This window comes from Sphaerodactylus townsendi, linkage group LG10 (assembly GCF_021028975.2).
Source record: "Sphaerodactylus townsendi isolate TG3544 linkage group LG10, MPM_Stown_v2.3, whole genome shotgun sequence".
NCBI classification, from domain to species: domain Eukaryota; kingdom Metazoa; phylum Chordata; class Lepidosauria; order Squamata; family Sphaerodactylidae; genus Sphaerodactylus; species Sphaerodactylus townsendi.
In genome coordinates, this window is record NC_059434.1 from 49,683,802 (window position 1) to 49,827,980 (window position 144,179).

General features: G+C 41.4%; 2 protein-coding genes across 5 annotated transcripts in view; both read right to left on the reverse strand.

Moving 5' to 3' along the window:
- Positions 1-6,337: 6,337 nt before the first annotated feature.
- Positions 6,338-97,372, reverse strand: GAB1 (GRB2 associated binding protein 1). 4 transcript variants are annotated; one of them, XM_048509690.1, is made up of 12 exons: positions 96,240-97,372; positions 29,686-29,980; positions 25,414-25,627; positions 24,377-24,451; positions 22,477-23,078; positions 18,581-18,666; positions 17,711-18,014; positions 11,408-11,497; positions 10,023-10,116; positions 9,655-9,778; positions 9,085-9,207; positions 6,338-8,151 (listed from the first exon to the last, which is right to left on the reverse strand). In XM_048509690.1, the coding sequence occupies exons 1-12, from the start codon at positions 96,309-96,311 to the stop codon at positions 7,993-7,995; spliced, it is 2,238 nt and encodes a 745-aa protein (XP_048365647.1). In that variant the 5' UTR covers positions 96,312-97,372; the 3' UTR covers positions 6,338-7,992. The 4 variants fall into 4 exon arrangements, with proteins under 4 accessions (XP_048365647.1, XP_048365648.1, XP_048365649.1 ...); XM_048509691.1 differs by lacking the exon at positions 24,377-24,451; XM_048509692.1 differs by lacking the exon at positions 11,408-11,497.
- Positions 97,373-139,850: 42,478 nt separating this feature from the next.
- The window catches only part of USP38 (ubiquitin specific peptidase 38), a 15,152-nt gene continuing 10,823 nt past the window's right edge, over positions 139,851-144,179 (reverse strand). Inside the window, 6 exon segments of the mRNA XM_048509890.1 lie at positions 139,851-140,987; positions 141,834-142,760; positions 142,762-143,022; positions 143,025-143,229; positions 143,945-144,051; positions 144,158-144,179. The exon segment at positions 144,158-144,179 is cut by the window's right edge and continues 72 nt beyond it. Of these exon segments, the coding sequence (XP_048365847.1) occupies positions 140,826-140,987; positions 141,834-142,760; positions 142,762-143,022; positions 143,025-143,229; positions 143,945-144,051; positions 144,158-144,179 (1,684 nt within the window). The 3' untranslated portion in view covers positions 139,851-140,825.

A 144,179-nucleotide genomic window follows, 5' to 3' on the forward strand; every position in this document is an offset into this window, starting at 1 on the left:
CACTTGTTCACATGCAGAGATAGCTGTTCTCTCGAATCTTTTGACACACAGCATTGTGAGGGTGCAGCTTTGTTCCCCTATCGGCTCAACAACACCTGACTTCCCCGCGATCAGGTCCTGGGTCCCACATAGAAATTAGGATCTAGGATCACATCTCCCCTGGTTGGTTCTGCTACTAAACCATCTGCTACTCTGCCACATAGTCATTTAGCATATCCAGGGAATGTTCTCTCCCTTACTATGACCTGAACATGCATTTTTTCCAGTTTATGTGGGGATAGTTAAAATGCGCCCCATTACCACCGACATTATTTGCTTTTGTTGGCCTCTCTAATTTTTTTTCTTTTTTCCATCTCAGAATCCTCTTGTGCACTTTGGTCAGGGGGACGATAATATATTCCTAATGTTAAACTATGCTTCACCCCTGGTATTGATATCCACAGTGCTTCTGTAGAAGGGAATCCTCTCCCCTGCATTGTCTTATTTTTATGTGACACTATGCTCTCTTTTGATGTAGAGGGCCACCCTCAACTCCCCCAATACGCCCTGTCCTATCCCTTCCTGGTAGAGCCTGTAACCTGGGATAAACAGCATCCAAAGCACTGGTTCTCCCTCTCATTCCACCATGTCTCTCAGGATGCCCACTATATCCAATGTCCTCCTTCAGAAAACTCTGTACTCCAGCTCCCCATTTTAGGTCTAGAATGTTTCTTCTACTATTAGCATAGAGACACCTGTATACCTGCTTTGCCTCTGTCCCTAACCTGGGATTTGCATGTGTTTTGGTTCCCTCTAGCCTTTTGTAGACATCTCCATTTAATCACTTATCACATTGCTATGTTCACCAAGCTTGTATGTGGTTGGATTTAGAAAAAACCTCCCTCTCTGCTCTTCGCATCTCCATAGACTCTGTATTCCCCGGAACCGAAGTCACCTTTCTGAAGCTCCCTGTCGGCTTTCCCCAAGGATCAGCTTTAAAAAGCTTTGTTCTGCCAAGGCACTTTTTTTTAATGTTGGCCAGCAGCCTGGTTCCCTCTTTGGTTAAGATGAAGCCTCCGGCCCCTTTGTACAGGCTCTGCTGCCTTATCCCAAAAGGTTGTCTCCCAGTTCCTAGGGACAAATCTGAAACCCTCTGCCTTACACCCACCTTCTCATCCCACGCGATTGAGACCCTGTATCTCCGCTTTGCCTAGTTTCTTTCGGCCTAAGTGCGGTGTGGAATCAGGTAGCATTTCGAGGAGAATGCCACCTTTGGGGTCCTGGATTTTTAACCTTTTTTCCTCTAGCAGCCTAGAATTTTCTAGCTTCCAGAACCTCCCGGCTACATTTCCCAAATGTCATTGGAGTACCAATGTGGGACCACAACTAAGCCCACTCCACCCCAGCACTGTTTAACAGCCTATCTAGACGAAGCGTGACAACTGCAACCTTCGCACCAGGCAGGCAAGTCACCATGCGGTCATCACGCCTCTCACAAACCCAACTCTCTATATTCCTAATGATCGAATCACCCACTACGAGGAGCCCCCACCTCCCCGAGGGGTATCCTCAGTGCGAGAGGATATCTGACCACCAGCTAAGGAAGGGGTCCCATCTAAGGGAGCATCTTCCCCCACCTCAGACTGGCACCCTCGGTCACCCAGACTCTCATTCTCCATGACATCTGAAGAGATGTCACTTTGGGAGTGGGACCCGGCTGCTTGGTCCCTGAAAGCCCTGGTCCCTGGATGCATGCCCTTGCAACATATATCTCCTAAAAAAGAAATTGGGGAGGAGCAGAACTAGGTGGTATATTAGCAAATCCATATTGATCAAATGCCCTTGCAGATGTAATGGGAATGTAGGCCAGACAGGCTGAGGGCCTCATGCCTACCATTACCATATTCTTACAATGATCACACTGCAGTTACAAGATTGGGGCTCTTGCAGTGCTAAGTAGGAACTAGCCATTATTGCCTCTAAAAATAACAAGCTACAAGCCCTTCTTTATTCATTGCGTGATGCCCATGCTGCGCTTTCTCTCAGTCTGCGCTAGTCCTCTGTGGACCAATTTTACAACTAAGTTCAAAGACATGGCAGATACTGGCAACAGCAGGAGGGGATATTCCAGATTGCAGTGTCGCTATCCCTAGAAAGACGTATACTTTCATTTTTAAGTATTGATTGCAATAGCGATTATAATACTTACATCTATACATAAACAGCACAAAAAGGTGTTGGTGAGGTAGAAGAATGGAATGTACACTCTTATTTACTAAACCAGTAAGATGTTTGGCATCAGGGCCATAAGTTCTCCTTTCAGATCAGTTCTTTCAAATTCTGAATTCATTACATTTAAAGATGGAAGAATGGCAGCAGCAGCAGCAGCAAAACAGAGCATGGCAATTGCTAAGGCCTTCTACTACTGTCATAATGCAGTCAAAATTAGTTATACTCAGCTCCTGTTCTATTGTAAATACTGAGTCTTTTCATGTATACTGCCAACATAAAGACAGCTGGCTTTCCAAGAGCCCTCAGTCATGCTTTTATTTTTTGTGCAACATACTTAAGAAGGTACATAATTTAACCCACAATTTACATTCAATAACCTTTTGCTATTTTTATAAACATGGTTATTGCGAAGAAGGTAAGGTATTATTTTTGAGATGCATCAACGAAAACAAAGAATAATTCCAGTCAAGGTAGAAAAGAGGTACTCATTAAACAATATAACCTAGTAATTAAGTTCTCTTGTTTATGGCTGAATTTTGTCTGAACAATTGTACAACTGGCTGAATATCTGGAAACATTTTTCACTACACAGTTTAGTAGCATGTGCAAAATTCTGATGGCCACAGAAAAACCAGGAGGATCTGGTTAAGGAATATAGGAAAAAAGAGATTAAAAGAAGATGGATATTTTCTCAAAAAGATTCAGAACGAAATGTCACACGGTGTTTTGAAGGTGTAACTCTAGGGTTCTAGGTTATCTCACAATAAACAGCGGTTATGGGGGTGGGAAAGGAAAATGACAATTTGACTGGGGATCATGGTGCTGGGGATTTTAACTTTTAAGTATTCCAAAACTGTACTGACATACGCCCACTTCTTAATCCCCAGTAGAGAGGGAAAATGCATGTATTCCTGTCTTTTTCCCTACTATGGACTAAAACAAAAACCCCAGGAGGGACATATCCAATCAGGGAAACAGCATGGGATGGAAGAGTCAAACCCTACTTTCCCATCAATTTTACAACCCCAATTTTATTAACCCCTGTCATGGCTGTGCCTTTAGAGAGGTATTCCAAAAGACAAGCAGAAGGGGACATTTCATGGCTTTGAGAGTGATGCCAGTCCCCCGCACCCCACCTCCATCAACTCATCTGACACAGTGGCGTATCTAGGCAAACTGGAGCCCTGGGAAAAACCTGAGTTTGATCCCCCCCAAGGGCGGCCACCCTCTCCCACCATGACCAAACAATGATTTTTTCCACCAGGTCGTTTCAAAGTCACCATCACATTATAGAACATGCGCCAACTCACAAATCTGAACACAGCAATGGGCCATGCCACACAACAGAAATACTTTTTGAAAACATTTTCAAAATGCTTTCAAAATGTTTTATTACTGCTATGAAAAGCATGTTACGCTGGTGTTGTATCCAGTCCCTCCCAATTGGGGGAAACAGCATCACTTTCTCTTAATATATTATTTACAACGGGGGGACCCCAGATTCTCCCTTTAAGGTGGTGGATTTAAAAGGCAGAATCTGCAAGGTTCCCTAAAAAATTCTAAAGTCAAAGTGATGCTGGAGTCCACACCCAAACAGCAATTAGCATTTTTTCAATGGTGTTTTAAACTTAAGGAAGCCCAGATTTCCTTTTAAATCCACCTTAAAGGGAGAATTTGGGGTCCCCAGTTTAAACAACATTGAAAGTGATGCTGTTTTGGGGTGGATTATCCCCCACCCTGAAACAGCGTCACTTTCAATGATTAAACTGGGGACCTCAGATTCTCCCTTTAAATCCATGCCGAAGGGGGTGGATTTAATAATAATAATAACCTTTATTAGGCATTGAGAGAATAAAAGAAAGAAAGAAAACAAGCATGGGCAGGAAGGGGGTGGATTTAAAAGGAAAATATGGGGAAATTTAGGGGGTGCCTGCTGTCAGGGGTGCAATTATTAAGATAGCAACATCAAAATTTCAGAGTATCTTCGTGAGACTCTCCTGATGATACCACCCAGGTTTGGTGAAGTTTGGTTCAGGGGGTCCAAAGTTATGGACCCTCAAAAGTGTAGCCCCCATCTCCTATTAGCTCCTATTGGAAACAATGGGGGATGGGGGCACTCCCTTTGGGAGTCCATACCTTTGGACTCCCTAAACCAAACCTCACCAAACCTGGGTGATATCATCAGGAGAGTCTCTCAAAGAATCCCTGAAATTTTGGTGCTGCTAATCTAAAAACTGTGCCCTCTGCAGGCCAAAAACGGAAAAACACTGAAAATACAAAAAATCCCACAAGGGGGCGCCCTTGGCAACTGCCCACTTTGCCCAATGGGAGGAACGCCTCTGATCTGACAGCAAAGGGATGTTTCACTGCTTTGAGAGTAATGCCCGCCTGCCACAGCAGAGAGACATTCTTCAGGTTCAGAAGTGATGCAGAGGTGGAGTTGGCTGACAGCTACAGCAATCTGGATGAAGAGTGGGAGGAGGCAGCTCTAGTAGGGAAGTATCAGGCCACATAGATCCACCTTTGGATGACCAGGCACACACTTCAACCCGGAAGTGTCATCCAACAATGACAGTTCTGTGCCAGGACCATCTTACTGGACCTCCAGCAATCCTGCCCCCTCACAGAGAACACCGTCAGTGCCCAGAAGATTCCCCTCCAGCCCGCCTTCCCTGTTGAAGCAATGCAGCCAACAATTCCACTTTGACCTGGCAAAGTGCCAAAGGGTGGCCAGATTGTCAGTTTGTTGGTTGTAAGTAGCTCACAGAATCAGGACCAAAGAACAAGGCACAATGATACAACCCTAATCAATAAAGGATAGACTGCAACCGACTGACTCTCTGCAGAAGGCACCACATTGCCACATCTCACTGCTGCTCTGCTCTGGATCTGTGTCCTGCTCCTGAACCCATTACTCTGCTCAACTTTTGGACCTCGAACCAATCCTGGACATCTCTTATGGACTATGCTGTATTGTTTGCTGGTGAGTCTTCAACCTATGACTGTGCCTTGACTACTGGTTTTGTCTTGTGCTTCAGACTGTGCTTGCTTCTACCATGCTGAGACCTTGAACTATTGATGACTTTCGCTTGTGCTTCACAGCTCTCCCTGCTCGTCCGGCTGCCACGTCACAACACTCCCCCTATTGCAACCTTTTATTAGAATGAAATGGTTCATCTAGAATTCCAGTCATGTCACTTCCGTGCCATCTGTAGTTTTGGCTCCTACCATCTTCACGTAGATATGCAGTTCCTTCTAGTGCACAGACTCTGAATAGTTCCAAAGTTTATGTTCAAAATTTAAAATTATTAAGAGAAAATTACTATGTTAGGTAACTAAACTGCTAAAATGCATTCCAATTTAATTTTTGTGTGTGTGGCTGCGAAGTTATGAAGCTTTTTTTAAATGTACTAATGTTGATCAGGCCTTCAATTTACAGTACACTACTCTTAAACAACAAACGGGACAACAGAATTGGATACAACAGTTTGCATCCAATGATTCCTTTTTACTAATCCCACTTGATTAAGACTTCTTGTTCATTGGGAGGGAGCAGTTATGTCCAATCCAAACCTTGTAGCAGCTAGAATGTTGCCTGTACAGGCCTGCTAGCCTGATCTTGTCAGAATGTAGGAGCTAGGCCACTTGAATGGGAAACCACCAAGGAACGCACAAATACACAACCTCCTAACCTGACTTGTTAACGCGCATACAGGTGTCTGAAGGATTAAATGAACAATACCTCCTGAATTCCACTAGAATCCCAAGCAGCAGACTTGAGATTTTCCCACCATGTCCTGGAAACAGTACTCTCTCTTCTCTTTCTTCACCTCCTCACCCCTGAAGTTTTACCTATTTCTTTTTTGTTTTCTGAATTAAACATTCAACCCAATGAAAAGTTCTGGGAACCCTGAAAACTCAGCACGTTGTGACAAGTGGCAGCTCCTAACAAAAAACAGAACACTATTGTGGGAATTTTTTTCTACCAAACCCAACCTATGCTTTTTGCCCCGAAGTTCATGGCTTAACAGTTTAGTAAATGCATTAATACGTTGTGCTTTAAATCAATAACTTTCACACATCACTGATACTTCGTGATTTAAACCAATAGTGTTCACAAATCACCAACAGAACAATTTTTGAATTTATTTAAAATTCACCTCAAATGCAACGTGTTTAGTTTTTTTAAAAAAATTCACAATATTTCTAATTTAAAAAGAAACCTTGTTAAGAACAAAGACAATTTACATACTGTAGAATGGGATTGGGGAAGGGGTAAATTAGGCACAGTATTAAGGCCAACATTTATTAAAACAACATTAACATATTTCTATGCTCATTCAATATTTAGGAGGTATGGATGTGAAAAAAATTACTTAAAACATATCTGTGTCAGAAAATATTAGTAGATTTTCCATCATGATGTGATTATTGTATTAAGTCACTTGTGTACTTTAAGACCTACAGTTTTTCCCATAGAACTAAACTAAAATTCTAATTCAGGAAAGGCTACTATTTGAAGAATGGGATAGTGAATGAATATATCAAAGTACACAGCATGAAATCTGTACCTAGGGAAAGGGCACCTTAAAAAAACCAAAAAGATAAATTTTGATATAGCATAGCTTTCTTTTTTTTTTAAAAAAAGAAAAAATCCAAATCAAAATGTTAAAAGATATCCATTGCATAGGAATTTAAATATAAGGCCAAGCAGGAGTCTAGGCATATTGAAGATCATAAAAGGAGCATTATGGTGTCAAGATGAGAGTAGTGCCATTGGAATTGCAATCTACTTTTGTAAAAAAAAAATCACAGTATTTTCTAGTACTACAGACAGTGACTGACAAACCGTCTAATTAACTTTCATACTAAAAACCAATACTGAAGTTTGGTAAAAATAGAAAACTAAAAGTTAATTGTTCAGACCTGAAAAGTGTGTTAGCACCACAGTGCTAGGTACGTACCTGACGTTAGAGAGTCTACCTTCTGCAAATAATGTAAAAGTCACCATTTGCCGATAACTGTAAGATGACTCATTACTGCACACCATTGGAGGTCTGCAGGTTTACTTGGGTGTTTAATTCTTCCGTTAAAAGATCCCACCCTGCAGAATCTTCCATCACTTAACAATGAGCATTGTCATCAATGCAAGTATAACAAAAGCTCTTCTACTACTTGCTATTGCATTAAGGCAGAAAGGTAGAGTCTAAAACCAATAATGTTTATTATTACTAACTCACAGCACTTTCTGTAGGAAGGTAACCTGTAGACTTCCAAGAGTTCTTTGCATGTGTTAAATATAAACATAGGTATTTAACAAATCATCTCTTGACAGTTCAAGTAGATTAAGTTGTGAAACTGTTTCTTTCTAATCATTTTGAGCTATTAAAATTGATTTCCTTTGTATTATATAAGTAGCTTACTTCCTAGAATGGTATAGTATATAGTAGTGTCAGATAAAAAGATGTTAAAGTACATTAGCAGGGGAAAGCTGAACCAAGATTTTAACAGAAAAAGTGCATAAACATGTTAATACTACAAATGTGTTAACGAGGCCAAAATATCTTTGGGGATCTAAGCAATACTATTATACACATTATTTTACATCTTTTGAATCACCTGGATGCCACAGGTTACAGGGCTATGTCATAACTTCATCTTGATTTGCATGTATTTTTGAAAATGTGTTCATTCAAGAATTGTCCAGTGCTATTTTGTCATTCTGGGCATAATGGCAGCTCTTTTATCAAACATTTAAAAAGGATGAATAGATCTTTTTTTTTATTTTACACTTTTTGTTGGTGTTTCAGATTCTGTAGATTGTCTCCCATCAGTCCAAGCTTCCCGTGTGCTCTTCAGTGCTAGTGTTTTTTGTTGGTCAACCACAACGTAATCGACTCTTTCATCAGCCACGCTGCTGCCTGAACCACTGCTCTTCGTCTGGAGAGCAAAATAAATAAGAAAGGAGAAAGTACGCTAATACCAGTTTATGAGTTTGATTCAACATCCTTGTACTAATAATTTCTGCAAATTTTGCCCTCCAATCCAGCCTCACCTGCATCCCAGAATAGACCAAAAAGGACATTGCAACAATCAGGGACATGGGAAAGATCTGTTCTAGGAGTGAAGCTATACTCATCATTGTACTGTACTGCTGGAACCAGGGAGGCACTGTGTTAACAAATATTACTATTTCTCTGATGTTCTCTGATGTTATCCTAATAAACATGTTACTATGTGAATTACCTATGCTCAAAAGCAATATAACATTGGAAAGACACTACATGAGAAGTCCTGAGCTTGGTGATCATTTAAAGTTTCATAGCACTCTATTTGCAAGGTTTTCTTCTTCTTACAGACCACGGCTACTCAGCCTGGAAAACCCACAACAACCACAATACAATGCAGTCAACCACACCTTTGAATAGCAAGTTCCACCTAGTCACTTACTGATTGGTTTCCCACACTTGGACATGGACAATATATACCCCGCTAAACATTCCCTTCTCACACACAGCCCAGAAAACCCACAACAACCAGTTTACTTCTTATGTTTTTCACAACATATGCTTTTCGCAATGCTTGGAGAACTCCATGGATACTGTTATCAAATTATCATGCCAATTATCAAATGATATTCCAACAACTTGGTAATTCTTGAAATTCTTCTGGTTTTAAACAACAGAAGGAGAAAAATGCAAAACTATAAAGACAGCTTATGTTCCTAATGAGCCTCAGTTTTCCTTATCAAAAGTATTGACCCTTCCACTGGAGGATGCTTACAGTCACCTAAGAAAGATGTCACCCACTTTAGCAGCTCCACAGTTTAGCAGGAATTCCACCCCTAGATCACAATTACTAAGTTCTGCATACCTTGCGAGGTGGGGTAGATTTTCCAGAATCTAGGTCCAGGTCTAAATACTCCACTTGTTTATCACCTTTAGGTTTCACCATAGGACTGCTTCCACCATCAAGACTACTACTGCCAAACAAACCCTGAAATTGTAATGAAAACAATTAAATCAGCAAATGTGTTGATTAATAGGAATGCAGTTCTCAACATATTGGAAACTGATGATACCAATATAATTTTTCTCCGCTTTAGAACAGTAACATCATTCATAATCAACTCTGGCTTTAATTAGTGCTAAGGTTGGAACCCAGCGGCAGGAATGAGAAAACCTGACCTCAGATCTGATCCTCATATCACAAAATCAAAATAATATATAAAAAAGCTTACCCTTCACCTTAAGCATGCAACATTCATCTCACTGATTCCCAGTTTTACATTTTATTTTGTAAGTTGTCAATAACAAGTTCAACATGTGGAAAATATTTACAATTTAGCTCTACTGAGAAAACTGACCACTGCCCACATCCTACAGCTAAAAAATTAAAATTAAGACATGCTTTCTTAAGAAAGTGAAGATACAGTCTACATACTGGGTCATCACTGGACTGATTTGGATTCATAGGTACATAATTCTCTTCACTGTCATGCGAATCACTACTGGATGTTGTGCTGTGAACTGAATCAGGTCGAGAAGACAAAGGAAACCTGGAAGAACTATGACAAGAATGGTTTTTTTTAAGTTAGTCTAGATTTTATGTTTCTAATAAACAACTATTAACAATATTTATGTTCACATTAAACCATTAAAAACTCAGATCATAAGACAGATTAAAACCCCAGAGCATGCATAAAATTAGTCAGAATAGTATACTGCATATTTAAAAGGACTTCTATTACCCACACATCTTTTTCATATTTGAATGACATGCTGTACTCTTATTATAAATGCATTACTTACTCGCGTGTAAAAGTCCTGGTGATGGGAGATCTTACAGGAGCTGGCAATTCTTCCCATTCAGGCAGAGGTTTTATTTCTAGAGGTGCCGGTTTTACTACATAAGGAAATAAACACGTTTGAACTTTGAAGGAAACTGAAACTGAGTTTTTCTGATGAACTACATTGCCAGTGATAAAATAATTTCACAAAGGAAATGTTAGGATCAGAGAAAAGACTTAAATTGCATTTTATTTCTCAAAATATTTGATTGCTATCAACTTTGCATTTAATGTTTGAAAGCTCTGAAAGCAAACAGTTATATACAATTATGTACTAGAAGGTCTCAAAATATGATTTTTAGACTCTTTTGACAGAGTCCATGCCATACTGAATTGACTGGGGTTATGCCAAAGTTGCTGGTTTTGAAGATCAAGCATACATTCTCCAGAATTTAGAATTTCTTTAGATCTATCTCTTCTTCTAAACACTAAATCATAGATTGAAATTACATGACCAAGTCTCAGAGAAGCATATTTCCCTAACCTTCCCCTCCTGCCACTCCTACTGAATTTGTTACTTTTGCTTTAGTGCAGAGTAAAGCAGCATTTATATCCAAATAAGTTTTGTGTTTATCTTTCACACTGCACTACTTGAGAAGGGTTTTGTTGTTTTCTGTGAAATCCTAAGAACACTTTTTTTGGAACAAGCCCCATGAAATAGACCTGAGTAGAATTGTCAGTAAGCAGATCTTCCAAGGCTTTTTGTTTACAAGTATTTTTATTGATTAGATTTTTATTCTGCCTTTCCTCCAAGAAGTTCAACATGATACAAATGCTCCCTCCATTCTATTCTTACAATCTTGAAACAGATTAACAAGAAAGCCGGTGACCAATGGAGGGGGAACAAATCTGCTGGTGGGAGCGGCGTCGAGTTGCGCCAGTAGGTTTGCTCTCCCAAGGGCACTTGTCCCAGCAGAGAGCTGCTATGTCCCCCACCGGTGGAGGAACATGGTGTGGAAAACCGCACCAACATCTCTGAGCCCCCACCAGCATAACAGGGGCAGTCTGGGGGGGATATTCTTGCTTGCAGCATCCTAACAGCACAAGACAAATATCATGCATCTAGAAGCCCTTTACATTAGAAATGTTACTGACAATAACCTACATAAGGTAAAATCCATTTAAATATAAACAGTTACACAAATAATCACGAACTGAGAAAAGCTGTTTTAACATACATCACATTCCATAATTTTTTTCTGCCATTAGGATGTCTTGGTTCAAACAGGAAATATTTCCATTAATGTGCTAATGACGAGAGTAGCAGTGATAACGTTTTACAAGAGTTTTGCTTTTAGAAAACATTTTTACAGTGCCCCAGAGATCATGCAGCGCCAGAGTACATACCCTTTCTTCTTGTAGTAAATTCACCTATGGTTTGTGAATCTGTTCGCTCTAAACCATGTGGCTTAGGTCTTAAAATTTTAGGGCTCTGACCTAATTGGTAAAAAGAAGAGTCTCTCTTAATAAAATTATCTTAAAAAAATAATAACTGGAAAAATGGAATCCTTTCAACAAGTTGCCAAGCCCCTAGCAAAAAGATAAGAGCAAAAGCAAGCAACGGGTGGAAAGCGTTCCGCAGCGTGGCTAAGAGCTCATGCAAGCACGGAAGCACTGTACTCAGAAAGCATGCAGGGAAGCTGCATGAAGGAAAAAAAACATGTAGAACAGGTAGAACACCAGTAATAAACTGAGATGTTATTTCATAAAACAGTCTTGTTAATGGCAATATTTATAGTGGGATTCAGCGGTAAGTCCCAAATCAGCTGGGGCCTTGAAAAGTCAAGCTACCACTTGCGTTATAGACCTAAGTTCGAGCTGCGTTCAACCTAAGTGCTCCGCACAACCACTGGGATCGACGTGGTTTTGTACCAGCTTCGCCCCGTGTAACGGTCAAATTTCCGACTCCAGTTAGGAACTACTACTTTTTCAGGGAACCATGCTCGAACTCAGCTCGATTCCAGTAAAGTGCGGAATCTCTGGTGCCAGGAGTCCCCCATTCAGTCAATCACAGCTGCGTGTTCCGGCCATGCGTACAGCTGGCTAATTAACCAAAACGCTTCACCTTCATTCCTCCTCCATTCCTGTGGCAGTTTTTTTTATAACGTGTGTGGGGATAGACGGAACATGGCCATAGAACAGTAGCCAATCAGAACGGAGCAGTGAAGAGGCACAGGATGATTCTGCCCTCCAAGCTGGGATCAAGCTGGTTGCAGTGGGGAACAACAATGGCTTCGACCTAGGTTAGTACCCTTCTCAGGGAACTGGGTCGAACCTATTTTACTCGTGTGCGGAATCGCCTCTAAATCCACTGAAGTAAACTGGTCTAGAAAGGTACATCTTCTTAGGATTGCACTGTATATCTGTCAAAACAAGAAAATGTAGGCAGCACTGTTTCCCTTCCTTTCAGCAAATATGTGCCTAGAAACATCATCCTCTGCCTGCGTAATGCTGGCTCAGTTGAATCTCTGGCCCACCAATTATTACACTGTCCCAGATTTAAGGAAATCAGATCCAAGTATGTGAATCTTACTCCTTTACCCAATCTCCCTGATTTATTTAGATTACACTTCTTGCTGGACAATCCTGATCCTTCTCTCTGTATGATAGTGGCAGACATTCTCCTGGAAATTATTAAATGCCAGTAGATTTCCTTTCGCTTAACATTTATTTCCTGTATTGTATATTTATGCTTGTTTTTTTAATCAGTTTTTTATTATTGTTGTATTGTTGTCTATGTCAATAAAGGCTTGCTGAATAAGAAACATCATCCTCAGGGAGGGAAGATATAATGGGGTTTCCTGATGAAGACCATATTATGCCTGATGGGCACAGAGGCATCCCCATTGCCTAGAAAGTATGGGTCCTGTACCTGAACACCTACATTCAGGAAGAGGGAATACAGGACACCAGAAGGCAATATAACTGGGAATAAGAACCATGTGGCTCTCACTACTGCACTGCTGGGGGAAAAACAGCCACAGGAATTGATCATAGTCACATTCAGCAAAACTGATCTACAAGCACAGCTCAAGCTATTGGTTCCTGTAACAATCACGGGACCTCACTGGCTTGTGATCTTCCAAAGTGCAGGCCACAAGCCTTGTTTTCAAATATTAGATGAATGCACTTTTATCATTGGGGAGAAGAGCATGAAAACAACATTTAGATGATTGAGCATGATGGTCACACATGCATTATCAGTACATGTGTGCCTAGATAAAGCCATGTGTACAATGGGTGGTGGAAAGTCCTTAGAAGATGCAGTGTATGTCTGCATGTTCTGCATACAAGAAATTAGTTGCCAGGCAGTATTTTCAGAGGTGGCTTGGCAACTCAGTACCCAGATGAAAATTTGCAATGGTGTTCCCAAGTAAAGCATATTTCTTTCCCCAAAAGACTGGATGACAATCGTTATTATATATGTCATAAGCAAAGGATAAACTCTGAGATGTGCAGCTTAACCTATCTTCTAACTCTGGTAATATGGGGCAAGTTTTGCCATCTTACAGCTCTGTCCCAGACTGCAGTTCATCTACTTTGTCCCACAGAATTCAGTGAAAACCTCACCATTCCTCCAAAGAGCTCCAGTTCTCTTTATCCATTTTAATTTCACAACAACCCTGTGAGTTTGGCTAAAATGCCTGGCTCAGATCGGTAATATTCTTACCACTACATCGAATTGGCATCCAAGTTAATGAATGTAAATGGAGGTTATGCACAACTACTAACTATCCCCCCACTCCCTGTCAGAAAGGCATGAGTATAGCATACAAACTGATATAGGGTTTTTTTTTCACATTTTTTCAATTCTTTCCAGCCACAGGAAATCTGACTCCCAGAGGTGTGAAAGCCATGAGAATCAGGGGACTGAATTGAGGGTTCAAGAGACAAAAGGATGATTTTGTACTTCACCTACTCTCAGGGCAGTCCCCCAACACATGTGGCTGGAAGTAAACATGGGTTCTACAACCCCAGATTCAATTTTCCCAGGGCCAGAAAGGGCTTCTTGGGGTTGAGAATGCAGGAAAGATCTGCAGCTGTCATCATCTTTGATTGGTAAAGCGTGGGTCGAAGCCATCGTAATTAAACTACAGTATGCATTTGCCCAGGCAAAATTCATAAAGTTGGTTCCTATGACTCCTCCACCACATCTCCATCTTAGCAGAAATAACTCGTAGGATCTAATCTATACTAGGATTATATGGGTTAGATCCAAGCAGCTTTTCTCCTAATTAACACAGGGATCTATGCTGGGGATCACCCTCATCCAGCTCCAAGCACCAGTTCAGAACATCAACAGCATTCTTGTAATGAAGTGGAAAAGAAAGGTAGAGCTGAGAATCATCTGCATATTGGTGACACTGCAGCCCACATCTCCTGATGATCTCACCCAGTGGCTTCATATGGCTATTAAAAAGCATGGGGAAGCCTTGCGGAATTCAGTTGGTCAGCAACCATGTGGCAGAGAAGCAACTCCCCAACAACATCTTCTGAAATCAACCTCCCAGGTAGGTCCTGAACCACTGTGATATAGTGTCCCTTAGTCCCAGTGCTGAGGCATGGCTCAGGATAATACTATGGTACATAGTATCAAAGACTGCTGGAAGATCCAACAGAACTAGTAGGGTTATATTTCCTCTATCTAGTTCTTGATGGAGGTCATCAGCCAAGGTGTCCAAAGCAGTCTCTGTTCCAAATTTCAGCCTGATTGATATGGCTCAGTGGCGTAGGTATAGATTTTTTATGGGGGGTGGGGTCATGCCAGTTAAAACAACATTGAAAATTATGCTGTTTTGGGGTGGGTTATCCCCCACCCTGAAACAGCATCACTTTCAGTGTTTAAACAGGGGACCTCAGATTCTCCCTTTAAATCCATGCTGAAGGGGGTGGATTTAAAAGGAGAATCTAGGGAAATGAGGGGGAGGGTGCCTGCTGTCAGGGGTGCAATTGTTAAGCTAGCAGCACCAAACTTTCAGAGTATCTTTAGGAGACTCTCCTGGTGATACCACCCAGGTTTGGTGAAGTTTGGTTCAAGGGGTCCAAAGTTATGGACCCTCACAGATACAGCCCCCATCTCCTATTAGCTCCCATGGGGAACAATGGGGGATGGGGCCACCACTTTGGGGGTCTATAACTTTGCACCCCCTTAACCAAACTTCACCAAACCTGGGTAGTATCATCAGGAGAGTCTCCCAACAAATCCCTGAAGTTTTGGTGCTGCTAGCCTAAAAACCGCGCCCCCTGCAGTCCAAAAACCGAAATAACACTTTAAAAATAAAAAAACACAAACAGGGGGCAGAGCTTTAGACAAAAAATGGGGGGTTGAACCCAAGAACCCCCCCCCCCATCTACGTTCTTGATATGGCTCCAGAAAATCTCTCCAGTTTTTATCGTTCTTCCATTAACTTCCATTAACATACTTTCCTTTCTTGATGATACGCACATCTCAATCCACAACCACAATTGTGTGGGTTTCTCTGATAGAAAACCCTTCTTGCTTATTGAAAATGATGCTAACAGTATACAAACAAGGAAAAAAATTACACCAATGTCACAGAAAAGAAAGGAAGATTATGCTTCACCTAAACCTGTGATGAAAATGACATGTGGATAAAAACAATTTTTTGGTCCCATTTTTGGCTGAAGAAGCCTCATCATCTGTGTGATATTTGCCAAGTGTCTGACATTTGGGGCATTGATGACCTTGTTTCAATACGCAATATTTAGGTATGTCCTTCTCAATACTATGTTCACACAGCAGATTTTTAAAAATTTAAGCAAATATATGCATAGTATCACCCTGTGGTTCTCTCCTACTGACAGGACTCCTTCAATTGGACAGAGAGTTCCTTTTCTCTCAAATCTTTCCAACAGAAGATGCCTTATTGGCAGCACTGGATCCAACTGATAAAGTTTTTGGTCTATATCCAGACAATGTCATAATTAATAAACAAGAGATTTATAATAGTGCTTATAATTATCATTGAATATGAAATGTTACATGCTACCCTAAACACATTGGCCAAAACCAGTATTACATTCTCAGGACAGTCACAAAGCTAGACACCAAAGACAAATACAAGAACCAGTTTTGAAGATAAGTTATCCGTTGTCATCAATTGTCATCAAGTCATCAATTGTCATCAAGTCATCAATTGTCATCAATTGATCCTTAAGTAAAATGCAATAATGTATTTGCGTGGTCAAGCCATGCTGACAGAGGCTGATGGGAATTGTAGTTCCTGAACATCTGGAGAGCCGCAGGTTCCCTACCCCTGCTTTAGACTATTGAAGAAAAGGACAATACTAGATCACAAAACGCGTTTCGAACAATATCTCCTTGAGATGTTTCCTCTCACCACAAATTTTAAGTCTGAATGCAATTCTTTTAGCATAAGTTAAGAGGAAAAGTTTGTCATTTTATACCAATGACAAGATTATATCGCAACCTGAAAGTATCAAATGTGTTTGATTTACATGAACACCACCTAGTTGTGCTGACAGAAGACAAGGATTATTTAAAAGTGAACCTCAGTCTGCTAGCAATGCGGCCTCCAATGTACCATCACCGTAACATGCAAGCTTTGAAAGGTTAGAGCAGCAAAAAGCATATTACAGCAAACACGCACAAATCAATATACAATATTCCTAAAACCAACATTGAAATTACATGAATTTCCAAAATGTGCAAGACACACTCAAAGATTTGGGTTCAAAAACAATGCAAAGAAAAGCTTACTTGTTGGATTTGTATGGAATATACTATTCACTCCCCAGGTTTTATAGGTCTTTTGTCCCTCTGTATTAATTCAATTAACTATATTTGCTATTTTAATATCCATGCAACTTTTAAAATGTGAACATTTTAATTACTGCATACGTTTTTGTTCTGGTCTTTGACTGTAATAAAATACTACTACTATTCACTTCGACTATACTATTCACTATTTATTACACAGACCCATGCTTCAGCTCATGCAACCTCTACAAAGGCTTACAAAGCTTTCAAAAATTAATAGATGCCTCCCTCATTTATGTAAATAGGTTTGAACTGTGTGAAACATTGCATTAAAATGGCAAATACACATGCACCAACTCTATGAATCTAGACACCCAATTTAAAAGAGACAGTGCAGACTACTACACTGTTAGCTATAGTTTTGAATAATAGGTTATTTTACAGCAAAAAAACCCAAGAATGTAAAACTGATATTCAAGTTTCTGTTCACTACTGATTAGGTTTTTTAAATTAATGCAATATTTAAAGCAACAGAATCTGCCAAAATAACAGTGCAAATAAACTGTAAAAAATAGCCAGCTATAATTCATTAATACCATACTGTATTGCGCTTTCAGTAATTTAAAAAATTTGCCAAAGTTTTAAGGCAGCTGGACCTGATTCAGTACAAAAATTAGTGTACAGTCCCTGATTAATTCACTGTAGTTTTTCCTAGGAAAGGTAGCAATACCTGAGTTCTTGATTGGTAAAAATTCTATACGGCAACAATCTTTATACATTTCAGACAACTATACTATTTTAAAATCCCATGTTTATATTGCTGTCTTCTTTTCTAACCATTTTTTGTGAAGAAAAAAAACTGCATAAAATATGAAATGATCAGACAGCAGCTGGTAACTTGTGCTTACCTTTCCTGTCTGGCTTGAGGTTCCTATCCACTGGCGGAGGTTCACATTCGGCAACAAGGACTGGTCTTCTGGGAGGGGTCTTTGGGCTAGATCTGAACCCCATGTGTGCTGGTGGAGGTACTTGCATTCCAAACAGCGAAAAGTCAAAGGTTCCCGGGGTCATAGGCACATAGTTCATTTCTTGGATGGGTTCAGTAAAGCTGCTAGAATGCTGCCGAGGGGGGGAGTTTGGATTCATGGGAACATAATTTTCATCCAGTTCTTCACTTGAAACACTTCCCACAGTCAACAAACTTTTATTTTTCTAGAAACGAAAGACATTTCAAAGCAAGAAAATAAACCAACTTCCGAATTTATAGACATTTTAGGATATTAGCACACGTTTATTTTATCATTTTGTTGTCCTGCAAAACATTTGTATAGTCTTTCATGCTTGCACAGATCCTGGCCATGAGTGTAATCTATCTGTCGACTGGAATTCCACCAAGCCAACGTACAGTATACTAAGCATGGACAGCCATAATCCCATTAGAGCCTCCTCCTATTTCTTTCGTAACTGACTGTCACAGTTGTACACTGTTTAGCATTCTGGATGATGCAATAGAAACTTGGCAATCTCTCTTTTTTCAAGCCTTCTCTTCTTTCTTTCTTTTCACTATTAAACCCATCCTCAGGAGGACTTGGCTTCTTCTCCACCCATTTGTTACCACCTTGTTATGGAAAGTAATGATTTAATCCATGTTATATCACAGCAAGCATTACGTGCAAAACCTACTTCATAGTATCTGTCCTTGTTCCATAACAGAGAATGCATAGGAGTGTGAATGTTTGATGTGTCACACCAACATCAGAGATCCTATCAATACTTACGAAGTGGTTATGAAAGCCTTCCAGTGAGCTTGATCTGTCATTTGGAAACGTTCGTGGAGTAAAATAGCAGTCCTGAGAACCAATGTCTAAAAGAAGCAGGGAAAAAAAAATTAAGCAATTGTCTTCCCATCCTCCACTTCCCACTGCATAAAAACACACACAATGATGTTTGACAAATCAAAGCAGGAGAAGAAATTCGCACTATGCTACCTACTTCTTGTCTGTATTTCTTTTAGCAGTCAGTGAAACTCTTTGTTCTACTCCTGATCTTTAAAAGCATAAGCGCAACATAATATGAAAGCAATAAAAAGAGATCTCTTCCATAGCATGCCTAAAATTTCCTGAAGATACAACTTTTTGTAAAGTAAGGTAGTCCTACCAAAATATTACAATGGTTTACAAATTTAGTGACTCCCCATATAAATAGCAAGTGATTGATAATGGTAAATTTTCTTTTTTGTGCCTCACCCCGCCCCCCGCCCCCAGGCATACCTAGGCAAACTGGAGCCCTGGGAAAAACCTGAGTTTGATGCGCCCCCATGGGCGGCTACTCTCCCCCACCGTGACCAAACAATGATTTTTTTCCACCAGGTCGTTTCAAAGTCACCATCACATTATAGAACATGCCCCAACTCACAAATCTGAACACAGCAATGGGCCATGCCACACAGCAGAATCTGGGCTCCCTAGTTTAAACAAGTGATGCTGGAATCCACCCCCTAACAGCATCATTTTCAATGGTGTTTAAACTAGGGAGCCCAGATTCTCCTTTTAAATCCACATTAAAGGGAGAATTTGGGGTCCCCAGTTTAAACAACATTGAAAGTGATGCTGTTTTGGGGTGGATTATCCCCAACCCTGAAACAGCATTCTTTTCAATGTTAAAACTGGGGACCTCAGATTCTCCCTTTAAATCCATGCCGAAGGGGGTGGATTTAGCAACAACAACAACAACAACAACAACAACAACAACAACAACAACAACAACAACAACAACAACAACAACAACAACAACAACCTTTATTAGGCATTGAGAGAATAAAAGAAAGAAAGAAAACAAGCATTGGCAGGAAGGGAGTGGATTTAAAAAGAGAATCTAGGGAAATTTAGGGGGTGCCTGCTGTCAGGGGTACAATTATTAAGAAAGCAGCACCAAAATTTCAGAGTATCTTCGTGAGACCCTACTGATGATACCACCCAGGTTTGGTGAAGTTTGGTTCAGGGGGTCCAAAGTTACGGACCCTCAAAGGTGTAGCCCCCATCTCCTATTAGCTCCCATTGGAAATAATGGGGGATGGGTGCACTCCCTTTGGGAGTCCATAACTTTGCACCCCCTTAACCAAACCTCACCAAACCTGGGTCATATAATCAGGAGAGTCTCCCAAAAAATCCCTGAAATTTTGGTGCTGCTAGCCTAAAATCTGCGCCCCCTGCAGGCCAAAAACAGAAAAAAACCGAAAATACAAAATCCCCCACAAACGAACCCAAAATTTGGAGCCCTGGGCAACTGCCCACTTTGCTCAATGGGAGGAACGCCTCTGCTCACTCCATATTTTCTGCAGAGGACGCTCTCGTCCTCTGACAGAAATCTGGTGATCCTTGGCCCCAAGGATGTTAGATTGACCTTGGCCAGAGCCAGGGCTTTTTCTGCCCTGGCTCCAGCCTGGTGGAACTCTCTGTCGGCTGATACCAGGGACCTACAGACCTCAAACTGTTCTGTATGGCCTGTAAGACAGAGATGTTCCTCCGGGCCTTTGATTGAAGCCCTCAGTCTGCCCACTTTTATCTGCCGGCCTCCCCAATCACTTACCATCAACACATATATTACATCTTGCATTATTTCCTCTTAACCTTCTCCTCCATACTTGGACAATCCCTAGTAAAGGGACTGTGCAGAGGTATGCATGATATTTTCATGGGGTGTTAATGTGAGATTATTTGATTGATTTGCTATCCACCCACCCACCCCAATCTTTTTAGATTAATATGGCAGAATTGGTGTCAATGAATGTTATGGTTCCATTGTTATATATCGATTAAAATGTGTGTGTGTTGCCCTGAGCGCAGCTGTGGTCAAGAAGGGTGGGATAAAAATGTAATAAATAAAGTACTTATTATAAAATATTTTTTACAACTATCAAGTCACATTTGATTTATGGCGACCGCTGGTGGGGTTTTCAAGGAAAGAGACATTTAGAGGTGGTTTGCTATTGCATGTATCCACATTGTGGTAAAATGACATGCAGATTATTAAATGATGAACAAGAGTTCATCTTACTGGATAACATGAGCATATGAACAAATTCTTCCCCTTCCCTCCCCTTACTCTTCCTCCCTGCCCTGTTGCACGTGCTTACCCTCTCCTCCTTTGCACATCCGTAACCATTATTTTATTAGCTCTTTCACCATATATATTTTGTTCCCATTTCCCTTTTGACATCTCAACACAGACCTCTCATAGTTGAGTTCCAAAGCAAAAGGCATTAGTATGGGTTATTATCTATAAACTATAATCAATGGGCATTGCACATTGTAAACTGGACAAATCAAAGAACAAAAAGACCAATGGAAGTGAGACAGGCATTTTCTGCAAGGCATAATTACACTGGGGTACAAGTGGAACCGTAAATTCCGGGGTAATTTTATCCCAGCTCCTCCCTTTGAACGGCTGTACTTTTCCATGAAGGAATCAAGTTAAGACTGGGATGAAATACTCACATTTCTTTTGCACGAGCCTGGAAGTTTTATATTCACATTGTAAGTGTCTTGCATTCTAATTGGCTGATGTTTTTTGAGTGGCAGCTGCAAGCTGAAAGCCTCTTACACCCAGTGTACCACGTTCTGATTAGCTGTGTTTTTGAGTGGAAAATGCAAGCATCTATCAGCAGGCTCAGTGTCCTGCATTCTGATTGGCTGTTGTGTTTGAGTGGCAGCTTGAATGAATGTCAGGTGGGGAGATTAGGCGGCTGGGCGGGAAAAATAAACCGGATCTGTTCCTGATTGGGTTTTGCACAAGTAGCAGGCTCACCCCGGGATTTTTACAAAGAACCTTCAATTTGGTGATTTTTGAAAAATCCGGGATAAGGAACATGCCAAGGGGCACCCCCAAAATAGGACTGGGAACTGTGCGAAAATCTTGCACAAACCAGGATAATTCACTGCCCCATCCTGGGGTATTTGAACCATGCAGAAAATGCCACAGAATAAATTCTTTCATGAAATGATAGACAGGCAGACAGACAGACAGACAGGTAGATAAAAGAAGATGCCATCTGTTAACCGAAAACAATACCTGGAATTGATTTTTATAACTTGGCTTTTTACATATCAGCCATCCTCAAATGGATATATTCCAGAGACTTCAGAGAAAACTATCCCAATCAAGGCAAATTCTCATTAATTTCAGCAAAGTCAAGATTTTGTATAACTTCAGTTTGGACAACACAAATGCACAAAATAGCTCCGAATACCCCATTTTTAGGAGCGGACAATGCATATATGAGAAGGGGAGGAAAGAGAAAGTTCCACTTCTCCCACCCTTTGCCTTCCCCATCCAGCTATTTTTTATTCATGTAACATTTGAATCCTGTACTTGAGACAAACATTGGCAAGAGGAGGAACAGGTGCAAGGTGAAGTTTCAGGACAAAAGTGACTAGCAGGACAAGGGTGAAGAACTTGTTTTCCTCCCATTCCTTCTATGATACAAACTGCCCACTCACAGGAAACTCTAAATGGAGAAAGGGCTATCAGGCTCACGCCGTACATGACCATAGTGCACTGTGTAGTTGACTCCCTGAGACTCATTTCCAATGCAATTTATATGTCCAAAACTTTATAAAAATAATCTGACCCTTTTGAATAATAACACCCACAGTCAAGACAAGATAACACCAACCTTTCCGAAATAAGTTCAGATCCACAGTGGAAATAGTGTTGCTACGTGACGGAAGCATGCCTCCTGTAGGGATGCAGTAGCTGCTGTCGGTATCTGAGGCAGTACGGGAGATGCTACACACCTCCACAGGAGAACGGTCTGAAGGGTGATGAGGTTTTGGTGGCCGAGGTGGAGGAACATCTGGAATACTCTCTAGCTTTGAGCTTTGAGCCAATGATCCTTCTGGAAAAGTTCGTGGAATCTGGTAAGTATTTCCAGGGGTTGGGGGAATGTCATAACTAATGGAGAAATGCCTCATCTGTGCATCAAGCGAAGATGTTGTAGACAGGGCACTGAAAATATGTTGCTCTCCATCTGTATCTGTCCCAGAAGGAGATGCCTTTGGTAAAACATCCTGCGAATAACTCCTTGGCAGGTTATAAAGGCTGCCATCTACCGACACTGAGGCAGCTCTTGATGGTGGAGAGTCATACACACTTTGCTGCTGAAAAAATCCATTCACAGCATGCTTGTTCAGAGATTGCACAGATGTTTTATGGGAAGGCACATTATCATTGCAGTCTGTTTCAGAAGAGGCAGTTTTTGCTGAATCAGCCTGCGACCTAATTGTGAGATAAAAAAATGAATTTATTGGCGTGTCCAATTACTTTAGTGACAAATACTTACCAAAAACAGTAAGATCAAAATAGCAAATCACAGCAGTATAAGAGGTGCATTTTTTCTGAGTTATTGCCATGCAACTACTGAGTATGAAACACTTACACTGGAAGTTACACACCACAGTGTGTTACACACCACAGTGCCATAGAAGCTGCATATGGTGATATACTTCTGAGACTCACAAGAATGCCCTAATGACAGAACAGCATTAAATCTAATGCTTCTGCATCATCTTGTGACATTAAGGCAGGAATGTGCAAGAGCAGAGGAACAGAACTGAGTTGAATAGAAGAGGAATTTGGAATGAGTATTTGGAAATTTGGAAATACTTTGGAATGAGTATTTCCGTGTTGTTTAATAGTCAACAGGTATAAATTCAAAATAACTCCCTCTGCTGCTGGGTGACTGAATACAATTTTGAATTAATCCTTTTCAAACGAAATCACAACTTTTAAGATTGCTGTAAATAATTGATTGTGCTTTGTTCATGTTTAGAACAATACAATAATAGAAATAAACAAAATGAGTGCAAGTCACTGTTCAAGTACTTGTGTCAAAAACAATATGGTGCTACAAGAAAGGGAAATGCCATTAATATGTGAAGACAGGAACTGGAATGATCTCCAAATTCCGTTCTATGCAGCATTCTACTGCATAATGTACCAACCTGAATCTGGAGATTTACCCTCTGAAAAACCACTGTACACGACATGATGAGCTTGTATTTTAAATTTGCCCCATCTCCCTGAGATGGTAACAGAAGATTAGAAATCCTAAGCTTTTAACACAGAATGAATAGTGGGGTAACCTCTTAGGTCTTTGTGTAAGAGGCAGGAATTACATCCGTGAGTCTCAATGAGAAAGGCAAACTATAAACAATGTAAATAAAATAAAAGCAAAATGAACTAAACCTTTGGATCTTCTTTGAGAGGGCCTACACACCAATACTCTAAACTGAGGGGGGGGGGAGCATAGGCACTGCATAATCCTGCAGTATGAAATACCAAACCTCTTCTTTGATTCCTTGAAAGTCATGAGGCACACTCACAAAAATTATAGCAACCAGCTCCAGCCAAAATCTTCTTTGTACATCTAAATATTTCAAGTAGTAATTATCTGCATTGTCTATTAAAATTCACAGCACAACATGCAACACACACAAACAAAAATGGTTTCAAGCAAGTTACAGTTCTGGGGTTAAATTCTAACACAGATCCCAAACAATTCTCATTACACTCACTGCAATGGAACCTTTTTACTTTCAAAATTCTCCAGCAGTAAATATTCCTCCCCTTCTTCCGAGATTAGATAAGAGCTGGTTTACAAACACATGACAAAATTGAGACAGATCAGTAAAAGCAAACTAGTGCTCTGTAATTAACAACACTTGCAAAAACCCTCTCATAAACATAGTTCCTCCTCACTGAAGTTAATGATTAAATGTAGTTTTAAATGGGATATTGTTAGGTATGTAGGTGCACTTGAATGGTACATTGACATCTTGGCTACAATATGGGCCACAGTCCAACGAAGAATTATGTTTAAGTCCACTAAGTTCAATGGGCTTGTGCACATTTAATTGTCCATGATCTTCAAAAAATCACCATAGAACAAGAAAAAAACCAGCCAAGGCAATATTAGAATGGCTTTCTAAATCTAACTGTGCAATCCAAAGGAGGGGGGATGGTGGTGCAGAAACTGCATTGGAAGTAGCAGAAGGCTGGCGCCGGTGTTCGTGCCATCAGCACCATGCAAAGTGGCATGGGTGCTGGTACCAAGAGATTTACCCAAACCTGGAAGCTGACCTCTGCCCATGGCAGTGTGGAAGAGGACATTCCGGGAACGGTAGCATGAGTCATTTTCTACTATGGGTTTTCCCAGTGGAGAAAGGTATTTCTCCTTCTCCCCTGGCACCCAAACTGCTGACTGCCACTCTACTCCCCCCCCCACCCTTTGGATTGGACTGTAACAATGGTGGGTATCCAATGCCATTCATTGTGAGGGACAGTGGCATAGCGCCCACGGGGCGACGGGTGACACCCCGGGTGGAGCAGCAGTGAATGCATGGCCATGCCGTCGAGGGGGCTTTCTGGGGGAGTGGCATGGCATTCTGGGGCTGGCAACGCTGTGGCAGGGACACAGGGCGCATGCACGTCCCAGGCGCAATTGTCCCTTGCTCCGCCTCTTGCGGGAGAAAAGTTCCTTTTCTGCAACTGCAGTCATCTTTGGCAGTATAGATATAAATGCTTTTATGTGAAAACTGGTAAGGAACATTACCTTGTTGACTCAGGCTTCTTGCTCTGACAGTTAATTAGCAACAGGTAGTCTTGAGGATCTTCTTGACGGGAGTCAGGCTCTAATGGTGGGATATTAATTAGCTGGTACGGAGGAGGTAATGATGATTCTGCTTGTACAGATGGTAGGGAAGTGTTGACAGGTAAGGGTAACTCAGCAGGGACCTGTAGAGAATTGCCAGGTGGCTTCACAGCATCTACAAACACACAAACATACAGAAAAGTCAACCCATGCATAATATATTCACCTTGAAGGACCGGTTCTCCCTGCATGTATCTGTGTGGCCATCATTGCCTTTCCTTGCTAGGGTGTGACAGGCTGCTGGCCGGATCCTGGCTTCTTAAGCTGTTTTTCCTTTATTCTGGAACAGTCTCCCACTGAGACATGATGAAGGCTTCCAATCTTGCTGAACTTTCGGATTCTATAAACCATGATTAGGAAGCCATTTGGAGCCAGTTGACGAGTGGATTTGGATCAAGGCACTAACATATTTGTTCAGGCCACTGCTGTGCAAGCTTTATACTATGTTTTTTGTTGAGATTCTTTTAGTAACATTGATTTAATAAAAATACATAAGTAAATAAATGAATAAAATTAAATGGCAAATAGCACGGAACAGGCATGCAAGACTTTATTTCTGGGCTTTAATTTATTTCTTGGTCCATCCCAATTTTAAAGGGGATGTATGTGTCCAGTTAAAGTCGATGGTAGTCATCTGGCATCTCAGGAAAAGCCCTATTTTTCATTTCTTGGTAGCATGGTTAATACTTCCCCGTATCTGTATGTTGTGTGGCAACCAACAAGTTTAATTATAGTAATTATGTAGGACTGTGGGTATCTATGGAAGTTCCCACATCAGCACCACAGGTAGGTAAACAAGACGATGGAAAGCTCCCTGCCTAGACAGCCAGTGAATCAAGCAGAAGACTTGCCTAGTTTTTTTCCCCTTATGTGTTAACTTTTCACAGCAGGGAGTTTGAATTATAGAGGAATATTGTTTTAAGAAAAAAATAGTTGAAACAGTTTGTGCTAGAAAATTGTAAACTACCCTTCTTGAACTGTTGCCCATCTCTTGCTTGAAGTTCTGACTATAAGCTTGATTCCCCTATTACTTTCTTTGAACCCAGGTGTGTTTGAAACGAATGATACCACAAATATGTGGTATGGAAAATAAAACTGAAAGTTACACATGGACTTGGAAGGGCTGAGTGACAGCTCTCAAATTAACAGACACTGTTGAACATGATTTGTAGAATGTTCAAGCAAAGAACATTTTGCTACCCAATTTCTTCTGTCCAAGCAACCACTTTAGAACTGCAAGAACATTTTTTAATTACACATTATTGTAATTTACTGTACTATGTGGGTGACATGGGTATTCTTATCTGCATTACAATATAGATGAAACATGCGGACCCAACTGCTGTCTTAACAGTTAAACCTCATATACACATGGTGGGACTATATAGGCGGACTAGAGATTTCTTCCTGGGTTTTTTTGCATGTTAAAAATGCCCTGTTGTTGGCACAAGGAATGCCCCGGCGCAATGGGGTGTTCCCCACAGCATCTGGCGCTGCAGCATGTCTGCCACGCTGTTGCCCTGGTGCCACCCTGCAGCAGTGGTTTTGCTACAGGACTTTCCAGAACCAAAAAGGTTTTGGAATGCCCCTCTGTTGCTCTGGTGGCTTCTGTTGTCATGGAAACTCCTTGGCAGCAGAATGAGGCCATTTTTCCTGCCTCATCGCTCTGCCAGCCCCTCCAATGAACAGGCACCTCCCTCCCTCCCCCTTACAGTGGAATAAAAAACATGGTGGGAGAAACCTTGCAAAACTTTGAGAAAGCTTGCAGAAAAGCGGCATATGAGGTCACTGTGAAAGGGAGGGCGGCGATCCCCTTGCACATGCAAGGAGTTTAGACCAGGGGGGGTTGGAGTACTGCGATTCCTTCACATATGCAGGGATTTTAGATGGGTGGGGGGAGGGCACCGATTCCCAGCGCCTGTTTTGTGCAGAGTCAACTAAATTGGTGAAAATGAATGAGGTGGGGGGAGTTGAGATTCAGCCAATCAGAATGCGGGAAACAGAGGTTGCCCATGCATGCCTAGAAGACATTGCCGAAGACCTCGCAGTGCAAGTGGAGGAAAGCCAGGAGGCAGTCTTGATCAACAGCGAAGCGTGAGATCACTGCAGCAACTCTTTGTCCCAGATAACACAGGAAGTAGTTTTTACTGTACCAAAATCAGCAGAATCTTAAATCACAATAATTAATCTGCATGGTAAATTCTAAATATATAAAAAGTAACTCTGAAATGTGGACCTTTTGAAGTAGAAATATATATTTAACTTCCTATTATTCACCAAAAATATTTTAAAGTGTGGCTGTTTTTAAAATAATCCCTGTGACTGTAATAAGCATGCACACACAGTGTAGATCTTTTCCCACAACCTTTTCAAAAGTTTTGTTTGCATAAACAACCTTCATATATTATGAATGTGTGTCCTGTACCCAAAACAAACGTCAGGTTCATATCATACACAAGGAGGTACACTTTATAGACTATGGAAAGAGGAATGAATCAGTCACAAACAAAAGTGATTGTGTGACTCGGCAACTTCTTTTTAGCGATGAGTCACTCAGGACATCTGTACAGAAGTGAACAGTTTTGACTGCACATCAAATCCTCCAGATGTAATAACAATGGACATTAAGTACTTAACCTACAAAGGAGGTTTTTTATTGTACCATCTACAAACATGCAGAGCATAGTATAGTACAGCATGTGAAGAAATCATCAAAAGATGTGAATCATTTCAATTAAAAACCCATACAAAGTCCTTTTACTCTTTTATCCCACATTCATTATTTCCCTCTTTCTTTTGCATTACATTTTTGAAAGCATGGAATGAACAAAGAGATTTAACCTCAAACGGCAAAATCACCTTATTGCCCTTCTAGCTGTTCAGCACTCTGCCCTGCTCATAACGTACAAACCACAAACTCTAATACAACATGCAGAAGTTTCCCAGTTCCCTTGCACCAAATTAAATGCAGTGGGCCATATGAATATACAAGTAGTCATGCTGGATCAGCTCAATGTTCAATCTAGCCAAGCATCCTGTTGCAAACATCACCACACTGAGAAGCCTTTTAAGAGAACATCTCTCAGTATGATTGCCCAGCTCCCTCAAGACTCTCATTCCCATAACACGGAAGTGCTGCTAACTTAGATGTATAATCTCTCTGCCAACGGAGGAAGACTAAGCGGAAAGGAATCATTGTATGAAATCCATAGATGGTGGCATACCAATACCGATAGTCTAAACAATGTGATTCCCTCAGCCTGCAGGCTCAAGTGATGGAACCTGCTCTGTTCTCTCATTTCACTATATGTGGAGGTCAAGCCAAAGTGTGGATGGAGAAGCAGTGTTTTTCAGATCAACAGGAGCAGGTGTACACACTCATCCCTTTGTAGAAGGTTCAAACACTGTAACCTGACCTTTCTTTAACAAACTGCACAAATTTAGGACACATTCCTGAAAAGGATTTCCTTTGCAAAACGCATGAACTCTGACCTTGCTCAAATTTCAAGGTAGTCAGAAAGTCATTTCCTGGGGCATCTGCAGTAAAACACAGGCAGGCAATCTCTTACACAAGTCTGTGCTAAGTTTAACTATGAAGCATTTTTTTTCCATATTAAAAGTACCATTACATGACTCAGGGCATAATACAGATTTTCCAGGCAATCATATTAAAAATAGTAAACAAATAATCTTATCTCTGTGAGTCAGTAACATAAAGTCAATGGGTTAGCAAGAGTAAAGTCAGGTCCCATTAATTAGATTCGTTTTGGTAAAAGATCCCTATTGGTCCATGGGAGAGATTCTATTTGAGCTGGTTACCTATGGGCTGGTAAATCAATTCAGTATTCAAGTTGTGACCTTATTCAATTGGCCCTTAACATACAATAAATTGTTAAATCCACAGCCAAATACAAGAAAAGATGAGAAAGCCATATATAATGAAATAACATCCTATTCAAGCCTGAAAATTCAAATGGAGAAATCTTCAGGAAAAAATGAAAATTTTAAAAATCTTAAAGAATTTAAGACACCAGAACATAGAATTTAAGGAACTATATGTGGAATATAAACAATACAAACATCTGTATTACCTTTCAATCCTTCATTTGCAATATTAGATTTCTTGGAATTATTGGCATAAAAATACAGATTAAACACTGAAACATTCCTTACCATCTTCAGTAGGGTTGAACCCACAGATGTCACAAATACATCGAACCCACTTATTCATCTCCTCTTCACTGTCAGCAACCAAGTAGAAGACCCTGTCTATTGTGTTGATGTCAAATATATAGCTGTTTTCAAATTCTTTTTTGTTAAATGTCAACCCAGCGTCCACTTGTTGACATAAGTTCAAGTCAATGATTCGAATAGGTTTCTTTGCATGGTCATTTTTATAGTATTCCAATACATCTGGATCACCTGTCAGTCGACCACTGCGGAGCACAAACCATCTCCTCTTCCATGCCTAAAGAAGAGAAGACAGGAAATGTTCAGATAGTTAATATTTTATAACTGTCCATTACTGAAGTTTTATTTATTTATTTAATTTTTATTTGTCACATTTTTATCCCGCCCTTTCCCCAAGGGGCTCAGGTCAGGTCACAACAAGTTCAAAACATGCTACACGTTCAATAAAACAAAATATTAAAAGTTATAAAACGCCTTCTCATATACTAAAATTCAGTACGATTAAACAGTAAATAATGTATAAAAAATAAAATAAAATAGATGGCGACGTAAACAAAACCATCCCAGACTTGATCCCCCCTCCCCTCCTCCCACCCCCATTCTGAAGGCCAAGAGGAGATCTTGGTACAATTTAATCAGGCTGGCTAGCTGGGAAAGGCCTGGTTGAACAACCAGGTTTTACAAGCCCTGCAGAACAGAGATAGTTCCTACAGGGCTCAGACCTCAGTTGGCAATTTGTTCCACCAGGCTGGAGCCTGGGGCGAAAAAGCCATGGCTCAAGTCGAAGCCAGCCAGATATCTCTTGGACCAGGGACTGACAAAAGGTTTCTCTCTGATGAGCGGAAGGACCTTGAAGGGCAATATGGGGAGATGCAGTCCTGAAGATATGCAGGTCTGAAACTACGTAAGGTCTTAAAGGTCAATACCCAAACTTTGAAAGTGACCCGGAACTCAACTGGCAGTCAGGGCAGATGTTTACGGATCAGTGTTATATAATCGCTGCTGGCTGCCCCGGTAAGCAACCTAGCGGCTGCATTCAGGACAAGTTTCAGTTTCCGGATCAAAGACAAAAGTAGGCTCACGTAGAGAGACTTACAATAATCTATTCTAGAAATGACCGTTGCATGGATTACAGTGGCTAAATCAGATTTGGAGATACGGAGCCAGCTGCCACGCCGACCTCAGATGGAAAAAGACAGTCTGGGCTGTCCTAGTGACTTGGTCCTCCAGCGAAAGGCCAGAGTCCAAAGTCACGCCCAGGCTCTTTATCAACGCGGACAGATGTAATGCCGCACTGTTCAATGTTGGCAGCTGGAAATCCGCAGGTCTCTTCCCCCGGCCCAGCCAAAGAATCTCCATCTTTGCTGGATTCAGCTTCAGTCTGCTTGTTCTATTGAACCTAATAGTTATGGTAAATATTCCAATTTGACAAATGACACTCCAAAATAAAGTTTTTCACATATTAAGAGTGTAAAATGGTATTCAATTAACCTCTATACAGAGCCAGTACGATGGTAGAAGACAGCAAAGAATTTGTCCATCCAGCATCTACTTTAGATTTGTAAATCTTGATAGAATTTACATAGCTGGAGTTCCTATTTTGAAACCACCCTATTGCATGAAAATTACCCAAATAACTCTTCATTTTGCTAGGGGAAGAGATGCTAACTTGATTTACCTAATTAATTTATACAACAATTAAGGAGTTTTGGAGAACTTGAACAAAGAGAGCTAATCCAAAGGAATGCTTCCCTTCCCCTCTCATTTTTTGTATCACCTAATGTCCTTCCTGTACCTAGCACAAAATGGTTGGGAAACTGAGGAGAATTTAAGAAGTGGTTTTCCAGGCAGCACTGTTGGGAGGAGACATAAGAAAATCTAAGATGGCCTTTTTCCAGAATGTTAGTGGGCCTTTCAGATGGTGTGGTGATAACACTAATGAAGGCATAGGTTGGCGAACAATCAGTGAAAGCCACAGCCCCATCCATTTTCTTAGGTCTCCTTCACCTGTGCCACCTGGAAAACGGCTTCTTAAACTCTGCTCACTTTCAAAAGCATTTTGTGATAGGGTACAGGAAGGAGGTCAACTGACACAAGAAAGGGGGCAGTGAAACATTCCTGTGGGTTAGCACTTTTTGTGTGAGCCTAAGCATCACTTTGGATCACAGCCCTTATCTGAACAGGCTACATCTATTCTTCCTGAAGCAGCCTGAATAGTCCTGTGTTGTCAGAGCTTGGAAGCTAAGCAGCGTCTGCCACAGTTAGTACTTGGATGCGAGACCATCAATAAAGACTGATATTGCTACATGGACAAACTGTGCAAGCCATCTCTGCTCCTCGCTTGCCTCAAAAACCCCAAGAGGGGCCACTATAACCCATCTGATGACACACATAGGTGAACTAAGCTATGACACTATCCTGATTTGTCATTAGTATTAACGAATCTATGCAGGAATCTTCAGTCTGAAATATTTTTAGCTCATGTGTGTCTGAAAATCATTACAATTATGCTTACAAGCAAAAAAGGGAAAAAAGAATAACAATAACATTGAACCTGCAATGTCATCCTCCCCTAAATACAGTTCCCCTTAATCCAGAGTAACAGCTATATTAGGCTATTACAGAAAAACAGAGTTGTGTAGAACAATAAAAATTAACAGATTTATAATATTTTGAAGAGCAATTATGATCATTTGTATCTGGTGTAGTCCATTATTTTTTTCATTATTTAATAGAGTCTGTAACACATTACCAAAACAAACATTCTGAAAAATACAGAAATGATTTAATACTTTTCATGGTTAAATAATTATTGTTATTTAAAGAACATGTGATGAGCTGTTGGTGGCAGGCACAGCAGCAAGGCAGAATCTGTGGGCTTGAGAAGCAAGGGGCGGGGAAGAAGAGCCTGATCCTAGACAGTTTTCTGGGTTTAAAAAAAAATTAGATCACGTGTCTTCGAAGCTTCACAGACTCAATATGGGAATCTATGCCAAATCGCATGCCAAGTCTGTGAAGCTTTGAAGACATGTCCTCTAAAATGAAAAACAAGAAAACTATCCAGCACCCAGGAACGAGCTCTCTTCCCCCCCCCTCACTTCCCAAGGCCCACTAGTCTTGAGCAGTGAGGTAGGGGGGAGGGAAGAGAACCTGATCCTGCATGCAGAACTGAGTGTACTCAATCTCCCATGCAGGATCGCTCCCCCCACCTTAGTTACCAAGATCTGTGGGCCTTGGGAAGCAAGGTGGGGGGGGGAGGGAGACCAGCCCAAAAGGACTGAGATTGGAGAGGTGGGGGGGGCCATCTTCCCAACTTCTGCTATCCCAGCCCAAAATGACTGAAACAGGAGAGGCAGTAGGTGATCTTCTCCTGTCTCTGCTGACCCAGTCCAAAAGAGCTGAAACAGGAGGGGGTTGGGCTTGCATGTCGAGCTGAGAAGCCCAACATGCAAGATCACATCTGCTCTCCTTCCAGCTCTCCTGTCCCAGATGGAATGTGTGGTGATTGGTTAGGAGTGTGTTGCATTCCATCATTAGGCTATTATGTTTTAGGATTGGTAAATATTTGATGCTTTAAACTGTTATGACAATAACATGTGTTTTCTAAATGTGTTTTCAGGGCAGCTAACTCATACACAAAACACTTTGTTCATACCAGCTCTTTGCTACATTTATAGAATATTCTGGTCACCCTTACTTTCTAAACCAGCGGTAGGGAACCTGCGGCTCTCCAGATGTTCAGGAACTACAATTCCCATCAGCCCCTACCAGCATGGCCAATTGGCCATGCTGACAGAGGCTGATGGGAATTGTAGTTCCTGAACATCTGGAGAGCCGCAGGTTCCCTACCCCTGTTCTAAACAAACTGATTGAGAGGGACTACAGTGAATTATGAATGGCTACCGTTTGATAAATTCTGGACTTTAGAAAAGCCCTCTTGTCAAGAACTGCACAAAAAATAAGGTTCAAGTATGCAATATTCTTCACATTAGTTATGCAGGGGTGTACTTCAGTACTTACTACTTATGCTAAGCATCCTGTTTATTGTTCTAATATTATGTATTTTGACTGATTCATTTCTGGAATAGCTTATGTCTACTGCAAATAAAATTTCATGAAAAAATATAGTATATTTTCACTTCACAACAGAATCGATTTAGACATCAGCTCTTTTTTTGCACTGAACGTGTAAATGGAAACATAAAGTAGTTGCATCCCATTTTCTGTACTCTTTTAAGTTTTCTAATATGCCCTTTCTGTTGGTCTGGATCCATCAGAGGTCTTCTTTGATTAAAACCTCCTTTGAGGCATAGCTGAGTCTCCCAAAATGAAAGGATAGAGTCTGCTCCCTGAATTCTGATTCTACTTTGTTGATGCTAGTGTCTACAGCTTGTTAGACAGCAACGATGTATATGTAATGGGTGTTGTTCAAACTGCATTGTTCTCTAATGTTTGTAATCTGATTGTTTATGGTATGTCTCACCCTGTTTTTCTTCATGGCATTTAAAAAAATTATAAACTGCTTTAAGTCACAGTAGCAGAGGTGGATTGCAAGTGAATACCTGAATAAAGTGTGATAAGGAACTTCTGCACACTCTAGCATAACAATAGATTCACATGTGAGATGTACAAAGATACCCAAGAACCCATCAAATTCACCCACCCATTATTTCCAAAAGACCAGCTACCAGCTTCAGATATTTCAACAAATCGAAACTTCCCCCTGCTGTTCTTTTCACTACAGCAAAGATGCCCCCCAGTCCAGAACCCTGACCAAAGTTTTGCTTCATGATTATCATACTTGTGGAAGATCAAATGCACGCCCTGTTGAAATTTGCTTTCTAATCCTGCATATTAATAGGCTGAAAGAGTCATTGTATTTCTGGCATGAACAGAGCCTCTATTCAGTATCGAGGGTAAGACGTGGCTCTAACTGCAGCCAGTTTCATAAATTGATAATCTTAAATAGAACTTGTTTTTATCTCTGCATCCCACAAAATACCAAGTATTTGAAACAGTGACTTCAGACTCCTAACACCTGCTCCTATGTCTCCTCATCCCTCTTTCCTTCCCCCAAAAGATTTTTTTTCCACATAGTGAAAATGGGAGTGTTTATTTCAGTCACATAGTGAGTCACTCTCACTGAAACTGGCACAGACTATACTCATAAACAAAAGCAATTTCATAAACTACACACTAATAAGGCAGACACAAAGGTTCTCTGGATTACAGCACAAAAGCACAATTTAACAGCAGCATAAAGCTTGAAGCTAGACAAGAAAACTGACATCAGCACGCGTGCTAATCATAGTACAAAGAACCTTCTATGTTTTGTTAAACTGAAAAAGGAGACCACATAAATCACTCTTTGTTATCTGAAAATATCTGGGATTCTTGAAGCTTGTACTATTTTTAACATTTTAGTGTTGGCTGCCTAGTGGAAGCTGTACACTGCCTTACTGGGAAATGCTTCAGAAGACTATATTGCATACCCAAGGACATGATACTTTGGTGATAACTGCTTTTCAAAATGTGAACTTTTGTATATGAAGAGAATCAATGTAAAATACATGTACATACACCTAACTTGGAAATATTTTGTTTGTGCAACTTTTATTATATTTTACAGATGGAACACTTAACATTGAATTCCACAAAAACACTGCGAGCAGGCTAAACTGGCCTTGATATAGAAGTGTCATCACAAAATGCAAACATTGGCTTTAATGCAATGAAAAATAATGTAAAGTAATAAGGAACACAACGCGTGATTGGTGTTTGGAGTATGCTGCCACAGGAGGAGGTGTTGGGAACTAATCTGGATAGCTTTGAAAGGGGCTTGAACAGATTTATGGAGAAGTCGATCTATGGCTACCAGTCTTGATCCTCCTTTATCTGAGATTGCAAATGCCTTAGCAGACCAGGTGCTTGGGAGCAGCAGCAGCAGCAGCAGCAGGCCATTGCTTTCACATCTTGCATGTGAGCTCCCAAAAGCATCTGGTGGGCTGCTACGGGGAGCAGCATGCTGGACTAGATGGACTCTAGTTTGATCCAGCAGGATCTTTCTTATGTTCTTAAGTAAATGTTGGTTTTTCAGTAATTTTTGCTGAAGCAGAGATTAAAACCAACCACATAACACCAGTAGGCAAAAAAAAAAAAAAAAGAGTGTGATGCTGATCACTGTGAAAAATCAATGGAATAACTTCAGTGGAATAATTCAAGTAATGGGCCATGATTGCAAACATAATTTATTTAATCTCTCACTTAAACAGCCTTCCCCCATTTTATTCCCAATTTAAAAGTGTGACTATCTTTTTTAAAATTCCAAAACCTTTATCTTGTTTTTCAAAGGCCATTTGGCCTTTGGCCTATAAGTACACCATAGAGAATGGATGTGAACTTGGGCCTTTTTGTTAATTTATCTATTATCTATCTACTGATAAGACCCTTTATAAACAAGCATGAACTGCAGAAAATATTAGGCACACCGTTACTTACTATAACCAAAACACCCGATTTTGTTCGCTTAAGTCTTATTTTTCAGGAAGCACCATCTTTTCTCAAAGGGAAAAATAAGGAAAAAATAGTCTCAGTGGAAGTTTCCACTCTACCAGCCATCATCCTGATAATCTGTTCAGAATACACACACGGCCAAAATTTCCTGTTTTCAATCTATTGTCACCGCTTGCTAGTCTTGTGTTGGTCAGTTCTAAGTTTAGCTTGCTTACACAAACAAAGAAAACATTGAAAACAGTACAGCAGCTCTGAAGCTGCTGACATCTGAAATGGAATTTATTCAAGCACACTTGAGAAAAATAACATGAAAAGAGAATTACCAGAAAGTCAAATGTTACCATGAACGCATATCAGAATGTCATTATGTTTGTAACTTGAAGTAGTTTTATATTCATCTCAAGTTCATTTACTATTTTTGAAAGCAAAGGACTTGTTCAGAAATCTTTCTACCGCATGATATTTTGTTTTAAGCAACATTCTGCATTGCACTACCACCAGGATAGTATCTGCCTCTATTGTTGATCTTGCAGGAAAGCACACTCTAATTAATGTTCATCTATGGCAACCATCCAGCAAAATCGTCCTGCAACTCCCGTGGGGTTTTTTTTATCCCAAGAGACATTGGTCATGAAGACAGTTCTTTTTGAATGGTGGCAGACAGTATGGCAAAAACCAAATCCACACTGAATTGGATGGGTATAGTACCATATAATGCTATAAAATGACACGGTTGAAAGTAAGCAGGTACTAGTTTTTCCTGTGAATACCACAGGGTAAGACAGCCATGAGTATTTCCCCTAAGTTAGCCATAAGGAGCATATACAGTTACCATAAAATACAATACTATGTAGGTATTATTTATGAGTAGATTAGTGTAATGTAACACAATTAGTATAAGTTACTGTAGTAACATATTCCTAGTGTATACACTGCAGAGGAGGGAAATGTGCACTGCAGTAACCCAAAGTTTCACTTCTGTGATGCCAGTTAGTGTCAAAATTGTTTTCTAACCCTTTTGACTGAAGTTGTTGCCAACAAATCTGGAAAAAAGGTCATGTCCTTTTCATACCGGCTTTTAACACAGGCTAACAGTTTTCATGGCACCTGGAAAATAACAGTCCATCAAACCTTTATTAAACTTTCAAGTTTTTCTTTCTCCACAGCAAAATTGTACCAAGAAGCGATTTGCAGCAAGTTGCAGCAAGATCTGATTAGCCAGCAGCTACTCCCCCCATGTATTCACTTTTATTGGCTTGGTAGAAAAGTTTTGAGTGGTGTCATTTTTACTAATTTCACGTACACACATGCACACACACACACCAACCGCCCAGTCATAGGATGATTCCACCAGCAACTATTGGTAAAGCAATACACACACTGCAAGAGGCAGACTGGCACAGCACACTGTAACAAGTAGTATTCTGCCACCCTCTTCTCTTTCTTATCTGACTCTTTCCAACTATTCTGAAGGGTAGATGCTGTAAAGCTGGGAGTAACTTAGTGCACAACAACTCTTGAAGGTAATACAGTCATGCCTAGGTTCTTTCCTGTATAATATGGAACACTCACAAAATCAGACAATTTTAGCTAACCATTTTCAGAATACTGTTTTCAAAACAGACTATAGAGAACATGTGCTTGTGCAGGCAGTTCAGTGTCTCCCTTCTTCCATATACAGTTTTAATTTCTTTTTTTCCCCACCTGTACCCTATGGCCATCACTACTCAAAACATCTGGTTAGCTGAAGTCACTTTTCTCAATTCTTTTCCATTTATGATGCAAATATATTCTTCCCAACCAGATGATTGTCTTGGAAAGATATCCTTTCCCACAAAACTTCCTTCATTGCTCATCACAGTTAAAGCTGCATTGACAGCATGTTCCTTCTCCCTGCCCTCCACCCCTAATTTTTAATTTGGCTTTTTGTATTTCTGAAACAGCAATGGAGCAGGAACTATGTATTTCTTATTACTTTTAACATTTCCAGTTCATACTTTCAGGTCTTCTTTTGAATGCCTCGCCTCATTACTCAAACGTCCTTAATACCCTTGAGTAGCACTGCCCATGTGTCCTGTTCACCAGTAAAGCCAATTCTTGTTTACCCCACAACTATTTCACAGAATTCTTCTAAGCCAACCCGCCCCGCCCCCTTTGAATAAAATATGTATGCTTTAGCACAAGCTGCATTCTTTAGGACTTTAATAATCAAATCTAGTCTTTCTTTAGAGAGACAGAGAAAGAAGCCAGCATTCCCTTTGCCCTTACTCACATATAAAACACACACACACAAAAATTGCAATTAGTTTGTGGTCAGATTTCTGTATTAGAACAATAGACAGTTACAAATCTTCCAGCCTCTCAAAGTATGGAAAAAACTAAATTTACTGTTGCAAAGTTTTATGCTATCTAATTGATAGATTTTTTGCTTTTTCTTTTCTATACACTTGCATAAGCAAAACATGAAGCCCACTCAGTTTGATCATCAGTTAATTCACTGGAGGTGAAACACTGACCAAGTCAGACTCCACATCAGATGATGTTGCTTTCCTTTTTCAGAGCAATGAATCAAAATTTGCTCCAAAAGTGCAGCCAGCACAGGCTTCATAACAAACACTATGTATGACTTAATGTTAATGCCTATTTTAAGGCTATTTAATGACAATTCAGTTCCTCATGTGATAAATATTCTAGGGATCAATGAGTGCACATGGATTTTCTCTTGGTAAAATTTTTAAAGCTTCTCACTATAGTTTTATTCAGTTATTTATATGCACACATGTTCTGTATAGAAACACAGTTTTAAGAATAGCACATTTAACAATGAAGCGCAACACTTTTTGCAAATCACGACACTTTTTGAAAATGTATTTAGCATTCCAAGATTATTTGGTGCTACAAATCATGCTACGTACCTAAACAATGGCAACTATAAACGCTTTAATATTCAACATTAAACAAAACCAAAACTGTTTCTTAAGAAAAGTTAACCTCAAATAAATTAAAGCTGCTTCTCTAACATAATGCAAAATAGTTTAAGCCGAAGACTATACATATTTATATTTTTTAAATTGCATTGTATAATTACCTCTTTTTTGTTTTCAGCATGCCCATAAATTCCTGACCATTTCAGTAGTTGTGTCTAGCCCAAAATAAGTGCAGCATTAGTCTTCCTGCCAGTTCCCCATCTCACTATACACCACCCTATTCTAATAACCTTTGACCGACAGGAAGCAGACACAATAGACTGAAAATAACAGCAACTGTATGTATTCAAAATGATTTAACGTAAAGGAAAGAGGCGCTTACTTAATTTATGAATAAACAGCTTTAAACCTATATATAAGTATTATTCTGAAAGCTCAGGTATTCCCTAACACAAGTATGTATTGTGGCCACAAAACTGCATGTCAAAACTTGTATTCTGTGAATCTGGATCTTCAGTAAATCCTTACTTGAAAGTTGTGGCTTTAAAAAAGTGTACACTTCTACAAACACCAACACTGCTGCTAGGAGTGCTACCTACAAATCTAATTCTGAAGGGTGCGCCCTCCCTGCAGATATTTACATCTGCAAATAGGGGACAAATTCATCCACAACAGGTTTTCTGCAGACTCAGGAAAGCTCCTAGGCTTGCAGAAAAACCCGAATTTAAAAAATGTGAGGGCAGCTGCAGAGAGCTGGGGTTGGATGCTGGGAGCATCTTCTGGACAACTCCTCTGCAATGGATATCTTGGGCCACTCTGGGGATGGCTGTTTCCTCAGAAAGCTGAGCCCAGCTGTGTCAGTTGTGTCAGTTGACAGGCCAGGCAGTGGCAGATGCCTTGGACTGCTCTGGGGACAGCCAGGTCAGCAGCTGTCCCCACCCCAGAGACCCAGGCCTGGCTGAGGGATTCTCTTCTGGGATTCTTCCCTGCAAGAGGGGGAGACGGTGTCCCCCACATACATAAGTTTCACAGGCCTCCAGTTGTATAAGAACATAAGAAAGAACCTGCTGGATCAGACCAGAGTCCATCTAGTCCAGCACTCTGCTACTCGCAGTGGCCCACCAGACGCCTTTGGGAGCTCACATGCAGGATGTGAAAGCAATGGCCTTCTGCTGCTGCTCCCGAGCACCTGGTCTACTAAGGCATTTGCAATCTCAGATTGAGGAGGATCAAGATTGGTAGCCATAAATCGACTTCTCCTCCATAAATCTGTCCAAGCCCCTTTTAAAGCTATCCAGGTTAGTGGCCATCACCACCTCCTGTGGCAGCATATTCCAAACACCAATCACACGTTGCATGAAGAAATGTTTCCTTTTATTAGTCCTAATTCTTCGCCCAAGCATTTTCAATGAATGCCCCCTGGTTTTAGTATTGTGAGAAAGAGAGAAAAAATTCTCTGTTAACATTTTCTAACCCATGCATAATTTTATAGACTTCAATCATATCCCCCCTCAGATGTCTCCTCTCCAAACTAAAGAGTCCCAAATGCTGCAGCCTCTCCTCATAAGGAAGGTGCTCCAATCCCTCAATCATCCTCGTTGCCCTTCTCTGCACTTTTTCTATCTCTTCGATATCCTTTTTGAGATGTGGTGACCAGAACTGAATACAGTACTCCAAGTGCGGTCGCACCACTGCCTTATATAAGGGCATGACAATCTCTGCATTATTAATTCCTTTCCTAATTATCCCTAGCATAGAGTTTACCTTTTTCACATCAGCCACGCATTGAGTCGACATTCCCATGGAACTACCAATTAAGACACTCAAATTCCTTTCCTGGTCTGATGGCACTGACCCCATAGCGTGTATGTGAAGTTTGAATTTTTTGCCCCTATGTGCATCACTTTACATTTTGCTACATTGAACTGCATTTGCCATTTCTTAGCCCACTCACCTAATTTATAAAGGTCTGTTTGAAGCTCTTTGCAATTATTTGCAGTTCTCACAACCCTACATAATTTGGTGTCATCTGCAAACTTGGCCACCATGTTACCTACCCCTACTTCCAGGTCATTTATGTATAGGTTAAAGAGAACCGGTCCCTAAACGGATCCTTGGGGGACACTACTCCCTAATAGTTTGTATTTACTACATGGTTTGCAGAAGAATTAATTGTAGATGTTGGTAGTTATGTCCTGAAATTAGAATGGTCTGGAGGAACCTGTTGAAGGTCAACAGATGAAGCTACAGATCTGGCCCTGGAAACTGCTTTGAATAGAGTTCAGCAGTGGCTTTAAGCTCCTGGATGGAAGAACAGTGTCTTTGTTGCTTTTCATTTTCCTTCATGTAATCTCACAAGAATTATGGTAATAGACAATGTCCTTAATTTGTAGAACTCCTCTGTACATAAGTTTAAATGCATACCACTGTCCCCCAATGCTAAATTCATTTATTTGACACTGACCAAAAAAAATTACAAGAGCCCCTTCCATTGTTTGAACTGAAGTGTATTTAGAGAAGTTAAGAACACAACACTTCCTCCATCCTTTGACGGGGGCCTACTGCCATAACACCAAGGAATAACAGAAAAGGGATATCCTGCTTTAACTCCCCTCCCCCTGCCATGCCTTTACTGAAACCAAATTCAGTGATCAGACGGCTCTTTGCACAACGGAGTTCAGATGGTGCATTTAACTGATAAATTTCAGGGAGGAAACAAGGTATCTCAAGGGAGATGGCTTGTAAATAGTTGTGCTAAAAAAGGATAATACTAGAGCATTCTCTCAAAATCAGTCTACACTGTGGAGACATTATTGACAAGATATACAGATCTGAGCAGTTAGTTCTGCATACTCAGAGCTCTGGTCTTCTTTCTCAAACTACAGCCCACACCTAATAGTCAACTATTTTTGAAACTGATTGTATTTCCAAAACACTTTATATGACAATCAGCATTTCAAAGTTTAAAAGGTTCACTGGGAATGGAAGTCCCTGGGCTCACCTGCAGCCCTTTGGATCCTGTTCTATGTGTTTAGAATAAAAGTAAGAGGAGCAAGGTGAAGAGAGACAAGGGAGATTCAGTTCCTACTTTGTTGTTTCTGATTAATGTATGAAAGCTGTTCTGATGGGGACTATAGTTCAAGTGTCTTCTTTGCTGAGAAATACTCAAACATTCTTGCATCAAGGATCAACTGTTCCAGTATTTGATCAGTTGTCATCACAACAAACAAACAGGACTTTTATTGCTTTGGACATTCTGGACACTAAGGGCTTGCAACAATGGCAATTTTACATATGGCTTGTTATCTACGCTTTTAGGGGAAACACACACGTGCAAACAAAGTATGTATTTCTGAGGCTAATTCCTCGCAGAACTGAACATGAATTAAGCATTGTTTCAACTCACCATAGTGATTTTATTATGAGCTTTGGACTCACAGAAATAACTCCATGGTTCTTTGGTTCCTGGTTGCTTTCTATTTCAATGTCTGGATGCATACTGGGAGAAAAAAGGCTTCTGAATTCAGTCAGTCAAGCATGCATCTTGCAAAATAAGAAATACCTGTAAACACATTCAGTGGTCTTAGATTGTGTGCTACATAGTGTACGGCACAAGGTGATTCAGTCCTACGATTGTTAACTGCCCATGTAAACATGTCTGCAGGTAAACTCTACATTGATTTCTGAATGCCCTGCTTCTTTAAATCCAGGAAAGGGAAGACTTCGCCACTTTCTATCCTGTATTAATATTCACACATACCCGCATATCACACTCTAATGTTGTATACAATAAAATATCTGATGGACAGAAAACGTTCTGTACTGCAGAACTAGCACAGCTCCAATGTGAAAAAAACAGATCTTCCTACAGCCTCAGATTTAATTAGTATGCTGATTTCAGCCAATTACCCCCCACCCACTGTAGGTACCCCTCATATTGTATCGGGAGACCCTTGACCATGGGAGGGGTTTTTTGGAGAGGAAATCACACTCCACCAGTACCATTCCACCGGCAGAGATTTGGATCCAACCAGAAATTCAAATTAAGTGCACTTCTACAACTGGGAACATAGTGAGCTAAGTACATACCAATCTGTTAAACAGGTGTGCCTTATATCCATGTAAAGGAAAAAGTAGTCCCCTGGGCAAGCACTGGGAGAGGTTTGCCACTGTCTTTCCCAGTCTTCTCTATACCCCAGCAAGCTGGGTACTCATTTTACCATCCTTGGAAGGATGGAAGGCTGAGTCAGTCTTGAGCTGGACACCTGAAACCAGCTTCCACTGGGAATGAACTCAGGTTGTTAGTAGAGCTTAGACTACGGTATTGCAGCCTTCTTTTTTGCAGAAAGATATAAGGCCACTTATGTCTGGTCTAAACAAGACAACTTTCCCCGAGGGTTTACTAATATTAGAAACCCCCAATTCTTAAACAGCTGCCCAAGACAATGAAGTCAGAGTGTTTGGCAGATGATCTTAGTTCCTTTCTAATGAATCCTGGCAATAGACGCCTAGCACTTTCTTCACATCTCCTTCAGTTACTGCCTTCTCTGAAAGAAGAAACATGCACTGCCAGTTGTCAGCAAGCTTGCCTTTCCCTTCTCATCACTAAGGCACTGCAATCTCTCACACTAGAGCAATGTTTCAGGTTTGGCCGCTTAGCTTAAGAGGATCAGTGAGATTCCAGATCTCAACACACACACACATTTTAAAATTTAAATGCTGAATTACAAGCTGCATTCCTGAGCTCCCTTTAGCCACAGAAAACTGCTTAGAGGTTAAAATAGATTCTTTGCCATTCATCCTCGTGAGGCAAGTCTTTACTTGTTGCCAAGTGCACTACCCCACAATGGAATAGCTAGCTGGCCAGTGATCCACTATGGAACATATATTGATCTGTTCAAGCTGTCGTCATCTGTTGCCGCAGAGAGATCAACAAGGTCCACCTCCTTCAACATGAAAGCCTCAATGGTTGTGTCTTCTCAGCATGGAAGCCAAATCAAAGTTGGATTTTCTGTCATGATTATGTATTGCTAAGGCAACTGGCTTGTGAACAGTTAAGTTCACCTTCTTGGTCCACCCATCTAGATTTTCTTTTCAATTAAAAGCGGGGGCAGGGCAGTTTGTGTTCCTGCTCCATCAAACAGGATTTTTTTGCAAATACACTCAATGGCACAAAAAGAATAGCCAAACACCCCTATACATGGGTAGAGATGTTACCTATTCAATACAGAATGGACAGAAAGAAGAGGGGAGGAGGAGACAAGACAAACGCACTCCAGGTCAGGGAGTTCATGTGAAATTCCTGTTTGCACTGAGGCAAGTTGTAACTGAGAAATTTGCTTCTCTTCTAAGTATTACCATTTGAAGTTCTCCATTAAATGTTCACACTGCACCTGCACAAATTCCAGCGCGCTTTCAAAGAAGACACTGAAGGTCAGATGCACGCCATTCTGGCTTTAACATTGCGAGAATGCAGAAAACTGCAAGTAAACACTAGCACTATGACCAAAAAAATGTAAATATACTTGCAAAATTCAAAATCTCACTTTTCTAATGAAAAACAGCATGGAGCATTCTCTGTACATCGCCAAGCCTTTCCATCTGTCCAATTTATTGCAACCAAGAATATACAAGCTTTTCCCCAAGTAAATGAGAAAAAAAAGTCACCATCATTTCAGAATGGCTTCCATACTTCAGAGCACACGGAGTGATCTTGAAATGATCAGATCAAGATTTCAATCACCATCACGCACACTATCACATTGGTGACTGGCCTGTACCTGGCCACTTCAACCCTAGCCAATTAAGGGTTTTTCAGCAGCGGTCTTGCACCGGTCTTAGTTACCATTGTGGCTGGCATGGCATATGCCAACTGATCGTTCCACTAAGTCTTACGGCCAGCACATTGTTTACAGCAATGATTTCCAAAAGGGAAATACCAAATAAGAGAATCCCTCCCCCCACCCCTGGCAAAACACCTCTGTATAGAATTCTACCCCAGAACATCATTTCTAATTTTGTAGAATTATTTTAAGTATTCTAACGGCTTACACTTTAGTGTATACCCATTCAAAGAAAGCTAAAACTGGAAATGACAGTCTTGACAGAGCACCAAAACACCTTACATCTCCAACTTCCATAAAAAGGATCTCAAGATGCTCTCAGACAGAATTCCAAGTACCATTGCAGTGTAAAAATGCACTTGATTTTTCTTGCTATTCCAAGGCCTCTCTACAATGTACAACTTTGTCCAAGTATTTTTAGACTTCCTGCTGTCAAACATCCCCCACAATTGCTCAGTATCATTCACAAACGAACTGATTTTATTTTGCAATCATATATTCCAGTAGATTTATTTATTACAGAGTTGTATGGAAAATGTAACATAATTAAGATCCAAAAAATGGATATTGGTGCCCATTTCCATATAAAACCTCCCATATCAAATGAGAGATGGAATTAAACAGCCTTGCCACAAAGCAAATGTGCACATGACCAATTTCAGCAAGCTCTCACTCCAGTTGCAGCAATTTTTATTATTTGAATTTAATATGTAATTGGACCAGCCAAATAGCTAAATAATACTGCAGTGACTATTTCTGGCAGCTACTTCCACTCACAGTCACCAAGGAAAAGATGACCCAGACACAGACAGTTAACTACACAGTTCAAGTATTGCACAAATACAATGACAGACACTGTCATGCAGGAGCAAGCAGTCAAAGAAAGCAGTCCATACTGTACATTTCTGCATGTATCACAGGATGTAGTAAAAAATTCTGAAATTCTAAACCAACGAGTAGTTTTCATACAGTCGCTGCAGAAACCACCAGCATCCATAGAATATAATGCTTTGCATGTACAATTCCATTTATAAAATGTAATGACAAAGGGGAGAGACTATGATGGATTCCGCATGGGCCAAAAATAGTGTAGTGAAAACGGTGTGAAAACGGTGTAAAAGGGTTTAAAACAGTGTAAAAGGGTTTACACAGTTTTCACACCACTGTTTTTGGCCCATGAGGAATCTGCCTTTGAGATGCTACAAATCTGTTTTATCTCATAGGTATGTGCCCCTGGACATCTGGGAGGCAATAATTCTGGGGGGTAATAATGACAGTGTAACTGCTACCTTCAAGCTATATGTTCCCATGGTCACCCCTTTTTTCCCTGGCTTTTGGTTGCTGTCACTGACTATTCATGTTTACCTTTGACATTAGGTGTTTACCTTTGACATGGCATTTTTACATTATTTTTATGCCTTTGGCCTGAACTAGCAGGGCACTTCTGTGGGGTTTTCAGGTCTGAGAATACTACATTATCACTAGCAATGGCAATTCAACAACCTCTTTTTACTCACCTATCATCCATCATGGGAGGTAAGGCGGAATTATAAAGCAAGGGCCTACATGGTCTCTGCTTCCTGTGTCCAGTTCTGTCTGTCTGCCCACCCTCCCTCCTTGTAATTGTATGATGGTGTTTTGTTACATTTAATGACTTGTATTTTGTTCATGTCACAGCTTGTCATGTTGGACATTGGGAAGGATCATTTTGCAGGGGGAGGCAGTGCCTGCGTTCTTGGCTGCCCCATCATTGGAGGCCCTCTTTAGGGGCCTTGGGGGTTGTGGAGGGTCTTGATGCATCATGCCCAGGTGGGGACTGCCTGGCCTACATCCCTGGTAGCAAGGGGATGCCCACTTAGAGGCTGGCACCCATTTGGCAGAGTGAGGGAAAGGTTTTCTATCAGGTTGGCAGGTAAGAAACCCAATGCCAGGATCCGTCCCCATGCTGAGCCTTTGCTCCTTTGCCTGAATTCAACAAACAAGCTGTGGAGAGCTAATTTTACCACTTAAAAAGTGTGTTTTCTCTGCTCTGATGTCCCCTCCATTATCCTCCTCAGACCACAAATAGTGATGAACTGATGAAGGTTAAAGCAGAAAGTGCCAAAGAAGGATTGCAACAGAACATCAAGTCAGTAATAATTACTACTTGGGAATTACACAACTTTAAACCTGATAATGAGGAAATGGAAATTGTTTTTTTAAAAAATCCATTCATTGGCGCCATCATCAACCAAAAGGGAGATGGCAGACAGGACATCATAAGGAAACTGAGACTGAGAAGGGCAGCCATGGAGGAGCTAAAGAAGATCCTTAAGTGTAAGGATGTGTTGCTGGCGACCAAGTTCAAGATCTTTCATATGTATCCCCCTTTACTATGTACAGGTGAACAATGAAGAAAGCTGAGAGGAAGAAAGTTATTCTTTTGAAATGTGGTGTAAGAGGAGAATTTGACAGAAACTATTAATCACTAAGCAGGGTTCAAGATCAAACAAGCCAGGACTTTCCTTATGAGCTGAACTGTCCAAACAGAGGCTGTCAAACTGTCCAAGGGGGATGCATCCACCCCCACACTTACTGCAGGGGACTGCAAGACACACCAAAAGGTGCACTGAGCCAGTAGGCCCCGAATCTGGGGAAGGGATCTTTCAGGTTGCAGCAGGGCATGGCCTCGGCAGAGTCTGCTCAGGAGTCAGTCAGCTTGAATGAGCCCAGCCAGCTCTCAGCAGCAGGCTCAGCAGCACTAACCTTTTTAGAGGAGGTTGGGCAAGACAGCCAGCTATTTAAATAAGTCCGGGGGGAAGGGCCAGTGAGCTTACCACTCCGTATCCATTGGCCCAGGGGCTTGTCATTCCTCAGGGCTGGACTGGGGAGGAAAGGCTGGATGAGCCTAGGGTTGGGCTCCTTTGGGGAAGCATTGACAGAGTATGCCCAGGAGAAACCATGGAAGAAGAATCAGACTTATTTCTAGGTAAATGGCAGAGCAGCGTGCAGAAATTCTGAGCATTTGGCCAACTAAAAGCAACCCTGGAGCTGGAGGCCCTGGACTCTGACTTGGACTCAGACCCAATGGCAGCAAAACCTGAGACATACTTTGGTCATATTATGAGAAAAGAAGTCTCACTGGAAAACACAATAATACTAGAAAAAGTCAGACAGCAGGAAGAGAGGATGACCCAACATGAGATGCACTGACTCAATCAAAGAAACCATGGCCCTCGAATTTGCAAGACGTTAGGATATTTGGGGGCTCATTAATTCATAGGGTCGCCATAAGTCTTAAACAACTTGATGGCACTTAACAAAGACACAGCAATCATAACACTCATTCAGAAGCACATGATATTTCAAATTCCACTGATTTCAATGGACACTGTTTTCAAGTTAAGAGTGGTCTTAGTACCAGCCTAACCACTGCCAAACAATTAGCTTCACTCATAATCTGTCAAATCAAATTGTATCTAGGTTTATTTGAAGCTTGAACAGCTGTCAAACAAAATAACTGTGCAAATGGTGTGCTGTGTATTTTAAAGACAGGGAATCTACTGCTAACGTAAAGTTTTCTGACACATTACTGTTGAGCTAATATGATGGGCATACTCCTAAAAATAGTAGGAGCAGCCCTATATGAAAAAACAAGACTAGAAAAGATTTGTTTTTGCCAAGTGTCTAAGTGTTATTGTTGTTCCACTACACTATATTGTCGTCTAGACACAGTGGGTTCAGTCGTTTAATTAGTACACAGAGCCTGGAACCAAGACAAGACTAGAAACAGTGATCTGCAAACTGAACCACAACTTGCTGCCACAAGCTAGCTCAGCTGCAGCCTCTCTGTGATAGCCAGTCTCCCATTCACTTGAGCAATAACCTCTTGCAGTTGGGTTACTTTAGTCTGGCTCCTCCAAAGACTTTGCATCCAATTCAGCTTGCCCCATAGCTAACCTGCTCCTGCGTCTCTTTTGCTGTAAGCTAGCATGCAGTCTCCTCCTGCTCCTGGGCTCTGCAGATGATGGCGGGGGGGTGACGGAGCTGGCAGGGCCCCCTCTGGCTTAGTATCAAGAGGCTGAAGAGTCTCAGAGCTAGATCCTGGCTGGGGAATCTCAGAGCGTGGACCTGGCTGTGGATCCCAGCCTGAATGCTTTGCCTGAGCCTCTGGACCTGGTCCTGCAGAAACTACTAACTGCTCAGGCTCTTCGTTTACAGGCAGTGCCTGAGAATCTGGAGCCAAAGATGTCCCCTCCTCTCCATCTGAGTCTTCCTCCCAGGGATCCCCAGCCAGACAAAGCTGAATCATAACATATATTGTGAGTTTTTAATTGAGATTGATGACATCACACACTTCTATCATAACCATTTTTATTTAAAATCCTACTGGGTAAATTCTAAAAGCAAAACATATTATCAGCAACAATACTGATGATCTAGGATTAATACACTGCAAGGAACCTCTAATCGTCACAGTACTGCTACAAAATATGCTTAAAGCAATTCACTTGTATTTACATTACACTGGGATATTCTACTGACCTGAACTGACAAATTGTTGTGCAATACTGTTCTCTATGCAATACATGTTACTTCATGGAGACAGACCTTTGACTGTCAAAACAGCGTCAGTTTGTCTAACCAAAGAAAGCAAAATTATCCTGATGAGATGCAGAGAGGTGGAGACTGAGTGGAAAAATAGAGGATATGTACACAGGGACATAGAGAAAAAAACAAAGCAGAAAAGAGAAAAACATACCCTTCGTCCAAGCCGAATCTCCGCTTATCTCTGAATCACATCATCACACTGTTCATTAAAGTGATCTTCACAGAAGTTATAAACAGAACACAAAGTGGCCTATGGCCAAGTCAGTGACTTCAACTGCTCCATATTCATACAGTAACAGAAGAAATACACAGGGGACAGAGACAGAAAATGGAGTGGCTTAGACAGTTTTGCTCAAACCACCGTCTGCATTATGAAGGGTGAAAAACAATAGTGAAGCTACTACACAGAGACTACAGAGGAGAGACTCACATTGCAATTCCACGCAGAGTCACACCCTTCCATTTAGAATCTAATGTGCTTATTATAATTCTGTTTAGGACTGCACTATCCAGCTGCAATCCTATGTACACTTCCTTGAAAATAAACGTCACTGAATTTGGTGGAATTTACTTACAGCCCAACATGTTTACACAGTCAGAAAACTACAAAGATTGATATGTCATCCATTTAAATAGATTTGATGAATATTGGGGTTTTTTATGATCTGTAGTGCAATTATACAAAGAAGCACTATTACCTCAATAACAGCAGCAAAAACAAAAAAGATTAAAGGATCCAGTGAAAAAAAATTGTAATGGCATATCTTCTTGAAATACTAGTATATACACTACTTCAAAACCAAGTAAAAATTCTGATGACGTAGCCTCTAACATAAAAAATTAAAAATCTTAATAAGCCTGGCTTTCTTATATAAAACTGGTGTCCAAGGAATTATCCAAACGGAACACTAATAAAATGAATCAAAAGTCCACACCAGCTTTTAAGTCCTATGTGGTTTAGGACAATTTGAGGAAATTCATCCTTTATTATCATAATCTAATTTTAAAAAACTGATCTCAAAAACACCCAATGAAAAAAAAGTTAAATCACACCTACTGTTATTACGAAAACTTTACATTTTCCTTTACCATTCTATGTCCATTCATTTCCAAACTAAAAAATCTCCTCCCCCATTTGCTACATTTTGAAAAAAAAATTAGAATATCACCCAATTCAATTCAAAAATTTTCTCTGGTACCTAGTAGGTTGGTTTAAAAATTTCAGAGGGAAGGAAATAAAATAGGAAGTTATGAAATTGACATAAAAGCTACTCAGTCAAACATCTGCTGATCTTTCTTTACTTGGTGTATCCACTAATTATTCCAGACTCAATAGCTTGGGAAAAGCCTTCTTTACTGAATATAAAAACAGCTGTATTCCCCCTGCACACCTTTTGCCTGTACTAATGTTGCTTTTTTCAAGACTGGATTTTTCATGTTTTTATGGTGCTTTGTTATTTAGTATTTAGTATCCCTTTCTCTAATGGTAACAAATATCTGTGTAATGGATTATAGAACATATAAATTAGGCAGTTTGTCTATGTGTTATTAATACTGACTAGACTACATTTCTGCTTTGCTATCTGTCTTTCTGAGGATACAAGCATAATGGTCACCTCTGTGTCCCCTCTGTCTGAAAACCTGGAAGTTCAAGCAAACTAGCTTTCATAACTCTGCCTAGGGATGCCAAATGCAAACCACTGCCCACCTGAAAAACTTGTCCTACCATCTTGGGGTTCTACATACAAACCACTGCCTACTGTGTAACCCTGCCTGACATGTCCTTACAGCCATGTGCCTCCTTCCTGCTTGTCCTATGAAACTGTCTGTCATCTTAGGTCAGCCAGATGCATCTCTGTTCTTTCTCTATAGTGGTTTCTGCTTTTGGGGATGCCAAGAGTCTGGCTCTGATTACTGTGTCATTTAAGAAACCCCTTGGGGATACACATGTCTCCCCACATTTCATGGAAATTGTGAAAAGTGATTTCTTAAACCTATTGGGCCTGATGTTTTTAAAGATTCATGAGCCTTCACTGATACCACCTATAAACACTTTCACAAATATCTGAAACTAGCTGAGGGATCCTTGGGGGAGAGTTATGAGCCTCAAAAATTTAATCCAAAGCAAGATGGAAAGAAAAAAGCTTCCACCCAGAAATAAGTTTTCCCCTGAAGTCAGTGAATTGGGAGCCAGTGAAGGTGAGCCAAGTGATACAGTCAATGTAGATCACTCCAGTCACCATGCTGGTTACAACATTTTGCACCAATAGACATTTCTGAACAGCTCACAAGGGCATCCACATGCAGAGCACATTGCAATAATTTAATCTAGATGTAATCAGGACATATACCACAGTGGCCAGATGTTTTGTGCCCAGGATGGGTGCACCTGGCTATCCAGTCAAAGCTGGTAAAAGGCACTCCTGGACACAACAGCCAGCTGATTACCCAGCAACAAGCCTGGGCTCTAGAGCACCCCTAAACTATGGATCTCTTCCTTCAAGGGAAGTGCAACCCCATCCAGAATGAATGATACTTTAAGTCCCACCCTTCTGCTCAACACTAGCACTTCTATCTTGTCAGGATTAAGATTCAGGTTATTAGCTTGCAACCAGTCCAAAATTGCCCTCAGGCACCATTTCAGGGTTTCTACAGCCTCTCTGGGATTGGGTGGAAGCATAAGATAGTGCTATGTCATCTGTATGTTGGTGAGAACTTAGCCCAACTCTTAAAATAGCCTCAACTAGTGGTTTCAACTAAATGTTGAAAAGCCTAAGGAACAAAAGGGAGCCTTGCTGGACTCCATTGACCAAAGGTCCTCCTTTCTCAATGTAAGTCTTCCTCCATGGTCTCTCCACCACGGATCCCTCCACCCCATCACTCTGCAGCTATGCACCTGCCTAAAGAGAGTAGTTTGGTCTCCTGTTCTACATGGCTTTATCCAGAGCCACCCCACGTCATTATCCCCATACAATCTCTCCTTTGCCTGTTGGCTGGCTGCCTGGATTTTAGATATTCTTTTCGGTCTATCAGAGGAACTTGCCTTACCCCAGGAGTCCCAACTACCTCTGTGATTACTGTACAGATTGGATGAAGGAGTTTTCCACTCAAGTGAAAAGTACCTCACTAACAGCTTTAAAATTTCACTGCTAAGGAAACATTCAGATTCAAAAGAACCCTGCTCCAAGGTGAGTGGTCTTGAATTCCAGTGGGTCAGTGACCAGGAGTTAGAAGATTCCAACTCAAATAGACAACAAGAAGAAATGCTAAGGCCTAGCTAGTGTCTTTGCCTTTGGAAAAGTAAAGATATCAGAAAGATAGGTTCCAATTCAGAACAAGATGTTCTTAGTGGATGTTGTTTCATCAGTGTGAAGAGAAAAAAAGTCTGAGATTTCATTCAACAAGAGGCAAATTAGTGAAAAGAATAATTAGCATGAACATGCACAGCTTTTATTTCTAGCATCATGTTTTTGACGAACACTTTTAGAACAGATCAAAGAACTGTTGAGTTTTTAAATATGTATAACGTATTAATTTGCATGAAATTACGTATTAATCAGCATGTCCCCTGAGTGAGCAGACTGCATGAACTGAAGAAACACATATTAACCCACGAAATGAGCAAGAAAACCTGGCAGCTCTTTGTTTTGCGTGGACTGACTTATACTATTATACATATATGTGTCTACTCGCTTGTAAGCTTTTTCGCATATGCTTTGAGCACTTTAAAATAAAGACTTGAATATTTATGTACACGGTAAAGTGTCTGGGATTGTTTTGGAATTGCCCGAGTACCATGGTTAGCTTTTTGTTGTATGGGTCTACATCAGTGGTGGCGAACCTTTTGGCACTCCAGATGGCACGCCAGGGGCTGATGGGAATTGTAGTCCATAACATCTGGAGTGCCAAAGGTTTGCCACCACGGGTCTACATAATTCAAACAATTCCACATCCAAGCCTGCATAGCTTCAGAGAAAAGAATCTATCCGTAGTCTCAATTATCTAACTTCATTCTCTGATCTTCCATATTAACATTGTTCCTGTGCTATTATGTATGCTATCAGCACCCTGCTGACCCTTTTAGAATCTGATTCTAACATTAATATGAAATACAGGACAAACATTTCATTATAAACAATTTCATTATAAACAATGGACAGTTTTTCTGCTAATAAAAAGGGAGGAAAGGTCTTCTTTGATAATTCTAATTGACTATGCTGGGGATCTATATGGACAAAAGCCACATGCAACGGGGGATGCAGTTAGAGAGATAATTGGATGGGATTGAGAAAAGAAGTCGCCTGGATCCAGCCAAAGCTTTTGAAGCACAGAGATCAGCGTGCTTTACTATCTTATGCTCACAACCAGTGCAAAAAAGAAAGCAATGTGTGTGTCCTATTCCTAGCACCAGGAAGAGTTAGTGAGAGACAAGTCTTGGCAAATATTGGAATACAAAATATTTGCAGAATCATTCAACAAAAATGCTTTGAGTAGAAATGAACAACATTCCACTACAACAGACCCAATAACAGATGTAACTTCTAAGGAGAATATTGGGGGGGGGGGGTTCGCCCTGAAGTCATTCTGCACATCTGTTCCATCAGCCGCAAGTTATTTCATAGGATTCAACAAGCTTGGATTACACTGAGCACTTTTTAACAGCAATGCTTTTATGAGCACAGAAATTTGTTGACAATGGTCACTAGAATCAGCATTTGACAGATGACACACTGCTTTATAAGCTTTTGGGTGCTGTTAATAGAGCTAGTGTGACAGACCAGCAAAAGCTAAGCTCCCAGTGCAAGAATGATACAATTAGTTACACACAGAACAGCATGTCCTTTGCAGCAAACTCCCCACTCAGAGAGAAAAAAACCAGAAAATGATGAATTTGTATGTTTTTAGGCGGAGGCAGAAACTCTACAGAAAGAAAACTAGTTAAGAACAGATTCCAATAGAAAAAGTTTTCACATTAACTAAGCCTCTGTCCAACAGACCACAATCCAAGCAACATATCCAATGGAGCAGTGAAGATGTCGCATTCTTTTTAAAAAGGGGGGCTTTGATGCTTAAGGACTGCAAAAACTCTCTTTCATGAGCCTCACCCAACAGTCAAAACACTGGTACTTTTGCTACGTCATGTGGACTATAACATTTCAACCCCAGCCATCAAAACTATCTTTTATAGCAAGCCTCAAGACTACCTCTAGCAAAAGTACCTTCACCACAGATGACTCCACAACCCTATTCTGAATGTATCAGCGCACTCTGCCATTTACAAGTCATTCAAGAAACAGAATGAAAGTGCTATTTTAAATTTGTTACACACAACCACCAAGGATTTTAAATCTTTAGGTGCACTGTGGTGTTGTCCTAATTAGCAGAGACCCACCAAGAAGATAATCAAATACTAGATTCCCTCTTTTAATTCAAAGTGTGACATTCAATGGGTATTTAAATGTATGTTTTCTTGCTCTATTTTTTAACATGTTCACAGCTTCTTCAGTCATGGAATAAGAAGGTAGGTTATGTCTCTGAGGACTTCCAAGGCTCATTTCCGTTACAACAAATGATATTTTTACACTTTGCCTCAGGGGCTTGTGAACAAATCAACCACCTCCTGTTTTCATGCCTCTTCTGTCTGGAAAGGGAGCTTAGGCATGTCTGCCATGGAGCTGGTGGCCAATTTCCTCCTCAAAAGTTCTAGAAATGTGAAAAAGGAAGAACTACTCATTCACTCTTGTTCAGCACTTGCTGGGACAAGAACCAGACAGGCATATGATAAGTCTCTCTCTTAGCCACAGTACTCTGTCAGCAAAATGACAACAATAACCGCAGTGGTCTGAAAACAAAGTTTATAAACAACCTTTCAATGTAAAACTGCACAGAAATTGTTTATTATAAGCAGAAGCAGCGTATATCTTTCTAGGGTGCACACGGGTGGGGAAGAGAGCGAGAGAGCGAGCGCAAAGGAACATTTATTGCAGAAGTGAAAATGAGGCAGGAGAAAGTTGGCAGCTGTTACTTGAATCATATCTAGTCTAGTTTTACATAATTCATTAGGTGCATAATTCTTTTGTAAACAAATCTTGAAGAAAATGTCAAAACCAAAAAATAGAACTATGGAATACATTTAGAAGTTTGTGATCACTGACACAGTAATGAAAAGCAAGTCATGTAAGTTTAAAAAAACTCAAGTTAAAGTTCTATAGAAACTGAAAAACAAATGAACTAAAATTTAATCAGAATTCCTAAGATTGTTGCTAAAATATATCAAAAGATGCAGTATACATTGGTAAGGAGAAGACTGCCATGGAGGAAAATTTCAGGCTTTTACGACTTGGCAGCATTGTCATATAGATGGGGAAAAAATTGTTTAGCCAGGCTGGGAGCCTGCCAAAGGCCACCCCTTGGCCCAACCCCGCCAGGCTGCTCCTTCAGCCAGCAGGGCCAGGCCAGGAGCCTGTCACAGGCCTGGCGGGAACCCCTCGGCAGGCTGCCCAGGACTGCCGCTGCCGGCTAAGGTAAGTGGGCCGGGGGCAGTGGTGAGATTAAAATAATTTAACAACCGGTTCTGGTAGTGGTATTCAAATAATTTAACAACTGGTTGTTTACAAGTACCATTTTAACAACCGGTTCTGCCGAAGTGGTGCAAACCTGCTGAATCTCACCACTGGGCAGGGGGGCAAGAGGAACGCTCGGAGCAGGTGTTGCCCCAGGCACCATCCCCCCCCCATATGCCTCTGACACTAGCTTGATACTACGTTTAGCTAGGTGGGTTACAAATTACCATATACAAATAACCCAACTGACTAACAATAATCAGAACTGACCTCTAGTTTATAGATGCTACAAAACTGAGAAAACAGTACAATCCAACTTAACACATTTTAGGAATTTCCTTAATTTTTAAAATTGTGTATGTTTAATTGTTTAATTCAATTATTAAGTAGCTCCCCTCTTCCCCACCATGCTTACATGGGCTCAGAGCAATTCACAACATGGTTCTCCATAACTAAAATGAAATAGAATAGCCAAGCAAAGTAACATAACATATAAAAATCAATCATGGCATCTTAAAATAGAATAAGATTCAACAAGGACTAAATGGTTTAACTCAAGTTTAACTCATATTTAATTGACCTTAATGTCAGAAAAAAGGGGAAGGGAGGCCATAAAATTATGACTAGACACCATTGAGGTCCTCACCATGGCCCTGGTGGAACAGTTCCATTTTTACGGGCCCTGAGGAACTGTGAAAGATCTCACAGGCCCCTGGTGTGGTCCTAAAGATATGACGATCTGTTCAAGGCCTTAAAGGTTAACACAAAAATCCTAAAAATTATCCAGAATTCAACTGATAACCAGTGCAGGTTGTGGAAAATTAGACTGATATGTTCCCTTACTGGTGTTCTGTAGACTAATCTCGATGCCATGTTCTAGACTAGTTGTAGTTTCCAGAGCAGTTTCAAGGGCAGGCCAGTGTAGAGCAAATAACAGTAATCTAGACTGGAGGTAACCGTCGCATGGATCACTGTGGTTAGGCCTGAATGAGACAGATAAGGGCTAACTGTGGGGTGGAGATGGGGAAAAAGCCAATTTGGCTATATGTATGACCTGGGCCTCCATAGACAAGGAGGACTCCAGGATCACATCCAGGCCTTTTGTGGATGAGACAGGTGTTAAAGCCTCACTGGCTAAGTGTGACAGTTGGAATCCCTGTTCTGGTGCACCTTGTCCTAGTCACAGTACCACAGGTCTTCACTGGATTTAGTTTCAGTCTGCTCTGCTGTAACCATCCTGCCATGGCCTCCAGAAACTGAGTCAACTACCTTATCCAGAAACAGCAGATGTGAAACAGTGGTAGTTGGCTTGATTCTTTTTTCAAGAACAAGTGTGCCACTGCCTCTTTCAGCACCCGCACTCCTCAGAAAGACCCCTGAACTCAGGAACAGATTTATAATGTCTTTCAGGGGGCCTGTACACTGCCACCGCTTGGTTTCACTAGTCATGATGGGCACAGACACTGTTAACATCCATCTGAGAGAACCAGTTGAATGGATCCAATATAGGACCTGAAGACAGCAAAGATTGGGTTCTGGCAACAAAGGAGGGTTCTGGCAGAGTTAACAAGATTTTATCTGCAAAAAAGCTTGCAAATGTCTCACAACTAATGACTGAATTCCTACAATTTGTTGTACTGTGTACTCTGCAAGAGTAGTCAGTGACTTAATTACTCTAAACCAGGGGTGGCCAACCTATGGTGCTCCAGATGTTCATGGACTACAATTCCCATCAGCCCCCACCTGCATGGCCAAATGCTGGCAGGGGCTGATGGGAATTGTAGTCCATGAACATCTGGAGCACCATAGGTTGGCCCCCTGCCCGAGAACTTGTGGACCCGATGGAAGCTAAATAGAAATTCTTCTTAATGGCCTCCACTACTACCTCATAAGATCTATTTCATCTATTCAACTAACATATTTATCCATTCTTCCTTGAAAATGGACCAGGACTGAATTGTAATTTCTAAAGCTGCTTTAAAAGTATATGCACAAATAGTTTACTGATAGGTACAGCTATTCAAGTATGCAAATCCAGGGTTCCCTAATTGCACGAGTTTTGAAGCTGAGAGAAAGAATGTACTTGGGCTGAAATGTCAAACAAGTTATACCAGTTGAACAGTTCCCTCTTCAAAGTGACAGGACTACGCAAAAATTGCAATGAAATAATACATGTTATACTTCATCTTCAAGTATGAAGACAAACATAATTAGACAATGCTGTTCTAATTTTAGATTTTTTTTAAAAAAGGGGGGGTGGGCAGGAAATTATATAGTCACAAACTCAAAGCATATGGGTGTGCCCACACCTAACCACAAATCAAATCAATAGCTCTTTCTAAGTTACAATCTGATCTGCAACTCATCTTGAAACTGTGGCAGCCAAACAAACATTTCTGAATTCACACAACAGATCATCTTCTTCCTTTGATTTTCTGTTTATATAAAGACTTACATGCTGTCTTGGGAGATGAGCCCAACCAAGTTAAAAGATTGCTCCTCTGTTCAGACCAGAGACAAAGAAACCCAGACACAGGAAATAAAAATGTGAGGACCTAGAAAGAAACATTCAAGAACTAAAACCAAAGCTTCCTTGATGGAAAACTTTTGTTTCCAGACAAAATCAGAATTAACAAGCTTCTATTGAGTAAACCAACCTTTGGGTAAAAATACAAGCCAACACACTGTAGCTTTCCACTACATACACAGTTCAGATGATACAGTCTAGACTTGAGGATACACTGCATTGATGTCCAGTGCAATTACGGATAACGTCCAATCCACAGTTTGAAACTAAATTTGTTTACAAACCAGAGTCTGGTGGCAGTTCCTGACTAGTTCTAGTCAGTTTGCCAGTTGAGATGTCATGATTAACTACAATTAAGATAAGGCAGAAAAAGGTTTGAAAAGAATGTGAGTAAAGTTGTGGCTCATTCCTGATTCTCCAAGTTATAATTTGGTGGATCAGAACATGACATCTGTACCAGATCTCTGGTTATAACATACCTAAGTTTTCTGCCAAACCACAAGCTTTATCATACAGCTGTTTTATCTAGCATTGTAACATACCTAAGGAGTTCTTGGCAATGATAGCTTCAGTTCAATGAGCTGATATGATGCCATGGAATGTTCACTAACAATGGAACATAGTTACTGGCAACACACACCCCCTTCTGTGACGGAAGGTATCACAAACCCATCAACCTGTGAGATTCTGATTTTTTTAATGCACAGTATCACAAATTCTAATTAAAATATCCTTTTCTATGATTTACCATATTTTCTGACACCAGGCTCACAGACAGCTCTTCAAAAACAGGGTTCAACTCTGGATAGACTGCCTAGGACACTATGAGTGACAGCCCACAGTCCTTCTGAGTGTCAAGTCTCCCCAACTTCAACAAACTCCTACTGGTTTGACAAAGAATAATGTTGCGTAAATATCTAGACTTGTGGGATTATTATTCAATTTATGAAACTATGTCAGTGTACATCATTTGAAGCAAAAGGATTCTTAATTTGTAAACAAATATAAAAGCATTAAAAATGCAGGCAATTTTAGAAAAGAAAGAAACCAACAAGATACATATAATTATAGTTCTTCTGTTCTGGCTCTACTTGGATACACTAAAAATGATCAAGGCCTTACATGCTAAAAATGAACAAGGCCTTATACAGAATCATAGCGGCCAGCATTTTCCCCAAGTGGGCAATCTTGTCTGCCCATGCAATCACAGAAAAAGCCTCTTGTTTATTTTTTTTTTGTCACAAGAATGCTTTTGGAGGCAAGGTTTTTGTGTATGATTTTTGCCAGTCACTCTAGAAGACCAAAGCTGAGTGGCCCTTATAGACTTGGAACTAATGGGAAAGCTAGCTTTCACATCAGCCTTCCCAAATGTTTTGTTATCTCCTTCTCAAACGTGTTTTTATCTTCCAAATGTTTTGTTCTCACTAAAGTCATGTGAAGCTAGCCAGAACTGAATGAAGAAATGCAATAGAAAGAAAGGAAGTGTCACCTTAAATTCCGCCCCCTTCCCATAGTAGTAGTGGAGAAACAATGCTTTTCACTGAGGTGGCATTTTGGCCCACTAAGTATTAATGACTGTCAATCTGATAGAACAGTCCTCTTGTGTTCCTAACACATGCCAAAAAATGAAATGACACCATCTTTTGTGATGACAATTTAGCTCATTTTTAGCCACTCATTCTTGTTTTACACAAAGACACAATCGTCACATTATCAGACCCCAACAGGCTTCTTAGTCTGCAATCAGCATCCTGGTTCTTGCAGTGTTCAGAAACCATAACCTTCATTTTTAGATCACGCTACAAAAAACTCAAAGGGAGGGGGAAAGCAATTAAAAGTCACCCATCCTGGTTCATGCTATTTACCCTTCAGTGCATGAACTGCTGCCCATTTAAAAACTGTAGACAGCTATACGAACATGTTTGAATATGGCAATCAGATGTGAGGTGATCAGTTCATATCAAACATTTGCCAACACCTGCCCAACAAGCTTACATCAGATTTTCACAAGACTTTGTATGCACAAAGACACCAACTAGTGTAACTAAGAATTACTCGAACAAACATCCAAGGATAGGAATTTACTGAAGCACAGCATTTGCTGGTCACTGATCTATATGACTTGTGAGTGATCAAATAGTCTATAGTACATTTTCGCTTCCTGAGGAGAGCAGATATGCAGCAACAATGTGGTGGCTGAACGCAGGTGGGCTGAATGTGAAAAGGAGCTGTGCTGTACTATATGATTAGTAAGAAATACACTGAAAGAACCTGCCAGATACCCACAAACCAATCAACGAACTGTTGAACCAATGGTTGAAAAAATCAGGTCTCTGTTTACAACTGGTGAGCCAAACCAGATGGTGTTTGAGCATCACTACAAACAGAGGCAGGGCAAGAAAAATGTTTCTGGACTTGATACAACAATTCCCAGATTTGTATTATGAGAAAGTACACACAAAAGGGGACAAGGCAAGACATCAGTCAGACAATAAACAAAGAGAGGGAAATGAAGGGGGAAAGGTACTAGAGATTTATGTTGATGGCTTTCCCTTCATTTATGAGTCCCGCAAAGAATGAGTGGTGAAGCACAATTTGTGGGAAAGTTATAACCCTCCATCTACAGTACCTTGGAACATGAGTCCAGGTGGTACCTTTATTGGGTTGGATCCAATCAGTAATTCCACTGTGGGAAAAGGAAGAATAACATCCCCTTTGGTCAGTATTTTTGCTATTGATCATGGAACCCGTTGGGACAAAACCCATGGGAGCTGCAGTAAAGAGAGAAACCAAGGCCCTTTCCGCACAGGCCGGAAACAGCGCCCTGGGGACGGCAAAAATGCTGTCCCCAGGGAGCTGTTTGCACGGGGGGCGCAGCTGCTGCGCAGCCGCGTCGCAAAGCCGCCGTTTTCCGCCCTCGCTTCCCCAGCGAGGTTTTCGGAAAACAGTGGGTTCGAGCCGCTGCCGTGCGAACGGCAGCAGCTCGAAGGCGCCCTCCCTCCCCCCTTTTCACTGTTCACCTACCGTTTCTGTGGCCGTCCGGCATCGTCAAGCCGTGGAGCCTGGGGACATGCCTCGCTTCGCCCCATGGCGACGCCGAGCAGTCGGCCAAAGCTTAAGAGCGCGGGGGGCATGTCCCCAGGTCTCAATGACGCGCCAGACAGCCACAGAAACGGCAGGTTGACCGGACGACGGAACTTCGTGCGAACGGTCCCAGGGGGGTTGGGTCGGCATCATGTACTCCGACCCAACCCCCATCGTGGCCGTGCGGAAACGGCCTAAGTGAGAATGACTGAAAAAGCTGGTTGGATCCAACTTTTCCTCATGGCTATTTAATGCCTTGCTTCAATAATGATCAATTCAGATCCTCCCTTTTTGCAATGAGGTGACCAGAAAAAGAAACTGTACATGAAAAAGAAAATATTTCAACCTGCCCTCAAGGATAGCTAAGATATGTAGAACAGATGAGTATATAGTACTTCACATCATTCAGGATGTTGAGGTCTAGGGATACAGCCCAATGATCAATTACAATCATTTAAATACCAGCCCTGTTTACAGCCAACAGGAACTTGATACTCATTAATTGCTATTTTCTATACTAAGAGTATTTATGCTTTTTTTAAAAAAAACCATATATAAAAAACTGGTGCTCTTCCAAAACTGTTTATTTTTGCAAGTGAGAAAATGAGATCACCATGACATTGTTTATCTCACAAGAACACAGATATACAATGACAGCATCTACAGAGAACACACTGCGAGCTTTGGTAATAGTACTATAGCATTCCCTTTTGCAGTACTTGCCTAACAAGACAGGCCAGTCTGAATTGTACAATAGATAACCAAGCCTCAGAGAAAACATGTAGCAAGACATGTTGAAACACTTAGACTACAATAATATGACAGCACCTTCATTTTAATGTATTACCACTGCTTGGAAGCAAGTACTAAGATCTCAGCTTATATTCTTATGATGCACTGAATGCTTTCTTCCCACAAACTTATATTCCAATAAGAAAAGTAAGAAACATGTAATATAACTGTTAAAAAAACCCACCCCTGTATATGGAATTCTTCAACTATGCTTTTCAGTAGGCATGCTGCTCATACTAGCGTGCTCAGGCTATTGCCGGTTATGCCTTGGCACTGCATGTCCACACAGTACACAGACTCCATGAAGTGAAACTGAAAAGCTAAAATGCTTGGGAATTGGTGGGAAGATAAGGAAGGGCACCCTACAAATCCCAACAAAATGAGACTACGTCAAACAGGGAAGATGCTGCAAGAAGTAGCAAAGACAAAAAAGCACAAGTAGGTCACCTGTGATAAATAGTCAAACACCCCTGAGGAGAACAACTGGCGCAATTATAGCAAATTACCTTGTGGGATGGTTTGCCAGAGGAGGGGCAGAGAACATCTTTCCTAGCAAGACTCTGGAAGCCACATAAGGTATTTGCATGCCTATGGAAACTGAACTGAATCTAATTTCTAATTTCAAATGAAGGCCTTGGATAGCCTATGTTAGGTTTTGAAGCAGGAAATCCATTTCTTTGTTGGTTGGCTTGTCCTATAGTTAAGGATTTCAATTTTAGTCCCATATAGCTATTCAGATATAGCTATTCTGTTTGTATTTCAACTGATTTTGATGTTGCAGTTGGGTATTTGTGATAAGGAGGATCTTAATCTTTGTTTAATACTGTTGGGTATGTATTTTTTATTGTTTGTCAGCCTCTTTACCACTTAGAGAATTGAGGAACACAGTTTTAAATGGAGATAAAACCCACAACTAGGTTTTACATTACCAAACATAAAGGAGAACAGAGAGTTTTCAATAAAGGCCTCTTAGGACTCATCCAGCAGTGTATCTGAAGGACAGGGGGAATCTCAAGCCCCAGGCACAACTTCTGGGGGGTGTATTTTGTGATTGCGACCCATCCCCCAACTTTGTGGAGTTGGGAACTCCCCATTCAGGAATGCAGTTGAAGGTTGGTGAGTGGGACTCACTGAGTTTGCAATCTCCCCATAGAGATTGTGAACAGGGCCTATCTCCACATGGAGAGCAGCAAGGAGGTGGGAGCAGCAAGGGCCCAGTTTGAGCCCGGTTTAGACCAGGGTTGGATCCAACTCTAAGCTACAGCCTGAAGCGTAGAGCTAGATCCAAGCCTGGCCTCAGCCGAGCTCAGATTGAAGCCAGCTGCTCTTAATCCCTCTAAGTGCATATTGCTGGCTCTGCCTTTCAAGCTCCACTTGACCGGAGGTGTACCTTGGGGGTGGGGGCAGAGTCAACGGTATAAAGCTAGAGGCTCCAGAGCAACCAGTCTGAGGATGGCTGGGGCCAGGCTCAAAGAGGCCCCTGCTTCTCTGTCCTCCATGTCGAGGTCTACCATGGGGCCAGTCCCACACCCGACTTCCACATGGAGAGGCAAGGTGGGACAAGTCAGCTCATCCTGTTCACAATCTCAAGGACACAGATGTATGATGGGGGGGGCAGCACCCAGGCTTGTCCTGGCTGCCATTTTAGATAGCTATGCCCCTGGACACACCTTATAGTTTCTGTATGAAAACACTTACGCTTAAACTGATCACAGTACAACATAGTCCATGTAAAGTGATAAGGAAAACTACTGTATGGCTCACCACAAGGTAAACATTAAAGACTTTCTTGATCCTGGCCCCTACTTGGTAGAATGCTGGGTCTAGTGAGACCTGGGGCCTGTGGGACCTGATGAAATTTCGCAAGGCCTGTAAGAGCTGCTCCACCAGGCGTATGGTTGAGGCAGTTATAATTGTACCATCCGAATGACCTCCTTCAATTGTAGATGTTGGCCGGGTTATTGTAATAGAAACTGATTTTATTTGCCATCTGCTTTTTAAGTGATGTTTTATGATTATGTTGGCAGTATTCTAAATGTTGGAAGCTGCTCTGAGCCCCCAAAAGTAAAGGTGGCATATAAATACAATGAATTAAAAAGAAATAAATAAGAAGTGCTGAAGATTCCCTGGCCTTCCAGATCTTTTTCTTTCTCTTTACCTCTGTGTCTATCACACCCACTAATCATGTAAAAAGCTCAAGTAGGAAGAAAAGTGAAGGTTTTTTTGTAGAACAAGTGAGCAAAGAATGATCAGCATCAAGTCTACAGAACAGAAAGAAAAATAGTGGATAAAGCAAACACTTTAAAATGTGATTTAATTTGTATTTTATTTATAGTAAAGGATTCTTTAACAATAAATCTGAATGGAATAAAAAAGCTATATTTATCTGTAAAAAATATGTTTTTCCCTATGGTAAAACATATTTTATACAGAAAAGAATGCTTTAATTCAAAGACAACTATTGCTGTCCTAATGAAAAGGCATTACACAAATGTTGGTTCTGGGGCAAAATATGTCACTTGATCAGATCTATACGTGACCATATAACTGATTTCTTTATTATTGAGGCAAATTATGAATAGTTTTTATTTACATGCACAGTTAAAGTCTGTTTGTCATGTGAAGGAGTTCTGGTCAGTAACGTAGCTTTTCTTTGGAGAGTTCTTGACATTCAGGCCAGGATCCAAAGAAACTGCTTTAAACACCTGACAGTAGAACTGTTTACTGTTTGTACTGCAGACTCCACCCTAACAGTTTTTAAAAACTGTTTTGGAAACTCTCATTGTTTTCAAATGCAGCTTGGCATGTGAAGGATACTTTTTGAAGAAAACCAGAAAAACCTACAGATCCCATGAACTTATGGTACAAATTTTGTGATTCTGTGGATCTTAGCTTTGGTCTTCCAGTAAATTTGTTGCTTACAGTCCCACTTTTTGGGGTAGTGAGAGCTGAGGTGGCGCGGGGGGGGGGGGCGGGGAGGTAGTGAGAGCTGAATTGCCAACAGTCTGTAAGTTTGATCTTAGGTAACACACACACACATATCCACACACACAGTGTTGTTTTAGCAGTCAGTTATGAACTGATAAATTTGATTTAAATCATTCTATCTGGATGAGAACATCCAACACAGCATTAAGAAACAGCAGGATTAATTTTACTGTCTTGACTGAATTAGGAACATACATAAGCTTTATGGTTCCATCAAGTGTTCCAAGAATAGTGTCAACTCTTCTATGTAACCAAAGGACAACCTAATTTGTTTAAAGAAAACTCAAGAGTGTTGCAAAACAAATAAAAGATACAATGTTTCCTGGAACATCTAAACTAACATTATCTTGGCAAATGTTACAACTGAATGTTTGCTTTTAACTTTTGTAGACAGGTAAGAATTTCTACCTTAATTTATGCTCCTACATAAAAACCTAGGCTATGACTATGTCAGCATACTTTGTGTCAAAACAATAAGATCCTGTAATTAGGTGACTGATTTTGAGGCAACACAGGCATGTTTCAAACAAACTTCAAAATCCAGTTAATTTCACTTGAATTTGTTCACAAAAACAGGCAAACCAAAGTTTATTTCAGAACTGTCTGGGTCCAAAGTTTATTTCAGAGCTGTTTTCCAGATCCAGTAATCTTTGTTCAGCTACTCAAGGAACAGTGTTCTGATTGCACATGTTATTTGGAAGGTTATAGTTAATCAGAGACCACCCTAGACTTGCAGGCCACTACCGATACATATAAATATTTGAAAGGGGGTGAATTCACACTTTTTTTAAAAAAATCAAGAGATAACTTTTTTTGCCGTATGACTGAGGTGCCAGTAGAACTTGGTCTTAAGATAGCACTTATATTTGGCCACATCAAACTTGCATGCGAATCTACTCATTGATGTTATTTACAAAATTAAATCAAATTCAAACAGCAGTAAGCTTAGCTGGAAGATAGAAAATGTTTCATGTATGATGGGGTACCAGACCTTTGGTTAAATCTCTTCTTCTTTCTCCCACAGAAGTACAGAAATTGCATTACTTTAATTTTTTTTTAAACGAGAGATAATCCAACCAAAGTTAAGTATAACCTAATAAAACCAACGAAACCTAGATGCTTCTCAGAGATTTGCAAATATGTTTAATCTGAAGAAAGCAGATTCCTCTTTGGTAAAAAGTATAGAAGCCTGCACACACTCTTACATACACAACTTGGAAGAAAGTGCCATTGAAGTTACTTGGATTTACTTCAGAGTGATTTATTGAAGATTGGGCTGCACTACCTTGAAACAATTGCAGTCCAAAGTATGACACAAATTTGTATTATTTCTATCCCACCCACATGAAATAGCTGGGATGCCAAGCAATGGTCCAAATTGAAAAAAGATCTCCTTATCCTGAACACAACTAAACAGGAATAAAAACAAGCCTTAATGCTGTACCAAATCTGGGAAAATGTGGTAGATATCCTGGACAGATATTTTCAAGCTACCTATTAGTATCAGGAGCAGCAGTGGCATAGTGGTTAAGAGCAGGTGCATTCTAATCTGAAGTAACTGGGTTTGATTCCCTGCTCTGCCGCCTGAGCTGTGGAGGCTTATCTGGGGAATTTAGATTAGCCTGTGCACTCCAACACACGCCAGCTGGGTGACCTTGGGCTAGTCACAGCTTTACAGAGCTCTCTCAGCCCCACCCACCTCACAGGGTGTTTGCTGTGAGGGGGGAAGGGAAGGAGATTGTAAGCCCCTTTGAGTCTCCTACAGGAGAGAAAGGGGGGATATAAATCCAACCTCCTCCTCTTCCACTTCTTCTTCAGTAAGCACAAGGCCATCCACAATAGGGTTGGAGTTGGCTGAGCAGAAAAAGTCAGTTTGCCATTCACTTCCCTTCAGCCTAAAAATTATTTAATGTTGGTATGGGAACTGTGGTTGGCTGATCATCCTCCAGGGACTTGTTTGGGCCTAAGTGGAAGTATCTCCTCCAATCCCAGTCATCTCAACCCATCTTCACTACCAGTTAGATGATGAAGGCTTTCTTCAGTACATTTGGGACCGAAAGTGCCCCAATCTTAAGAGTGTTACAAAGTGCCCAACCTTAAGAGTGTAAACAGATAAAGAAGAATTGCCTTCCCTCAGTCCAACATCCTATAAATCAAAATAAAGCATAAGAACTGGTAGGTTTGTAGGACGCAGAATAAGGTCAAAAAAAAGGAATCAAAAGAGCAAGGGATAGCAAGGCAGGACATGAACAAGTGAGATGGCAGCAGGCTTAGATGGGTTGATTGGTAAGGAAAGAACCATGTAAGAAAGCTCTTTACTTCCTCTGACGCACCTCAGTTTTACTGTATATCTCCAAGTTTATATTCCTATGCAAGGACTGGCCCAGAAAAAAACAAGCATTCAAATACTCTAGTCAAACATTCCACTAATCAAACATGTCAACCAGGTTAGCATGTACTTGCATGCATCATTTAAAAGGTAGGTCTATCTTCAGAAACTTCTTCCCTCACCCTCTCCTTCCACGAATGCACGGCCTCTTGCTGAATCATTATTATGCCTTTGTAGCTCAATTAGAGTGAGATGCATGTAATGTGGAGAGATAAAGCAGAAAGATGCAACGAGGTTAAACAGAGTCTATATTGATTAGGTGAGCTGACAGGACAGCTTGGAATGTGTAACTGCTCAGGGAAGAAAGCAGAAGGAATAACAGCAGACCCGGGGTGGGTGGGGTGTAGCTACAAAAAATGGTGCCTAGGGCAGGCACTAAAATTGCTTTCCCCCTCCCCCTCGGACTCTGCTGCCCAAACACAGCCTCCACAGTGGGGCAATGGAGTGAGCAGGGGGAGGGATGTGTGCTGAGCCACCCTAGTCATCAAGGAACAGACAGACAGACTCTGGGTTGTGGGCCCTCATGGAAATGGCATTCTGCACATGTGCCAAGGCCCCTGCCATTCTGCCTAGGTACTAATAACAGATGCCAGTGCCAAGAGCTGATCAAGAATCCCTGCTGAATGCAGAAACTCCAAGAGGACAGGAAGGCCATCTGCACCTGCCCAGAGGCTCTCTGTTTTTCCTCTCCACCATCTGCAATGAGGCTGACGTGGGAGATCCCTTCCTCACATGCTGCTCCTTCTTCTCCAACCATCCTCCGACACTGCTGAGCCCTAAAGTGCCCTGCCCCCATGTCATTCCCATCCCCTCAGGTGGAGGGAGAGCCAGTTGTAGGGAAGCGGTGCCTCTGTGTTCCTCCTGAGCGCTGCCTGGAGGCGCTTAAACCGGCCACGCCACAATGGCTGGCTCTGCCAAGAGTCTGCTCAGTGCTGTGTTATGAGACTGGTGGGGTCCCACTGAGGCCTCTTCTGCTTCTACCAGGATAGCAGCTCCACCTGGGCTGGCAGAGAAGGGGCTGCTGGCCTTGGTCGGGTGCTGTTCTCTGGCTTGGCTGCCCAGCCACTCTGTCGGGGCTTAGGCAGGCATGCCCACAGTGCTGGGGCCAGCCTGTGAGGGGCAGCACAGCAGCCAGGGACAGGAGGGCGGGCTCTGGCTGGCACCAAGCACTGGAGTGGCAGGAGGAGGCAGAGCCAGTTGGGTTCCAAGGAGCAGCACACCCAGTCGCCCAGGGGTGCTCTGCTTCTTTTGCCCTCCAACCAGGGCAAGCCAGTGGTCCCAACTTCTCACCTAGCTCTGGTGGGGAGGAGGGCAGGTGGCTGAGCACATCCCCCATGTGACTTGTGAGAGTGGCACCCGGGGCTCAGGGGTCACCCCTCATGATGCCCAAGATAGTAAAGGAGGATTATTAGAAAAATAATCAAGAAGGGAGGGACGGCTTGGGTGCTTTTTAGTCACTCCACTAAAAATGTTAGATCCTGCTGCTCCATGACCTGATGCGGGCCAAGAGTATAAGTCAGACATTGATGGATGAAACTAGAGTTCCTTTATTACCCCAGTGGGTTCCAGACAGCTGTGCAATCCTGCATCAACCTCAAATGGGAAGTGGTATGCAATAGTCTTAAGTTTGTCCCCTTCTGAAGTTACCCAATGCTGAGGGAAGCCACTCATGATTCTATATACCTCACAGCTGAAAATCATGGCAGATGAGACACTAGGAAGAGCTTCTGCCCTGGAAGAGCAGATGAGACACTAGGAAGAGTTTCTGTCACAGTTTGGTATTGAGGACATCCAGAACTAAGAACTCCCTGCCTGCCGTGGCATCTATGGGATTATCCCTGATTGTTTCGAGTCCATTACAAAGGGCAAACACTGGATTTACCTTTCTGCACTGAGCAGGTCTCTGGTGTCCTGGTTATGGGAATTCAACTGAAACCTTTGCAATAATCAGATCATTACTTGTGGAAGGCTTGTTTGATGCTATGTCTTGTTGCAAAGGCCATGGACTAGTTATGATAGTCTGCCCTTGGCGGCTTGCAAATCCAAGTGGTGTTTCCATCAGTAACACAGAATTGAATGCCTGGCCTCTTGCTTATGTGTTTTCTATTGTCAAGCCAATGAATAAATGAGATCAATATACTGCCAGAACCTGCCTCTGTTCTTCCGTTGAAAACCCAGTAAGACAAATTTGCGCAACAGATCACACTAAAAAACCTGGAAAGACTTACAAACTGAACAAGACACAGATGAGCCCCAGCCCTCCACTGAGCTGGGGTGAGAGGGTGTAAAATGATTTTGACCTCACACTGTACTACTAAATTGTTCTGAGCACCTTCAGAAATCACCAGTATAAGAACTAAAGAAAGGGGTGTTCTCACGCCAATGGGAAGAGGAAGTTTGACATCATTTCCAGCTTCCCCAAGTGGAGTATGGGAAACTCCCACAAGATGTCCTCCAGCTCAGGGGAGAGAAAACACCAGTACAGAGCATGACATCCTCTGCCAAAGGCCACAGTTTCTGGCAGGCTGTCAAGGCAGAACCTTGAGCGCAGATCTGGAATCTAAAGCCTTGTTCAGAAGTTAATAGCGAACGTATACACCAACCATGTACAGTGTAGGCTTGATTTTCTAAAAAATATGCACATTGTGTAATTCACATGATATGTTCAATGCATGCAAGGTTAAATGTGTGATACAGATACATTTTTCCAGAACCCTCAGTAGGTCAATTCAATTCCTCAAAGTGAACACACATTAGCTCTTTAAAAAAAACAGATGGGCATGCAGGATGTATTTGTGCTCACTGTAACATGGGAACAGAGGACTTTGTCAATTGTGGCTTTTACTGGTACTATAGCATTAGGGCTGCCAGGAAGCCCTTGGCAACCAGTGTAGAGGGAACTTGCCAGCAACAGCGAAGGCCTAGCTTTGTATCTCAGCAACATCGTTTCCAGCATGCACCAGAAATGGTACCATTACATTGCTAGTGGCACTATGATATTTGAACAGAACCTCAAAAGTAGAAGCTGTTTTTACCATAGAGATTTCGCCCAAATACAAGAGTGCTGCCATGTCACCAGCAATGTGATGACATCACTTCTGACATGCTGGAAGTGACATTGCCCCATTGTCTGCAACATCACTGAAATGCCCAGCTAGGCCTCTCCCACTGCCAGTAAGTCCCCCCTACTGGCCCTGGCCCTGGCAGGGGCTGGTCTACACTGTATAGCAGTGGTGGCGAACCTAAGGCACTCCAGATGTTCATGGACTACAATTCCCATCAGCCCCGTCAACTAGCCATGCTGGAAGGGAATTGTAGTCCGTGAACATCTGGAGTGCCATAGGTTCGCCACCACGGGTGTATAGCATCACTTTGACCTTTGGGTGGAGGGGGAGAGGGGGTGCCATGAAGTAATAGCTGACCTAGGGCAACCCTATAGCATTTTCAAGGCAAGAGATGTTCAGAGCTGGTTTGCAATTGCCTGCCTCTGCGTCGCAAGTCTGGTGTTCCTAGGAGATTGCTCATCCAAACCCGGACAGGGCTGACCCTTCTTAGCTTCTGAGATCTGATGAGATCAGGCTAGCTGGGACTATCCTGGTCAGGCAGTGTGATCTAGAATCCCGAAAAACAAAGCAGAATTGGGGCTCAAAGCAATGCTCTGATTTAACTAACTAGACAAATTCTTGAACTGGAGGCTTCCAGTAACTTATTCATTCAAAGATACCAGGTGAAAAGATTGCATCACACTCTAGAGATCACAAGATAATCAACCCATGATGGTTTAATTATTTAGTATGACAAAGCATTTTCAAGGAGAACATCATGGCAAAGTCATTGGAAACAATGAATGTACACTGCTGTTTGTAGACACACAGAACTGAACTGGAGGAACTTGATCAACTGCAGAAGGGGGATCACCAATTATTAACTTGAAATGTCTAAAATTCACGGGCATTGTTCTTGAGTCGCCAATGTCCCAGCTCTTATAACAGCAACAAAATAAATGCTTGCTGTTCTGTACTAATGCCAACTGCCTTGGTATAACTTTACGTAGCTCTGCAACATTATAATCAAAAGCAGATACATCTGGATAAGCAAGTGTCCACAATCCAACACACTGGATAAGCAAGTATCCACAATCCAGCCTGCTTTTAGCCTGTTGATGTCAGCGGGCTTAACCATGCGTGACTCTGGCTTGGATTGTGACCATAATTGTGAGATCACATCAGGATTGCACAGCAACTCCAGGGCACTTGGGATGGAAACCACAGAGGCCAAAAGGTATAACTTCAATGCAACTGTATAATACCACTGTTCTATTACTTTCAGAGCTGCGTGAATGAATCCTTGTGCTCCTTTAAATATCCCCCTCCCACCAATCTTTCCATTAACTGCAGGCAAAACTGAAATCATGCATCTCTGATGCGACTTCTCTGGTGTGTTCTTTACAAGTGATTACACAAACGCCATTTTCCTATACAGAAGTAATATCACTTTAGCGGTTTCTGAATACACAAAACTGAAATAATAATTTCGCCCTGCTTGTGTTCATTTTAGCGAAGTTTGTACAACAGAACTTCCTGTGCTCCCAAACTGTTCCCTTCTCCTACCGAAGCAGTGAATGTCTTGCAAATGAGCCAAGGTAATCATTTCAGAGAAGCAGGCAGACACCTTAAAAATGTTGTTTGTACTTCTGAACTATTGTGCGTTTATTTAATTGCCTATCACCTAAAATCATCTTTTCAGAATTATTTGGGATGGAGAAGCTGTATAATACTTCACCAAAAATAATATAAATTAAATCCAAAATATTCAATTGATTATTTTTTCAATTATTTGACCTAAAAACATCACAAGCTCTTTTTCTTTCTCCATCTTCCCATTGATTACCGTCAGAAAGCAAGACCTTCATTTAAAAAATACACACAGTTTCATGAGAACAAGGCCTGTCAGTTTAAAAACTGGAATGTGAGAAGATCACTCAGCCCTCTGAATTTTTATCTCAAACAACTTGCACATTTGCTCAGTGGTAGATATAACTCCAAGTAACAAATGAGTCCAAGGAACCATTTACTCATAAATAAAATGACCCTTCTTGTTTTTTTAAACCAGAACAGCACCAGATTGCCCAAAACCTGACCTGTTTCTTCCAATAACCCCACTTCTTGAACCATGAAGAGTATGATGCAACATTACCAAACATTTGGTTAACTTGGTGGCCGGTGCAACCATCTCATGAAGAAAGGTTTAGGTTAAGGTTAAGAGACTTGGAAGTATGGCCTTTTATTCTCTTCACAGTCCAATCCAAAAAATGTGGGTGGAAGAGTGGCAGCTGGGGATGCCACTACTGCGCTGCCTCCGAAGAGGCAATCAGATGCACGGGTGCCAAGGGAGAAGGAGAAACTCCTCTCTCCCTGGGGAAAGCCCACGGGCAAACAAGCCTTACGCTACCCTTTTGGGTTGTTTAAATCTGCACCGCTGAAGTGCGGTATTACCATGTTGAAAATCCTTTGGGAACTCCCCCTTCACCCCAGCACCACCTCCTGTGGTGCAGGAGTGACAGAGTTGATGAAGACTTTCTGCTTTCTGCTCCATGGTGCCCTACCACAAAGTAAGTGTCTCTGTGCCAGCATCCATGCCACTTTGCATGGTGCTGGTGGCACAGGTGCTGGCACAACCCTCCCGCTGCTTCCAATGCAACTTCAGTCCCCTGGTTTGGGCTGCACCCTGACTACCTTTGAAATGCAAAACCATCATCACTATAAGCAACACTATGAATATCCATTTTATGAGAATCAATATGGAAATTTCTGCCTAATAACATTGAAGATTTTTTAATTATTCAGAATTTTTTGTATGTAGCTTCTCCAGGAACCTGCTCAAGGTGGCATATAAAATAAAATAAAAACAAAACATTGCAATATATTAATTAAAATTCAGCATTAAAAACTCAGACCAGCATAAAAAGCGACCATGGAAACAGATCACTGACAGTGTAAAATACCAATTGGTAAAAATAGTGTTGAAATAATCACCCTGCTAATTAAAAGCCTGAGTGAACAGAAACATTTTGACCTGGTGCCTAAAGCAACATAAGCACCAAGCAAGCCTCAAGAGGACGGGCACGCCACAAGAGGTGCCACTACTGAAAAACCCCTGTCATTGTTTGACACCTAGCCCACCTTTGAAGGCAGAAGCACAGAGAGCAGGATTTGTGAGGCACATTCTAACTGGCAGAGCAGAAATATTTCACCTTTCACAACCTCCCATTCAATCTGATCTACGAGGATAAAGATGGTATTAAAGCACCCACCAAAAAGTGAAATGTCCTTTTAAAATTAAGCCTGATCCGCCCCCCCTCCCCCAACTGAAATTAAGACGGGTTGTGGTACCAGCAAATTACAGTATAGTATGTTGTTACTTGTTAGGTTCTGTTTCCCACACTATCTTCTAAATAGAATAAATTCTACTTTAACAGCATTATTTCTTAATGAACACTTTAAACAAAGCGGTTGTTTTGTGGCAATAGTTTATCAATCAAATGTTAATTTAATTTTCTGCTTGGAACAAAAGTTGTTCAGTGAAAACTTGTTATGATTTAATTCGACTAGTTCAGGAATTCAAGTCAAATGAATGACCATCTTTCCCTTCTTAAGTGGTTTAATTTAATTACCAATGAACAGCAGTAAAACTGAATCAAGGCTAAAGCCTAGCAAAACAGCTTAAACTATATGTTTGTGCAATGCTTCTGAAATTCTTTAAATATTCTTATTGTAAATATTATATTTGGTTTCCCAGTGAATGATGATGATGATGAAGAAGAAGAAGAAGAAGAAGAAGAAGAGTTGGATTTATATCCCCCTTTCTCTCCTGAAAAGAGACTCAAAGGGGCTTACAAACTCCTTTCCCTTCCCCCCTCACAACAAACACCCTGTGAAGGAGGTGGGGCTGAGAGAGCGCAGAAGAACTGGGACTTGCCCAAGGTCACCCAGCTGGTGTGTGCTGGAGTGCACAGGATAATTTGAATTTCCCATGTAAGCCTCCACAGCTCAGGCATCTGTTACCTAGCTTAACAGTATGAATATATTTTTAAAGTAGCAATGGGGAAATAACTCCACTTGGCAGTGCGAGAGGCAGACTAGGTGGGATCTTTTAGACAACTATACCAGAATTGGCTTTTGAAACGTTCTACAGAGAATGCAAAAGAGACCAAATTGTAGTTTAAATATTTTTATATAAGTTTTGGTTGCAAACAATCATACAGTGAGACATTAAGAAGCATACACACAGTTCCTAATGGATATAAGCAGGTAGGAAAAGATAGGTTTGGATGATAGAGTAGGAGGGGGGAGCAGGGGATTAATATGTTACCTAAATTCTGCAGAGAAGTTCTTGAAGAAGGCAAGGATTCCTATGCCAGCATAGAAATCCAGGTGAAGGACGATATATCGTGTCTCAAACCAACTATACCAAGAGAGGTTTAGCCAGTAAAGATCACTGAGGCTATGGTGCACAGTACTTTCATACCCCTTAGCGCAGGTAGGAGCGGGAACAAGTAAGTTTCAATTTCGTTTTCCTGAATCTGTTGGGACTTCCCATGCTGGGATTGCCATGCTTGAGACATTAATAGCTTCCTGACGAAGTTTGACTGAATGGAAGATAGCCTGGGTTCATTCTGGAATAAGTTTCTTCACCAGCATGGCCAATTGGCCATGCTGACAGAGGCTGATGGGAATTGTAGTTCCTGAACATCTGGAGAGCCGCAGGTTCCCTACCCCTGATCTATTGTCTCTACTTCCCAGGATAATAGAGTCAATTAATAGACTCTGAATGGCTTTATGCAGAGTAACTCCTTGGAATTTCTGCTCAGGTATTCAAATTTAGCTGAGGCTTTGAATGAATCAGGAAGGGATTGATTGTTAAGGAGATTGTATCTAAAAGTTGAGGAAATGCAAGGAAGGAACGATTGCTGAGGAATTGGTTTCTCAAAAGCAGAGTAAATGTACAGCCTAGTATCAGGGAGTTCTCTGGGATCCATTGTATCAGAACAGCTTAGCAGGGTGTGGTAATCAAGATGCATGTCCATGAGGCTTCCAGATTCTATTGACTGGAATAACTCATTCACTGATCTAATCTTGCAAACAGACCTTTTGCCTGCGGCCTGTCTTTGGGTGGACACTCTGCTAAATTGGTTTCTGCCAATATAGTTTTATAGGAATATAATATGAGATCCATATTTCAATAGAGTGAGGTATGAGGGGTAGGCTAACACGGCAGAGCAAGGAATCAAACCCGGTTCCTCCAGATTAGAGTATACCTGCTTTTAACCACTATGCCACTGCCTTTATTTACTTGATTTATAACCACATGGGAACCCAAATCAGCTTATATCATTCTCCTATTCTCTGTTTTTCCTCACAACAAACCTGTGAGGTAGGTTAGACTGACTGTGTGAAAGTTAGCTGAGGTAGGTTAGGCTGAGAGTTGGGTGACACTCTAACCATTAAACTACACTGTACACAATTTACTCCCCCTATTATTAAAATGTTTCACCTTCATGCAGTGATATCAGGCCTGATACACACACAACAAAATGAAGTAACAGAATGCTGAGGAATGAAGTAATTCATATGACAGATAATGGATTCCATGTATTGTCGAAGGCTTTCATGGTTGGAATCACTGGGGTGTTGTGTGGTTTCCAGGCTGTATGGCCATGTTCTAGTAGCATTTTCACCGGACGTTTCACCTGAGGATCATCTGAAGATGCTAGCCACAAACACAGGCGGAATGACAGGAGAAAATGTTACTAGAACACGGCCATACAGCCCATAAACCACACAACACCCCAGTGGATTCCAGGTTGAATGTTTCCTTATGTAAACACTGCAATCAACCTCAGTCCTACATCTGTGAATCAAACTGTGTGTGTGTGTGTCCTGTTCCATCTACCCTCCAGAGAACACACATCATATATATAAATGGAAAGGAGGACCAGAATGACTTTTTGTAAAGGTCCATCAGAATTTCTTGACCAAAGGCCTCAAGGGACTGCTAGGATTGCTGGTATCCTGCCTTACCTTTGGACAGTCATGCCAACCAGTTGGCATTTAATATCTCTACATTTCTATCACTTTTTCAAAGGCTCATGTTGTTCCCTTTATGAAAATTCTCTTACTAAGATTAACAATGTATCCAATGTATCCAACTCTGCATTTGACCAAGTTTGGTCGTAATCATGCCTGCAGTTTCCATATTATCCCACCAAAAATGTTACTACCCTGATGCGTAGTTCCAACAACAAAAACAAGCAGGTACTTAATGTAAATTAAGAATTTAAGAGCTACCCATCTTTTTTTACGCTCTAGTCAGTTGTTCTAAGAAGGTAGCATTATATGCTTCTTTACACTTTCATCCTGCTTTTAAAAATCTTTCATGGAGACACAAATGTTGTAAAGCCATACAAGATACGTGCATTAAATTTTGATGACTTTCATCTAATACGTAAATTATTCAACAATGCTGTTTCTTCCAGTGGATTACAATAAAAGCAGATAGTAATCTGTAACACAGCAAGGTAATGTAAATTTCATATTTTCTAAACTTATGGTCCAGTCCTATGCCGGGGGGGGGGGGGATTGAATTGCATCATGGAGATGGGATTTCCCCTGGCGGAGGGGCAAAAAACCAGCAGGCAGATACCGCAGCTCTCTAGGATTCTGAGATGCAGGGCTAGGCACTGTATCCACACTGCTGCACCATCACTGGCTCTGTCTGCATAGCAGGGGTGCACCAGAGGCATGCTCGGGGTGGAACCAATGTTAGTCAGCTTCCACCCTGGGCTTGCAGCCAGTTACACTGTGGTTCAGGGCATGGACTTATCCCACCCTTCCAGATGGCGTAAGTCCACTAAGCTCTACGAAGGGTTTTTAGAAGCAAGCTTTTTTGTTTCCTGCCTCCATGTGCCACCGGAAAGCCCACTGGAGGTGGCATGGCAGCCCTGCCATTTCTGGCCCCCCAGAGCTGTGGATTGGACTGACCCTGCACTAAAGTGAAAAGGCAAAGTTTAAACGCTGTTGTCTTTCATCGCTTGCACGTAATACCAACAATGAACAAGAATGCTCATGTGACTGACCCTTCACCCTCCTAGCTATTTGTGGCAGGCTTAGGTAGCCTTCTATCTATGCTGGGCAGTTTTCTGCCTTTTCTATGAACTGTTTTGATGGTAGCATATGAAGTATTTTATACTTGTCTGCTCAACTTTAGGAACTCTAAGAAAATGGAGGGAGCCTTTCTTCCCTATGGCAGATCCCCTTTTTCAAGGAACAACACAGGAACTATTATATTGAACAATCAAGATGTGAAAAGAAAGCTATAGACTGTTTTAGTAACATAAATATTGGACTGAATGAATACAATGTTTTGTAGCATCTTGTTTCTGAAAATGGCTAATGCCAATGTTAGTGCCTCAAAAGATATAACTAGTTTTAACTTCAAAATGGTAAATTTAGGAGAAAAGTTGGTCTAATATCGTTGGGCCAGCTGTATGAGATTTTAACTAGGCTTTTTCTTCTTCTGATATTGATATTTAGCCAGAGTGCCATCAAGTCTAAAATTCCGGCATGATTAGAATTTTGGCTCTTATCCCATGGCTTGCAGCCTGTGGCTCTGAATAAGTCAACCCAGTGGATCTAGCGTCAGTCCAAAGGTTGGAATTGTGCTTTATTTGTTTATTTATTTATAATATTTGTACCCAACCTCATACTAGCATCTTACGAAGGTTAAAAATAATAAAAATAACAATAAAAGCATCATGAATAAAATATTACAATAAAAACAACAATAAAAATCACATTAAAATAACCCCCACCCCATCCCCAGACCAGCAACTGTTGATGGGGTTTCTAGGGAGGCTAAACCAAATGCCTGGACAAAGATAGGCATATAATGAATCTCCAAGGGAAGACTATTCCAGAGCCATCAGCCCACTCCCCCCACATACATTATAATACTGGAAGACAAAGTGGGAAGAAAATGGAGGAGGTGCTAATAAGGCAGTTCTATCTGTTGCTTCACCACAGTTAGAAATGAATGGGTACTATGAGAAGGATTTCTGCCTGAAGGGAGCAAGACTATACCTGTTGATATAATCCTGCATGAGTAATCAACTTCAAAGTTGAACGGTGACTATCACATTGAACTTTGAACATAAGTATCAACAGAGTATCCAAAGTGAAGTTTCTACTCACAGAAGTATTTCCTAACTTATTTTATTCCTTCAATAAATATTTTAATCAAGTATTTGTTACCAGAATTAACATTTGGTCAACTCCTTCAAGCACCATCAAATTCTAACTTCCTATGTCAATGAATCCTGCTGCTCAAATATTTATTGAATAAAACGGGAATGTTGTGTAACTAAAAAACTAGAAGATCAAAGAACAACTCCTCTGGTGTAAACGATGGGTCAAATATCCTGCCAATCTTTCTAAGATTCATTGACACATTATAAACAGTTCTTTATCTTCACATTCATCTTAGCTAAGAATGAATACTGGAATTTTATTCACATATAATCAAACCAGAAGAGCTGTCTGCTTCAAGAAACAGTTTTACCATCAATTAAATTATAAGAACTTCAACACATCTAACAAGTTGCCTCGACTGAAAATAGGCAATGGTTGCCAGCATAAGGCAGTGGCTTTTAATAGCCATTAAATAAAATCAGCACCTCACTGCATCAAAACTTCCATCAATATTTTACAAACATCTGTTTCCGTACATGGTCTAGATCCCACAACTAGATAGTCAGGCACTCTGAAGACAGGGAGACAAATCTGGGTGTGTCTAATATCAAAGTGGGAGTCCTGCTTGCTTAGTCATCCTGTTTCTCTTAAAGATTATGACATTTGCAGGCCCAAGTTACCACAACAAGTCCCTTACCTTGCTCCACCCTTGCCCCTACACAACCACAGTCTACACCTGTGCAACTAGTCAATACCAGCTTTCACTTCTTTCCTGCCTTGCCTTCTAATCCAGCCTCCACTTCTCCCTGCCTCTGTGCTCTGAGCTCCTATGCATTCCTCAGAGCTGCCTATCTGAATTAACCTCCTAGAACCACATCAGCCTAATCCCACTAGCAAAGTTCCTTCATTAGACATAGGAGGGTCAGCTGGTTATCGTTAAGAGTGTACATCTGGATATACCAAAACCAAAAATAACTCCCCAAACACTTAATTGGTGTTTTTCAGGTATATTTGATACTGCAATTACATCTAGGAATTTTTCAGGGTATCAAAAAAATTGTTACCACCCCCACCCCCGAAATATTAGGGATTAACCAAAAAGATCTGGAACTTTTCCCCCCCTCCTTGTTCCCTCTGTCTCCTTTGTTTTTGTGTCTCCCATTTCTATGGGCTTGCCAGGTTGCTTGTGTGCTTGTCAGTTTCTATGGTTTTTTTTTAACTTTGCCAAACTTTCTTTGTGTCTGATTTCAGTGTTTTTTCAGTGTTGAGCATACCCACCTGTCCCCCACTTGCTTTCTACTGCTGTGATACTCTGGTTTGACATTAGTTATGTTGGGCTTGCACTGCCACATTAGCACTGGATTCTGTTGTGCTTTTGCCAAAGTGTCCCTTTCCCCTAACCTGGAGTTTCTACTGCAAGGATTCTCTTGTTTGATTTTGTTTGGCTTGGCTCAGCTGTTCAGCTGGACAATTTTAGTGTCTGCTGCTTTAAAAACACACACACCAGTAACACAGAAAGTTCCCCCATGGGGAATAATGGACCCAAAAAATTCAGAAATCTGAAGAAATGTGAATCCAAACACCATGTCATCATTTGGGAATTCCAATATTTTGAGTCTAATACATCCAAAGCCAAAAATACTTTTTTTTGCACACCCCTAGTTTTCATCTCTGGCCTTCAGGTGACCCATTCCTATAGATATCTATAGTACCACTGATGGACTTGTGAAAAGAAACTAGCCATAATTTGTTTTGAGTCCCATATATGAAATCTGTAATTCAAGTTAAACCTCTGTACTTAAAAAAATTAAAATACAACAGTACAATGTAATAATAATGACACACAGATGGCTGTGGAAGTCTATTTAAAATGAACATCTTAACTCAAGCTCTAGCTGGTATAAAACTACAGCCCTGAAAGAGTTTTGTCTCAGTGAGTCATTCTGAGAAAAATTCATTGACAATTTTGAATCTGTGGGCATATTTAGGGGAATATGTACGAAAACCTCCTTATACCATTCTGAAAACTGTTTTTTTAATTGCCTGAATGCCAAAATTACCCTCGTCATGAATGAAACAAATGAGAACTCTTCGCATTGGATGCAGTCTATTACGGCTTCCTTAGTAGAACTAGGATGGGCTGACTCCAGTCAAGCATGGCCTACTAAAAAAAGATGTGCATACCCACAAATTCCGGTGCTCTACCAGTGTGTCTTCAAGTTTTAAATGACCATTAATGAAATCAATAGTTTAGGTATAAATAGTGTACTGTCCTGAGTTAACTTTTATTTACAGAAGGTATCTTCCTAGATCAGACCAAGGTCTACCCAATGCAGGATTCTTCACAAGAATTAGAGTACACCAGAAACAGACCACAGTTTACCTTCTGTCCTACCTTACTGCAGAAACTGCAAAAGCTTTTTAGTTGATCCATTTTCAGTGAATTAAAATAATCACATGACTTGCATGGCACTGAGTTATACTATCATGTCAATTGTCAGAAAGGCTTAAAACTTTTCAACACAATCAACTTTGAAAGAACACTTTACTTAGAACATGTGCTCGATCATTTACACCTTGCTTTAGACCTTATTTCCATAGCTTTTATTCAGCTATTTCCATATTATTGCTTTAGACCTTATTTCCATAGCTTTTATTCGCAACCATATATCTTCAAGTGTTCTTCATACCAAGAATATTTTATTTTGTTTACAAAATAATGCAATTTTATTTTATCCCTTAAGGGGCTTGTTAACGTAATTTTCCTACATCTGTAGCTACACAATCTTAGGCTCATCTGGTAATTAGTTTATTAAAATAATATTCCAAGGATAATCATTTTGACAAATATGTACAGTACTTAGCAGGGTCACAGGTAATCTGTGAGGCTATAAAGTAGCATTTCTTCCATTTAAAAAAAGGTAGATGTGATCCTTGCTCCCATGTAGACATATTTCAGATTCATAATTACATTTTAATTAAAATATACCCCTTCTTTTCAGTTAACACATTATAAAAGGCAATAACAGTTGTGGAAGAACAGAAACCATGCCCAATATAATCACTACAAGATACAGCAGAAAATGCAACCATAAAATCAATCTCAGCACTAGCAAAGTAAAGTTAACCATCTCATTAGATAACTAGCACAGAAAAATAACAATTCCCAATCTTATCAAACATGTCCTCTATTTTTCACTTCAATTTTGTATTTCCCTACAGGGGTAGGGAACCTGCGGCTCTCCAGATGTTCAGGAACTACAATTCCCATCAGCCCCTACCAGCATGGCCAATTGGCCATGCTGACAGAGGCTGATGGGAATTGTAGTTCCTGAACATCTGGAGAGCCGCAGGTTCCCTACCCCTGCCCTAGATTGAAATCTTTGGGCTTAGATTGGAGTGACTTTGTATAGGACTGCACTAGCCGCACCCTCTGGGTAGACTGGAAAGAAATAATGGCTAATATTTATAATCACAAATGCTCCTTTGTTTCCATGAAGATTATGAGTAAGTGAGAAATTCTGACCTTTATTCGAAGTTGTTTAGATTTGTTGGCAAGTATCAAATATAAAACTGGAACTGTCAACCACAGACAAATATTAAATAACACTTCTTATATATCAAATACATTTACGAACTAAATACTACTATATACCCTTTATCGAATTTTACTGCATGTCAGATATTTTCAAACATCCATAAATATAGGCGGGATATACATGAAGTCAATAAATGAAAAAAATCTGATAAAAATATTGCCTAAATACCTGTCAAATATTCAAAGAACTAGTCACAATAGAAGAACTGTTAAAGAAAGTTTCTAGCAGCAGATTAATTCGGACTCTGGGTTAGTTTAAGATCTGTCCTTAATCCTCTGTATGTTGCCTGATGCTGAATGAAAGATCATAAACCACAGGAATGATCGTACATTTCATTTGCACTAAATTTCCTTAGTTTGCTACCCTGAAGCCTTAAGGGCACCATTTTCCCCCTATTCTTTTGCACTCCCTGCTTTTGGGACCAGGAAGAGATTGAATGCTGCCATGATCTTGTACTACTTTTTAGGGGAGACTTATGGGATGAATGATCCTTCAGTTTTTTGCAGAAGATCTGAACCCCCAGAATTAAGGCCTGGATTATACCTGGAAGCACTTTCAAGTAAGAAAATAATGATACATGAATGTAAGTCCAACTAATATATTACAATAGAAGCAATACATGGGTGAACCAACTCACAATATGCCTGCCTATTTCATTGTGCAGAAACACAGGGCAACCGTGGACAACCATTGTTTCCTGGCACATAGATATGTATTGAAACAGAAGCATGTGCAGTGGTGACACGTGGTTTTCCACATGCAGATTTCATTCTCCTCCATAGAAACACTTTCTGCATAAAACACAAAATTCCCACCCTATCACCACATCTGCCAAATGACATGAATGAGATTATCAAAAGAAGAGAGGCAGCAGCCACGCAGCCTTCCATTAGGCCTGGAGCTGCCTCCACTCTTGAAGAGCGCTCTCACATACTGGCTAACTCTTGCACGGCAACAGCTATACATGCATGTTCTGTTCCTGAACCTGCTTTAAGAACACCTGCATTGAAAAGCAGCATGTAAATAGTTTCAAGGGGGGTTTAGTACATCAAGGGAAAAGATGGGGCTTACCCCACACCCAGAAGAAACTGTTGCAGGTAGCATTTCAACTAATAACTTCTGTTTGTTCTGAAGATATATTTCTTCTCTTTCCATTTTTAGAGCACGGCTTTTGACTGAACAAGTAACTGGTAGAGCAACTACAGAATTGTCCCTTACAAAATATGTTTTGTCATCATATAATTAAGACTTTCATAACCTTTATGCACAAAGGGACCGGCTGACTATTTCCCAATTTTGGAGTGCTTCGCTGTAAGATTAGTAGTGGTAGAACTCATTTTTCACAATTCAACGCAATTTCCTCATTTTAAAGCAGCTGCCAAAAAAATTCATTGGGCTGGGAAAATCTGTATTGCAATGTGCATTGTCTGCCTTTACTGATGTCCCCTCAGTCATATTCAAAGGTGGGCATCAAACTGATTAAGAGGATGTCTGCTCAGTAATCAAATTTTCAATCAGCAACTAATTATACACTCATAAGAGGTCTGAAATTCAGCACTCCCTTGTCAGAAGCACAGAGAAGGCATCCAGTTATCAACACTACCAACCTTCTTGTATAGGACAGGGCACCTCCACTCCTCAGAGGTGCTTCTGTAGAAGCTGCATGTACCTGATCCATGTTAGGAAGGATGTAGGAAACAAAATATCCTATAGGTCCAGCTGCTTGTCGTCCCTTGACAATAAAAGAGCCTGATGGGGCTGAAATAGAGCACACCCATAGCAGCCATTTTGGAATCATTGGTAGATCTAATCCTGGCAAACCCTTAGATTAACAAATTTGGTCAGGTTTGAGCAAACAGAGAGAGACAGAGAGAGAATACATCAAAGGCAGATCATCTCCACAGTGAGGATTGTAGTAAATGAGGCAGAATTAGTTTGTGGTGTGGAGGGGTTTAAAAAAAAGAGTACCATATGACTTCATTTATAATCTCTGACAGCACAAGCAGACTTGGTTGCACTCTGTGCACCTTGTATCATGCTCCTTTAGCATGTTTGCCATCTTCCATTCTTTTACATTCCCACTAGCAGCAAATACCGGGGGTGTGTGTGTGTGTGTGTGCAATGGGCCCTACCAAAGAGGGGGGGAAGAAGCATCTTCCCCTGCAATGGGCTCCTGCTGCAATTATTTGCATTCCGTGCTGAAATGATTTGCACCTGGGCTTGAGTCTGTGGCTTGGGGGTGAGAGAGGTGGGAAAGGTGTGACTGGGGTAGGTGGGAAGTTGAGAATTGAGGCAGGTGAAAAGGAGTGGCTTGGCATGGGGAGGGCAGAAAGCAAGGCTTGTGGTGGGAGAAGGTGGAAAGGTGAGGCTTGAGTGGAGGAGGGTTGAAAGGTGAGTAATGGGGTGGGGGAGGGTAGAATGGGAATGTTTGGTAAGGGTTTGAAGGTGTGATTTGGGGTAGGGAGCAAGTTGGAAGGTATGGCTTGGGGTGGGGGAGAGGTGGAAAGTGAGTATTGGTTGGTGGGGGAGGGTTGAATGGGGATGCTTGGGGGGAGGCGGGAGGACTTTGCAGGCTGGCAGAGCAGCATATAGCCAGATGTCACTGCTCTGCAGGTAGGGCGGGCTTGTGGGCGATAGGGTGGGCAGGCAGCAGGGTTCTGGGTTGGAATAGCTATTGCACATTCCATTTCACCCATGCCCACATTCTGGTGGATCACCTCATGATTACTAGGCTATGTCTTGGGTTCTGTGGCCAACATCTGCTCACCCCAGATGGTTTCCTTCAGTATTTGAAGCATGCATTTTAAAAGTTTAAAGTAATTTTGTTTCATGTACACAAATGATACTTCCCAGTGACTGCTTAGTATTATTAGCTTAACAGCCAGAGTAACACCGCAGTATATTTTAGAAGTGGAGAAACAATGCCAAAGTTCTATAACGTATTTCCAGGCAACTGAGATTTTCCAGCTGTAAAATTCAAGTGTTAAATGCTTAGAAGCAGACTTGAATGCTGTGTCAGATTAATGGAAGAAAAACCCTGAGAAGCACAACAGACCAGATGTCTGCCAAACAGCTTCAAATTATTCTTCCTCCTATTTCTTCAAATGGAGCACTGAAACCATATTTAACAAGTGCAACCCAACTTACCATCTTCTACCCAGATGGAGTCCTGGATTTTCCCTAACACTTGTATGCATTAATTAACAGGGTGTAAAACTGCAGTTTTTCAGATACACAAGGAAGCATTTCCACTGACAAGACTTTCCCTTTCGCTGTTTACAACACAAGCCTCGGAAAAAAGAACAGTAATGCAAGGTTGTGCTTTCAACAAGCTCCTCACATAGTCTGTCATCAGGATGCCATTAAAGCTGCTGTCCCCAACTTTATGGGTCTCAGACTTTTTTTAAAAAAGTTCATTGTACAGAATGTACTGGATCAGCCTTATGTGTGAAAATGAGAAAGCAATACTGACATTAAAAATCGTGTTGTTTCTTTGCAAAGAAGTATGAGGATATATATCCTTCCATAATATTTTCTCTGGAGAGGTGCTACCTTTTTTCAGAGATACAAGGAGTCACATCTTCATGGGTCTTAAAAATCTACTGATTAGTTCCTGACTCTTCGCATTACAGTTCCTTGGTTAGAGGAAATTTAATCCTTGGCTGTGCCACACACAGGCTTGGTTTCTTCTGCTGTGTGGGACACTTCTCATCAGACAGCCAAATGTGCTGGTGGAGGGCCTGATATGTGGGCGGCCAGGCAGCCCTCAGCCCTGCCATCACAAAAGCCAGATTTATGACCATTGGATTGGGCAGAGCAAGAGTCAGTTTCTGAGAGCTTCACTTGTGAATCAATTTGCAACCCTTTTATCGGGTAGGCAGATCGCTTATTTAAATCTTCTGATACGTACATCGAGCAAGACCTGAAGGCACTGAATGTTGCATGGGAAGAGGCTGAAACACTCACCCAAGATCGGAATCTTGGGATATCTCCAAATGGGGTTCAAGGTGAGGCAGTGGGGCTTCTGTTGTTGTGTATCCTGGACTACGAAGCCCTCCCATATAACACTTCGCAAAGGAGTCTGGGAGTTGTAGCCCCGTCAGCCACTCTGTGCAAGAAAACTGGTGCCTTCTGGACTTCAGCTCCCAGACTCCTTCTATAAGAAGTGAATCGTCATCAACACAACTTGCCTTTTATATAGTAGGATATAGCCAACCAACTTATGGCAACTCCATAGGATTTTCAAGGCAAGAGACATTCAGAGGTGGTTTGCTTTGCCTGCCTCTGGGTAGCAACCATGGTATACCTTGATAGTCTCCCACTCAAATACTAACCTGGTCTGACCCAGCTTAGCTTCCAAGATCTAATGAGATCAGGCTAACCTGGGCAGGGATTCAAAGCCAATACATTTCCTTTAGTGAGAAAAAGCACAATTTTACAAGGAGATAATTTTCCTTGGTGATTCCAGCCAACAAGATTTGTAACCTTCATGAAGTAACCAATGTTCAGTTTCACATCTGTAAATACAAAATTAAATCTGGACAATCTTGAATGGAATTCCTCAGAATATCTTTATCAACACAGATGACCTTCGTAAATAAGCATGTAATTACATCTTTCCATACAAAGAAACAGTCACATCGGCTGAAAGAATACAATGAAAAAAGCCAAACATCTGAAACTATTTTATTCTAGAAGCCAACCAATTATATATACAAAATCAAGTGACGCTTATGTAGAAAGGTCACTATAGATCACAGAACTTTAAATTCACATCACTATAAACCCCAATGTGTTTCTAATGCAGTCAGTTCACACATCTGGCTGACAGTCACTAAGCAACAGCATATAAGCATGTGTAAACTAGGCCCATATTTCCTCACTGACAACACCCAACATGGAAGCCTACTTCACCCATTAGGCAATGTTGATACCACCCAACCTACTTTGGTACAAAAAGCATACAAACAGAGAACTATCTACAACACTCCTTTACCGCGTGTGATTTGAAAGTGCCTCTGAAAATACTAGAAAGCTGCTAACAGCAGCGTTGCTATTCCCGCGTCAAGGAATCTGCCCTCTCAGCAAACAAGCAACAGTTTTATGCAACTTAAATGTCAGTTCCACTGTAGCCTATTAAAATATTTACACAGGAGAAACGGTAGGGTGCTATAAAAAGAAAAACATTTTCTCCTCTCTAGTTTTTCCCCCCATGTAATTTGTAATCTAAACATTTCTATCCCAAGGGCAAAGCTTCTCTCCAATAAAATGCATGCAGAAAAGAAAGAGTGCCTCTCAAATATCAGTGGAAGAGAACAAGTAATCCTGTTGCAAAAACCTGGCATTAGAAATGACTCTTCTGTTTTGAGCAGGGAAAGAATCAAATCATCATGAAGCTGGAAGGTACTCTTAAAAAAATAACCAAACTGCACCTGTTTACACACATGATACATTACAAAAATCCCAGATAAGAAGCACTTCATGACACCAAAGAGCCAAAAACACATCAGGACAAAGATCATGCCAGTCCATTATTATTTCCATAATCTAGATTCTTTTATTTTCATTGTGTAATCCACAGGGAAGTTTTCCATGCAATAAGCCCCACTAAAGCTGGACAGCACTGCTACACAAAGCAAATTTCCTGACAAGACTGTTCCCACAAGGCACTTCACTCTTTTGCTCTCAAACACAATTCACAATTCTGGCCTATCTTGTCCTTGTTGTGACAGGGGGATCAAAAGATCCAGAATATGTTTCCAACTATATCCTCAGGATATATATTTTTTTCAATATGATGTCAGTGAATGTAAAGGAACCTCAGAAACAGTGCAGAGAGAAAACTGGGAAAAGTTTCAGGAATCTGTGCATAGTGAAGGAAGTATGACCTAAACATTTCAAGCTAAGCCAAAGGCAAGGCACATTAAGTGGTGATTCCTAAGGAGACAATTCTGTAGTGACCTCCTGTTCCTCGGTATCACTTTGGCAGCCAAGCACAACAGGTAGCAGCTATCCCTAGACTAAACCGAATGCAAATTTGAAAGGGATAAAACCAGCATATAGTGGGGGAAAGCTACAAGGAAAGAGGTAACACAATTGAAGAAGGTAGTCAACAGGGAGGACTAAAGAATGGAAGGCCCTGTCCCCATCTCACAAACCAAGCTGAAAAATAAGATTCAGCTAATCCTTACACCACTGGACTTACATGTGAATACACCCAATTAAAAAGACCAGAGTATCAGTGATACTCATGCAGAGCCACATTTGAGATCACCACTAAACAAACAGCCAAATAAATATCTACTGGATAGCCTTTCTTTACTTCTTCCTTTCAATGCCTTTGGATCCTCCAAGGGATTTTCTCTATGGTTTTAACACGAACTCATCACCAGTGCTGTATTACTTCCAGTGTGCCCATCAGTGAGACGTTAGAAGTCATCACATTCTAAATTAAAAGAGCCACAGCTAACCCACAAGCTGCAAAGTGCCTACCAGTGTTTTAAATCTAAAAAGATAGAAGCAAGACAGATGGCTCTAGCCAGTGTTTTGCACAAAAACTATTATATGAATGACTATCTGCCTGCTGGGGAGAGGTTGCAGATGTGTCAGTTGTGGGAGAACTGACTGATCTTAGGGAAAAGTCTTTTCAAGCTAAAGGGAATGACCCAGAGAAGTCAGGAAGCACAGAGAGACATTCAAGGACACCAGGCTGGTTCCACTCCCATGATGACAACTCCTCTGCAAATGAATCTAGATTACTTTAAAACAGTGGTGGTGAACCTATGGCACTCCAGATGTTCATGGACTACAATTCCCATCAGCCCCTGCCAATTGTCCATGCTGTCAGGGGCTGATGGGAATTGTAGTCCATGAACATCTGGAGTGCCATAGGTTTGCCACCATGGATTTAAAACCATCCTCAATTCTCAAGTTATGTCCTCTCATGTACGTGAAATATTCAAGGGGATGGGGCACTCCTGGATGTGAAACTTTTGATTAAGAGCAGCAGTGGCGCAGTGGTTAAGAGCAGGTGCATTCTAATCTGGAGGAACCGGGTTTGATTCCCCGCTCTGCTGCTTGAGCTGTGGAGGCTTATCTGGGGAATTCAGATTAACCTGTGCACTCCCACACACGCCAGCTGGGTGACCTTGGGCTAGTCACAGCTTTTCAGAGCTCTCTCAGCCCCACCTACCTCACAGGGTGTTTGTTGTGAGGGGGGAAGGGCAAGGAGATTGTAAGCCCCTTTGAGTCTCCTACAGGAGAGAAAGGGGGGATATAAATCCAAACTTTTCTTCTCTTCTTCTAGGTACACAGTGTGATGGGTCTGGGCTGGGCATGTAAAACACACACAGCAACTTAAATCGGCTTTAGATATAGCAAAGTAGGAGTCAGTGGCTGTGGTACATGTTAGAACAAAAATTTGGAAGCCAAATTTATGTTGCTAAGCAGAATACTGAAGTTCAGGATCTCTACAGTAAGAATTTTAAAAATGAAAAAAGAAGACCTGCACACTAGGTGCTTAACAAAGACTGTACAGTAGCTTTTGAACTGACATGCTGGGAGGGGGGGGAACCAACAAGAGCTGGAAAACGTCTGCTCTGAGACAACTCGTCCCTCCAGAATTATGGTGCCAATGTTTCTGATCCTTAACGTGAGAATTTAGTAGAACTTGGCAATGACCAGAAAAACAACAGCAGTTTAAAGGAAGGAATTGGAGAAAAACTACATAAGAAAAGTTTGTTTAAAGAGCCCTTCTTGGCAGGCCTACTCAGAAGTAAGTTCCATTACATTTAGTGGGGCCTACTTCTAGGAAAGTATTCTTAGGCTTGCACGGTTGGAAAGAGACGGCATTTGGACAGCCTGCGTGATATAGAATTTCTAGGTACACTTAATGTTTTGCATCAATATAGTTAGCACATGAAGTGGTCTGGAAGAAAAGCAATCCTGGCTGGTACTCAAAATCTGTTGAGAGTTACAAGGTGTACTGAGAGTTACAAAGTATATGGAACAATGACCACAGATGTAAAGGACGCATTGGTCAAAAGTTGCTCTGAAGTCCAATGCAGGCAAATTTATCTCCAAACCACTCACTAATATGAGGGAATTAGTTAAAAGGAAGCTTTAGAAGAGTTAACTCTTTTCAGGGTTATTTGGAGTTGAAACTGAACTCCAATATTAGGAGCTCCAATAGAATATACATCATGCTTAAGGAAAAGTATTAATAAATCCAAGAGCATGCAATGATGGTTAAAGAATAAAGTCAAGGAAGCAATAAAAGCCAAGAAGACTTCCCTTAAAAGGGAGAAAATGAGAAAAACAAAATATGAGCACAAACTCTGAAAAAGCAAATATAAGCTGACAATAATGCAAGCAAAAAAAGTAAGGAGTACTCATTAAAATCAAATGAAAACATTCACAGATGTCAGAAGCGGGAAACCAGGCAGAGACATAGTTTCATAATTCAGTAGTGAAAAAGTTAGCTAAAAAGAAATGTATTCAGATTATCTGTGGAAAACATCAGAATTTTAGGAGGGGGCATCGAAAAAGCTAGATCAAATACAATGACAATGAGCTAGACTTTACAAACCAATTTTCAGACCACTATAACATATGTTCAGAACTCCTGAAAATTTCAAATGTGAAATTCTCAACCTAACATGATGTACACTGGTCCTAAAACCAGCCTTCTTACCGGAGGACTGGAAGGTAACATGTAATCAGCACTATTTAAAAAGGATCCAAGAGAGATCCAGAAAATTAGTTCAAAAACTGTTCTCAAAAGGTGGTGGAAATTATTTTTAATTATCACTTGAATTAAAATAGAAACATGCCGTGGTAAGAAAAAAATCAGCGTCCCTTCCACAAATGGAAATCCTGCCTCTTCAGTCATTGCAGATTTTTAAAAAGGTGTCAATAATCATGAAGATCTTGTGTAAACATTGTGTACTGGGAGATCTTACCACATAATGGCTACCCAATCACTTATCAATAGTGAAATGAAAGAACTGGTCTTCTTGTAGAATTGGAAGTGGTTAAAAATAAGAGTAGAAAACAGGAATAAAATGAATACTTTGCAAAATGTAAGGATGTACATAATGTTGGTTTCCCCTGGATCTGTTTTCACAGTAACGCTATTTCATTTATGAATGGATTATCTGAAGTCAGGGGTGAGTAGTGGAGTAATTTTAATTATATGGGACACCAATAACTTAAGCAGTAAAAAGCTTCAAAAAGGTCTCTCTAAACTGACTAGCAGGACCACAACATGAGAGTCACTGTAAATGCACAGTGATGTGCATTGCCTATACATCAATGGGATCTGAACTGCCTGCAACTTTCCAGGAAATGTCTTGAAAGCTTAATGAAAATGTTAGGTCATGGATACAGCAGTAAACAAGGCAAATTCCCCATAGGGGTTTATCATGAAAGAGATTGAACATAGAATGGCATAACAGTACTACATAAATCTATGCTATAACTGCATTTGGAAGACCATCTAGTGTTCTGGTCTCACGACTGCAAACTGATGTTCCTTTCTGCATCTTTTTGAAACAACTACAGCAATCCAGAGATCAGCACCTAAGGGGGTAGGCACCTAAGGGAGTAAGCTAAATTTTAGCTTAGGAAAAAAAGATAACTATGAGGAGACGTGATAAAGGCTTATAATATTTTGAATGGTTTGAAGAAACATGACAGAATGTCTTCTCCTTCTGTAATAATGCTAGAACTGCGGGCCACTCAAAAAACTTAACAAGCAGTACATTCAGAACAGAAGAAAATTAAGTCACGTCTACATTATATGCAATTGATGAATGGAACCTGCTGCCACCAGATGTAGTAGTACCACTATGTTTTGAATGAATTACAGAATACTAGGACTTTGTAAATTAAGCAAAGAAACTCCTCTCTGAATACACCAAACAGCCTAACAAATGACTGAATATATTCCAAGAGACACTGAATGTTGATATATGTTAGGAGTCACTTTAAAAAATAGTTCAAGCTATTGAAATAGAATCAAGGATAGGGAGATGGGAGAGAGGGGATTCCACCCCCACCCCCACCCCAGTTATTATATCCAGTTTGTTAAAAATAAGCAATAGCGCCTAAATGGAGCCATGTTCACAGAGTGTATAATCTGCCCACCAGCTGCTGGAGGAGAAACAGAAGTAGAGAGAGGTTGTCTTTATGCTCTTTTTCTGGGCTTCCCAGCAGTGCAGTCCTACATGGAGTTACACCAATCTAAGCTCACTGAAATCAACAGGCTTAGACTGGAATAATTCTGTATAGGATTGCACTGAAAGTAGCAGGGTCCAGTAGTACTTGTCTTATCTTCTTAATAGATTCTCCGGCAACAAAGTAAACACCACATCTAGTTACTTACAAAACATGATAAATACCATGTCTTCAACTCATCTGGGGAACACAGTGCATATAAACTCCATAGCTGGGAATTTTCTTATGTATTATTCCCGATATTTAAAACAAAATCCCTTTCCTGTACATCCAAGTCTAGTGTTCCAAAAGAGTATGAAGAGAATGAAGACACTAACTTCCAGCAAGCAAAGCAATTTTCTTGAATCAAAACAATTCTTTGACAAATGGGTAGAACATGTAAAATCTAAAAGAAAAAGAAAATTTAACTGAAAGACACTACAGGTTCAGGAATCCTGCTCACAGCAGATCAGGAAGTATATGCTAAACTGGACAAAAGCATTGGGGGAAAATTTTGAAAAATGAAAAAAATAATGAAAATTGGCCCCATTTTATTAAGCTGAATGTTTCTAGGGTCTGGAACAATCAAAAGCAAACTATCCAACCACTCACCTTATCAAATGATCCCCCTCCTCTGGCTACAGACAAGTTTCGTCATCTTGCTGCCTTTCCAATCTTTATCTAATCAAATGGCAGGCTGCTCCTTCCTGATGACAGTAACCGAAAGTCTGTTTCCCAGTAAACATGGATGGAAATCAACCAGTAACTAGACCACTAAGCAGCCACAAAGAATTAAAAGAAAAACTCAAGAAGTATAGGCTACGTTTACTTTCTTACAAGGTATTAACTGCCTGGCTGGTTCATGCAGAGATACTTCTGATACATAGTTTCTGGACACTCGGTATTTGCTTGAAGAATGGAAGCAAAATAATCCAAACTATGTATACGATTCAGAAGACAAACTACAGAGGGATACACGTGCTATAGCAGAAATGGAGAATACTGTAGCACCAATGCATTTCTCATGGTGTATGCTTTTAGACACTGCAGCTGACTTTATCAGATAGCTGTACTCCACGAAAATGCCGTGCCACAAGAAATCTGTTAGCCTTTCATTCAAGTGAAGAGTCCAGGAGTAAATGTGGATGACATTCCCTCCACTGTATAACTTCAGAGATTTAAATGCCTACCAGTCAGAGGTTTACAGGCTTTTCTGTTCTGAATGCTATTCCCATTTTTTATAAACTTGGAACTGGTAACCTAAACTGACAATCATAGCCTTGGATCTGCCTGCACATGCCAGCAATCCTATTACTCAATATTTGTGCTCACTGTTAACACTTGCTATGAACTGTTATGAGCTGAACTTCACCCACCCCAAGACGCTGATGCTGGCTCCATCTTCTAAAATGGGGTTCATTTACAAAGTTACCCTAAGTTAGCTATCACTTCAATCTCAGGTTTGATTATATGATCAAGGCATTAAACAGAAGCAATACTTCCAAGTAGTTAGGGGGCCTCATTCACCCCTGCCTCTTCTAATCTAAGAATAATATAACCATGTAAATAACAGTATGATCATTATTATTAGCACAAGAAAATTGTCAGTTAACCTGAGTCAGCAACATAAAAGGGAAGGGAAGAGAAGGTTCACCAATTATTCAAAAGTGCAGAAGTTGCTCATTTTGAGATTCCTAACCATATCAACTACTTGGAATCCCAGTTTTGCTGACTCGGGTGTCAAAATGTATCATAAAACAACTGTCTAGTCCAATGACAACTGAAACAGAGACAAGCGTTAGGCAAGATTAGCCACCCAGACAAAAGGAAACACAGGCAGGTGAAAAGTTTGCTGGTGTTTTTAAAGGATGATATTTCTTGAACTTGGATGACAGAAGGGTATACATGCAAACAGAGATCAGAATCTGACTTTGCCATTTGTGAAAGGTTTTGGCTGCTGGATTTTGATAACATAGACACAGCCTAACATCAGAAAGATAACCTGCAGACTACTCAAAATGATCAGTAGGAAGTGTTGACATAGCATTATTAAAAAGTGGAATTTTGGTGAGGGGAGGCATAGGATAAAAAAAATAGCTTCCAGAAATACCAAGTCCAGCTATCTGAATGGCAGTATGGGTATAAAAGTACACCAAGTTATTTACATCTGCTCAGAACCAAAGCCAATATAAATTCTCAGCAGAAGCAATACTTTGGGAGCAAGCTAAGAATTCTTCAATTAATGTAAGAATCAGTGTCAGGGAAAGTTCGTATTTTTCCACCATTTGCATAGTTTATGGTAAAAATGTATTACGATTGTAACTCAAGTAGGCTGACACATTTAATAAGCGAAAGGGGATTTGGAATTTAAAAGAAAATAAAGTTTCTGTGTTAGAGATTCTTCTTCACACCCCAGTCACTGCATTGCTTGAATGCTCTGGATTCCTAACATGGACAGACTCTCCAATGGTGGACAAGTCTGCTGCCTTTACAATTTGGCAATAAACACACAGATGCATGTTATAGTGAGTACATCCAGTAAGAAACCACAACTGGCAACAGCTTCCACTCACCAGGCTTGGAGATGCAGCAGGTTATATGCACATATGATGATCAAAAGTGGCACATATTCCTCATTTTATACACAGAACTGCTTCCTATAAACAGTCTTCAAGTTTATGCTTACAGTTATAGTAAAAATCAGTGTAAACAGACATCGTTTACAGTTTGCCTGTATCGCCAGGTTGCAGCAGAATCTTCCATCATTTTTTGTACTGTTTAACTACTACAGAAAGGTTTATCATTTTGTAAACTAAACCACGCTGTTCCTTTTCTACATGTAAAACAACAACAAAAGTGTCCTGAATGAATCGAATGGGAAACTATGGCCCAGCCTCCGCGTACAATCCTTGGAAATTATAAACTGGTCCACTCAAACCACTCTGCAAAATGCCATAAACGCAAACTGCGCGTTTGGCACTTTCGAAAAGTAGTTTGGAGGCAGGCAGGCAGGCAGGCCGGCCGGCTGGCTCCGGGGAGTGGGCAAGGGCAGTCCTCGTCCCCAGGAGCCTTCAACGAGATCTTGGGTGGGAAACCAGAAGAACCGGAGGGGAGGGGGAGAGAGAGATGAAAAGGAACGAGGAGGGCGACGAGGGAGGGGGGGGGGAAGAGCTGCGGGAAGACGCGAGAAAGGCAAACACAGGAAGGAGGGCTCGGCGCGCTGGGACGCGAACCCGGGAGCCCGGGCGAAAAGCACTTACGTAGCGCTTCAACTTCTTCTCCGGCGGCGACTTTCGGAGCCAGCCCGAGCAGACCACCTCGCCGCCGCTCATGGCTGCTTCGCTCCCCGACGAGGGGGATCCTTCTTTGGGCAGCTGCTGCGGCGCGCCTGGGCCGAGACAACCCAGAGACGCAGCAGCAGCAGCAGCAGCAGGACTACCGCGCCTGCCTGCCTGCCTGCCTTGCCCGCCCGCCCCGGCCTCCTCTGGCTACTCTGGGGGAAGGGAAGAGAGAGGCGAGGGGAGGGCAGGAGGAGGAGACGGCCGGGAAAGGGTGAGAGTGGAAGAGAGGGAGGGCGGGAGGAGTCTGAGTATATATGCCGGAGCGAAGCAGACAGAGGCAGGCAGGGCTGCCTGGAGCGGGCAAGGCGGAGGGTCGCGGGGGGAGTGGACCGGCAGCGCCCGACTCCCCTTCCCTAGGGAGGCAGCCGGGCGTTAGGGAAGACAGCATAGGGTAGTCTCCGCACGCATCGCGGCAACTTTTAGCGATCCAGGCGCCCGCGGCAGGGAAAGTCTCTTCTCACGACGCCCGGGGTTGGAAAGCCCTTCCCCGTAAGGCGACAATTAGAACGGACAGGGAACCCCCAGGGCCGGCCCAGCCCAGCTAGGGTCGCCTCCTCTCTCTCTCTGGGGTCGAGGCAGTCTGGGCGCCGCTGCAACTGCTCGATGCCTGCCTCTTGTTTTGCCCCTGCCTTATCCAGAGGGAAGGTGGAGGAGGCGCCGGGCCAATGGCCGGGGAACGTGGAGACACTTCGGGGGGCGCCCCTGAGGAATCTTGAGGGCGACCGAGTTCTTAGCCTCGACTTTGGATGTTTTGGCACAAGGCGAGGGGTGGGGGGTGGCGGAGGGGAGGGGAGGTGTTCCCAGTGCCGCGCTGGCAGGAGGCTCGCCTTTCTCTAGCGAGGCGCGGGAGGAATTCGATCCAGTCTGCAAAGGTTCAGCCCTTCTCGCTGCATCTCCGCGCCCGCCAGTTTTGCACTCTCTTTGCCCACTCCCAAACTGACTCTCTCCCTTCCTCCCTCCACACCGGCCTAGGCTGCACTTCTATCTACTCCCCTTTCAAAAACAGGAGGCGAGACTTTCTTTGAAATCCAGCCAGAAACTCTTTTTCTCTCTCCCCCACCCCACGCCCCCAAGCCAGGGACCGAATAGACTGAAGTCTACAGAAGGGATCCTGGGATATGTAGTTCTCAAAAGTGGTCATTGCAAAGGTGGGGCCAAGCTGCAGAAGACCTGAGAGGCGGGGAGGAACTTTCATCCTACAGTGCTGAACTGAGAAAGTGTTTCTGGCAGACAAGAGAATCTGGCGAGAAGCCCTCTGAAAAGTGTACAGCTTCAGAGCGCAGACTTCGGATAAATAAAGGCGCGACTGCGAGCCATTCAAGGAAGTAAAGTTATTTGCACAGGCGCAGGGTTCCGCCTACTTTTTATTACCTAGGCGGCAATTTGCATAAATCACATTTGGAAACTAGGCGAAATGAAAAGTTCTGCATTTCATATGAGTTTTTAAAAAGTAATGGTTTAAATCAATGAAAATGGGCAGCATCTTTTCACCAGCCCAAGAGCCTGGGAAGCTGCTATCAAGTCCTCTATGCTTTCTACGTAAGTGAATCAACACACCCCGGGAAATTTCCGGGGGGAGATCAAAGTTGGCAGAAAGACAATTTTAATATTGTAATTGGAAACAATATACGCCATCGTCTCATCTGCAACGCAGAATGTTCACGTGCCTGCTGGAAAAGGTGATGCCATTACTATCGTAGATAAACAAAAGGGGGGCAAGATTGCGCAGGCGCCGGACTTCAGCTGTCCGCTCCTGGGAATTGGGTGAATCGAAAGGAGCGATCCTGTGCATTTACTCAATAACTTCACATAAGGATCATGTACTGCAAACCTCGTGTTTATCTTTCCAGGGGTAACTCTGAGGCGGGGAATGTGCCAAAAGGGGAAAAGGATATGGCTGAAGACCCATTGGGTATGATGGGAAACTGGAATAAATAATAAAGTGTCAATTTAATTGCATGGACTCCATTGAAAAACATTACACGAATAGTTGCAATGAAAATGTGGAATGAATTTTCAGAAACCTGCCCTTTTTCTCTGCTTGTTTGGTGGCCATTTCCTGCTACCAGCAGACTTTTATGACTTTTTTCTTTTTAATTGGCATTTGGCATATCAATATAGTCCTATATTAATTAATGTTATTGAAGAAATTACAGAAAAAGCCCCTTCATGTAGTATGGCGGGAATGGCAGCCAAGTGGACTGGGGTAGCGGAAATGTATTTTGCCAGTTCAGATTTCTACTGTACCATTTTCCCCCTCTGAAACCTACCAGTTAAATATTGTGAACCTGCTCAAAAACAAAAATATGCCAAACACATTTCACATTTTAACCTTGACACTATTAAGTTCCCTTGGCTGTTGCAATCCTATTGAAGTTAAGGGGATGTAAAATATCTACTTACATGCAGGATTGCAGCCTGAATATTCAAGAGGAAATTTTTATTGGAAAATGTAGTACCAACAAGAAAAAAAGGGTGAGTGTAGAGGAACGCATACAAGATTTTCGCTTGGGAATGATGATTGATGTGAGATATGGAGTAATTTGCACCAATGTATCTAAACAGGTATCCTTTGCAAAGAAATTGTCATATGTCAACTTTATCCTGCTGTGCAACTTATCATTTTAAAATCTCTTTCTCTTCTCCTCCATCCCACACACACACTCATCATAGATAAGTGAGCTCTGAGGATGAAAATTAGTTCAGAATAGCACACCAGTTAGTTAAATATAAGGTCCCCCCAGCACACTAGAAGTATATTAACAGTTTCTCCTATCTGGTTCCATTTCCCAGGTTTTAAAAAACTGACTTTTAATAGACAGTTGCTGTAGTCCCATGTTTTAAATATAAAGCACTCAAATTCAGTGTTTTTCCCCTCCCCAAAAGTTTTCCATAAAAATAAACTGTTATGATTTTACTGTTATACATTCCATAGTCCTGGAAGGTCTCACAATGCAGCAAGGTAGACCTAGAATAGGAATTATTGGATCCTGTACTGATTCTTGAGCACTTCTGCAATGGCCCAGGGTAGTACAGTTATATAGTGTAATAACCACTGAATCCATGTTGTCTAGTGAATAATTTTATGGAACCGAATGAGGTGTTTGTAAAATGATCTGAGAGTTGTAGCTCGTGGCTAAAGTTTGAAGAAAAGAATGTATTCACAGGCTGGGCCGGGGCGGGGGAGGGGGTGGAGTTTTCCCTGTATTTTTGCTGCCAAAGAGTCCACTGTCTAAGAAACAAGCTACTTTAAATACTAGACAACAGCCTCTCTCTTTAGCAGTGGGAGCTTCTGCTATGAAGACAAACTGCTAGCCTGCCCGCCAGGGTCTCTCTCACATGCACGAGCATGTCCAGTTGTTCCTCTGTTTTCTCTTCTGAACTGCGCCTTTTCTTTCTGGCCTGCTATGGAGATTATGTGGGGCATTACATATTTGATTCCAATCTCAGCCTTTCCTAACCAGCATATGTGCTTTGTTGCTCGATGTAAAGCTGACAACAATGGAATAACCTATTTTATCCTTATCCCCAGCTGATTTAGCGTGACTCTGGTAAGACGGTTCACTTTAATTTGGATCGGTCTGCAGACTCTGAGCACAAACCCCTACTGGGATGACTTAAAAAGAAAATGTAAAGTTACTGAAAAGCCAATTTGTTCTCTACCTTTGCTTTGTAAGATCATAGAGGAGAAATGGAACAATCACATTTAGATGTTTAAGCATCATTTTTGTGTGATTCTTACACAATAAAATTGCTTTAAATACTACAGAAATGGGGGGAGAGGTTAAAACATGAAAACAGGTACTATTTGAGGGACAGTTTTAAAAAAATTGAATGCAAGGAGATAAGGAAATTTCTAAGGAGACAAGCCACATCATATAGACCTGTGTCAGAATCTTAGCTCTGCTTAGGATTATTGGTTTAGAATTTTAAATAGGTTTTAAAACAAATACCACTAAAGATTAGCAGCGCAATCCTAAGAGAGGAGAATGAATGGGCACAGAGCTCCAACTGACCCGTACACTGGCCTGTCTTGGAGATGCTCCAGCATAAAGGTCAGTTATGCCTTCTCAGGTCTGCTGTGCTGCTCCCCGGCACCAGAACAGCTTGGGGGTGGCTGTGTGGCAGCGCAAATCAGGTGCAGGGGTCTGCACCAGCATGGCTAACTGGGTGGTTCTGGGGGCATGGCCAAAGTTAGTCAACTCCCTGAGCCCTTTCATCCCTGGAATGGCCCCTAAGAGAGGTACAAAGGTATGCCAAGGAAAATGTTCACGCAGCCTATAGATGGCCATTAAAAGTGTAAAATCAATTGCCCCCCCCCCCCCCGTAGCCACACTCATGAGACACCAAGCTGTACAGGATGCTGACCAAGGGCATGATCAATTGTCTCCTGCCCCTGCAGCAGCCAAGGTCCTGCTTCAGCACCCAATCATGACCCCTTAGCCCCACAAAAACTGCAGTTATGATGCCCCACAACTTAGGAGATAGGGAATATGGCACTAGATGCTGTCAGACAGCTCTGGCCTTGTGTGGACTTAGAATAAAGGGTGAGGCACCTTGGTGGCAGGAAAAGCACAGAAAGAGCACTTAGCACTACTGGGTGAGCATTTTGCACAAATACCCAGCAGCGAGAGCAAAGGTCACACTCTGTGGCTGACCTCTCCCAGTTCTGAACCCTAACTGATACCCTGTCTCCACAGACAGGATTCAAAGAGGCAGCCATACACTGACAGGTAAGCAGAGAACTGTTGCCCAATTGCTAGGTCTCAGAATCTTAAGCCAATAAACAGACTCTGAAGTATTGATCAGCAGTGTTTATTGATGAGGTATCAAAACAGCATACTTGTCAAAGCCAGTTCTGATGAAAATGGCATTCACAGTCCCTTTTAGTCCCTCTGGAAGCCCCCTTCCTTTGTGAAAAACAGTCTTTGGAGCTGAGGCACCCCAAGGTTGGCGGGTAGATAGCAAGAGAGAGCCACCTGGCTTTCTGCCCCACAAGATAACAGATGTAATTCTTTTCTCATGGGATGGAGGTACCAGGGGAAGGCTAGTTTTCTACAAAGCATGTGAAGCCATAAAGTAAAGATCAAGGAAGGAATGCACAGATGGCAGTGGTTACATATAGCAGGGTGGTTGCATATATCTTTCTAGCAGCACTGATTTGCTGTCTTAACCAGTTACATGGAATTGGGAACGCATCTCAATCACATAGATAACATCCCCCTGACACCAATCCTCCTTCCCCCTTTCCCTTTGCTCACAGCTGGGAGCTGCAGCAGCAACATGGCTTTCTGCACCAAGCCCAACAGCCAGAAGGACAGCAGTAGCTCCAGACCCACCCTACCATCACCTCTGTACACAAGGAGGTGTGGTATATGGGTATTGGGCTGGAAAGCTGCCAGGGGAAGGGGTCCAAGCTCTGCACTGTATTGACAGCTCAGGCAGTTGCTGGGGTCCCCCTAAGACATTCCATGCTGGGTGGAATGGCTAACCACACAATCCCTGGTCTCATTCCTTAGCTGGAGCAGACTACTGTGGGGCAGATGCAAAGGAGGATCCCTCATGTGCTGTTGGTGTGGACATGAGCTCCAGACAGATGAGGGTATTTGCCATGGCACCAGCCTTTTGCTGAGGGCTGGGGGTGGGAATGTCAATCATGTGTAGAAGAAGAGAAGTTTGGATTTATAACCTGCTTTGGCAACTGTAATGAGTCTCAAAGTGGCTTACAATCACATTCCCTTCCCCTCCTACAACAGACACCTCGTGATGTACGTAGGGCTGAGAGAATTCTGAAAGAGCTCTGAATGGCCCAATGTCACCCAGCAAGCTTCATGGGGAGGAGCGGGAAATCACACCTGGTTCTCCAGAGTAGAGTCTACCACTCTTAACCACTACTCCACGCTGTCTCTGAATGCCCCTTGTGAAAACCACTTAAAAGAATTACACTGATTTTCCAGAGATGATGCCGAGGCACCATTGCCCCTCCATCCCTCCAATAAAGTGTCATTGCTGGCACAACTATGTCTTTGTGTGTGAATCTCTGGGGGTTGTTGAAGGGTGAGTGGGGAGGCTTATTTGCACTGCAGGTACTGCAATATGACTGTCGAGCAGACAGAGTTCTTCCTGTTAATAATGGTGACACATCTGCATGGATAGGCCTAGCGGTCCTATAGCCTCTGCCACTGAACTGTGAGCCTTTAGCCAAAAGTGCAAACAATGAATGGAGGTCCTGAAGAGAATTGAATGTAATCTGTTGAGAAATAGTTGGGTTCTTGAATCCAAGGCCACAGTTCAGAGAGATAGGACAGCAAAGAGTCAGGTTTGGCCGACTTTTCCAGTTGATTGTGGGGGGAGCGCACTGGGAATGATTGACACCCCTTCCCCACTATTTTCTGGCCAGCCACCACATAACTAAGCCCTAAAAGGAGCAGAATGGTGCTGCCCAGTGGTGGGATCCAAAAATTTTAATAACAGGTTCCGGTGGTGGTGGGATTCAAACAGTGGTGCTGCCGCACACACGCACCTCCAGTCCCTATTGGGCAGGGAGGTTGCTTTAGTAACCCCTTCTCAGAAAAAAAATAGTAACCACTTCTAGAGAAGTGGTGAGAATTGGTTTGATCCCACCTCTGGTGCTGCCATAGTTATGCCATGGCTGGCTGCAGCAGCAAGCGGTCCTCAGGATTTCTCTGCTCAAATGTGAATCTCTCAAGAAAAACAAGAAACGATATTGTAGAATGCTTGACAATATCTCATTTGCAAAAAGAATGCTACAACCAACAGTGCTTTGTGGTTGAGAAACTAAAGGTAAAACTCATAAGGAAATCTTGAAATTTTCATTTAAATAAAGATCCTGAGGCCATAAACCATAGAACATCATAAAATATATCCAAATAGTTGGTGAGAGATTGAGGAAGTAGTATCAGGATAGGGGAAATCCCCAGTATTTCCATATAACCTTTACTTTTGGTTTAAAATGCAGTTGAAAAAAATATGTAAATAAAATGAACGGGTTTTTCCTATCAGGTTCATTCTGCACTGTTTGATTTTTCTGGCATTGCTTCACCAAGTTTTCTTACTTCATGTGCCATGTGAGGTGTCTTCCTTCATTTTATTGTCATGTATCATGTACAGGCATAGAGTGAGAATTGCTATGTATCAGATGCAAAAGGTTTAATTTTCCTTTCCAACTTTGAATTCCAGGAATCTGTTAAAATATCCTTTACATTCAAATTACAGCACAACAGCATATTTTCTTTGCACATTCCTCCTACCAACATGAGTAGAAATTGCTCAGGAGCATATGTGTTTCCTAATAGAATTCAAGGTCAGAAGAAAATAAGGAAAGTCAAGAACACATGTGCATTTAGAAACTTGCAACACTTCTGTTTCATCCATATGACTTCACTGCTTTGGGGAAACCAAAAGATTAAGATGTGCTATTGAAATTATATCAAGTCAACCAATCAGACTGTTTGAATGTCATAGGATTCAATCTTGCAGGTTCTTCCAGGTGGCATGTACTTAATGCAGTTATGAAAGACTTAGCCATATTTGCCACCTCGTTCACCTTTGGAAAGTTTATAATCTGTTTTTCAATACTAAGTAAAACAGGTAAGACTGAGGGTAGAAATAATCATTGTAGTTGTCTAATTATTTTGGTTAGATATCACCAAAATTCAACCACTTTGAATGTATTTTCAGTTAGTAAGCAAAGCTATAAGCTTTAACACCTGCTACATTGATATAGTGGGTAAGAGCAGCGGACTGTAACATCTGGAGAACTGGGTATGATTCCCCACTCCTCCACATGACTCTAATCTGGTGAAGTAGATTTCTTTTCCCCACACGGAGCCTGCTCGGTGACCTTGGGTTAGTCACGGTTCTCTTTGAACTCTCTCAGCCCCACCTACTTCAAAAGGTGTCTCTGGTGGGGAGGGGAAGGGAAGGTGATGGTAAGTTGCTTTGAGACTCCTTAAAGGTAGAGAAAAGCAGGATATAAAAACAATTCCTCCTGCCCTTCTTCTTCTATCCTCAGAGCATCAGGCTCTGAAAAGATCAGACTCTGAAAAAAACATGTTTTCTCCCACTGCACCATTTTGTTTTGGTCTATTTTTGTAGTGAACATCCAGCACACTGAGTGCCCTGGAGCACTCAAAAGTGTGTACATTGCTTTGTGTTATTTTGATTGGCATTACACAACTTTTTCTTTTGGAATTTGCCTGTGAACCAGCACAACAATGTATCTTTGTCTATTTTTTTGCAAATGTCACATTCAAATGTCAGATAGGGATTCTTCAAATAGAAAAAAGATAAGATCTTCAAATGGTACCTGCTTAAGGGGATTGCTGGCCCTCCAGCCATGTACTATTGCCCTGTTTGGCTGCCACTGACTCTTTACCTAGCACAAGACCAATATTGTTAATCCAAGAACAGAATGTTTTTAGTTGATTAATTGGTACCTTTTATATATACAAGGAAGGCTGTCATTTTTCTCTTCCTTTGTTCCAATAGCCATTGATACACTTTGAAAACTGTGTAACTTTCAATACTTAACCCATTTAAGTATATAACATATCCTGTATTCGGGTGCTGTGTGGTTTCCGGGCTGTATGGCCGTGTTCTAGCAGCATTCTCTCCTGACGTTTCGCCTGCATCTGTGGCTGGCATCTTCAGAGGATCTGATGTTGGGAAAGCAAGTGGAGTAATATATCTGTTGGAGTGTCCAGGGTGGGTGGGGGAAACCTTGCCTGTGAGTAACAAAGGCGGCAACCAGGTCAATAGTTGAGGGCATCTGAATAGAAGTATGAGTAACAATGAAGACTATAGCCTGGGAGTAACCCTGTAGATAGCAAGGTCACTGGTGGGAGCATCTGAATAGAAGTATCTTGGCCTTTGTTTCTTTTGTCTATGGTCATCTTCTATCTTTCATCAGATATATTTAAAAAAACCAATATGTGTCACCAACTCAATACTGTATCTCAGCAGACTCTGGCAGCTGCACAGAATTCGGTAACTCTATCCAAGGTTTCAGATTCATGGTCTGCAAAAAGAAAGGAAGAAATCTTCCTGGGATTTTTTTGGAGGATAGGTATAATAAATATATATCACAGGTTATTATAGAAGGGGCAGTGCAGCAGCACTTGTCCAATCATTTTTTATTTTACCAGTAGTGCAAGGACATAAATACTCCTGATGTGGCAGGAATTATTTCTTGTCTTGGCCTATGAGAACCTCCCTTCTGGCTTTTTAATTTAATTTGACCTTTTAACAGACTGAAACAACATGCTACATATACCACAAGACTTGCAGTTATTCTCCAGGTGCAAGTTCCTCATGGAAACTTGATTCAGAATCTGGAGGGATCTGATTCACATCAGGAACATGGCATGGAGAGAGGAGTAGCTCCTACCTTTGCCTTTTGTCCTTTTCCTGACCTGAAATGGCCCTTGGGGAGCATTATTTACCTCACTGAATGCCTGCACATGCAGTACTCCCTCAGTGATCAGTGATATCTCCCAGAGCCATTTTGGATTGGGATGACATGGCCTTCCTCCCCTGCACCACTTGCAGTACTTCTGAATTGAGTTCTAAGGGGGGAAAGCAGCTAACATCCTGCTGTTATTTCCCTATGGCAACTGCATTGTAATAACATGAAGTTTAGCCCTAAGGCTTTATAAAGCATGGAGCCAGTTGTCAATCAGCACTGGAACACATCCCAGGCTCAGCTGAGGTTTTGTACCATCAGACATCACAGTCACTGACAGACTGCAGGATCTCAGATAGAGCTGTCCATGAGAAAGGTATTTGTGAGTGTCAAGCATCTATCTGCCGAATAGCTTGCAATGATGCAGGATCCAGACTTGAGAGAGTTGTCAACCTCACAGCAGAGCAGTTAGATGCACACTGCCCACTGCAGTTCTTAGTCACATTATAGGCTGAGCAGATGGTTGATGCTCACTGTGAATGGAGTCTATCCTGGTCTCTACTTCTATTTGTTTTGATGTCTGGAAAGAGCCAACAGAGACAGAGAAACAGCAGTGAATACTGTAGTATTCTAAAGTAAAAACAAACAAACAGCAAGTGGGCAGCCAAATCATGCACATGATTCTGTTGCAGTTTTAGCAGCCCCTCATCCCCCTTGGGAGCCCCCACCATGGTTGGATGCAGCTCTTAGGGAACAAAGTTAATTCATACTTACTCATCTCTTTTAGGGAGATACATTGAGAATTTGTCTGCCTAGGTCCATAGAGATTTGATCCTGCAAGGCAACAGACACCATACATGTTCAATCAACAGTAGCAAAGGTTAGAATTGTACTGCAAATTTGCTTTAGGAAGATTAAGTGGTAACCTGTATCTAATACAAGGTAGGGGTGGGGATGTCTCCATAATACATTTAGAAGTTCATATTGCTGCAAGCTTGCATAATCAGGGTCACTGCAAGAAATGAGAGTCAAAAGCCCTCAAGGACATTTCCTGTTTCCCACTAAGCTGACACCACAGAAGGCATCTTCAAATCTGTCTTTTATACAAGGTCTCATCCAGTAGCCAGGTTAGCCATAATGTATAACTCTTGCCATTCCTAGTTACTCAAATCTGCCAGGAAGTACTGATTGATGTATTCCAGAGATAGTTAGTGCTTCCTTGAAAGAGGGCGGTGGTTGCCCCAGTGTTGAAAGAGGTTGTGGGACATCTACTTCTAAAGAAGCCTGCTCTGAACCAAGAGATCTCCACCTGAAGGGACAAGTCTGCAGTCTGAGTGTACCCATGGAATGAGGTCTACTGCTGGATAAGCAAGTGGCAGCTGTGTCAAGAAGTGCTGTCTACCAGCTTCAATTGGTTAGCCAGTCAGTGGCATATGGGGGGGGCATATGACCCAGGCACCACTTTAAAGTGTAACGTGGGGGTGCATTCTACTGGTCCCCCCCCCCGGAGCAAGCAGGGCCTGATGAGGCAGCAGGGGCAACAAGACCAGTGGTAGGCTTTGGCTGTGCAATTTCTGCAATTGTGTGTGGCCCAGGAGCAGAACTGGTATGCCTGAGCCAGGCCGAATGCTGGTGGATGCCCACTTGCACCCCAGCATGGTGCAGCCACCACAGCAATACCCTCTTCCCAATCTGGGGATGGGGTGTGTGTGTGGGGGGGGGGGAGTTGCTACCTCCAAAACAGGCAGTGAGACTGTGCCACCAAATCTGCCACCAAAAAAAGTTGGGTAAACAATAACAACACTGTTTGAACTGGCCAAGCCCTTTAGACATTTCATTGAAATGAGCTGTATGAATTTCCATCCCTGTATTGTTTTATTTAGAAATGGGCCACCAACAGAGACTTTTAGAATGGTAATCTGAAAAGGGCCCTCAAGTGGTATGTGCATCCTTATAGTTAGCTTGATGGTGGTGATGGTACCCAAGGGACTATGGTAACCCTGGGAGAAGAGAAAGAGAAAAGTCCCATTGGATAAAACACCCAGAACTGCAGAGTAGTTTTCTAACTCCCAGGTAGGAATAAATAGGGCTGGGATCTGTTTCTGTGCAAAGGGATTTTCTCCCTCTCCCCAGCTGTCTTTAGGGTGGAAATCTCAGTGGGAAGGAGTCCGGAGGATCTTTTGCTTGCTGGTACTTTTGTTGCTGCAAAAGACAGGAGTGTGGTAGAAAGGACAGGAGTCCAGCTTCTGTGCAGGGCACCAATTTGAACAAGTGTTATGACAGATAAAGGCTGCTCACTCATTTGGATTCTTGGAAAAAAGGTGCTAATATTAGCGGAAGAGCAAACTAACTAAATATGAATATGGATTTCCACAACCAATGGGATGTTGTCCATCTTACTATTGCAATGTATACTCATTTCTATTTGTTGCATATCCCTGCTTCACTTTGGATGCAAATCTTCTAGGATCTAGCAAGAGGGGCAAGTGAGGGGGGGTCTTGCACGGGCAGATAGTTTACTAATGTGTGTGATAAAATTCAGAAAGCATGCATATCATGTTCCTTACAGTGATGCAGTTTTTTCTTTCCGTATTTCTGTGGGGATAATAGGACAATAGGACTGTTCAACCTCTTGTATTTCTTGGGAAGCTGAATAGAAGATAGGATAGATAGAATAGAAGATAGGGGACAGTTGTTGAATTCAACATTTCAGTGGTCAATCTGAAAAAAATGTAGCAGCAGGTAGGGCTGCATCAGTAAAGAGTTTGTAGCAGGTTGGTATAAAAGAGGAGATAAATAGGCCCTTTCCCCACTCACCTTTGCCCGAGGGTTGCTGCGGGCAATTCCCGGTGCACGCAATTCCTGGCGCGTGCCCCGGCTTCCCCACAACCCCGCGCTCTGCATGGGGTCGTCGAAAGGCGCCATTTGAAAAGGCGCCAGAAATTCGGGCGTCGAGGGGGCGCGAGAGAAGCAGCGTCGGGGCGGCTGCGTTCTCACCGCCCCTGAAGTGGGGACGGCAGCTGAACCCCATGCTACTTTAGGAGAGTAGCGCGGGGCTTAAGGAAAGTGGTGAAAGGGCCTCTGTCAGGGGAAGAATAAGACACTCTTCCAGTGGTAAAAGGCGGATCCAACAACTCCTTTATGCAGTACAGTGCTAGACTTTATCAGTATGATTAGAAGGCATTATTGTGCTATATTTCACATGCAAAGAACACATTGGAAACCCTATTCTCATTGGCTCTAATGACAGCTATAGTCACTCAGAGTGTCTTCTAAATGTGCAATTGGAAGAAATTTTCACAAGGAACTATGGCTTGTAGATTTGCCAGTAAAGGTGTCTGTTCAATGAGAAGCGCCAAAATGTAGTAAGTACTATGCCAGCAATGTTTAATAATTAATTTATAGTAATATATTTTTTCCAATCAGTTGAGCTTGCCCAACTCTATATAGCATTGGATTGTTAGATACTTTTGGAATATGAAGCACCTTCTTTGCTGCTGCCTATGTGGTCTCTAAGGTCCTAGAAAATATTCCTATTCACAGAATTCAAGTTACTTTTAAAACATTTTTTTTAAAAATAGCTGAGTTTTGTCTTCTGCACACAGCCTCTTTTCCATTCTGGCTTTATAGATCTCTAAATAGGGCATGTCAAGGAGCAAACCTGAAACCATCCACATTCTATATCACTGAGGTTCCCTTTTAAACACATTTTTCTCCCTGCCTGTTTGTTTTTAAAGAAGTGCTAGATCACACATATCCATTATGAATTTGTAAGAAGGAAAACCCACAAACAGGTACTTGTTCAGCCAAAAGGTAGATCTATGCAAACATTATTGCAATATTCAGAATGAAATCAGTTTGCTTTTTAATAAAGGCTCATTAATATGAAGCAAAAGGCCTCTGGGATAAACTGGGATCTGGTCTTTGTTTCTCTTTAGTAATCATACATATCATATCTTGTTGGATATTATCTCATAAAGGTAACATCAACCATATCATGAACCATGAGAAACCCAGACAGTGTGACTAACAAATCTGATTTCAAGTTTCCTCTGAAGTAATTCTCATATCTTTTGTGGAGTTTACTTCGAAGTAAGTTCCAAGCCTGCTTAGTCTTGCAGGTTGAAAGTTTACCTCAGGCAGTGAACAAGCTATAGCTGGCCCTGGATCTTTGCTTTACACCTCAGATCTAAAGGAAAGCTGAAGGCTTATCCTCAAAGTAGGTTTCTTACTAAGTACACAGGCCATGACTAAGTTTTTGTTTAGCAGTCAGCTGGTTGAATAATCCAAGGAAAAACATTAAAACCAGTAATATGGTGTTTTATATACTGGATATAAATACAAAGCAGTTGCTTATTGCATTTCCCCACCATTGTAGAACTATGCAACAAAGCAGGCTACGCTAGGGTGTGTAGCTACATGGAAAGCTCAGCCTTGATTTTAAAGATTAGTAATGCAACCAAGTGAAAGGTTAGAAACAATGTTTTGTTGACAGCCAGTGCAGTATAATATCTGATTTGAATCACCAGGTTCAGTTTCCCATTATACAGATGTGACACTGGGAGTTCTATCTATGGAGCTCTGAGCATTTTACCCTCTAAAAATCAGGTGCACCATTTCTGGTCAGGACTGTTGCATGAGGTGGAGTTTAACCCTGAGAAGCTGCTTTCTGCCCCATTAGAGAAACATGCAGGTATCTGTGTCAGACTAGCTTTGCCTGACTACATATTACAGTTTACACTTGTCCTCAATGGGAATTTTTAGGCAAATATCAGTGTCTCCTTCTTTGGCAACATATGGTCCAGGGAATTGCTCTTTCATTTGGGGAAATACTGTTCATTTGGGGAAATTATTTGGGGAAATATTGTTTATTTGGGGAACATTATTTTTGGAACAGTAACAGGGATAAAAATGCAGTTTAAAAGCTAAGCCAGCAATTTTGATTACCAGGTGTAGTGATATCTGTGTCTTTAAGAATAAGTGCCCTTAAGATCTGTGCCTTTAAGAATCACTTGATGGGTGGAGTTAAGAGAACCAAATGTGAAGACTTCTCTACAGCAAAACTGCACGTCAGGAGGAAAGGCTTCCTCATATGTAAACAGAAAAATGCAAGGAGATCCTTCTGCAAGCCCACTCCACACAAGAGCCCATGTAAGAGCTCCAAGATAAGCATTCTATGTGTAATGGGCCAGAATATTCCACCAGGCTAGGGCCAGAGCCCAGAAAGCTTTGGCTCTGGTCGAGAACAACCAGACATTTTTCAGGCCTGGATCCACCAGCAGATTGTCACTCACCGAGCGTAATGCTCTTTGGAGGTGTGTAATGGGAGAGGCAAGCAGGTGCCAGACCATTTTGGGCTTTAAAAGTTAATAACAGAACCTTGAATTTGGTCCAATATTCCACCTGAAGCCAGTGCAGCTGACAGAGCAGCATTTAGATATGTACTCTCTATGGTATCCCTGTAAAGACCTGCTTCTGGAGATTGTATGTAAGGGTGACAGGAGTCATGTAGTCGTACCCACGAGGTCCCAGGGAAGAGACGACACGCGGAGATTTCATCTGGTGGAGAGAGCCAGCAAGCAGGAAGCGCGGGATCCCGTGATCCTGGCAACTCTGCCGTGCGCTCGCCCTTCGCACCTTTTATTAGGGTTTCAATGGGGGCGTGTAAAAGGGGTCGGGCAGGCAGGAGAACGGGAGGTCGGGAGATCGGGAGATCATCATGTGATGCATGATCTCATCGGGCTACTACGTGCGGGAGGAAGCATCCATGTCTGGGCCTAATCTTCACCTGAGGGCAGGAGCCTTTGTGTCCCTTTGTGTGGGACACCTGGTGACCGCGAGTCAGGCAGTTCATGACCCGTGACTCACGGGGGAGCGGGGGTTGGGGGAGCATGTGCGCCCGGAAGGCCGTAGCCGGCACCGGCATGCCTAGCGCTCCTTCTACGGTTCTGCCGGGTTCGCGGGCTCACCCCTACAAGTCATTTCTGTCACCAGAACCCATACTGAAATAGGTCTACAGCCAATGTATCCTCTGCAGTCATTCTCTCAACTACCTTACTCAGGAATGGAAGATGTGATACTGAGCAGTAGTTGAATGGATTGGCTGGATCCAATTATGGTTTTTTAAGAGCAACCTTTCCACTGCCTCTTTCAATCCCTCTGGGGGAAAAAACTTTGAAACTTGAGAGCAGATTGATAATGTTCATCAGGGGATCCATATACTTTCACCACTGGCTTTCATTAGCTATGTCTGGCATAGGTCTAAGGGGCAAGTGCTGGGCTTTACAGCCTTCGGAATCAGGTCAACCTCAGACTGGGAGGAAGACTGAATAGGTCCAACACAGAACTTGAAGATGGCCAAGGGGTCCCCAGTTTGCTAACTGTATCAACATTAGCAGGGAGGTCCTGACAGAATGACTGGATTTTATCTGGAAAAAAAGCTCACAGATGCCTCACAGCTGATTGCTGAATTCCTACCCTTTGAAGGTCCCTCAGTAAGGGGAGTAAAAGAACTAGTCACCCTAAACTCCCTAAACATCCTATAAAAGGTTCCTACCACTTCATCACAAATACTCCACCAAACAAAGAGCTCTGTTCATGGAACTGACAGTGTCATATCTGAGTCCTCAGCCATCAACTGGCTGGGTGATCCTGAGCCAGTCATTTTTCTCAAACTAACCTGTCTCTCAGGATTGTTATGAAGATAAAATAGAGGATATTGGATCAAATAGAGGAGGGACCATGCATGTCAAACTAAACTTCTTGGAAGAAGAGTGGAATAATGTAGTAGATAAAATTTTAAAACCTATATCACAAACACATAGGTTTCTCAGTTCACCTGGAAAGGTCGTGTAAGATTACAGAATATTCTTTTGCTTGAGCCTCAATGAAAAATGTGGGCTATGAATAATGTAAATAAAGAATAAACTTACAGGCAGTGGTGAGATTCAGCAGGTTCGCACCACTTCGGCAGAACTGGTTATTCAAATGGTGCTTGTAAACAAACAGTTGTTAAACTATTTAAATTCCACCACTGGAACCGGTTGTTAAATTATTTGAATTCCACTACTGCTTACAGGAATAAAATGGAAACACGATATTCCTCTTTTTAAAAATTTCAGATACCTATGAGAATGCTAATCTGTAGCATAGACATTGCTGGACTCTTTTTCAAATGAGATGACCTTCCATTACATGTCTCTTCTTCCCAGCATGCAAGGGCTGTAATCTAACACTCACAAGCAATTAAACTAGGGACAGCGAGCTTGCTGGCACCCTAAGGCTGGCATGAAAGGTTCTTAAAAGCTGAACCTCAGACATTTCACCCCACCCCCATTTTATTTTTTTTAAAAAAACATCTGGTTCTATAGAACTCAAAAGCTTGCACAATGTTTTATGTCATTTGGGTTGACCGCAATAAAAGGAATTACAACTTTTTGTTTCTTTTTCTGGATTTTGCATGGGCCAACACAGCTGTTTACAACTTTTAAAAACTGTAGTCTGAGCAGTTTTGTTTGTGGCGTAGTGGTTAAGAGCAGCAATCCCTGATCTGGACAACTGGGTTTAATTCCCTGCCTCTCCACATGAAGCGTGCTGGATGACCTTGGACTAGTTAAAGTTATCTCAGAAGTCTCTCAACCCCACCTTCCTCACAAGGTGTCTGTTGTGGGGAAGGGAAGCTGTTTTGAGACTCCTTAAAGATAGAGAAAAGTTGGGTATAAAACATTTTGTTGTTTGCGTTTACTTCCTTCAGCCTAGCAATCCAGTCAGTAAACAACATTTTGCATTCTGAAGTCTGGAAGTCACAGTGGGAACCTGATGTTCTGATAAGGTGGGGATCAAAACAATGGCTTGCAATGTGATGCCACATGTAACTACTCCTTGGGTACATACAGTACAGTTTTCAAATCCCAAGTTTCTTTGTAAGAGATGGGAAAGATGAAACAGTTTCTGCTTTAACAACAACAAAATTGAGAACATTTTCACATGATTTCCATCTCATGGAAACCAGTCACTAAAGGAACTAAAAAGCAGACCATGACACACTGTGTGTTAGAGAGGGGGGAGGGGAGAGAGAGAGACTTTTTTGTAGCAAGACACTGGCTAACTAATACTTAACTTTAAAGAAAATTCAGCTGGTTCTCATTGGCCACAATCCAGCAGATTTTAACCACTGATTTAATACATTCAAGAATATTTAATTTTGTGCTAGACTGTGGCCATTATCTTCAGTTTGTTTTCCTTCGGGACATCACAGGACTGGTTCTCCACTTAGACAATAGATGCTGATTGGCAACTTTTTGTCTGATGTTAATTTGGAAAGTATTTTGAGTTACCCTATCTGCTGGCCAGGATTTGAAGAGGCTAAAACTGGCTTCCTCAGTCTAAGGATGTAGCATGTGTAGAAGGTGAATTGGACAACATATTTCATATATCTCTTGTATATTTTTATCCCACCATTCTTCCAAGGAATTCGAGGTGGCATAAGTGGTTCTTGCTTCTTCAGGAGCCCCAAGAAATAGCATAGGCTGAGAATCACCACACTGGCTTTTGCAAGAGGGTAGTATGGGAATTTTTCCTAGATTCTGATCCAGCACCCCAACCAGTACACTGATAATAGAAGTAATTTAGGAGCTAGAGCTAGATGAAGCATGCATTTTACTCACATTCTGCAGATGCTCTGTTGGCTGCCCAGTTGTTGCTGGGCTCAGATTAAGGTATTGGCTTTCACATACAAAGGCCTTTGTGGTCTGGGCCCCTCTTATTTGTGGGACTGTCTCTTCCCATGCTCCACCATGACAGCATCAATCATACAGCAGGGGCTTCTGCAAGTGCCAACCTGCACATGGGCAAAATCAATAACTGCCTGAATATAGGCTTTCTCTGATGTGGAATGGTTTCACTTTGTGGAATGGTTTGCCTGAGGAGATCAGGAAAGCTCCAACTCTCTTGGCTGTCCACACACTATGCAAAACTGAACTATTCAAGAAGAATTTTCTGTGCAAATATTAGAGATGTAGTGTACAAAATAATTCATAAACTCACATTAATGAATGATTGGGAGTGCATATAGTTTATTATAGCAGGATCTTATTGTAATCTCTATGCCACTTAATGAGTCATGTTAATACTTATGTTATTTGACCATTCTTTCTTCTGGTTCCAGGCTTCTAAAATCCTAATGCATTGTTACTGAATGTTCCATTTTGTTGACTGTACTGACTTACTCTGTGTAACTTGCATTGAGTCCCTGTGAGAAAGGCGGACTATAAACAAATAAGTGATGGTGCTGTGCATCTGGCATGGCCTGAGTATTTACTCCCTTCTCGCCTCCCTTCTCCTCCTCACAGACCCCAGTCAGAAGAATAATTATGTGCTCTGTTTAGGGTATTTCCTGTAATCCCCCCCACCCCCCCGTTAGTTTTAGGGCTTTTCTGTAAACCCGGGTCCCTTCCCAGGTTGGTAGAACTATCTCTTTTGTGTCTGCTTGGATCTGCTTCAATTTAAGCAGCATCCACAGATGGTGCTGTGTTGTCTATTAGATATATAGATGTGTTTCCCTTGAAATAAAGTTACCATGCAAAAAAACAAAACAAAAGCAAGTCAAGACGACATAAAATTTCAAATATGAAGTGTTTTAACAGCTGAAAGAAGTGTTTTAACAGCTGATAGACGATAGCATAATATGCATCCCTCACACATTTCTATAAAAGTTATCTGGACATTTTCTGCTCTTTGCAATATGTTTTCCATATATTCAACAAACATTTGAAGCTAGTAACAGTATCCTTCCTCTCATATTTTGCTTTTCCAGACGTGGTAGGTGACTACAAACACTGTGACTGTTCTTGCTTCAGACTCTTTTATACCTTCAAGCCCTGTACCAACATTTATCAATTTGATCAGCTTCAGTTCAAATCCCTTTCTTAAAACAGAAGTCAGCTCTTTACCCTTTGAAGTAAATGTGCACTGTCAGATTTCCATGAAAAGGAAGCAGCAAATAACTTCCACTGACTGTTTTAAAATGAAAGTCAAAACGTGAAGTCAACTCCGTCCCCGTTTTTGTCATCTCAGGTTTGTTTGTTTAGTTGCTTATTTATTCGATTTGTTCACTGCCCTTTCCTGGAAGGCCCAGAGTGGTTTACAATCAATACATACATACATACATACATACATACATACATACATACATACATACATACATACATACATACATACATACATACATACATACATACATACATACATACATACATAAAATAGTTTAAAACCTCAACACAAAATATTATTTAAATCTAAAATATATCACAGAGGACTCTCATAAGGTCTTGCATTCACTAACACCTGGTTCCCTTATTAATCAATTTAATATATACACGACCCCATCAGAGGGAAAAAACTGATGGGACCAACCTAAACAGAAAAACCTGAAGGAGGGGGGGCGGTATTTTGACCACATGCATTACTCATGGGAAGCACATGAAACTGAGTCTACGCTGGAGCTGTCTTAACTCACATTTATGTTGCGTTTATGGATGTACATTAAAAGCCTGAATGCTATTAATTTCACTATCAACAAAACCTCAAGTTATGGCTATAAAGACCGGTGAGCACATCTGTCCAACCCCAAACATTTAAATTGAAAACAGGCCACTTAGAACGAGCAGTCATAAAACACAAATTTCTTTGGATCCATCTTAAAAGGGAAAACAATAGATTTATGCTGTAATAATCCCATTCCCTATTGAAACAGCCATTAATCATGTGCCCTCAGTAGGAGTAAGAGATTCTCCCAGTCACACCCCAGGATAAGAATTTGTACAGTTATTCCTGCTTTCCCTAGGTAGGAGTTGAAATATACGTTTTATGAGCCTCTAAAACAAACCCATTTTTGAACTTCTGCAAGCCGTCCAAATGGGACCCATTTTTTTTTGGTTGACAACACTGTAACTTTGTTTTACCAAGAACTCATAAAGAGATCTTTATCATTCAGCCAAATCTTTGCTATGCAATACAATGTTTAATAACGCAAAGAAACATGAACAGCTTTTGAAACAGTTATGCCCAGTGCAGAGCAAATGGTGACGTAAACAATGACCTCCATTTCTGCCTTCAGCTGTAACTGTTCTCTTGGCTACCAAGCTAGTATGTAGCACATACGGGCTTTTTGTTGCTAATTCAAGCAGCTACGCCAGATAAGAGCTGAACAATACTGCCTTGCATTAACTAGATCTAGGTATTTTCACCTTACATACACACCCTTCATTATAATATAAACATCTCAATATGCCAGTTCATACAACACCTGTATTCAAAAACGTAAGCAGTTCTGATCATCCTGTGTTAGATTCTCAAACAGAAAATTCATTTCTGTGATTCATACATTATGACTCAAAAATGGATCATGGCACATGTAAGTGATGAGGTTCAAACTCCTGAGCTAGAAGAAGAAGTGGTGTACCCCCTTCCTTACAGCAGTGGGAAAAGTAGAAAAGAGATTTGCATGCCCTATTCCCCCTGCCCCATTTATACCCAGAGACTTTACTTGCTAACCACCCAGTATCGCAAAAGGTAGAGGAAATAGACAACAACCGCTGCTTCCCAGCCTTACACAGCTAGCCGCAGTGGATCCCAAAATGTAGAGGAAGTTTAGTAAGTAAGCTTCATGTTATATGACAAATGACAACATCTTTTTAGAAAATGTCAGCAAAATCAATCCCAGTGATTCCAGTAATTCTCATCCAGCACCACTACATAACAAAGTTGTCCCTGCTTTTGTGCTAGCTAAAGCTACAAGGGTAAACAACTTAAACATACTTTTTTTAGTGATTTACTCAGTCAAAATTTATTGTGATACTAAGTTTTTTTGTGAACTACATACTACTTAATCAGATGCAAAAAGTGTGTCCTATATTGGTAGATACATGAATGTATGTCATCTTCGTCTTCTTCTAGGACTGTATTCCCCTTCAGGGGATTAGCACTGACATTTTCTTCACCAAATAGCTCGATTTTGGACATTTTCAGGGTTAAGGTTGACAGCACGCATGTCTTCAGCAATGCTGTCCATCCACCATTTCTTTGGTTTTCCACATGGGCGGTGACCTCCAGGGTCAAAGTTTAGGGCCATTTTTGCAACAGACGTCTCCTCCAGGCTCATAATGTGCCCCCCCACATGAGCCATGTTTCCCTCATTTTCTTTGTAATTGGTGTAATTCCAAGTCTTTGTAGTGTGACTTTGTTTATAAAACGATCGGTAAGATATATGAATTTATGCACAAATATAAAATTACTAAGTTAGACTCATGGTTTGATTTAGGGTCATATGGTAGGGGCCCATGTGGAATCATGGTCTAGGGATCCACAGTGGCTCTCAACAGTCCTGCACTGATACAAGGATAACATTAGTTTGGTAAGGTCCCAGGATTAAAATGGGGAACATTTGGGACTGTAGGCAAGATGCTGTGTAGTAATTAACTATTCATCAAAATCAAACTAATAGGCCTGTTTTGTTGTAGTTGCACCAAAACCTAAACACGCCCCTTACTACAGAACAAACTTTTAAATAATGCTGGACATAGGGAGGTCTGCACAGAAACAGTGCCACATAGCATACAATTCAGCATGTATAGTAGTGCATAGCCATCACAAAATATAAAATTTATAACTCCTTTTTCATTATTATATATGAGATTGGAATGAAGCTTCTGAATTGCTTTCCATAAAGACACTTTAAGCAGTGGTGGGATTCAGCCGGTTCGCACCACTTTGGCAGAACCAGTTGTTAAAATGGTCCTTGTAAACAACCAGTTGTTAACTTATTTGAATCCCACCACTGACTTTAAGTCATAAGATACAGCTGGTGTTCTAGAAATATATTTGAAAGCTGAGCCTGATTTTAGTGAAAACTGACACTCAGATCACCCAGCATGAGGTAGGCAACTTCCTTACCTAACTGCCAAAAGGCAGTAAGTTCTGGAAAAACAAGAATAAGATTAGGTGGCAAAAAATGCCTGAATCAGGATTTAATGTGGACCAGGGCTCAGTCTCAGTACGTGTTTCGAATATCAGAGTTTTTTCTGTGAATAATAAGTTGCTTTATAGCATGTGGAGAGTGTCTTTCCTCATGCTTTCCCCAGGAATAGGAAACACCAAAAATAGTACTGTGGGGGTAAGGGAACACTAACAAAACATTTTGAAAAGCTTATATCTAGCTATATGGCAGTGGTGGTATGAAGCATCTTATCCATGAATAAGTTTGTGAGGACTGGCTCCAAGTTATTATTCATTAGAGATTCACAGACAACATAAAAAAAAACACTTCATTCTTGAAGAAAAGTGATTGGCCTCAACTGTCCTCAACTATTTTCAGTCTCCCCTGTTCCTCAACTATTCCAGTTTCCACACACTGGAAAAAGTGTAATATTCGTTGGGCAGTGAAATATCCAAGAAGATACTTTCTTGTGACAAATACCAAAGGCAAAATTCTACTAGTTTGTTTCAAGCCAAACAAAATGGTATCCTTAAGACCACCAGCATTATGATGTTATAAGCTTTTTACTGGAAGAGTCATATGAAAATACAGTCCAGAAGTAGAGACCAAAAGTACATATAGAAGCAATGATGGTGGGCTCTTCTCCCAGTACACAACCCTGAGAATCAGAAGGAAGTGGATTTTAACATCCTTGAAGTCAATAGCTTAAATTCTACTGCTTCGTTTCAGCTAAAGATGAAGTATGCCTCTGTACTACTGTAAATTCAACATCTTTGACAAATAAATTGTACTCATGCTGAGACCAAGACTTGAATGCTTTAGGATGAAATAGATTTTTTGTTTTGTTTTTGGCCAGAGCCAATTTTCTTGAAAGCAACCTTTTTAACTATATGACAACTATCACCACAGTTAATCCTCACCCTGTAGAATCCCTTGGATTCTATTGTTAATCTGATCTGTTCAGCTATCTCTACAATCTTTCTTTAAAAATAGGATTTCTTACAGCATTGTTTCACATTTTCTTTATAGTGATGGTGAGGCATTTCTCTTATCACAGAGTAAATGAAACAGTTTCATTTTTAAGGCCTCGTTTTCCAACAGATAAAATGCTGCCAGCTGTGTCAGCATGCTCCTTTTGGTATCTTTGGTGATAAGACACAAAAAGCAATAATAGGCCGATTTTTGCATCTTTTTAAATTTTTCATTTTTGCTTCTTCCCCCTTTTCTTGTTGTTTCCCAGTACTCAGAAAATTTCTCAGTCAAACAGGCAAGAATCAAGCAGTGATCAGTGGTAGAGTGATTTTTTTCTAAATGTCTGAGCATCAGAGATTGTATGATTGTAATTTAAATAGTTGGATAGCCTGTTGGAGAGATAGTGGACATAAATTTTGCCCAGTATGGAAAAAGATTGATTTGTCTATAATTGTCCAGACATCCAACTGGGCCCTTCTCATGGTTCGGTACTATTATTGCCTTTTTCCAGCTGGATCTTACCAGATGTATTTACTGCTGTAAACAATGCAGCAATTAATGGGGTTCACCATTGTTGGTTGAACTTTAGTAATTCAGCTGGAACAAAATCCGTTCCAGGCATTTCACCATTTTTTAGTTGGTCAATTAGTTCGACCACTTCCTCTACCTGTACTGGAATTCACAAACATCATACGCACTTCACTGTAGATTTTTCAGTCTGTTGCCATGTTACAGTGGTGTTAAATGGTGGGCAGTCAGTTAATTTGGTCTCTCGTTGAGCTCCTTAGGTATATATTCACTTACACCTCGTTTGCAGCATAGAATTTCACCATCAAGGAGACTGTCCGAGGAAAGCTTAGGATCCCAGCTAAGTCTTGCTGCTCCCCCGTGTCTGCGATGCTTCCCATTTTTGACCCTGATGCTAGTGGAACTGCATCAGTATCACCACTGTATCAATGTACAATGTACACAGGCCTAACTATGTTCCTACCCCAGCACAAAGTCCCCAACACCACATTTATGTACCAGGTCAGGACAAATCCAGCCAGCACTGCAGCACTCCAAAGAGTGCAGAATGAACACACTGTGCCAAGCAGGTAACTCCAGATGACTGTAACAGATGAGCCATTCTGCACCAAACAGGAGAAATCAATAGCTGCATCTATTTAAACTTGACCTCTGGAAAGATGCTTGTATACAGAAATCAGTATACTTACTAAAGGGGACTTGGCAATTGGAGGTTTTATTTCAGTGAAAATCCATGATACCAGACATCCAGTCTTAACTGAGGTTGTTCCTGCTACTTCGCAGAAATAGGGAAAATGTCCAAGATTGTGGCCTGATCCTTTCAAAAGAAAACTAAGAAGAAAATTAAATCAAATTCTGACAAGCAAGCTACAGAAAGCAGCATTATTATACACAAACTATTCTCCCTCAGTTCTAACAGCAAATTTGCAGCAGTAAAAGTCAGTGATGATACTAGGTTTTAAGTTCTAGTGTTAATGGACTTCTAAAATGTTTCTAAAACAATGTCAACATTGTTTAAAATGTATTTTGCAATTGATAATTTACATTGGGATCAAAAGCTAACAGGGCGTGTTTAATGGTATTTATATTCAACGCATGCACACACTGAATTGGCTTTGTTAGTCATGTATAAGCAGTGGTGGGATTCAAATAATTTAGCAACCAGTTCCAGTGGTGGGATTTAAATAATTTAACAACTGTTTGTTTACAAGCACCATTTTAACAACCGGCTCTGCCAAAGTGGTGCGAACTGCTGAATCCCACCACTGTGTATAAGTGATGAATGAAAGACTATTTCTATATTCAAAGTTAGTGGCCATTTGATGCCCATTTCATGACTAGTTTTTCCTCTTATTTCCATCATGTTCATTAGTTAAAATCCTCTTTCCAAGCCCTACACTCAGTGCCCCACCACCAGTGAGGCTGGCAATCATCAGACATGTGACATTTTTCAGTAGCAGCTCCTCTCTTTCAAATTTCCTTCCCGTCACCTGCTGCCCCACATTCCCCTCACCTACTGCCTCCCATACTCTGGCGCTGGCCAAAAATATTTCTTTCAACTCTGGGAAAGCCAAATTCAAGTCACTCTGCCCTCCAGCTTCCTGCATCAACTAATTAGATTAGATCACAGTGCTGATCACATTTTCAGTGGGCAGAGTTGGCACACAGAAGCTGCTCATTTTAATAACTGTCATGCTACACAATGAAGTACAGGATTTTTCACCAACATTCTTATCAAGGCAAATGATCGCAAAAGAATAATATCGAAAATAATATCGAAAAACCAAACTTTTTGATAGGATATATTTTTTAAGTGATGGTTAAATAATAAAGAGTTCACAAAGCCTCAGTAAATTTTCAGAACATTCCCTGGTTCTTTATTGACAAATCCTCACATGAGACTGTGTGCACATGCATACACATGTGTGTGTAGAGACTGGCATTACATTCCATAACTATTTTCCATGTTTCTCATCACCCTGTCAAGATTCTCTTTCTTTATATCGTCACAGGCTTTCTTTCTCTACGACATTACTCACAATATGGTGGACAGCTATAATATCGACATGTTTTTGACTCTAAACTACTGCAGTAAGTAAGGAGGGCACAACACTGGACAAGGAAGAAGCTAACTCTTTCCCTCCTATACTATTTTCCTGATTGAAATCTATCACCACCTCAGACAAGGAAAAAAGACCCTGACTTTGCCCATCTTTTTCTCCTACTGCATTTAACTGCAGTTAGGGTGAGGAGTTTTGGAGGGAAAATGCACGCCAGGAAAGAGATATCAATGCCTTCTGGCCCCATGCTGTGACACACACTCAGCAAGTAGACCTTTTTGTAAAAAAGTGAAGAGGTCTAATCGCAGAGGTCTAGAACAGCTTAGCCGTAGAATAAGCAAGTGAGGAGGTTTCACTTTAATCTGACCAAAACAGATCACTTAAGTCCTGTTCCCTTACTCATAAATTTATGATTTTTAAAATAACTATAAGAATGAAAAGCAATTAAAATTGAAAGTAACAGTTTTAGATAAGTTTCCAGAACTCTGAACCAAGCTTTCACTTTTTCTCTTTCTAAGTCCACATCCCTTTGCCATACCACAAAATGCTTTTTGAGAGCCTCTCAGTTTCAAAAGTGGTTTACCATGTGGTACAGTGGAGAGGTGGGGACGGCATGTATGTGGTGGTCCTGCTATCTGAAAAATGTGTTTCTCTGTAGACCAGTCATAATTTATTATTCCTGCTATGATTTTCATCAATATCACTTTGCAGGGGGTTTTTTTGTAAAGTATATTTGCAGTCTGTTCCTGTGCCTATTTATTCAGCGAAATTTACTTCCATGTAATCTTAGAATGAAACAAATCCAACTATGTTGGTAGGTTGGATGTCTGAAACTTCTGCAGAAAAACTGCTTTCCCTGAATCCACAACAGAACAGTACAACAGACCTCTCTTCTATCTAAAATTCAATAAAGAATTCGGTTCATACAGTGTAACTATAGGAAGAAGTGAAAATGATGGAAACTAACAATGCAGTCCTAAACAGAGTTACACTCTTCACAGTCTGTTGGTTTAGAAGGGCATAACTGAGCTTATGGCTGCTCTGTCAAATTACTTTCAAGACCTGCAGTGTTGCAACTCATGAAAGATTTATGGATATTAAATATTTGCCTAACTAAAGTCATTTTGAACTTCAAAGTTGCACCATAGAGATCATTTTAATTATAGTGCTTTCTGCCAGTGAGTTCAGCTAGATTTTCTTTTGGCATGCCTTTACTGCAGCTGACAGCAGCTCACATAAACACAGCTTGCACAACTGTGCATTCCCACACCAAATGGGAATCATGCAGTTGCACAAAATCATCCTGTCAATTAATAAGTCAAGCATAATAAGTCAAGCAAAGTCAAAACACAGACCACACTGCACAGGGACAGTTTTCATTCTGTATGCTATAGAAACTAGAGGGTTTAGGCTGAAGGAGACCGCAGATAGTGGCTGTGATCCAGATGATTTACTTTTGTGGGAAACTAGAGCTTCTTTGTTGTTTTCACTGCTATATCTGAACAAAGACAGCCTTCGTTATTTTTCAGCTCATCTCTTTATGGGAGCTACAGAAGTGAAAAGGACAAGGCAAGCACTATTTCGATTAACAGAAATAAATAATTCTCTCTGAAGCCAATGCTTTTTCTGCTGAGCTGAAGAACAGCCAGCACTACAGCACCATCTAGTTTCTAGCTAGAAATACTGATTATTTACAAGCTGCATTGCTCCTCTGCTCAATAGTCATTATCAGAAGATTTTTTAAAATTTTTTGCATCATGGAATATGCAGACATTTTGAAACTATCAGCATTCTCTTTCAAAGCCCTTTACATTTTGATCTTTTACTAAAGAACCTGGTGATTGTAAATTTCATATTAAACATCAAGTCTTGATCATGCTACAGTATTGGAGATATACAGAATCATCCCAAGATTTTATCTGTTAAAAACAAAACATAATCCCTTGATTAAACAGCTGAAGTTACCAGTTTTCATAGGTATTGTTAGGGATGAGTTTTCTTTTCCTATATTGTTTTCTTATATTCCCATATCATTTTTTTTGCCATCAAGTCACATCTAACTAATAGTAACTCCTGGTGGGGTTTTCAAGAGAAGAAGAATTCAGAAGTGGTTTGCCATTACGTGCCACTACACCACAACCCTGGTATTCCTTGGAGATCTAGCTTAAAAAAACACCTTCAAATGTAAACTAAAAAGGCAGTGACTAACTCAGGTCTTCAGAGCTGAAAAGATATTTGAACTCAACCTGGTCACATCCAACCACAACACAGTAGCCCCAGACCTTTCTGGTCTTAGATTTACTCTGTGATTTCAGAAATTCAAATAGAAATCCTCAGATCAACATGCAATGAAAACTGGTTCCAAATATTTCATTTTCAAGCCAAATTTTTCATTGAGAAATACGCTAAATAGACTCAAACAGGTTCTGAAAACAGAGTATATGTCCAATTTCAAAGACAATTTCATTGTAATTAAGGTGTCATTTTAGGTACATATACACATTGCCAAAGAATTTTATGTACACACTGCCAAAAGCATAAAAATATATTATATATAAGACTGCATAATTAAAGCCTGAATAAGATTCAATCAGTGAAAAAATACACATAAAATATAATTCCAGCAACATAAAAACATAAGCAATTTCAACAATACAGAACTGAAATACTGAGGAATGTCTTCTAAAGAAGACTCACTAGCTTACTGCAAAAGTTACAATAATTTCAGAACTACATTTCTGGTCTCTGTGATGTGTACCATAGTTTTATCCTTGAAGAAAATTACTCACTTAAAGCTGACCCCCACTTGTAATTAGTATTCATCAGCTAAAACCGAGAATCTAACGGCACAATCTGGGGCCGGGGGGGGGGGGGGGGGAGGAATCTACTTGTGGAGGCAGCATGCATCTGCACTGACAGATTTACCCTTCCCGGGGCACTTACCCCAATGTAGGAGCAAACACACTGACAGGCGGACTCACAGTCCTCCAGGATGCCCAGATGCAGTGCTAGGTACTGTGTCATCATTCCTGCACCACAGCTTGCCCCGTCAGCACAGCAGGGCTATGCTGGAGGTGCACCCAATATTAGTCAGGTTCCACCCCAGGTTTGCAGCTAGTTACAACACAGCCTGGAGCTTGGACTTATGCCACCCTTTGGGGGCTCTGCATTTGTCTGTGAAATGTCTGGTACCTGAGCATTTTTGGTAATAAAAAGGACATTGACTGAAGCAGAGAACCATGAATGACTCTTTGAATATCTGAAGCGGTTCTGTATCATCTAATTTAGCTTAGCATTGAATGCTCTGGCCAGCAATGGCTCTCTTGGGTGTCAGGCACTAAAAGTTTTTCCCAGCACCAGGTACCTAGGGCCTTCTGCATGCATCATGTTCTGCCACTGAGCCAATGCCCCATCCCATTCCCATATAACTGTTATATGATCATGCGATGAAGTCCATCCAAGAAGTTTTAAGGATGCGTTCCTGACATTTAAGATGAAGAATAGATTTGACCCTTCTGTATTAATCAGTTCCAAAACAAAATAATCCAAGGATCATAAGTGGCTCCTTGACTTTTGTTTACATGGGTTTATCCTTAAAGTATTCCATAGCATAATTCATCAAGATACTTGTGCTGGGGGGCTGCTCTGGGCTGGCTGAAGCATTAGTGGCCTCTTGTGTAAGAGCACGAGGCTTTTAAAAATTTGATTCATGCCACTAGACTTTAACAGGCTGTGACTGGAAAAAGAGGGGAGGGAAGCACCCACTACTGCTTGGAGCCACCTGGGTATTAAATGTTGATTTTTCACAGCAAAAAAAAAAAAATGAATTTGTGAAAAGTGGGTCTTTCTTCTAATTTAACATAAGGTCTGATGGAAATTTCAGTTGCAGTGCTGCTAAACTGTTTAACTTGGCATCCAGTTTGCTAGTGGAACATTTTGCTTGATCACTTCTTTAAAGCAAGACTCCAAATTTAGATTGGAATGTTTACTTTGTTGTTGCTGTAAGTTTGGACTTCAAAAAATAGGGTGAAATAAAACATGCAGACATCTTTGTTGTTGGAAGCATTCTGAAAATGTAGCACCCCAAAGTTCAATGCTGCACCCAAAATATCCTAACATTCCTCAAAAGAAATAAACTCTGCTCCGCAATCCTCTGGCCAACATACTGCAGACATCAGGAGGATGTATAGTTTGCCTTGGCATACTTAAGGGACCACCCTTCACAAAACTGTTGGCTGGCATGCAGAGCTCAAACCAGTAATTGAAGACATTGGGGATTATCAGAAATGTGATACTTTAAATTTTACGCAGTAGAGACTTGACATCAATATGGAAATGATGGAGAGCCAATGCAGACAACTTAGAAGGATGTGTGGGCAACTTTTTAAAAATCAGTGATGAGAGAAGACAAGGGCTTTCTGTATCAATTAAACAGACAGACTAATAGGAGTATAGATCGTTCAGTCCCATATAACAAGATGTTTAGTTTGAAATCACATGGTAAAAATTACTAGAACTCTTTATGGAAAAGTTGCTGATATTGGCATGCATAGTAGCTTCTCTGAGCCATGCTATCAATTGCATCTATGAACTAGGATTTGAGACTGTGTCTGCACTGCAGATTAGCACACCTTTTTTGATGGGCCTTGGGTGTACATGGTTTACTTTTTTTTTTACTGCACCAGGACTACAACATTCAGGAAGCAACATTCAGGAGCAGCAATGGCACAGTGGTTAAGAGCAGGTACACTCTAATATGGAGGCACTGGATTAGATTCCCCGCTCTTCTGCTTGAACTGTGGAGGCTTATCTGGGGAATTCAGATTAGCCTGTGCACTCCAACACATGCCAGCTGGGTGACCTTGGGCTAGTCACAGTTTTTTTGCGCTCTCTCAGTCCCACCTACCTCACAGAGTGTTTATTGGGGAAGGGGAGGGAAAGGAGATTGTCAGCCCTTTTGAGTCTCCTTACAGGAGAGAAAGGGGAGCTATAAATCCAACTCTTCTTCATATTATACAGAACTTTATATCAGGCTGAAGTATCCAATGCCAAAAAGAAAGGAACGACAAACCTGATTTTTACAACAGATCAGATATTCATTCATGCTGATCCCAAGTAATTGAACAGCATATTTCTAGATGCAGCCTGCCAGCCTCAAATACTACAGAGCCTTTATTTTAAAAAAAACTTAGCATTCATTAAGATTTAGGAAGAGTTTTTAAAATTAGGCTTCCTGGATCCCCATATCTTTTTTACCCAATTCGTTACCAACCGAATAAGGTTATGAGGATAAAATGACTGACGAGAGAACCAGGATGCTGCCCAGAGTTTCTTGGAAGAAGAAAAATGGCAGGTTGATTGAACATTTTATGTTTGACGATATAAGATATAAAAGCCAGAGGCAGCAACAGCTCAGCTCCTCTACATCTTAGGGGAGCAAGTCTAAGTAGGTCCCGCTTTATTCCATGAAAGTGACACCCAGAAATGTGTTCGTAGAATTGCTGCCAGTGTCTTTTTAAAAACACCCCCTCAAGCATTTTGGATGCAGCTGACCAACATTAAACCTTATTAGTCTCATACTGGCTGAGTACATCAGTTTAATCATTTTGATGGATTGTAGATGCCTTTGTTGGTCCTCCAGACTCATTCATGCACAACTATATTTTATAGCTTCAGTTGTCTCTCTGAAGTAAACATATTCATTTGGCACCAGGATCACCTAGCCCAAAGTCAGCACAAATGGTTGTAAGACACTTGAAAGCTAAAATTCAAGGTACGGATATAAGAGGTATTTTTCCACCATGGCACTTCCAGGAGTTATAACATGAAAACATGGACCCCGTCTCCAAGCTGTTTAGAATCTCAGTTTCAAAGGGTGGGAAAGGAAGGAGGCAAAGGTCTCCAGCTGTCCTGGAGAAAAGGGACTTGTCTCTTTAATAGAGGCATGAAAAGCTTCTATAACACATTATGCATCCCAGACAGAAAGAACATTTTTCTCCAGGGCCACTGACACCCTATATATGGGATGAATTAGTGCAAAAACTATACCTAAGATTCATTTCGTTTGAGGGGCAAAAACTATGGGGTTACACTAACAGCTTCTCCTAAGAGAGGAATATAAAGGAAAGGATACAAATGGAATATAAAGAGAAGGGATAGGTGGCTCTGGAACCAGCAGAACCAGCAGAGAAGGGATAGGAGTCTCTGGAACCAGCAGAAAGGAGCAGCAGTGGACAAGGCATCTGGGCCAGGAAGAACAGAGTGACTCTGGTGTTCATTTTGGAGGGCTTTTCTCAAAGCCACATCTTTTAAAACAGTGTATTTTTAACAGGGGTTTGCAGGGGTTATCTCTTTTTCTCCTTAAGGCTACTAGGAGCTGAGACTGCTGGAGGTGGGGCTTAACAGGGGTTAACAGGAGGTTACTTCTTTGTCCTGGGCTGCTAAAGGTGGGGCTCCTGAGGTGAGTCATTCAGTCTCTTTAGTTCAGTCTCTGGAACTACATGGCGCTACGTTTAGCTGTAAGGCGCTACTTCTTTCTTTTTTCTTTTTAAAAATAAATAAATAAATTAATTATTAATAAGGACATTTCTTTGAGGGATAGTAGGTACAGATAGCTCCAAGGGGCACCTGACTAAAAGTTTAATATCTAAATATCTAAAACAAAGCAGATATGAAGGCAGGAAGCCAGCAGGGGGGGATGGGGGGCTTGCCAGTGTTTTGCACTCAGGAGTGTCACATGTGAATGACTATCTGCCACTAGGCCAGAAGTCGTGGGTGTGCCCTCGCTGCAATGAGCTCCTGGCACTCACATGGGCGAAACGCGGTCCGGCTCTCCTGGAGGCCAAGGTGGCAGACCTGGAGAAGCTCGGGAGAGAAAGGCAGAGAGGGCAACAAACAAGGCTTTCGGTGGACCTGAAGCAGCCGGTCATCCCACTTGCAAGGTGACATCTCTTCAGATGTCATGGAGAATGAGAGTCTGGGTGACAGAGGGTGCCAGTCTGGAGGTGGGAGAAGATGCTCCCTTTAGATGTGGATCCCTTCCCTTAACTGGTGATCAGCTATCCTCTCGCACTCGGAGGATACCCCTCGGGGAGGCGGGGCCTTTGTAGTGGGTGATCTCGACTTTCATCAGGAATATAGGAGAGTTGGGTTTGTGACAGGCGCGGATGACCGCGATGGGTGACTTTGCCTGCCTGGTGCTAAGGTCATGCTGATGTCACGCCTACGCCTTAGATAGGCTGTTAGACAGTGCGTGGGGTGGAGTCAGCAGTTGTGGTCCACATTGGTACCAATGACATTGGGAAATGTAGCCGGAGCAATTCTGGAAGCAAATTTAGGCTGCTAGGAAAAAAGGTTAAAAATCCAGGACCCTCAAGGTGGCATTCTGAAATGCTACTCTGTTCCACGCTGCAGGGCGAAGCTAGGCAAGCCGGAGATACAGGGTCTCAATGCGTGGATGAGGAAGGTGGTGCAAGGCAGAGGGTTTCAGGATTTGTCAGGAACTGGGGAACCTTTTGGGATAAGGCAGGCCTGTACAAAAGGGACGGGCTTATCTTTTAACCAAAGAGGGAACCAGGCTGCTGGCGCTCAACATTAAAAAAGGTGGCAGGAACAGCTTTAAACTGATTCCTGGGGGAAAGCCGACATGGAGCTGAGGTGGATTTCGGGTCTCGGAATAACACAGAGTCCATGGGGATGCAGACAGAGAAGGAGGTTTTTTTAAATCAACCTACATACAAGTGAGGAACATAGCAATGCGTGATAAGTGATAGTGTCTACAAAAGGCTAGGAGGGCAAAACAACATAAACTCCCATGTTAGGAGACAACAGAGACAGAGTGCATACAAGTGTCTCTATGCTAATAGTAGAAGCTATATCTGACCTAAAAAATGGGGGGGAGCTGGAGTACAGAGTTTTGAAGGAGGACATTGATATAGTGGGCATCACAGAGACATGGTGGTATGAGGAGAACCAGTGGGATGCTGTTATCACAGGTTACAGGCTCTACAGGAAGGATAGGACACGGCGTATTGGGGTTGGGGTGGCCCCTCTTACATCAGCAGAGAGGAGCATAGTGTCATATAAAATAGACAATGCAGGGGGAGCTGATTCCTCTAAGCAGAAGCACTGTGGATATCAATACCAGGTGAAGCATACTTAACATTAGAAATATATTATCGCCCCCCTGACCAAAAGCCACAAGAGGATTCTGAGATGGAAAAAAAGAAATTAGAGAGGCCAACAAAAGCAAAATGTCGCGGTAATGGGCTTTATTTAACTATCCCCATATAAACTGGAAATATGCATGTGCATGTCATAGTAAGGAGAGAACATTCCTGGATATGCTAAACGACTGTGGCTGTATGCTGGCATGGTTGTAGAACCAACCAGGGGAGATGTGATCCTAGATCTAATTCTATGTGGGACCCAGGACCTGGTGCGGAAGTCAGTGTTGTTGAGCTCGAGTAGGGAACAGCCGGCCACAATGCTGTCAGATTCAGTATCTCTGCATGCGTAACAAGTGACAACTACTAATGTAGTTACATTCTACTTCAGAAAGGGAAATTTCAAAGATGAGGGGATAGTGCGAGGGAAGCTGAAAGGGAAAATCAAGAGAGTCAAAAAAATGTCCAAGATGCTTGGAGGCGTTATTTAAAACACAGTCTTAAAAAAGTCTCAACTGGAATGTGTTCCACAGGTTAGGAAAAGCAGCTACCAGTCCAAAAAAGAAAGCCACCATGGTTAACAAGGGACGCTTTGAGGAAATTAATATTAGGGAAAAAAAGATGTCTTTATGAAAAAATGGAAGTCCAACTTTAACTGATAAAGAATACCAGAGAGGAAATTCACAAAATGGTGGCAGGCAAAAAAGAGAAGCCAAGTTAGCTGTAAGGGAGGCAAAAAAGGATTATGAGGAACGCGATGGCTGTGAACATCAAAACCAGCAACAAACAGTTCTTCAAGTACATCAAAAGCTAGGAAGCCAGCAAGGGAAGCTGCAGGCCCAAGTAGATGACAAAGGAAACAAAGGGTGTGCTAAAAGATGACAGGAGATTGGCAGAAAAGCTGAATGAATCTCTTTGCATCTGTCTTCACCCAAGAGGAGGTGAGGGAAAATTCCTGCACCTGGAACCAAGCTTCTTAGGAGGCTAATCCGAGGAACTAATCGGAAGATAGTGGTAGACAAGGAAGAAGTTCTCGGCAGCCATTGATAAACCTAAATGCTACCAAATCCCCTGGCCCAGATTGCATCTACACCCAAGAGTTCTTAAAAGAGCTCAAGCATGAAATTGCTGATCTTCTCTACTCTTTAATACATGCAACTTATCCTGAAATCAGGCTCCATCCCTGAAGACTGGAAGATGGGCCAATGTCACACCAATCTTTAAGAAAGGATCTAGGGGGGACCCTTGAAACTATAGGCCAGCTTCGGGTTTGGATAATCTTTTGGTTCCCTGGGTACCTAGTAGAATCTATCATTAAAGATAAAATTATAAAACATGTAATAAAAGCAAACTCTGCTGGAGGAAAGAGTCAGCATGGCTTTTGCAGAGGCAAATCCTGTCTTGCTAAACTTACTATAGAGTTCTTTGAGGATGCAAATAGGCATGTGGATAAGGGGGAACTAGTGGATACGGTTCACTTTGGATTTCCAAAAGGCTTTTGACAAAGTTCCTCACCAGAGACTCATTGATAAAACTCAGCAAATGAAGGAATAAGAGGGGAAGTCCTCCTATGGATTAAAAACTGGTTGAGAAACAGGAAGCAAAGAGTGGGTGTAAATGGGAAATTCCTTACAATGGAGAGATGTGGGGAGTGGTGTCCCCCCAAGGATCCGTGATTGGGACCAGTGCTCTTTAACCTATTCATAAATGACCTGGAAGTAGGGGTGGGTAGCCGGTGGCCAAGTTTGCAGATGATACAAAATTATGTAGGGTGGTGAGAAACTACAAAGGATTGCGCAGAGCCCCAAGCGGACCTTTGATAAATTCAGGTGAGTGGGGCTTTCAAGAAAATGGCAAAATGCAGTTCAATGTAGCAAAATGCAAAGTGATGCACATAGGGGCAAAAAATCCAAACTTCACATACACGCTTACAGGGGTCAGTGCCATTTCAGTCACAGACCAGGAAAGGGATTTAAAGCGTCCTAATTGATAGTTCCATGGGAATGCCAACCCAATGTATGGTGGTGCCGTGAAAAAAAGGCAAACTCTATGCTGGGGATAATCTCAGGAAAGCGGAATCTGATAATAAAACTGCAAAGATTGTCATGCTCCTTATATAGGTGCCACGCGGGGAAGCGTACTTTGGCTAATTTGAGTACTGTGTTCAGTTCTTGGTCACCACATCTCAAAAAAGGATATTGAAGAGATAGAAAAAGTGCAGAGAAGGGCAACGCAGGATGATTGAGGGACTGGAGCACCTTCCTTATGAGGAAAGGCTGCAGCGCTTGGGACTCTTTAGCTCTGGAGAGGAGACGTCTGAGGGGGGATATGATTGAAGTCTATAAAATTATGCATGGGGTAGAAAATGTTGACAGAGAGAAATTTTTCTCTCTTTCTCACAATACTAGAACCAGGGGGCATTCATTGAAAATGCTGGGGGGAAGAATTAGTACTAATAAAAGGAAACACTTCTTCACGCAACGTGTGATTGGTGTTTGGAATATGCTGCCACAGGAGGTGGTAAGACAAGCCACTCAACCTGGATAGCTTTTAAAGGGGGGCTTGGATAGATTTATGAGAGAAGAAGTCAATTTTACGGGCTACCAATCTTGATCCTCTTTGATCTGAGATTGCAAATGCCTTAACAGTCCAGGTGCTCGGGAGCAACAGCCGCAGAAGGCCATTGCTTTCACATCCTACATGTGAACTCCCAAAGGCACCTGGTGGGCCACTGCGAGTAGCAGAGAGCTGGACTAGATGGACTCTGGTCTGATCCAGCTGGCTTGTTCTTATGTTCTTATGTTCTTATGTGGCAACCAGATGTGGTCAGGGAGGGAAATCCAAGTGTGGGGATAGCTAGAAAAGGGTAATGCTGCTTAGTGGTACGTAGTCTTGGTTTTTTTAGCACAGTGGCATCTAGACCACATTGCTCCACAGTATTGTGCTACAACTGTGCATAATAACTTAGGCCCCTTCCGCACGGAGGCGGAAGGGGTTGGGTCGGCGTAACCCACGCCGCCCCGACGATGCTGGGACTGTCCGCATGGACAGTCCTGGAACCGGCTGGGACGACGGTGCAGAGTTGCGCTGTTATCCGGGCGACTTACCAGTCCCGCGGCCCTCCGACACGTCGCCGAGGCCAGGGGACACGCCCCCACCGCCCTGCGCGGCCGCTCCAGGGTCGCAGGGCAAAGGGAGCGTGTCCCCAGGCCTCGGCGGAGGGCCACGGGACTGGTAAGTCACCCGGTGGTGGGGGGGAAGGCGCTTGCAAGCCGCTGCCATTCGTACAGCAGCGGCTCCAAGCCGGCGTTCCCAAAAAACCATGCTGGGGAAGCGTGGTTTGGGAACGCCGGCTTCGCGTCGGTCGGGCGGTGCGAGGGTGGTGCGGCTGCGCTGCAGCTGCGCCCCCTGTGCGAATGGCGGCCTGGGGACGGTGTTTTTGCCGTCCCCAGGCCGCCATATTCCGCCCGTGCGGAAAGGGCCTTACATTTTGGAACCCAACAATGTGTCCTAAAGAATCAGATATTTCTCTTCAAGTAGGCAGCTTTTGAAGGGTGTAACTCTGCATAAGATGCCTCAGCAAGTAACCAAAGATTTTTATTTTTAAAGAGTTCAGCTAGAAATATAGCACAGAAGGCTAGCATTAAAAGGGGGTGAAAATCAGAGGCTGCATACACAAAAACAGCTTAGTGAGCAAATTAAATATTTAGCCCATTGTAGTCGACCCACGCGGTCAGCGTAAGAACGAGACGAGACGCGGAGATAACATCTGGTGGAGATCGCCAGCAGCGGGAGACCGGAGGTCCGTGTTCCTAGCGAATCTCCCGTCTGCCGGTTCCTGGCACCTTTTATTGTTACTCTATCGGGGGCGTGTAGGAGGGAGGACTGGGGGGAGTTCCGGGAGAGCGGGAGGTCGGGAGATCATCAGGTGATGCATGATCTCATCTGGCTACGTGCGGAGAAGAGCGTACGCGTCTGAGCCTAATCCTCACCTGGGGGCAAGACCATTGTCCCTGCGCCCGGTGATTGAGCCAGACAGTTCACGACCCGTGACTCATGGGGGGATGAGGAGTGGGGGTGCGATGCGACCGGCAAGGCCGCAGGTCCGTTGGCGTCCCAACGTTCTACTACGGCACTGCTGGGTCGGCAGTGCACTACTACAGCCCATTAAGCAACATGTTTGATAGTCACTAATTGGACTCCTTGATGAATATGGTTCCATGAATTGTTGAAGGCTTTCACGGCCGGATTCAACTGGTTGTGGTGGGTTTTCCGGGCTGTGTGGCTGTGGTTCCATGTCCAGCCATTAGCTGAGCCAGGAAACTTGCCATATTGAGCAAATGTCCTGAACCTATAGCAGAAACATTGGAAAAAAATCAAATATCTAGTTCTTAAAGTTCAAGAACATAAAAGGATGAGCCGTTCTTAAGAAGTTCTTAAACAGTGTGGTATAATGGAGCCTTATCTAGTTCACTGGAACTTTAGGGCCCAGAATCAGGCTTCCAGAAATAACTGCATCTGAGGCAGTCATATACCTGGAAGCTGCTGCTGTCTTCACTAGAACATGGCTAGTAGCAGAATGGGAGGAAGAGGTTCCAGACATCAGCAGCCAGGTCTAAGAAGACCTGCATGGTGTTTTTCCTAGCCTGCAGACCCAAGTAAGGACTACTTCCATAAACACCACCTCATCCTGAGAACCAAAAGTACAAGGAACATTGCTCTTCACATGAAAACTCTATATAGCCAAAGATTATCCTCACTGCTGATACTCCTTTGGAGGAAAACTTCATCCGTCATCTCTTTTCCAGGGATACCCACTGAGATCATGTGCTGCAAAAACATCCTTGCTGGAATGAAGGGCATTGTGGGAGTCATCACAATAAGAACATCTCTGAAGTCTTTATAATGAGCCAGAACCCTGGCTTGCTTGTCCACTGGGATTTCCATAGATAATTCTCACATCTACAACTTCATTCAATAATATTCTGGATAAAAAGCTGATATTTCTCCCCTGTGTTTTATTCGAAGGAACCCAGGATACATGGAGATATATTTTCTGAAACATTCCAACTGGTCTTCTCTCATGGTGGCATTCTTTCATTCCTGGAAACCTCAGTCATGTTTCAGAACCAATGGTACACACCCAAGGTGCTGCTATCTGCACATAGAACATGAAGTTCCCCTTCTGTTGTAGATTTTTGTTATGTAATGAATGGTGCTCCCAAAGGATTTTGTTATGTAATGAATGGTGCTCCCAAATGGTGCTACCACTGGACTAGAGCACAAAAAAGTTGCAGCAAAAGCAGGATGTTATCTCTCTGAATGTAAGCCAATTTAAAAAACACTATTGGGGGACAAGGCTTTTTCACTGCAGTGCTAAGCAGAGTCTGTTTATTGAAGCAAAGAAACTGCAAACACAGCAAATATCCTAAGGACATACTGGCAAAGACAGGATATAAACACGTCTCCTTTGCCTGCAGTAAAACTGCTACCACAGCAAAGACATTTTAATTTTTTCCTGTGCCATTTATGTTGCTGTTTTCTTCTTTCAAATAGAGACTGGATATACAACTACATGGAAACTGAGGAGAACTTGAGGCCATGCCTTTTGCAGGATTATGAAGACAAGCTACACCTTTAGGAACTATTGGTACATTTATCTCAAGTAATAAATGGGAAAGCTGAGCGGAAAGTGTTTAACCTGACCCTCTCCAATGGCTCCTGTACCATAATATTGATACTGGCACCACAGTAAGTTGGAATTATTTTTTTGTACCTGCTGTTTTGTGACCCTTTTTAAGGTGAGGATAACTTTATGGGCAATGCTGTGAGATATTATTTCTTTTGGCCAGTAGTGGTGGTTGTATTTTCAGGACATAAAGATTTCTTGCCATCGAAAGCACATACAGCAACTGCCAGCTGAGGAAAGCACTCCAAGTAGAGAACACTGAAACTTCTGTCATAAGGGCAACACTGCTAGCCTGCCTTGGAATTTGCCAAAAGATATAAACAGAGTGGACAGACCTGCATGCCTTTAATTATTACTTTCATGGAGAAGATGGTGCCTTCTTTTCTCAGTTTACGCTCAATACAATTTATTTACATAAAAGTCAGCTATTATCAATGAACGAACAGCTACTGATAAAACAGAATTGGCAAGCAACATTTCTTCTGCAGACATGTATCGCAAGACAACTATTTAAATCTAGATTACTGTAACATGTTGCATAGGAGGCTTCACCTGGTGCAAAGGTATGTAGCCCATTTTTACTTCTATTCTGAGGCCCTTTCACTGGTTGCCAATTCGTTTCTGGGTCTAATTGGTATTCACCTTTAGAGCCCACCATGATCACATACTTGAATGATCTGTCCATTATTCTGTGGCAAAAATGTTTGAGGAGCGCCATCTTGGTAAGTTAGTTTTAATGGGTTTATATTTTTTAGATACTATTTGGAACGATTTTATTGTTGTGAGATTTGTATTGATATGATTTTATTGTTAGCCACCCTGAGCCCAGCCTGCTGCTGGGGTAGGATGGGGTATTAAATTTAATAGATAACACATTTTTAAAAACTAAAATGGCAAAATGAATTTTTCAAGCTTATCAAGCCATCGGCCTGGTTTGGATTGTGGATTGAATCAAAAATCGGAAAAAACAGTAATAAAGTTGGAAACAACAGATTTGGAAGGTTTACATAGTTATCTATGGACTAAAAAGTCAGTTTAAAAGATATAATGCAAAATGGAAGTCACATAAACAGAGATGGACAATTTAGAATTTGGAAATTGACTCGAAGAGTAAAGACATATTACGAGAAGTATAATGGAAGAATAATGACTTTCTGATATATGAAGATACAATAAATCTCAAGGAGGAATTAAGTCCTGGCAAAAGGTGAATTATGAAAGCAAAAGTATACAATGGCTATTGTAATTTCAACTAGTTTCCAAGATTTGAAAAGGATATTCACATTAGAAGAGAGAAATACAGGTTAACTGAATTTGAAAAGGTGATAGCAGAAGAGAACATTTATTAGGATGAATGTATAAGTTATTACTTCAATTTGATACAGGAATAGAACTAGTTTAAACACATATGGCAAGATGCAAAATTTTGAGGAATATCTTTTCATTAGGGGGAAGCCTTATGGATGAAGAATATAAAATTTACAATCAGCCAAACATTAAGATAAAAACTAACATAAGAAGTTTTATTGGTGTTATATCACTCCAAAGGATATTAAGATAGAAAAGAATTATAAAGGAAAATATGGAAATATAAAGTAGATGGTATTTTTTATCACATGTGGTAAACATGTAGAAAGACAAAAAAAATTGGAAAGAAATATATACCGAATTGCAGAAGATTTTAAAAATTAAATTTGGCTATGGATGCCAAGAGAAAGTTTTGGCGTTTTGCCAAAAACACTGCAAACATTTCTGAACTGTGTTGATGTATGACAACTGCAGTCAGAATTATACTTGTTATCAAAAATAGAAAGCAGAATGTCTATGCTGAGAGGACTGGGTAAATAAACTAGTGACTTCCTAGTTCTGTCCCCAAGACAATAGGATTCAAGTGGAGCATTCTAAAACAGAAGGTCCAGGAAATGGCAGACTAACATACAATTCTACAGTCATCTTTTGGTGGAAAAGAGTATACTATAGCTGAATATGCAGTAATGGCAAAACTAACAAGCTTTGTGAATAGGAGACCAATGAAAGAATTTCTAGAAAATAAAAAGGACATTATTTATACTATTCTTAATGAATGGAGAGCTGAAGAGGCTGATGAAATGATTTGCATAAATTATTAATAATCCTGATATACTACATTGAAAAAGGGTCTAAAGGGAAGAAAAAATTTAAAACAAAGGTATTTTGAATAGAGTACAATAGTTAAAACTCAATTTTTAATTTGTGGGAAATACCTTTACAAATTTATAATAGTAATTAACATTATCCATTTTTCTTTTCTATTTTATTCGGTTATAATCTATCCTATTGTACTGCCTAATATAATTGCCAGGTTCATCATGTATTGCATAGGACATTTTATTACTTTTGTTACATCATTACAGTTGGCTAGATTCCATTTTCATTATATCATTTTATTGTTAGATGTGTAATTTCTTTTTCTAAGTTTTCTGATATAAGTGTAACTGTTTTAATTTTTTTCTGTCCTTTTTATATCTATATACACCAGCCAGCATGGTGTAGTGTTTAAAGCAGGTGAATTCTAATCTGCTTGGGTTTGGTTTCATTCCCCACTCCTCCACCTGAGTGGCAGAGGCTTATCTGGTGAACCAGATGTGTTTCTGTACTCTTACATTCCTGCTGGGTGACCTTGGGCTTGTCAGCTCTTCAGAAATCTCTCAGCCCCACCTACCTCACAAGGTGTCTGTGGTGGAGAGAGGAAGGGAAAGAAGCTTGTAAGCCACCTTGAGTCTCCTTACAGGAGAGAAAGGTGTGATATAAAATTCAAACTCCTTCTCTTCTTCTCAATAAAAATATTTTAAAATACTTCAACAGAGTATAACAACATAGAGCCCTTGTATGTAGAAAGGCCCCATTCAAGTAGTGAATAGCAATTTCTATCACTAGATGCAACCAGCCCTTAGTTTGCAGCACAGGTTCACAGCACTGCAACTATTATACATTTAAATCAATTTACTGTTAAATATCATGAATGCACAAAGCTGCCTGACACTGAATCAAACTCTTGGTCCATCATGGTCAATACTGTCTACTTAGAATGGCATCAGGTTTCTAGGGTCTGAAGCAGAGGTTCTTCCACATCTCTTGTCACAGTACTCAAAACCATTTCCTTGAAGTGTAGCTAGAATTTCTGCAAGGTACGCTATGGAATAACCTGGAGGCAATGCAGAAACAGTGAAGTAATACATTCAGAGACAGATTTTTCTCTGTCTTACTCTTTTATGATGATACACTGAAGGTCCTAGATCACTCAGGGGCTTTTAAACAAAATTAAAACAGCTGCACAGGAGCACGGTTTGATGTAGATTGGGAGCCATTGATCTAAGGGATGTTATGTCCACCCATAGATTCTCCCTGACAACTCTGTCCCCATTGTTACCAGTTCTATATCTGGGGTGGGGAGAGGCAGACTAACTAGCTCCTTTTCAGGGGTTAGCAGCAGAAGGATCCTTGCGCAGGGAACAGGGTGGGGAGGAGAAAATAATAAAATAATTATCACTGCCATACTAGCATCTTCTCCTCCTGTTTTTCAAAATATGATAGAAATTATGGGAGATATCTGTCATCTAATTGTACCTTAATCCAGGGTGATCTTAGCCAATAATTAACTATGTTGTCTTTTAGACAAAAAAGTATCTTACCTAGAACAAAAAAAAATGCCAGCAAGAGCAATTTAAGTCAAATATTTATAAATCCCTAAAGAAGTCAACTTTCTAGAGGTTTCGTCGCACTAACAGGAACAAAATTTCAGTCAGCATTGTTTGGTATTTACACAACAGCACTGATATTGTTTCTAAATTTTAAAAACATTTTTGAACTGAAAATTATGAACAACAAATTGGTTTTTAGAACCACCAGACTTTACTTCTGGAAAATCTAACATTTTCCCCCAAAAATCATTTCATATTAAACAGGAAAATTAACATCTCATGTTCTGCACTCTTCTGCAGTCTCAAAGTTTTGTACTTCAAGTTACGGTACAGCAAGGCACATACAATTTCTCTTCCTTCAGAACACAGCAGAGATACTCCCTGAAATAATTTTAAAATCCTCAAAGCAATTAGAAATACTACAAACGTTGCATTTTTTCCCTTAAAAACTTGGTTCCTACAAGACCATGCACATTTAGAAAAGTGATTTAACAAGTAACTTCTTTACATATGTACCTGCAATCTAATATGCTGCGTTTCAATTGTTCTTACCTTGGCTTACACACGTTTTGGATTTTCATTCATTTTAAAGGTTAAACCATCTCTAGTATCTTTGAGGATTTACAAATTTATGGAAAAAAATTAAGCCCACCCCAACCTGCACGGGGGTTGAGCGATCATCTCTTCTTCAAAGCAGTGTACTTCCACTATGAAGTTTGGGATTACATGTCATAAGTGCTTTATTAGTCAACCTAGTGTCATAAAAGCCTTCCAACTCCTCTTTTGGCCAAGAATGTCCTTTCATAAAGACAACTGAATTTAAGAGGTAGATTTCTCCATGATGCACTTATTTATTTCAAATAAAAAACAAAGTTCTCTGTAGAACAAAGATCACATCTTGAAAAAAGCTTGATACATTATTTAATACAGTTCAGTGTTTTAACAGTCCTAAGCAGAAGTGGGGGCAGCTTGATGCATTTGATGCCCTCTTCCTCAGAACACTAATCGGCTGATAGTACTAAATCCTCCCCCGCCTCCTCCACCTGTCGGTCCGCAGCTTCCTGGGGGATCACTGTCATCAAATCCGTTCGGTCGAAAGGAGCATGAAGCTGCAGCTGCTTGAAGGGCCTGTGTTCGAGCACTAAGCTCTTGCTCCTGAAATAAGATCAAAACTGTCAAATAATACTTGGTCAAATCAACAGTTCACTGACACTGCACAACAGTACAGATAATAAGTTATTTCAATCGCAATGTAAAGTTTCCTGCAGACAGACAGCTGTGTTTTGAAATGTCACCATATCCTGAGAATTGTAAAGCAACCTAAGGGACTATAAAGTTTCCAGTTGATTTATTTTGCACAGATTAACCTGATATTAAAAGCCATGATACAGTATTTAATTCAATGGAACCTTCCTTCCCAGCATGCTATAAAAAGGGGTGGGGTCATCTTATATCTGCTCAATTAAATGCAGACGACAGATTTCTTAAAAACAATGTATTTGATGCTAATAGACAAGCCTTAAAGTTGCACTGCAGATGTATTGCAACACTAAAAATAGAAGTCCAGCTATTTAATCGCTTCTGCTAAAAACAATCAGTTTTGCATCATGTAAGGTCTGGAAGAGTTCAACAATACCTTGCTTGGGAGAATCATATATTATGAACTTATATTTTCGCCTGTCAAAAAATGAGAGTGAAAGAACCTAACTTTTCACATTCTTCAAAGTAACACATATTGTGCCACTTCTATCATCTGTATATCATTTCTGGCGTTAAGAATAATTTTACTTGGATTATCAACCCAAATGAATACCACATAAGGTGCCCATAGAAAATTCAGCTTACCATTATGTACAAGATTAACGTGATTCAGACATCTTGCCAAAGCACAATTTCAGTCATTCTGATTTGGCAGGATGTCTGAAGTAAGTCAGCAAGCCAAAAACAGAAAGTGCCAGTACAGCCACTTTTCACAGCATTCGTGTACAGTCTGTACCTTACCTGTAAATATAACTTATTATCTTTTGTAATAGCATCCATAAGATCTTTTTGAAGTGGAGGATCGCCATTGACCCAAAGCCCATTGGGTGATTTAGTGCCAAGAACATTTGCACTGTTCTGTTTCTTATAAAACAACACATAAGCAGTATCCTTGGGGAATCGGCTTGTAATTTTCTGTACTGACTGAAATGAGGTAAATGTCACTCTGCTGTCATTAAATAAAAACCACTCCTTTGACACCTCATTTTCATCCAGGTCCTTTTCAACTGCTGCAATTGGAGCCTCTCCAGCCATTAAATTACTTTGTGGATAAGCTAACGCCAGACCTTTAGCTTGATCACATGGTCCTAATGAGGGTGCCGAACTAGCAACATTTCGGGCATAAGAGTAATAATGTCCACTTTCAGAAGATATGCCAGAGTGCACAACCACAGAACTTAATATATAGGGGACGAGTTGAGGACAACACACTTCTTCAGCACCAGAAGGTTTGAGTTTTTTAGCTAGATTCTCACCAGTGTCAGAAAACTCAAGCCCTGCAGACCACATGCCTGATACTTGCCCCAGGGATGGCAGAGTTCTTTTAACAGGCAACTCCAGAGTAAGTGGCAAAGACACGTTATCTAAGATTTTGCGCCTAATGTGACACTTGGGGTCATATGAGAATCTCAACAGTGTGAGAATGAGGTATTCCGGCTCCTCCACAATTTGCATAGTTTTTTCTGCATTCTGTAGAGAGGCACATTTTTCACACACTGATAAGAGCTGGTTGTCTCCCTGGCGACTTCAGGCGCTTGCAGCGCTTTTGAACTCAGCAAATTCAGTAACAGAAGGAAGTGAAGCTTCAATAATGTAGCCGCAAAATCCAGCCCGGTGTCTTCAGCTTTGCAATGAAAAAAAAGGTTCTGTAGAAATATTGCAGCCGGAAGTCAATGGGAACATCTTTCAATAGTCCATCAACCTGCACGGCTTCTCTGCTTACTCGAAGTTCGCATTTAACTGTTTCCACCCACTTTGGACATCGAGCAACCCCTATCGAATCCCCAGCACCCAGACTATCATCGAGCCCTTCAGACCTTTCTAAACCCCGTGCGTCAAAAAATTTCTTCAAGAATATAGGAGGACAAAAAGCAAGCGCCAAAACATCCCTGCAGCGTTCTTCCGTACAGCTACTTTCGCGCTTTAAACAAAGCATGAGTGCGTTTCAGAAAAGCCAGCGCAGCTTTTCCTCTGTTCGATCTTTTCTATTAAGGTTCTATCTTCTGTTCCTGTACAGGGTGGTTTGGTAAACTTCTGCGTCTTACTGGACACTTCTTGCACCAGTGATTCTTCATTCATGTCATCTTGAAGTTTTGATGAAGTCAGAGCTCTCAAGGTTCTCTCTTCTTCATGAAGCCTAAGAGAGGGAAAATCCAACCAGATTATTTATTTCAACCATCTCTTTGTTTACTATGCATCTGTACACGTATACATCTGAATATGGCTACAGTGGAAGGAAAGGCTATGAGTGGGGACTTCTATATCCTATGATTCTGCCGGTTCCAGCTGTAGTAATTTACTGTTGCCACAGAAAGACCACTATTCAGCCTATAATGGGATTTCACGATATGAGGGAAAATCTGACAATACATGACAAATAAATTGATACCAAGGATGCCCGTACATAGAAGCTTATTACAGAGATGGACAATCCCTTGCAGGGATCTATCTGGTCTACAGGAAAGACCAAAAAAACTTTTGAAAACAATGGGGTTGATCTCTAGGTTTTACCACTAAGGACTGACTTGCACACTGGAGGAAAAAAAAGCTCTACCATTTTAGCTTTTGAACATTAATACAAATTCAAAGATCAAATGAAATATCAAACAAGACACCAAATTAGTTCTTCACTAGAAACCCAGCTTTCAATCTTTGAAGTGTGGATATGCTCCTATAACTTGCAACTCAAACTCCGGCCTGAAACAGATTAAGAGAAACCGAAAGGACCACCACGGTTGCCTTACTGTGCAAACTGTTGTTTCATGTGAAAAGCACTCTCTAGTCAACCATGTTAACAAGTCGCACAATGCCCACAAGATATTGCACATTATCAAAATTCTAAAATGTCAAACCTGTCTAGCAGGAACCTGAGGTATTCAGAGCAATCCTGCTGGGATCTAGGGGTGAACCAAGGTGGCCTTGAAGCCTCAAAGAAAATCCGAGGAGCGTATGCTTCCCTCTATATGCAGGGGAAAAATAACTAGTTAATTCCAAAAGTGTGGTATTTGTCATAGTTGCAAAGCTAGAAATTATTGAAATAAGAACATTTAACTATGCATACACACCTGAGTATGAGCCAAAAATGCA

Coding starts and splice junctions, on each gene's coding strand:
- GAB1 (XM_048509690.1), bottom strand. CDS start 96,311: ATGAGCGGCGGCGAGGTGGTCTGCTCGGGCTGGCTCCGAAAGTCGCCG. Junction 24,452..25,413: donor AAGAAGCCTGAGTCAACAAG/GTAATGTTCCTT, acceptor TTTGTAAACCAG/CTCTTATCTAATCTCGGAAG. Junction 23,079..24,376: donor AGTAAAAAGGTTCCATTGCA/GTGAGTGTAATG, acceptor TCTCACAATTAG/GTCGCAGGCTGATTCAGCAA.